This window comes from Aphelocoma coerulescens, chromosome 9 (assembly GCF_041296385.1).
Source record: "Aphelocoma coerulescens isolate FSJ_1873_10779 chromosome 9, UR_Acoe_1.0, whole genome shotgun sequence".
NCBI classification, from domain to species: domain Eukaryota; kingdom Metazoa; phylum Chordata; class Aves; order Passeriformes; family Corvidae; genus Aphelocoma; species Aphelocoma coerulescens.
Window position 1 is genome coordinate 26,099,537 of NC_091023.1, and position 143,043 is coordinate 26,242,579.

Sequence of the window (143,043 nt, forward strand, 5' to 3'; positions counted from 1 at the left end):
CAATGGGGCAGAACTTTTGAATGCCTGTCCTGATGGGCCTGGGATAGCTGTTGGTAGCAAAGTTTCATCTTGGATGGAGGTGTTCACAACTCTAACAGGCAAGTGTTCATTTCCTTGAACTATCACCAAACACACATTTTATCCCTTTCAAACGAAACATTGACAACTTTTTACTGTGTCCAGCCGACAGAAATATATTTCAATGAAATATTATATCACAACTTATGACTTCCACTGAGTGTATTAAATAACCCCAAGAATCTTGCTGCTAATTTAACATTACTACTTCACTCTGCTCTAATTTATGTTTGTCTTTAACAGTGTTTGATTTGAATCTCATCATCATTTGTCAGGAGTTAATTTTGATGATCTTGGAATTCATCTGTTCTTTGTGGTTTGGTCTCAGTAAACACCATCATAGCAGGTAAAAGGTTTGATCCCTGCAGTCTCCTTACACAAGGACACACATCAGTGCTGCAAGCATCTCAGGAAATATGTGGTGTGGGTCACATTCTATCATGCCACTGCCAGAACTGGTGAAACAGGTGTTTTCTTACACCTGATCATATATGAAAATTGAAAAGAAACCGGTCAGGTGGATGAGGTATAAAATAGAATCAGCACCAGTTCTGCAACATTTCTACAGAAGTGTGTGTTTTGATAAATCCTTCGTAACTAAAACGAGCAGTGGAATGAGAGGTTCTGTGAGTGAACCTCCCAGGGTTTACAGTCCTGAGTGTTCAGTGTTGGCATAACCTGCCAAGGTCAGCGATAAAACTCCTTTGGAGTCAGAAGGGGTGGGAGAATGAACCATGATCCAAATGCTTAAAAAATCCTGTGGGTTGCAGATTTTGTCTGTCTTAGTCCTCCACTCCTTCCGTTTTGAAAGTTTTATTACTCTTTTTTAAAACAGCAATTGTTGGTCTGGTAGAACCAATATGCCTACAAAATACAGCCCTGAGGCACAACTGTGTGAAGTTACAGTGACTGACCCCTGAGGAAAAAGGCTTTCCCAGATTCTCATTTTGAAATATCTTGTTCCATCAGAAAGTGTACTTTGTTCATTTTAAGAACCAACCTACTAATAGGAATTTTGGATTTAATTCAGCCCAGGAATGCAATTTTCTCATTCAATATGGGTCACTATTTCATGCTCGGTTTGGTCTGGAAAGCAGAAGCCTGTCTGGATTATGAACTTTGCTTGGTGACTTGCTGATTAACGTGTATGTCAACATAAGAGACTCTGCCATTGTCTTTTTCCTTTTTTCTGCTGAAAAGACAGTTACATTAATGAAAAGGATATGAACTGTTAGTTTGGGGGTTTTTTTTTAATAGGCAATCCAGCTAGCATGGGACAACCACATTTATTCAGTATGGGCATTTTAGTTAATAATGGGGGTTTGTTTTTCAAAGGACAAATAGGGTATAATATATTGGAGTGAATTTCCATAAAGTCAGAAGCCCAAGGCAGCACAGAAATATGCTGCATTTTCATGTGCTCACCACATTTCCATGCACAAATCAATTTAATTGTGTGCATGTTTTTTGCTTGGGGCCTTGTGCTTCTGCTTTAAAAGGAAGGAGTCTTTTATTTTGTTTTATCTTAAAGCAGCCTTTCTTAGGAATTCCTGCAGATCAGTTTGGCTCTGCAGCTCATGGTTGCTGTGGGGCAGTAGCAGAGACAGTGGGAAAAGTCAGGAATGAGTTTGTGTTTATGCTCTTGGACTGTAGCAAAGCCCAAAGGTGCAATAGACACTTGGTTCCACAAATCCACAGTGCCTTAATAGCCAGGCTGAGCTCAGGCTGCCAAAAATCTCACCAGGTCAGCTTGCACCCCTTGTAAGAACAATCAGGAGAGAAAAGTGCAGCAAGGGCAGATGAGAGGTGTTGAAGCAGGGATGGTGTTCCTGAGGCCAAGTTCCCCGGGAATGAAACCAGACGTTCCCAAAGCACTGAGGGGTCCCAGGGATTCCCACTCCGCTGTTGGAGGGCAGTCGGTCTCAGAACCAGCAGAGGTGCTTGTGGTTTCTTGGCTTGCCTTAAAATACCAGCAGAGTCCGTCCCAGCTCGTGTCTGAAGTCCAGCCTGGGAAGCTGATGTGATCCCCTGTTCGAGGGTGAGCCGGTTCATTGTGCACATGTAGAAATGGGAGTGTAAGACTGGATATCCTGGTTTGCACCGAGTTCAGCACTGAATAGAGCAGTGAATGGAAGGACAGACCCTGGGGGGTTCTGGAACTGCAGTTTGAGTGGTGATACCTCAGCCAGGAGAGAGGGGTCCAAAAGAGCTCTGTGAGAAAGAGGCAACCTGATCTGCAGACACGTGAGTGCCTTACCTGGGAGAAAAGGCAGAGACACAGATCATCCTGGCTGGGGGTCACATTAACCCTGGGTGTCCTGCACAGTAATTCTGGGATCAAAGTTAGGCCATTTTTCTGTGCTCTCAGCCCTGTTATTGGTGTTGCTATTGCAGTTCCTGACCTCCAGTGCACGGTGCCACACCACACTGCAGCACTCAGCAGGCTCAGACTTCTTTCTGCTCACCCTGCAGCTCAATGAAAGCTCAGACTCAAGATCTCCACAGTTTGGCCTTTGCTGCTGCCCTTGACCAGCTTGGAAATGACTCTAGCGGGACTTGGCTGCAGAATAGCAGGAGTTTGGAGAAGTGTTAAGTGCAAACCTGCATATCCCATTATTCTTGATGGCACATGCACAGAGAGGTGGTGCTGTGGCCAAACTCACCATGGGCTCTGTCAGTCTTTAATCCCTCCAGCTGTTCCCAGTGTTTGTCGGTGCTGGCAGACAAAGGTGGCTCCTGTGTGGGCTGTGGATTCCCAATTTACTGCCAGCTCGGCTGCTGTGCCCTGCAGTCGGTGAGTGTGGCTGAGCTCTGCCTCAGGGAAAGCAGGGCCATCCCTCGCGGCTGTTCCAGCCCCATCCTGAAAGCGGAACTTGGCAGGCACTTTTATGAACTGACAGAGGAAGGTAGAGGCCCATAAAGTGGTGCTGATATGCAGAGTGTGTTTCAGCAGGAGAGAGACATTCTGTTCCCAAGCCTTTGAGACATTGTGGAGAAGGAAAACACACAATTGACTTCTCATCTTCCAGCCACGTGCACCAGTTATGGCAGTGCTGGGATAGAAATGCCAGATCTAAAACTGAGAGTAGGAACAATCCTGGAATTGTACCTGCACAGGCTGATACAATCAATGCATTTGATCTGACAGGGAAGAACTTCATGCAGATGCTAAAATAAAACTGACTCTTTCAAGGCTCCAAGAAACTGTCCCTTGGAAGAGTCACTGCAGCTGGAAAGCCCTGCGTCCCAAGGCCTCCCAGGCTGGGTGTCTGTGGAACAGCTCCAGTCTCACTGGTCACAAAGAACTGTTGCTGTTAGGAATAGGGTCCAGCTGGGAGTAGAGCTGCCCCCTCCCTGCCCTGGGGCTGTGCTCTGTGGGGCAGTGGTAGGATTAAGCACCTTGTCAGTGCAAACCTAATGTCCACGTTAGCTGGAGGAAGGAAAACTCTTCCCAGTTTTCTTTGACAGTTCATCGTTTAGCTGCCATCTGGTTGCTGGTATCAGGAATAACATTTTTTTTTCCCTGTAATGAACCACAGTATCTTTGTTATAGTGCTCTGATTAATTGAGTGAGAAGTAAGACCTGTAGGATTCTTGGTTCTTTTTCTTTCTTCTGGTATTCAGTATTTGTATAAGAATGGCCAGTTGCCAGTTTAGCTGGTTGTACAAGAGTGAGGAACAGTTTGCATGCTGGGTGTGTACATGTTACATTTCGGGTTGGTATTAATCCTGAATTTGCTGTTCATGGAAAGCTCATTGGTGTGGCCGCTAAAATCTGCAATACACTGAGCAGTCACTTACACCCAGTACCCACCTTGGGCTGGCAGGATTCCTGCATGGATCGACTCAGAAATGGAGGAATCCCATCAGGATTCAGGAAAGGGCCTTTGAGGGAGAGAATTGTTTAAATCATATAGGAATTGATTTGGAAAGACTGCAAGGTAATTTCTAAATTTGTTCTCAGATTGCAAAATCTAAATTCCTCTCGGAGTCCCACAGGCGATGCCAGGTTATGCTGCTCTGTCTCCCACTATCACTGGGATCTCCAGTGGCTCCAGGGGGACTTTTCATAATTGGGAACTGGTGATCTTACCACATATGGCTGAGGGGAATGTTTCCCTTCCCTCCCCCGTCCTTCCCTCCAATGCTCTCTGACTCCAAAATTTTTTAAATTCTCCTTAGCTCCCCTGTGTTCTCCTTTAGCCTCCTCCAGTGCTGCTTTTCCTCGTGCTTTGCTCTCCCTTTCTCTCCATTTCCATGTCCTGAGCAAGCTCCCATCCCTGCTGCTGATCCTGTTTATACAAGCTGCTTCACGTGAAGGAAATTAAGATGTTGTTTAGCCAAACCGTCTCACTGCACATTTTAATTCTCTAGATTTATGATAGAGCAGCTGCAGCTGAATCCTATTTGAAAAGCTTTTGGGACTTTTTCCTATAAGTGTGAAATGATATAAAACCTTGGAAGGGGAGAAAGATTTTATCTAAAGCAGTAACAGTAAAATCTGTTTATGTTCAGGCTGTTTGTAATACAAGACTGATGCATTCTTTCATCAGGGAACTTGCACCTATAAATAATTTTAAGCCCAGTTGCAATATGGATTGGGGTCTCCCTAAAAAGTCCCCACAGTGCTGTCGTTCACCAGAAATGACTTCTGAATATTTTAGAATGGAGGGAAAAATGGGACACCACTTAGCCAACAGGCCAAGCAGGTCTGAGTGGGTGGGAACACAGATTGCTCACGTGTACAAAAGCAGTCACAGTCTGATCAAACCAGTCAGTGCTGAATTCTGCCCTCAAAGGAAAAGGAAAAGAAGGAAATTCCCTGTAGAATGATTCCAGGAATGACAGTGCAGGAGGATTTGCTCTAGAGGAGAGTTTGGGTTTGTGTAGTCTTCCCTTGCCTAGGGAAGTATCCTGGTGGCATCCAGAGTAACTCAGGTTACTAACTCGGAGACCTGATAAGGCATTACTTTATTATCCTCCTGTAGCAGCTGCAAAATCCATATGATGTTGTCCTCTTAGGTGGCAGCAGACAATTCATCACTGAGTAGGATCTCAGTTTGAATTTTTCTTCTAGGCTGTACTCCTCTGCTTGTCACTGTGGGGACTGAAACCACAGGGATTGAAATGGTGTCACTGATCTTTATCATCACCATACAGGGATAATCTGTCCAAGCCGAGTGTAAAAATGTACTTTTCCTTTCCTCTTTCTTTGTACCCTACAGTGGAGTTAGGGAAAGAAAAGGAAAAAGACTGTGTACAAATTAAGTGTAAAGATAGTATGAAAGTAAAACAATTTTCCATGGCTTCTTCAATGTGATTTTACAGAAAATGCAGGAATATTTTCCCAGTGGATTTGCATCTGAGGTATTTCTTCTTTCTACATAATGAAATGTTAAAAAGCCCCAGAAGCTTTAAATAATAAAAGAGGAAGACATTCCTACTGGGGCTGAGCAGAGCAGTCCCAATTTAACTAATGTAACTGTACATTCACTCTGGACCTTTGTCAACACACATTAAAAATACCTCATCAGTTTAACCCATTTCCTTCTCTAGGAGAATCCTGGGAGATCATTGCTGCTGAGTGAATGAGGAGCCACAGCCAGGCTGGGAAAGGAACCTCTGAATGTTTAATTTCCCTGTTGCATAATGCCCTGTGTGACTCGGGCTGTCTCAGCACACCTCTGACCAAGCAGTGGCACCCTGGCAGTGAAATGGGGGTGGTTTGGGTGCTCCTGTGGGGGTGTGGGGTCAGACTGAGCCCTGCAGGTGCTGCTGCCTGTACCTGGAATGCACCTGGGCTTGCCTTCTTCTGCTTCTGTTTAGGCATCTGAACTACTTCCGACACTGGGAGCAGCGTTCCAGCCCTTTGGTAAGGGCACTGTGGATGTGTCAGATCGTTCCTAATCCTCTGCTAGTTACAGACTGAGCTTCTGGAGGAGCTGGACTTCAGCTCCTCTGTGTTGCAGAGGGAAAACTCTTAGGAACTGCTGAAAACAAAATGAGGCATAGACCATCGTTTGATTCCTGCCAGAGTCTATTTTAAAATGCTGAAATGAATATTTCATATAGCAGTAAAGCCAAATTCTTTTTATTCCCAAGAACTTAAAGGGAGTATATACACTTGCATCAACTGGACCTTTAAGGTTTTGGATGTGCTTGGATGTGATTGACTCCTGTAGAAATGGAAGGCTAATGGGAAGAGCTAATTGTGATAGAGAGCTCTGTAAAAACTCTCAGAAAATTCCGTTAATGCATTGAAGTCCTGGAGATCTGAGTAGCATCTGGCTTCCTAAATCCTATAGAATAATGACTTGGATTTTCCAGAGCGGGACTTGAGGTCATATTCCATTGACTGATTTTTGGACTTTATTAAAAACTCAGTGTTTAGATCACACTTGATAATCGAGTTTTGTAAAACTTTGTGAATATTTTCTGTTCTTGAGTTCTGCCCCCAGTGGGCTCCAATGAAACCCCCACTGGTTTTTATTCCTGTGGGAGATTTTCCACAGGAGTGAGGTGATTTTAGATTGAGTGATTGACTGAATATAGTCATCAGCTTTGGCTCTAAAGCTCAGAGTGAATGGGATGAGATTCATCTTTGCATCCCCAAGACCCCCTCTGAAGTGTTTCCCAGCCTAATGCCGGAACACTCCCCTTGCTCCTGCGTCTGCCAGAGCCTTGCCCAGCTCAGAGCTGTTGTGGAGAGGAGCTCAGGGCACTCCAAGGACAATAAATGCCATACAAGTTACTGTCCTAGCCTTACAGAATTTCAGACAGGACTTTTGGTCCTCTGCTATCACCAAGAGAATTAATCTTCATTTGCGTAATGCATCCAACTTCCACCATATGGAATTGTGGCTGATGAAGCTGATGCATTTGAGGTACCCCTGAACAAAGGAAAAATAAAAATTAAGTATATTTTTTTACCCTGCAGTAAGAGACTGTATTTACACTAGTTTCTCTCACTGCAATGGGATATTTTATGAGAATAACTTGGTTTAATGGGCCTTAGTTATCTCATATAGTCATTTCTATGAAGAATGGATTTTGATTAAATAGTATTTTCATGTTTACAAATCAGGCATTGTAGCAGTGGGCATGTAATGCCTCACTGTCCCATCTGCTTTTCAATAATCAAAATTCTTAATTTAGAATTGTTTGCATTGGGCTAAAATTAAGTTTGATTCCTCTAGTGCCTTTATTTTACACTTAGCAAGGTCCAGTAACATGAATGGATTTTCTTGATTCGTGATTAATTTTGGAATGTCAGATGTAAACAAGTGAAGGCAGAAATCCTAGGAGGGGTGAGGCTGGAACACCAGGAAAAGGGGTGGTGTTTGTGGAAGCCCCCAAAGCAGCAGCTGATGGAAAGGCTGTGATTAAGGCGAGGCACTGCTATTGTGCCATGACTGACAGCCCCAGCCTGCACAAGGTACGTAGGAAGGGTTTATTCACAAACTCTGCACGAGATGAAGGAGAAGCCTGCTCCTTGTGCCAGGAGCTCACCCGGGTGTTGCCAGGGTGTTCTTTAGGGGCTCAGCGTGTCGCAGTGTGGGGGGACTGCTGGAGGTGCCAGGGTGAGCGCTCTGGCAGGACACCCTCTGGAAACCCCAGCAGCCTTCGCCTGGCACAAGGAAAACACCTTGGCATGGTAAAGAGAGGAAATTACTTGGGATACCTGGAATAGTTCTGTGGGGGGAGGTGCAGGTGCTTCCCACGAGAAGCCAGCTGAGCCTGTAGCTCTTCCCAGGAGACAGCTCAAGTCTTCTCACAGGATGTGCAAGCTGCCCCACACTAAGCCCATGGATCCTTGGGATGGAGGCTCTTGATGAGGAGTGCTAAGGGAGAAGTTTTATTGGTTTTCCTTGTCCTGTGCATCTGTATTTGATCCAGGTACCTGTGCTGGGCTTTGGGAAACATGCGTGTCCCTGAGCTGGTAACAGTGGTGACAGCAGTGACAGCAGTCTGCTGGTGACAGATGGAAGTTGTGTGGCCTCTCTGCACTCCTGTACCCACTTTCTGAAGGGAGATTGGGATGGAACCACTAAACCAATCCTGCACACAACAGTGCACTTCCAAATCAGAGATGTGTTCCCACAACTGGGAAGGCGAAGCCTGTTCCTTCTGAATGCTCACCAGCAAGAGTTTTACAGTCAGAAGTGACACTCGAGGCTGCTCCTTACTGGTACTCCCAGCCCTGCCAGGTTTGGTGAGCTCAGCAACCATCACAGAGGGCTTGGGGTGCCAGAACTGCCCTGCCAAGCAGTGCAGGACAGGGATGAACCACTGCCTGCACCCGCCTGCATCTCAGACTTTGCTTCAGTCTTACATTGGAAGGGTTCCCTGAGCCAGTGGTGGGTTCTGTGCAGGCCTTGCTCTTGCATTGTCATGGTTTTCAGCTGCTTTATGGAGAGGAGAGGCTGCTTTTCACATACTTCATCCTGACGTTCCTTTCTCCTGATGGGTGTCTTTGCTGGTCTCTGTTCTTGTAGGGCACTCCCAAACAGACAGTTTGGCAGAGAGGAGCAAATCATCCATCATTGAAGTACAATAACCACTGTTTCCACAGTGATTTGTGAACTGTTTTACAGGTGTCCCCTGAGGAGAGGCCTTCTGTCAGAGGAACATCCAAACACACAGGCAGGTCCAAGGGAAGGAGTCAATGAGGAGAGCAAAAGGGAAATTCCAGGGCAAGGTAAAAGATGTGAGTAAAGCTACAGTGCTATAACTCCACCTGTGTGGATGTAATTCCCCCAGGGTGCACATTTGCTTAGGGAGGTGCTGCACTCTCACTGAAAATAATTATCAAAGGTTGGGGAGAGTTTTAATTTCATTAAATTAAATTAAATTACATTACATTTAAAGAATTAGAAGCAGTGTGATTTCTGTGAATTTTAGGGAAAGTTATGATACAGTTGTGGGATTGACTCCTGAATTTGATGGATTGTCACACAAGCATCAAATCAAGCTGAAAGAAATTGAAGCTGTAGCTGTCATATGGAGTATGACAGCTGTAACTGCAGAGACGGATGATCCAAATGGCTTGCCTTCAAACCCCTTCATTTTCCTGCTCACTTGAATCTGTTTGGACAATCTCAGGTCATCTGCTCTGTTACCTGCCACAATTACCTGTCATGGAGAATCTAGAGTCGATTTTACAGAGGGAGCAGCATTCCCAAAATATCTTAGTGTTGTTCCAGTGTATGTGGAAGAATCCCCGGAAAAAAAAGATCTTTTGTTCTCTAGGCATTTCTTTTTGAAAAGTTTGAGCTTCCTCCTTACAGGGTTTAAATGATGTCTGTTTATGCAGCATTTGTATCAGAACATCCCCAGATAGGATTGATACAAATGCCTTTTTGTGCTGTTGTTTAGTCCCTTTCCTTTGAATGCTGTATCCCTGGATCCCTAACATTCCATGTCTATGGGCCAGTGTGCAGCCAGGCTCACTGTGGAGGGGAGCATGCAGAATGTATCTGACATCCCTGGGAGGTTAGGATTGAAGGGATGCAGCCTCTGTCACTGAGCACACACTTGAAACATTTCAGTGGAGTATTGAGATGTCTTGGAACAATCTTGGGACACTTTGCTTTCTTCCAGTATCATTCCATTCTTGTGAAGGGGGTGGCTGAAGGGGGCAGGAGGATGAAAGAGCAAGGAGAACTTTTGCAGGAACAATATTCATACATTTAGTGGCAGAAGAGATTGTAACAGAATGTTCAAAGGCACATTTCTGCCTGATTTTCATGTTATTAGAGGAGCTAAAATAATTATTCTAGTTTCATTTCTAATAATGGTTATAAGGAATGGACCAGATTCCTGTTATTGGGGTATTTTTATACCTCCCCAAATGGAGCTCTAAGTGGGTGCAAATTACCTCTGTAATTCACAGGTGTAAGTGTCTGCATCCCATTATTAGAAATATTTAAAAGAAGGGTTGGTGGAGAAGCACTTGCCTAAGCAGGGCTCACTGCAGATGAATTATTCCCAAACTTTTACTTTTTTCTTCTCCCTCCTTCTAGAAAACAGTGGAGAGAAGCTGATGCTAAAGAAATGGTGATTTCCCAGCCATGGAGACTTGTGCTTACACCTGAATATCTTTGGTGAGTGTTTCCCTCCCAATTCAGTCCACATACCTCAGCTGGAACTGTGAGTCTGGGTGGAATCTCTGCTTACAGCCCTTAAGTCCTTATTAGCTTTTACTCAACACTTCCTCAAAAAGGTTAAGATCAAAATGAGTTGAAATTGCCTTGTTTAATGTGTGAGTGAAACCTTGGGTAGCCTGTGCTGTGACACCTGGGGTTTGTGAGCAGCCAGGAGGGCTGTGCCCATGCTGGGGACCACACTGGCAGCCTTGGAGTGGCATCTCTGCCTGGTCTGCTCAGGGGCAGCCATTCCTGGCACGCTGTCAGGAGCCGGAACTCAAAGCAGAGTCAGATCATCCTGTTTCCAAATCCACACACATTCTCCTGCTCCAGCTCCCACATGTGTACACATTCTTGAAGGCATCTCTGTCTGAAGGAGAATTACTTTGCAGCAGCATGGCTTATTTAATCCAAGGCAGTGCTACACATAAATGGGTCAGATTGCAGCTTGAGTGGCCTTCTCCTAAGCCTGACCCTTGTGCAGAGCTGTTCCCACAGAGCTGCCGGGTGCAGAGGGACAACGTGGATTATCTCCAACCTTGTCCATGGGAGCCAGAGGGTTTCCTTTGCAAGGACTGTCTGCACAGGAGGGCAGCCAGAAGGGCACAGTGCAGTGCAGGTTTGTGTGTATTTCTAGGCGGGGTGGACTTGGTGTACTGAGCTGGAATCCCACCAAAAAGCAGCTCTGAGACATGATCAGTCTGTGGTGTCAGGTAGGGCTGGCTGAGGTCATAGAGCCTCGTGTCTGCCCCATTTGAAGCTGGTCAGAATCTGAGAACAGAAAATAACACACGATTGTCATCAGCAGTTTTCCACTCTTTGTCAACTGACAGCTCAAAATGAGGAAAGCTGACTAGTACTGCTCTCATTCTCAGTGGAAAATAACCTCACGTAGCCAAGATGGTCATGGGGAGGGAAAGAAAAGAGATCCCTCACAGTTCTTGTCTTCCCTATCAGCTGTATAGAAATGCACATCCAGCTGTTCCAAATGGCAATATTCCCACTTAGAAGTGTTAGTCGGCAACGGCAGTGGGGCAGTGCTAAAGAAATGATAGATTATTAAATTATAGTAAAAGGATTATAGAGCTTTCTCTTCCTTACAGGCAGGAATGAATCAATGCCTGTAAGTCCTGGTACCCAGGGATGGTAAAGATACAGAACCACAGACCTTCATTAATGGTGCTGTACACAGAAGACACCTATTTGAACTTGTAGTATCCCAGCTGGTGTGTCCATAGAATTACAGGGAAGGGACAAACAGAGTAAATTCTGTTCTATGAAAGATGACCAGAACCTGAGGACAGTTTTCCAGATGAGCTGTGTTGCAGACAGGCTTGAAAGAGTTCTAGAAACATCAGGAAGGTGAGAAAACCTACTCAAGTGAGTCAGTCCTGTGAGCTTCCACTGAAAACTCATTTCTTTTCACTCTGGAAATTAACTCTGGGATGCTACTTCTGCATCTTAAGTGTCCAGTGAACCAGGTCCCGAGGTTTTGATTCAGCCCTTGTTCATGTCTGATTCAGTCAGACTCACACAGAATTCTGTGAGGAAAAAATGACTGATAATTTGTCATAAAAATTCCTGAGGTGTGCAAGCACCACAGTTAGAGATCTGTTCTGTCTGAGCCAAACTGCACAAGTCCCAATAACTTTTGAGACACTCTGGAACTGTGTGAAGGGATTTCAGGGAATATTGACCATGTGTCATACATTCCTTTTATTCTTCACACACCATGGCTTGAAACTCAGAGGAAAGACAGGTAGAATCTGGCTTTGGAGGGGTCAAAAAGAGAACTAAGTCTTACTTTCTGGCTGGTGCAGCAAATGTCTGTGGAAGAGAGGGATTACAATTATGTCACCTGGCAATTAGGGCCTCCTGCAGGTACCCAGAAGGGCTGTGGGAATGAATGCCAGGAGCTGGATGACACTGTCCAGCCAGAGCATTTGACTGGGTTGATTGCCACATGGAAATTCTCCTGAGTTGCTTTTTTCCAAGACTGCCCTTCTGGGAAAACTCACTCAAGTGTCTGATCATGCTGACCTAATCTTCTGCAGCCTTCCCACTGCAGCCCCTCCCGTTGTGACAACAGTGGGAAAGGGGGTTGATACATCGTTTTCTCCTTAAGTGTCACTTCCCTGCTTTTTATCATTTCCCCTTTCTGTGGGCAATGTAATATTGAGTTGCACTGGACCATGACCTTAGCGAGAAGGAGTTAAATAAGCTGGCTCCTGTTTGGAATGAGGGGTGTGCAGCTTCTCTCCCCCACATTCTGCCTGTGCTCTTTATTTCTTATTGCAGGATTTATGTTCAGCAGCATTACTGAGTCTCCTGTGCTGGTTTCAGCTCCAGCTGCTCCCATCTGCACAAGGGGATACAATTCTGTGCTGTGCTACTTCTCCTGAAACAGCAAATTTTAGTGTAAATAAATTCCCACGTGAGAAACACACGAGAGAGAAGGACTTGGAGCAGACAAGTAGGGAGGTCTTAAGTGTTCCCAAAAATTCCTGAAAGTTCTCAGGGACTGCCTTTTTACAGCAAACACTGCTGAAAACTGGGAAATACTTGACAAGAACAACTCCACAGACCCCCTGGGACTGCCCATGAACCACTACAAAGAATTCAGAGAACTTCACTGGGTGGTGATTACTGCAAATGAGGAGGAATTATCTACTACCTCAGAGTTTGGGTGAACTTTAATTACTTAGCACAGAATGCACAGTTTAAAAGAGAAGTTCTATGAGACGCTTCCCATATATACATTAACCTTGATCCAATTAGAGCAGCAATATATATTTCATATGTTTGAAATTTAAGTTAGACTTAATTTAATAACACAGCATATAATTTGAGATCAAAGATGCAGTCTTTGAATCTTTTATCATCCTTTTAAATATCTTTAAGCCCTTGTCAGTGCTTTAGCATTCTTTTAGGACTAGGTTGAAGCACATGCAGAAATTTCCAAGGTTTTATTAAAAATGATTGCGTGTTTCCATAATTAAGCGTAAAAAAGGTAACACAGCATCCTAGAAGTAGGTGAGAGACTGTAAGATTCCCTGCTAAAAATAATAAACACACTGATTCATTAAGGCCGGTGTGAGCTCATCAAGTGGAGATCAGACAAGAAAAATGCTGGCTGAATTCCAGTGGCAGGCACTCCAGCTCTCCAGAGGGCAGGGGTTTTTTTAAAAAGAGGGGTTTTTCTTCCTTATGAAGGCCTTTGTCTGTGTTGCTGCTTCTGCTGAGTCCTTTCCATGCAGTATAGAATTATGAGGTGCTTTGGAACAAAAAGTACACAGAAAATGTGGAATTTAAAGAAGTCACTTCTACTATCCAGGCTTATTTCAGTTCTTGTTCATACCTGATTTTGCCACAGAACACCCTCTGCTCTGGGTTTCCAAGGCAAGGGAAGAGCTTCTGGCAGTTGTGCTTTGCTTTAGGAAGACACGAGAGGGCTCAGAGGCATCTCTGGGACACCTGGATTTGGATGTACATCCATCCCCTGGGCACTTGGATCTGCCATGAGAAGCTGCTTCCCTTTGTCAGAGGCTTTGGGGATGGGGAGGGAAGAGAGATCCTTCAGGACATTGTTCTCCTGAAACAAAGGGGAGTGCATTTAAAACAAACACTTTTTTATATGGCTAAACTCCCCCAACTGCCTGCAGAACTTTCACAATACAGGCATCTCTGACTTGGCTGAGAGGATTTTTTAAGAATCGACTTCACAAATCAGTTTTGTTTTGCTCTTGCTGTGGGGTGAGCAGTAGGAATACCACAATGGAACAAAAGGAAACACTCCTCCAAACAGCCAAACTCTGCTCTCCAACCCCTGCAAATCCACTCAGGCCAATCCACAAGCAGCAGCAGAACTGAGATAAAATGTTTTAACTCCAGAGATCCCTGAAGTATTGATCTGTGGGCAGGGTTAGGGAGACAGAAAGTGGTTCACTGATGAAAGCACAGGTCAGTGCTCCACTTTAGGTACTGCAGTTCAAAGCACACCTGAGTGAGCAGGTTCCCAGCAATGTGTCACCCCATCCCACAGCCACAGGCACAGCGAGCCTGGCTCTGCTTCAGAAACAAAGCAAGAGAAAACATCATGAGACCCATTACTCAACAGAACCTGCAATCCCAGTAAGTGTGTCACAACTGGTGTGTCATAGTGTCACCTCTAATGCACAGGGGATAGGAAGGAATAGCCTTTCCTCTTGATTCCCATGGGTGAGCTGGAGCCTCAGTAAATGATCTCCTTACCTGTGGATGCAGAAAACAGGTTGAGTGTCACATTTTTACTGATAAAGTAACTGAAAGGGAAGGTATAGGCACTGTATCTTCCAGTTACTCATCCTTGCTATAAGACCATGAAAAAAAAAAGGACTTTGATTAGGCTCTTCAGCATCTGTGTGTAGTCCTTAATCTTTCCATTCCATTCTTAGGGATTTTCCCTTTACCTAACTTTGTATAATGAGGCTCTGAGGAATTAGATCATTTGTTCACCCTATACCAATCTTGTATAAGTTTGATTTTTGTTAGTTTGAATATTCAGGTACAGAAGACTTGGGGGTAAAGTTCAGTGGCCGCCTGAATGTCATCGAGGTAATCAGTGAAGATACTGAGTGTACATGGTTGTGCAAACCCCATGTGGTGGTGGCAAAACACCTCAGGGTGACCCACAGGAGAACAGCTGGAGCCAGGTGCAGAAATAGGTGTACAAGTTCTTTGCCACTCAATCACATTTGGAGATCACGGAAGAATCTTACAGGGCAAAGAAACGATACCCTTTAAAGCAGCTTTAGTAAAGCAGCAGCAGCAGCAGCCCTGCTGAATTCAAGTTGTGTGTGTGTTGTGCTGCATGCCCCGTGCCTGTGAGGGGACCCTGCCTGGTGTCACCGTGGAAAGGCCACTGTCCCCCCTGCAGTGCAGGTGCACAGGGGCCTGACTTTAGGGAGGGTTCCGGGCTACGAGAGGGAAGGCAGAAATCTGACACAAAAGTGTGAGCTACAGAAAGTGAGCAGAATTAGGAAGGTGTCACTTTAGATGTTTGGCAATAAATAAGTGGCTGATTTCTTTATGTTTTGCCAGTTTGGTGTCCCCTGGCACCGGGCACAGCACTGCCCTGGGACACTGAGGATACCCACGGTTCACTGCCGGACTAACCTGGCCAGGAAAGACATGAGGGAGCCAAACCCCCCAGCTTTTACCTGCCTAGAGCCTCCTTCGGGTCAGAGACACGACGCTGTCCTTGGCCTGGGTCAGGCGGCCGCTGGCACCTGCGGCTGGGCCGGGATGTGCCGGTGCGTGCCTGCGGCTCGCGGGGGTGAACGCGGGCCAGCAGCTCCCTCTGCTGCCACGAAACGCTCCCCGTTCGCAGCCCTGCAGAAACTGCGGCACCTCAGTCCCCAGCTCCCTGCGGCCACTGCCCTGCCCAGTGGCCGGAGCTCCCCCTCCTCACTGTTCCCCGGCACAGCCTCCAGAGCTGCTGGAGCTGGAGAAGTCACCTCAGATGGAATTTTAATTGTATTAACATTAGGACAAAAATCTGTAATGCTTTTTGTACTGGTTTCCCCCAGTTCCCTTGTGGTTTTAGCGCCTCATACTACAGAAGTGACCAGTACAGTTCTGCTCGTTTCTCACTCAATGTGTCGCTTGGCTTGAAATTGCCTGTAATTATAATTCCTCGTTTTCCACGGAGCACAAACCTAGTCTGGACCCTTAGGAAAACCACAAAACCTTTGAGGACTTGGTGCTGAAGGCACTGGGCATTCCATGTGCCTCCAGCAAAGCAGCCAGAGGCTGCTGGCTTTGTCCTGTGCTTGCCTTTTTCCCCTCTTTCAAACTCAAAGAGGGGAAATTTGGGATAGATTTTGGGAAGGAATTGTTCCCTGGGAGGGTGGTGAGGCCCTGGCACAGGGTGCCCAGAGCAGCTGTGGCTGCCCCTGGATCCCTGGCAGTGCCCAAGGCCAGGCTGGACACTGGGGCTTGGAGCAGCCTGGGACAGTGGGAGGTGTCCCTGCCCATGGCAGGGGTGGCACTGGGTGATCTCTAAGGTCCTTCCAACCCAAACCATGCTGTGATTCTATGACTTTAAAGTCTATAAAGAATCAAGATGTAATTAATAATAAAATAATAATAATAATAATAATAATAATAATAATAATAATAATAATAATAATAATAATAATAATAATAATAGACAGAGCAGAAATCTTACCTCCAGAATCATTTTCCCCTTATGCAAAGGAAAAGAACCTGGTTCTTCTTAAAATGCCCTTTAATGTTGACATTTAGGGGCATTTATTTAACCTCTCCGAGGCTTCAAGAACAATTTGCACAATAAATTTCACTCTTTGTATTTCCAGCTCACATCAATGCACTTGTAAGGAATATTTAGGTTTCTGCTTGAAACTTTTTGGTGTTATCGTACCTTTTATTTTCCTATTTGCTTGTGTTTTTCTGTTCTCAGTCATAGTATGAACTTAATTGTTATAGAAAGCAGATTCACTACATGAAATTTTTAATTTACTTGTACAGATGAAAATGATTTTGTGAGAAACACTTATATGCTTCCAGGCCCTTTCTCCGGGTCCTGCTGTGGACACTGGTGGCATATCTGGAAAAAATGGGTGCCTAAAACCCACAGGAGCTGGTCCATCCTTAGTCCAGTCTCTTCAGTTCAAAGCAGGTTTTTCACACTGTGTGTATTTATTAGCAGTCCTTTAAAGCACCATTAGTCTTTACTGTGATTGCTGCTCCCCTTCTGTGGCATTCCAGCTGCTGATTCACTGCTAAAAAGCAGGAAAATGTGCAAGAAAATCATGATCAAACACCCGGTCCGGAAAATACACAGAGGAAATACTTGAACTGAGCAGACACTGAGAAAGAAGGTATTTCACTTCATACTGTGTCAAAATGTCATTTTTATTTCATTATATAAAGTTAAACATAAGAAGTGTGTGGTAAAATGACTGAAACCACTTGCCATTAGCCATGCTGATAACTACACTGATTCCAGAGGAAGCACTTAAGTAATTCCATTGAGTTTAATAGGCTGGTAATCAACAGTGATTGCAGCTCAGTCTGGAAAGGAGTGTACCTGATTTGTTACTGTAATGAGGTCTGTACAACAACAAGAGGAAACATCCCCGTGCTCTGTCAGTCTGGGGAATGTGTGGTAGTGAATTAGTTACTGACTGAGCTGGAGAGTGCAGCCTGGGGCTCTGCTGCCACCTCTGCCACCCTTTCTCCATCTCCATCCGTCCCTTGTGCTGCTTCTCACTGCTGAGAGATGAGGTTTCTGTGCTTTCCCATCAACAGCTTCCGCAATTCCATGTGAAAGTCGCTGTTATCCATGTCCCTGGATTTGTGTGTGTGGGAATAGCATCATGCTTGGGCCAACCAGCTGATCAGAGAAGCTTTTTTAGCTCAATTGCTACTTGTCATTTTTCAGTCATTCCTGCCCTCCAGAACTTTGGAGTGAAGCTTCTTCATGGCACATCCGTATTTTACCATTTCATCATGAGAATGGATGTGAACTTCATTGTATCCAGGGGTGGTGTGCCCCAACCTTAGGTGTCATTTCTTCACCGCTTTGAAGGGGTGACTGAGGGCAGAACTTGGCTCTTAGCACAGGCATGTGAGCAAGAGCTGTGTTTTTTGTGACTCATATCTATTTATTTTTCTTTGTACATGCAGTTATCTTGCATATTTCTGGTGCCAGGCTTTCTGCTCAAAGCAGCTGAGCAAGAACAGAGACATTTAGAGTGGATAAGTTGTATCACCAATATAAATGTACAAGTAATTAAGGGAAATGAAAAAAAAACAAACCAGAAATGCAAGTTGGAAAATGGGTCCCTATTCTGTGCCAGGAGTCCTGACAGTGCATAAAGACAGGGACAAATGTTGCAATAACCTGATGCTCATCAGCCACCGAGCTGGGACAGGAATCCAAGCAAATGGGAAAGTGGTTTGTGGTGGTTCTTCTCACACCTGAGCCCACTGTCCTGAATGTTCATTCACCTATGTCCCTTCTCCTTCTGCTGGAAGAGAGAGCTCCACAGTGCCAGAGCCTGGGGAGAGGTCATGCATTAATAGCAACTCCACAGGAGAACAAGGTTGCAGTTTCATAAAGGAAAATCCTTCAGTATTCCCAATTACAACTTGCTTTGTTCTTAATTTCTGGGGGTTTATTTATTATTTCCTAAATAAATTCAGTTAAGTAGTGAGGATTTCCCTATTTTGGAAAATTTCATGGCCTCTTCCAAATTCTGTTATAATTAGTTCAAGACTATCTCCAACTGTTTTCCTGAGAGGAAACCTTTCCTTGGCTTCAGGAATGTTGGCTCCACTTCCCTAGAATCTTTTAGCAGTGAGATATCTCCTGACAGGATGCAGGTTTTGGAATGATTGCTCCAGGCTTTAGCAGAGCAAGATACAGGCCTGGGAGCCATTTCTGGCATCGCCACATGTTCTGGGAGCTTTGTCAAAGATTGGGTTCCTTGATTCCAGGGGCTGAACTTTGGCTCCAGAAGTTGTTTTGATGTTCTCACTCTGCTTTTAGGGACATTACCTTATGTTTGAGGAGGTAAAAATAGAACAAAAGCCACTCAGGATTGTCAAGAAGTACTAAACTCGATACATCAGGACTGAACAAGGCAGAAGTGCAACACAGTCCTGTCTCTCCAACCCTCACTGATCCCAGCTTTTGACAGAGGTCACTGTATGTGATGGAGATTAATGTTTATATAATTATTCTGTTTTAACCTTTACTGAGAAGTACCAAGCTGTCCTGAACATGTGATGTCAGTCTTGCTTTCTGAACTCAGTGGTGAAAATGAAAAGAGAGCCATGAACTGGGCACTGCTGAACAGTCCCAAAAACAACAAATGAGGTGGATATGAGCAGAATGAAAGTTCAAATTCTTAAATGATGTCATGTGAGACCCTGTAAAGCTTTGATTTTCTTCCTTTGATCATACCAGAACCTCTTCTCACACACTGCAAATTTTTCTGTAATTTTGTCTGAACAATCCCACTTGAAATCCTGACAAACACAGATGTGCAGGCAGATTTCAGAGCGAGAATGAATAATGGAAGTTCATTATGTTCTACAATATCACATTTAGAGCAGTCATCTTGTTCTTAGCACTAGTTTGAGCTGTAGTGGGTTCTGGTGCTTTCTGAATGCATTAGGGAACAGAAGATGACCATGGGTACTTCTTTCTTCTGCTAGTTGTCATTAACAGGGAAAGGTTTCCTGCTTGGGAAGGTGCTCTGAGGTCCCTCTGCATTCAGCAGGAGGGTATGACTGTCACAGGTGACAGAAGGTCTTTAAAACTTCTTATCCTGTGGCCTGAAGTGGAAATGCTGATTTCTGATGGCAGTTTCCTATTCCAGGGGATTCCATACAGAAGCTGTAGCTTCAGGCACCCCTTGTCGCTGTTGTCAGTGTCTGTCCCCTCATGGCAGTGGCCTCGTGCACATGGCAGCTCTGCCACTGGCTGTCCTCACCCTGAGTGGATCTTATCTGAAAACAGATAAGAAAAAAATGAAGCATTATGGGAAAATGAGTGCAGAGGAAGTTAAGAAGTAAAAATGTCCCCCTGTATTGCTCTTACCCTAATCCACGCCCTCCTTGGGGTGTTGTGGTGATGTAGGGAGAGACTCCCCTGTCTGCTCCCATCCAGCATGCGAGCATACAGAAAGAAGGAAATATCCATGGAAATGACTTCATTGTTTCCTATCCATGATGTAAGGACAGTCATTTTATTCTTGAGCTTGGAGAATGCAGTTTATAAAGGCAGGGTGGGTTTTCTCCTGGGAAGACAGTAAATAAGTGAAGCATCTTTCTCTCAGTTTTTCTTAGCATGTTGTGGAAAATTCAACTTTCCTGATGTAGGTTTTACTGGCCAGGGAGGTGGAGGGGAGCAGACTGTGAGGGTGGTGGGAAGCAGGGCTGTGCAGCAGCTCCCTCACCATGTGCAGATCCTTGGAGTGCAGCTCTCGGGGGAACAGTGAATTTCCCACTGCCGTCAGCCCATGGACGTCACGCTGACGCATCTCCGGCCATTAACCACACGAGATGGATCATTACTCTTCCAGCAGGCAGACTTTTCTGTTAGCCCTGAGCATGAAGACAAGAGTTTGTTCATTGCACTGCGGATGTTCCTTCTGTTGTTTCACCTGCAACTTGTTTTGCAATTTGCAGTTGTGTTGGGACAACATGTGCCATTTTCTGTGCCTTTGGGAAGCCACTGACTTCAGTTTTTTCAGATTGTGATATAATTTCCACTGGAATTTGGCTTAGTCATTTTGTTTCCTTTTTCTTCTTCAATGTCTTTCCTCTTAAATGTCTTCCTAACATTTTTACAGACCAATATTTATTGTCTGCTCGTGGCTGCAGTGCTGCACTTGCATTAAGTGCCCAACGTAAGCCACAGGGAGTTGCTGCTCTGATCATGATATGCTGTTTGATTGAAATTTTTTCAATGGGAGATAAGCAGACATTTAGGATTCCTGCTACATCTGTAAGTGGCCTGGGCAATGCTCAGTGCTAAATCCATCCTGTGCTTAAGCAGTTCACAGTTACCATTGTCATGGTGACCTTGCTGTTGTCCTCATTCAAATCTGGCAGGAGATAAAGGGTGTAACCATTTTGAGAAGCTGAGGAGAATGAAAAAAGCTCATTAATATTTCACTGAAGAGTGGTGAATGAAATCACACAGTTACTCCCATGGATTCTCTTATCAGCAGGCAAAATGGAGTGGATGGATCCTGGCACTGGCAGACGTTTTCTTGTAGGAAGCATTCAGTAACACCTTCTGTTTGAACAGATTTGTGGGAGTTTTAGGAGACTTGTTTTCATTGAACAAGGAGCTGTGCCAAATTCGACCAGCTCCCAGTTTTCCCAATGCCTGTTGCTGGAGATTAGCGATACCTGGTGAGTGATACCAGAAAATTGCCTTAAGATCTTTGTTCTGTTTTAATTGAAATTGAGGACTGAAGGGAGGCTGGGCATTGAAATAGGAACTTTACTGTCTCAAGATAGGGTAGCAGATAGGACACTGTTAGGGGTTCAAAGACCAGTGATATCTTCACTGTGAAAAGGCTTCTGGCAGGTCTTTCAGAGGCAGTGGTATATGAGACATTAAAATAATAACAGAATCTGATTCAGGAGCCAGCTCAATTTCAGAACACTGTGCTACTGGATGTTTCAGGCCCTGGTGGAGTGCAGGCACAGGAGTGAATAATACAAAATCCGTAATAAAAGCACTGGTAAAATGGCCAGGAAAATAAAATTACTGCACCTTTTCCTAGAAAAGAAATCTCTTTTCTGTCCCCTAAGGCTTGTTTTCTGCCATTTGTGAGAAAGGCAGGCCGATTTTGCCATCTAATGCAGCTTACTCCAAATGAGTTTCAATTTTCTCTAGACTATGAAATTTTTTGCAGATCCTAACAACTTCAGGAATTCCAGTAGAAAAGGCTTTTGATGGGATACTGAAAATGGGCTCAGGGTCAAACAGTAACCTACTTTTTCAGGCCCAATGCATCTGGCAGCATTGGGGCATGTAATCCTGGGCAAAAATGGTTCCAGGTGATTAAAAATAATGCCAGCACCCCAGCCCCACACCCAAAAAATAAAGCCATCATTTTGGCCTTGGAGTTAATTGTTTATCTCTCAGGTTAATAAGCTAAAGAAAGTTGCATTTTTGCATTCATTTTTGCACACATAGCAGTGAAGTTAAATTTAGTTTATAAAAAAACCCCCCAAAAATACTATGTAAGCATACAAATCAGGCTGTTTTGTGAAGCTCAGTAAACATAAAGGAAGCAGCATTTTAATCAAAATGAGGAATTGCATCCTAATCACCTCTCAGCACATGCATATTTCATAAGTACATGTTCTGCAAAGCAAACGCTGTGTAAGGAGCTGCTGTTCCTCAGTTCCTCATCTCCTCAGCTTTCCCAGCACAAAGTAGGCTTTCTCTGCATAAACCCAGGATAATGGTAGCCATACATTTTAATGCATGAGGGAAATATTTGATAAAATAACATAGAGTAGCAGCCATGCAGTGGTGAGGAACACAAACCACTCTGCTCCCAGAACAGCCACTGCTCCCTGCTTCTGGAATTTGCAGGGCAGAAGCACTTGGGTCCCTCTTTGTCCCCAGGTAGTGCTCACATGAGGGGTGTGGAGCTCCCTTGGAGGAACAGGCTGTGCTCTCCCAGCTGGAGATGACATGCAAGGACCAGGGAAGGTCCCAAGGAAGCAGCAGAACCTTCAAGTGCAAATGCAGTGTGTACATTCCAGAAACAGCCTGAGCTCTGGCGTCTGCCAGAAACTGGGATGTTAATCTGACAGTCATGACACGAATCAGAGGACATGAGTGCACAAGGTATGAAAGACACTTTAAAAAGAAGTGGACAATTCTCCAGAGATTAGATCTGACATCTAAAGAATCTTGATGCTCATTCAATGCAAAGAAGGAAATGAGAGGCTGTAACAGCCTGGCTCCCTTAAAGTATTAAGCCCTATTTCTGTAATGTCAGGTAATGTCAGTGTTTATGGCATGATTCAGTGAAAATCAGTCCTGTGAGTTGGGATGGTTCACGGGTCTTGGAGGTTGAAAAGGATAGTGATTATTCCTGATGATCCAGATGATCACACTGTTACCTTCTGGTGCACACTCATTTATTGCCTACATAAAATTTAATAGGGAGTTAAAGGCCTGGTTGATACCTGGTAGATAGTGTGAGATCACTGTTGTGAACAGCACTGTCAGTAGTACTGCTGGGGGGGTCCTATTTCCTATTATTTTCCTATTTCCTATTAATTTCCAATTTTCTTTGGTAATAGTAGGAAGGGTTGCAGTGCTTTTACTCCTCAGAAAAAAGCTGGGCATTCTCACAGAAACTGAATTTGATGGAGTTTCTACAACCTGAGAACCTAATCCATTCTTTCTGTGATATGTTTTAACTGGACAGTGATAAATAAAATCAGTTCTTTCATGGACTTTACCGAGCAAATCCCCCATGTGTTTCACTGGGACAGACACCATCTGTGTTCATGTGTAAATCTGAAACACACACACAGAAATGGAGAGGAGAGCAGAGCAGAGAGAAGGACTTGGAGTTTGTGATTGCAATCATGAATGTGTTTAAATTTTTGATTAAAATTCTCTCCTGATAGTTTAAAAACTGCTGTGGATGCAAGAGAGCATGGAGGCTATTGAGAGGATTTCTTCTTATATTATTGTTAAACAAGTAAGCCTGAAATCTGCTCCCTGTACACCTGACCAGGACACCCTGTGACTGTGCTCATTGATCCACACCTGTATCCCCAGGAGGGGGCTCATTGACACTGGGGTTTGACTCTTCAAGCACATTCCTGTTGCCTAGGAAGCACATGGATCATGGGCATCTTTAGTAGGTGCTTCCTGGCTTTTTTGAGTGTCGTGTGGTAGAAAAAATACTGATGATCCCTTTAGGCTCCCAGTGTGATGTGGGTGCTGCTGCTGTGCCCAGAGTCAGCCCAGGGACAGACCTGCATTCCCATCCCTGCGCTGGCCAGGTGTGTGAGGGGCGTTTGGGGAATTTGGCCACTCCTGGTGTCTAAATGCAGACTGTGGATTTCCCAGCCCTTTGTGCCTGGAGCTTCCGCAGTGAGCCAGAACCCAGTGCCCAGGTTTGCAGTGCTTTTGCACTGTGATTTAATGGGAGATATTCCACCCTTGTGCTGCAGTGCAGAAGGGCCCAGTGTCTGTCTTTCTGTCTGTCTGCCTGTCTGTCTGTCTGTCTTCCCTCCCCAGCAGCTCTGAGCTGTGCTGGGGGTTGAGCTGTACACGCTGAGCTGTCCTCGGGCCAGGGTGAGGGGACTTGGTGTCCCCAGGGTGAGGGAGCTCTGTGTCCCCAGTGACGGCTCTTTTACCAACAGTGACACGGATGGAGACTCCACTTCCCTGTGAACACAGAGTCCAGTTTGTCATCAGCCCCAGGGAGTAAGCTAAACACATGAACTGAAAAGATTCAGTGTTTGAAAATACTCTGGCTTCTTCTCAAGTATTATTTCTTCTTTCTCTGAAACCTTCATCTCTGATGAGCCATGGTTTCCATCTAGGCTGATGAAGAAAGATGTTTATGGCAAGGCTTTCCATAGTCCCTGGTATCCTGCTGACACACCATGTCCAGCTTGTGCTGGCACTAAGCCTGGCTTCTGCAGTCTCTGTCACAATCTGAGTCTCAGAAACCACAGACCAGAGAGGCTGGAACTGTCACTGCAGTTGCAAGGCTGTTAGCTAAGTGTGGTTTGATCTTGTTTGGGAGGTTTCCCCTCACAATCTCATTAAAATATTCATGAGTTCTTTCTCTTGACTGGAATCATTAATAAATGCTTGATGTCAGTGGCCTAGCTCTGCACTTCCTTTCTGGATGGATCTTTTAATATTCCCACATGTTCTCAATTTGATACCTCCTAATCAGGGTTCAGCCCCAGGGCAGAGCTTTGTCTTGTCCAGTGTTCATCCCCTGAGCATCCCTTCCTCAGACACACATGGGACTCTGTACTCTGGAGAGTGGTGACACTGACCCTGCCAGGGTGCTTCCCAAGGCACAGATTCCCAGGAATTACAGCTGGTGGCAGTCCTGGAGCCCTTCTCCTGCAGCACTGCCCCAGGCTGAAGGTTCCCCATCAAATTCAGGGTGTAGGTAAGAGCAGTGCTAACCAGCACTGTTCTTACACAAGTTCTGGTTCTCTAGAGGCAGAATTTGGTTCCAGAGCTTTCAATCTGTCATTAAAACTAAATTTGATCGCAGCTCATAGGGCTGAATTTCCCAATCTGCTCACTCTGCCTTCCATGGAACTGGATGGGAGAGAAGGTGATGGGGAAGTAAAGATGGAGCAATGAAGGGCTGAGACAACCCACAGCAGAGCTTTTGGGAATACACAGCAGGCAGTGAAATGTGCAGAGTTTTACACATGGCTCTTGCAGCCATTAATTTTATCATTATTGGAGAAAGTTCCATATACAGAGTTGATTTTCTGCTGCTTCCAGATGGGGTCACAGCTGGGTCACTCCAAGCATATGCCGTCTTCCTTTTTTATTCCCTCCCTTCAGAAAGGGATAACTGTTTCTTCAGCAGTTTGGATTCTATGTTTAACCCTCCCTGTGCAGTTTCCCACAATGGTGTGGTGTTACAGACCGCACAACATTGGCTTTTTCTCCAACATGCCACAGACATTTTGGAGCTTCGAAAGCAGGAGTGGTTGCCGAGCAGTGTGGGGTGGCTGGGTTTGCTCAGTGATGGGTGTGGCCTCACTGACACACAGTTACAGGTTACAGGTGTTCTACTGTTGCTAGTGACATGGCAAAACCAAAATCACTCACCTCATGCTGTTCCATGAGTTCCACTCCCAGCCTGCTGGGCTCTGTGTGAAGCGAGGCCAGAGGGGAGATCCCATCTCAATGGATCTTCTCTTTAGGACCATTCCTTAGTGAGGAGAATTCCCACCAGGATAAGGAATAAATGCATGTACAGTGAAAGGCAGTTCTTGTGCTGGGACCTCCCATCACGCAGGGGGCCCATGGCAGGGAAAGGATCAGGCACTATGGAATCTACAGCCTCCTGCCTGCTTGGCACAGTCCAGCCAAGGACACACACAAAGGTCTCCTCCTGTCTCGGGGCTTCTGCACCATCATTACCTGTGCCTTTTTGGCAGAGCTGTGTTATTCCGTTCTAGCACTGTTTCTTTAGAAAATTCAGGACACGGGGGATAGTGATAACCCTGCCCACCTCTCTGCTCACTTACCTGTCCTTGCCTTCCCCAGACCTACTTGAGTCCATTCATGAATTTAGGGGAAAATTGGGAGTGAAATTACAATTGCAAAGTTAGTATTTCTGGGGCAGCATTTCTGTAAAGTTTGAAAGATTGCAATGTGAACTCATCCTTGAGATCAGAGAATCTATTTCAGGTTCATTTGCCCCAGCCACAGGAGATGTTTAAGAACTTGGATCTCCTTAAATGTGCAGGTCAGCTCCCTGGAGCACAGCTGTAGGGGAAATCCTGCTGCCTTTTGTGGAGTTGCTTGGTTCTTACTGCAATTGAATTCTCTCTTTAATTTTAAGATGAAACTGATCTTTCTGTACATGTTTTATCAGAATTTATCAGTCATGTTAAAGAAAGATAAATATGAAGGGGAGCTGTTTGAATTCGTCCCTCCCAAGACCTTCTGTTTATAACTATGGAATGACTGGAGGAAATCTCACCATATTGTAAATACGATAAAAGCTGCCACAGAGAGTGGCATGGTGCAGTTCAGAACACAAAATACTCTGTGCGAGAAGACAAACTTATACAATACAATAAAAAGCGTCTTTCTTCCCAAGAACATGGATGAACATTTCCTTCCAAACACAAACAGGAGGCACAGGGTGGACTGCTCTGCCCACAGTGTCAGAAAGCTGCAGAGAGGCAGAGGGAGAAAGAAAGCAGGGGCAGGGAGATGTGTAAGGAGGAAGATCCTGAGGAAACTTGCAGGAAGTTCGTGTTGCTCTCTGCCATCACGGCTGTGGACATGCGGGGTGGCCGTGATGGCTGAGGGTACAACAGAACAGTTTTTCAGCACCTGATGAAGCTCGCGTTGGGGTCGTGCGAGGAATGAAAGTTTGCAGAGCCCAGGCTGAGCTGAGCTACCACACGGCAGATGCCGCCGGGCTGCCTCACCCAGCTCCCTGCTGTTCCCGAGAGGTGGCCCTGAGCATCCGTGCGCACGTGTGGGAGCGGGAATGCTGGGGGACAGAGCTGAGCCCGTCCTGCATCCCCCTCACCCTGCGGCGGTGCCCCTGCCAAGCCCGGAGCACGGCAGTGCCAGGGAACACGAGCATTCCAGCCCTTGTGCGAGCCCTGGAGCAGCTCGGGATTTACGGGAATGACATCCACGGCTGACATCAGCTCGCAGTATTTGCATTGGATTTCGGTGCCGGCTCGGAGGTGTGGCTTAGCGGGGACACTGCTTCAGGCTGCCGATCCAGCCGGGAGGGAGCTGGGGCTGGGGGCATCCTCGCTCCCTCTCTGCCATTCTGCCGGCACCAGCTCCTCCCTCCTGCATCTCAGGCAGCGTAGGGTGAGTCCAACAGCCTCTCCTACGATGTGTCTGCCCGATCTACTACAGCCTGAACACAGCCCGTACTCTGCCTTCCCTCCAGCCGAGCTCGTGAGTGAGACACGGTGCCTGCCGTCCGTCAGGGGGGAATGGCATATGGAGACCTGCGGAGCCTTAACTCACCATCTTCCAGCACGGGAACGATTTTGAAGAATTCCATGTTTTTCAGCACCTTTGCTACTTCATTGTTGCCTGGCTTTTTGAGAGCATGAGTTCTGATCATTAGGGGTGCTGCCACCTGAATATTTCTTCATCAGATGCCACAAAGAGAGTCTAGGAAAACAAAGAAACTTGTGATGTGGAGCTGACAGTTTTGGTTTCAGCTGGTGAAAACTTGCAGAATCAGTGAGAAGGCAAAGAAAAAAATGCCCAGGACAATGTCAGTAACTCCTGGTAATTTCTCACTCAATGGGACAAGCTTCTTCACTGAGAACCACAGCACTATGGACAAACCCAGTGAGCCGAGAACTTGGAATGTCTTTCTGTTCTGTTTGACTTTTGCCATTGCAGTCCCAGCCCTTCTGGGCAGCATTTATTCACTAGTTTCCCTGCTGAAACTGCAGAACAAAACCACGGTTTCGATGATTGTGACCTCTTTGGCAGCAGATGATCTGATCAGCATCATGCCAGTGATTATTTTCATGCTCACGCAGTGGTCAAGCGAAGTCCTCCCCCAGCCTCTGTGTACCACCTCAGCGTTTATGTATTTATTCCAGGGCATTTCTAGCAACCTGAAAGGGTCTCTTATAGTTTCTTACAACTTCTGCACCCTCAACACGACTGGGACACTGAGCTGCAGCTCCTCCAAGAGCCGCATGAGCGTGGTATGGGTCATTCTCACCATCTGGACTGTCAGTTTGCTGATGTGCATTTTGCCTCTCTGTGGTTGGGGCAGGTACATCCCCACGTCCTGGGGCTGCTTCGCCGACTGTGCCAGTTCCTTCATCCTGTTTGTGTTCATTGTGTACTCGCTGTGCTTCTCCCTGCTGGCAGTGCTGGCCGTTCCCCTCACTCTGCAGCTGCTGTGCTCAGGTGAGCCACAGCTGCTACACACCGAGTACCTGCAGGGCTCTGGAGGCTTCATCTCCCCTGGGACACCACGGGGATGCGGTGCTGCTGCCCCTCCGCTGTCGCTGCTGGACCCTGGGAATAAAACCCTGCAGCCTTTCCAAAACTCGGAGGCAGTTTCTGGGAAGGGTGTGGCCGAGAGCAGCACAAAGAGCAGGAGCTTCACCGTGGGCTTTGCCCAGAAACGATTCTCGCTGATCCTGGCACTGACCAAAGTCCTTCTCTGGCTCCCAATGATGGTAAATTCTCAGATGGCTTCACTTTCCAGTGTTCACTTACACTTCAGTGGGATGTGACCATGGACTGAAATAGACGAACAGTGGCCATTGCAGTAGTTCCTCGTAGTGTAGTTGTGCCAGCAAAAGTCCCCTCCAGCAGGTCTGTGTCACTGCATGAGTTTAACTGGTGCCCAGAGGGTTTGGCAGAGCCTGGTTCATCACTCTGACACTCTCTCATCACATCATTCATGTCACATGAATACCAGGGGCAGTAAGGTCCCCATTTGGCACCCAGCTGTGGGACAGGGTCTGCTCAGCATTCTGGGGCTGGAAATTGAGGTAAACGCCCCTCTGTCCTGTCCTCTGAGACACATCCTTTGGGTTAAAAAATAGGAGTTTGGTAGAAAAATGCAGTTTGGTTGAACCTTTGTAATCCCTGTAGTGCTGGGGTTGGAGGGAGTGCTGTCATGTGCGTGTGTGTGTGTTTGGGAACAAGAACCTGAGAAAAGGATCTGTTGGGAACAGGAAACACGGCTCTGGGGCAGTTACCCCTGCCCTGGGTGTGTGAGGGCGGGGTTCCTTGGTACCACATCGGGCTGGCTGGCACTGGGAGCTGTTCAATGGCACCTCACTATATTTAGCTTCAGTGAGGGTTTTTCTGAGAAATGCAGCATGAGAGGAGGGCAGTCAGCGTGTTTCCTCTGCTGTCTGTTAGAGCCAGAATTGTTGTGCTCAACAAACACTAATGACAATCTGTCTTACAGTGGTGTCATATCCATAGCAAGATGTTCTCTCTGTTCCTGGAAGCACCTCGTGTGCCCAAAGCGATTTAAATTTCAAAATGCTCTGCCTTTCAGATACAGATGGCTGTCCAGTATGTCACTGGGCTGCAGAGCCTTTCGTTTGAGACACTGAGCTTCCTGCTGACTGCGCTGGCTGCCACAGTCACCCCGGTGTTTCTCCTGTCACAACACTGGCTCCACCTGCCCTGCGGCTGCATCATCAACTGCAGGAGGAACTCCTATGCAGTGTCTTCAGAAGATGCCAAAAGTAAGTGTGGAAGGGTTGCTTTGGTGTAATAGAGGTTGCCAGACCTTCCCTGGTAACATCCTTGGCATCTTGTAGAACACTGTTTTCCCTTGGGATTTATGTAAAAACAGCTGGAGGAACAGAGTGGGTCAGGTGGAAGGGACTCACAGGGATCATCTGGTCTCAACTGCAAATGTTAAGGGCTAAATATTTCTGAGGATGTGGGAGTTGTTTCCCATTCTCTGGAGTGAAAATTCTCTACCATCAGTGAATGAATTCCTTACACTCCCTGCATGTTCAGGGAGAAAGAATCCTAGAGAAAAGCCATCCTCAGTGCATGGTTTTCACTTGCTTTAAACACATTCTCCAGGTGCAGAATGGCTTGTGCTGCCCCTGGTGCCCTTTTAGCCACTTTCCCAGAGAGAACAACTGCAGTTCATCAAGAAGGCAGTTCCTTTTCGGAAGTCTTTCTTCTCAACAATTCATTCTTTTTATAGAGAGAAAATTGCCTGTTTCCAGCAGGAGCTGGATAATTTATTCCATGTTTTAGCATGTCATTTGCATTGTGTTTGTAAACTCCTTTTTCTTCTTGGTCTCAACTCCTAACACAGTTTCTTTCCTTCCTGCTTAGCCAAGCACAGTGGTTTCGAGTTCAACCTATCATTCCAGCAAGGCTATGGAATCTACAGGATATCCCAGGAGAACCCTCCCCACCACAGTGGCGATGGTAAATCCACATCCTACCACAACCTGGTGAGCTCTGACTGTGAGGAGCTGGGGCCTGGCAGAGGCAGCGATGCCACCAGCTCCAGGTTCCTGCCCACGGCATTGGGACACAGCTCCTGGGGCACCCCGGGGGGGAGTAGGACAGGCCCCACATGCCCCCCTCCTCATGGGCCAGGGGCCTGTCAGGGCCAGGAGGGCACAAACTGTGACCCAGCAGCGTTCCCTGAAGGACCAGAGTGGAGGCTGTCCCACGAGGAAAGCCACAAACCAGAACTCTCGGACTGGGAGTGGTGCCGGAGTAAATCTGAGAGGACCCCTCGGCAGGTAAAAGAGGAATTTATTCTTTTCTGATAATAAGAGTTTCCTTTTGAAATAGGAATGATTTTTACTGGCATTGATACTTCTATTAGTCCTATTTTTTGGTAAAACTCATACATGGCATTGTATAATGTTTAGTAACCACAGACCTATTTGCAGGTGCTGATCCTGCAATAATTTCTCACTTGTGTTCTTAATCATGGGGTTTTCTTATTTTGTGTGCACCTGCATGCCTTGGATATGATAAGAATTAAGTATGAGTTATGTTAATTTATCTTAGTGAAGAAGAAGTTTTTCTCCAAAAGATGACATTTTCCAGAGCATTCTGCTGTGGAATTCAGTGGCCATTGGGCATTACAGTAGGTGGGAGTGGGGTAAGAGCCCATGTGAAGTCTGTGAGAGAGGAGCTCCGGAAGGCTTTAGGTTGGAAGGGATCTCTGGAAGTCACCTAATCCAACCTCCTGCTCCAAGCAGGGTGACTTCAGAGCCAGATCAGCTCATGCTCGGCCTTTGCACACACACAGGAGCTGTATAAGATGTATTTCGTATTCAAATACAGGAATCTCTCTCCATCTGATACACACAGGTTTATCGTCTGAGGCACAGTAGGAACTTGGTTGATGTTTCAAATCTGACTGATCATCCCTTTCATAAAAAGCCAATGCTCACTCTGTTGCAGTGTGCAGAGATGAATTCCTGCATTTGGGGGCAAAAGGAAGTGATGACTCAGTCTGGTTTTAATCTACCCGTTCTTGCCAAGGCCTCATGTGCCATGTACAGCTTGGTTAATAAGATCACTGTACCAGGAGGTTCATAACTGTGGCTCTCCCTTCCAGGAGTTTCCAGATGACGTTTAAAAAAAAAAAAAATTCCTTTCCCCATGTCCCCTGGTGCCAGTTCAGATGCAGCCCCGGGACTGCAGCAGGTGAGAGCAGGTCTTTGTGAGCAGCTGGCAGTGACTGCCTGGGGGTGTTTTCTGTGCCCTGGGGCCTTGTATGGCACTTCTGGACATAGCCTTCACTACTTGCGTTACAAAGAATCTGACAGAATCTTCTGGCACTTTGCCAGGTATAACCCAGTGCCAGGCATTAAAGCTCCTATGGGGTAAAAGTTCCAGGCTTTGGAGTTACAGCTCTGCCTGGTTCTGACATTCAGCAGGAGCTGCCAGAGCTTCACAGCTGACATTTGCTTTGCTGCTGGGAAAGGGCAGAGTGTGAAACCCCTGCAAGCTTTGTAAAAATAACTTTAATGCATTGCTCAGGTGTATGTTGGATGAAAGATCAATTTGGGCCACATATTAAATAAGTTGAAAACCATCTCCTTTATTCATCCTGTCTGGAAGTCCCAAAGTGTCTAAGAAAAGTCACTCTGTTCTCATCACTCTGCATTTCCCACCTGTGTTAAAAAAGGAGACTCCCCCTGGCATTAATTTGCCATATCCTTCTGCAGGAAATCCAGGGATTCTTAGTGGAATCCATAAATACAGGGATTGTTACTGGAGTCCATCAATACAGGGGTTCTTATTGGAGTGCTGCTGATTTTCTCTTCAAAAGGAGAAGCTGTAAGAACTGACAGTAGGAGGGAGAGCAGCCATCCCCCATGGATGTGGGATCAGTGAGTTTGATTGAGCTGTTTGAAGAGCAGGGTGCCAGACAGGACCCAGGATGCCTTTGGTTTCCTCTGGAAGCTGAGGGCTTGGAGAATGGCTCTTCCTTGGGGTGGCAGTAATGATTGTGGAGCTGCTTGTCCCCTCATTATCTGTTCTGTGAGTAAAGAGTTGCTCCATCAAAGTGATTTCTCTGGAATAAAAGTGGCATGAGAGAATGAAGCAGCAGGGTTATTGAATACATGATAGGATGGCTGTAATGGAGAGGGAAAGAGAAGATGGTACTTGTCATTTCTAACTCTTGCTCGGCTGCGTTTTTGAAGAATACCATTAACATCTCATAAAACACCTGTATATCTCCGTTCCTAAAGAGATTGAGTGTAAATATGTCATGTCTTATTTTGCCTATACTTCAGTGCCCTCAGGCAACAGAAATCTCCCAGGCTGGCAGTTTGTTCCAGGCTTGCTGATTATTTTTCTCTGCTTCATCTGCGGGTTGCCTCAAGCAAACTCTTTGAAGAGACTCTGTACAGGACCTATTTACGTGCCCTGCAAGGAAAGAGAGGGGGAGGCTGTGCAAGTGACTTCACTGAGGAGGAGCCAGAGCAGGCAGGAATATTTTAACATGATAAGTACACAGCATCTCACCCACTGCAGGAAAGTTGTGAACATTCTCTTAAACACCAGGCACAGCACAGAAGCTGAGTTAGGAATGGCCTTGAAGGTTCTCTTTGCTTCCCACTGGCTGGTGGGAATATGTACCACCTGTACCCCTGCTGATGTGCTGAGCTGTTCCCTTCGGGGTTCTTCCTGCTCAAGTGGTTGGAACTTGATGTCCAAGAGGTTCCTGTGGCTGGAAAATCAATGTGACATTTCACCTTCCTCTTCTCACTTTGCTCCCAGAGGCATGCATGGTCTGTGTGATGCTTGCTGGCTCCCTGCTGCAGTTCCACTGCCATTGGCTCTCTCTGGAATTGCAGAGGAATAGTGGGAGTAGAAACATTTGCCCAGGAGGGCAAGGCTGGATATAGCTCCCAGAGCCCTTCCCTCACAGGTGTCCTCACCTTGGATGCTCTGTTGCACTTCCTGGTACTGATTGATATGAACCCAGGTCTGTCTGCATTGGGCAGGCCAATGGCAAGCGCTGGGCTCAGGCCATTTGAGGTGAGCTTGTCTCTTCCTGTCATAGCCCCTTGGCTCTACATTTGCTGCAGTCAGCCTCAGAAATAGCAAATCATTGCAGCAATTAATTTCACTGCAGCTAATTTTAATTTTTAGGAAAGTAGAAGACTAAGCCTCTATTTTAAAACAAACAGAAAACTCATTGTCTCTGGAAAGAAAAAGCTGGGATCCTTACTGGAAACATTCTAAAAATAGACCTTTTCATCTCGGGCTGGGTTTGGCCAAAGTAATTAGGAATGCAGACTCCTCAGAGCTGTTTTAGATGGCTGGTTTTCTGTTTGGGAAGGCAGCATGGCCCAGTGGGAGCAACACAGACATGGCACAACCTGTGTGTGCTCTTGGTGCTGCCCCCGTGCAGAGATCTGTCCTAGAGAGGAGGTGCAGAGTCCAGTACATCTGTGCTTCACTGTGACACTGCTGGCACACCTGTCTGCATTGCAGGGCCTGCGACAACAGGAATTGTGACAACAGGCATTGTGAGGGAGAGTCTACAAAGTGCCTGTGCTTGACTCCATCACCAGACACTGTAGATGGTGTCCCATGTCCCATTCAGCCTCCAGCTGCTGCTTTGAGCATTTCCAAATGGAAATCTGTCTGTCAGAGCCTGTTCCAGCTGCTGTGGGACTCAGATACATCCAAGCCTTCCTTTGGACAGCATCCTCCCTGGTGAATCCAGCCTAGACTCTGCTCAGGCAGCAGGAACAGGACAGGGAACCTGGTCCTGACCCACAGTGATGGTGGGGAAGGTTTTGCCTCATGGCAACCACAGCTGCTTCTGTGAACTCTGGAAGGTGGATGTATAATTAAATAATGAGGGGATTTGCTTGATCAGTTCTGCAGAGATTTCTCTGCTCAGAATGCATCAGCATTCTGTAAGGAACAAGGACATTTGTGATTTATTTCACTGGGATTTTTTTGTCTTTCCTTTTAAAAACTCCATGTGCTGGTACATGGAGTTCTCCAGTGAAATCCCTGTCCCAGATTCCAACAGCCAGAACATTCTCCAGGCATTGTGGGCAGGGGCTGATTGGGCTCTGGGTTTCCTGTTCCTCCACAGGCACACCTGTGTGGAAGTGCTTTAAAAAGAGAAGGGGTAGTGTAAATTGTGTGGGAGAGTTGTGTATGTTATTTCTTTTGGAAACAGTTTTCCTTTAAATGCAGGAATGCAAGGTGTGTGGGAAAAGCAGGAAAGGCCCTACAGGGCAGAGCCCTCGGTGCAGGCTGGGGCAGTGGGATGGCAGACGTGCAGGAACAGCACCGTAGGTCTCCTTCTGCTTCCACTGAGGTAAAACCAAGCCACAGCCTGCTCCAGCTGTGGGTGCTCCTGTTCAGCCTGGAATAAGGCAGAGCTGGGATCAGGGACCTGCACAGTGGCACTGGAGGCCACTCTGTGTTACTCGGAGTCCTTTCGCTGCCTCCTGCTCTGGAGTGAAATTGCATTGTTAGGCTGCAAACCAGAAAGCTGAACTGCAGGGAACTGTGGGAGTGGGAGGCAAAATACTTCACAGGATGTACCAGTAGAGTCTGGTTTGCTGGTGGATTTCTATTTATTGCCATGGATATGTCATGAGAAGCAAAAATGGGTATTTAATAATGGTATCAAGGACAAGATAAAGGTCACTTTCTGTTCTCATTAATAATAATTTATACTGAAAGTAATTCCAGTAATAATCAGTGTTACCTGGCTGTACCTAAACCCAGGATAGATGCATTTATCCCTCCCTTGGACCCCATAACCCTGGGTTTAGTCCCAGCACTTGTATCCACATTTCTCCCCAGGGCACAGCATTGTGGTTTGCAGGGACAAATGGATTCTGTACTTTAGAAACAGGTGAAGGTGTCTGGAATTGAACAGCATTTCCACTGGAACTGTTCTAGTGGGAAATGACGGTGTTCAGTGCCTCCCTGGTTAGTGACTGGGCAGTGACATAGGAGACTTGATGGATCTTTTTCATATACTGATTTCTCAAGAGAAAACTTGAGAAGACTTTCAGGAAGAGACACTAAGTGATTGGGAAATGTCTCATTCTCCAGACCTGGGGTGTTCATTACAGCAAGTGCAGATTGCTCATTCTCCCCCCAGGCGCCTCAGACATCCCCTCCATGTTCCTCATGTTCAGTCTGACAAATCAAAGTGTTTGATTAAACAGGACATAACCTGTGGTGGAATCAGCTTTTATTTGCACTCCGTTTTTCATATTCTGTAGATGCCATAGTGAGTCACAGTCACTTGGGACTTCACTTTATACACTAAAGTGTATAATAACACTCAAACCTTCTTGCTACTCTTTCCAATCATAAATACCAGGTTGTAGGAGTGCGTGGTGTTGGGGCGATTGGGAGGTCGCTGCTGTGCTCCCCAAAGCGCGCCGGGCGCGGCACGGCTCGGCTGCGGCAGTTCGGCACGCTAGCGAGCTTCTGCCTCCTGCCCTGCGCTGCTGCTTAGGCGCTGAGGACACGCACGCTCAAACCACACGGCTCAGTAGTGCCACAGATAAGGAGCCAGGGAGGGCCCTCCGCATGGTGCGTTCCACAGTCGAGGTTCATTTCACCTCCGCAGAGGGGACGAGGTGCGAGACAGGGCCCAGCGTGCCCGTGATGCCCTTTCACAGGGTCACAGAGGCACCGGGGAAGGGACAAAGGCGGCACGAAGGAAGGGACAAAGGCGGCACCAGGGAAGGGACAAAGGCGGCACCGGGGAAGGGACAAAGGCGGCACCAGGGAAGGGAACCAGTGCGCAGAGGGAAGGCACAGAGCGGGCACCAGCTCAGGTGTGCAGCCACGGGCTGCTGGGAGAGGGAGCTTTCTTTAACCCAGGGTCTCGGGGGTGCGTGAGGTTACATTTCATCCAGAAGGAATTGCGGGAGAGGCTTTTCCTTTACCGAGATAATACTGATATCTCAAATATCTGAGTTTTTTACCAGCAGGCCTTTGCTAGTTCGGGGCTCTCTAGCCCACTAGCTGGCTCAGTGACCCCAACACCAGGTGTCTAAAATTCTGCAAGGAAAAGGCAGTAGGATGAATTAACAAACTGAGCATACTTGGCTGATTTATGATGGATTTTGACTTGGACAATGCTCACCACTAACAGTCCTTGTTCCCCTGCAGCGCGCGGGCGGGGCCCTGGCCGTCCCTCTGTGCGCATTCCAGGGGACTGTGTCTCTCCAGGCCCCCACCGGCAAAACGCTCTCCTTGTCCACGTACGAGGTGAGCTCCGAGGGGCAGAAAATAACCCCCATGTCCAAGAAAATCGAGGTGTATCGCTCCAAAAGCGTCGGCCATGAGCCGAGCCCAGGGGAGCCTGCGGACACGTTTGCTGACACGAGTGTTAAGATTCACTTGGAGGTGCTGGAGATCTGTGACAATGAAGAGGCCCTGGACACCGTGTCCATCATCAGCAACATCAGCCAGTCCTCCACGCAGGCACGGTCACCCTCCCTACGCTACTCCCGCAAGGAGAACAGGTTTGTGTCTTGTGAGCTGGGGGAAAGTGCCTCCTACTCCCTGCTCATCCCCTCGCACAGCCCTGGCAGCGACTTCAGCATCTCCATCCCAGACACTGTCGAGGCTCATCGGCAGAACAGCCAAAAGCAGCACTCGGCCAGGGCTGGGTACCAGGAGGAGATACAGCTGCTGAACAAAGCCTACAGAGAGCGGGAGGAGCAGGGGAACAGCAGCTGAAAGGTGTTTAATCTACACACCTCAACTGCTCTGACAGACAGTGCTCCCCTTGGCTCAAGTTACCCAAGCAAATACAGTATCAGCTATTTTTCTCCTAGCATACAAATTTTATTTGGGTGCACTGTTGAATAGATTCAAACTGTTAATGCTATATCAAGGGGATAACAAATACTCAAGTGCTTTACAGCTTTCCATAGTGAATTTTAAGTTACTTATTTATATATCTATTTATTTGGGGAAAACGTGTGTCTAAAGGGAATCCTAAATAAAGTCTTAAACCCCAGTTGTGGTGTTTGCTGGCACTGGGTGGTGTGTCTGCAGGAACTGGTGGAAATGAGGGGGCAGCTCCGCAGGTGGGAAGTTATGGCAGTTTTGACACACTTGCAGTTTTTGTCTACATCTACATCAACATAATACTAGAAATACTTTTCTAACACCTGGACATCACTTAAAGCTCATTGGCTGCTCTTTGTTTCACAGATTCAATCTCCTTCCTTGTTGATTAGGCCTGACAGTATACGAAGATCAAACGTTAACAAAATGACACATCTTTCCCCATTCTGCAACACACCGGCGGGTCGGGGACTCGAACCCGGGACCTGGGCGGGCCGGGTTTGGGTTTGGGTTTGGGCTTGGGTTTGGGTTTGGGTTTGGGTTTGGTCGGGCCGGGACTCGAACCCGGGCCCAGCCGCGCTGAGGGGCGGCGGGCGGGCGGAAGTGCGGCGGCGGATGAGGCGGGGCCGCGCCGGCGGATGAGGCGGGGCCGCGCCGGGCCGATTTGAGCCGCGCCGGGCCGGGCTGTGCCGGCTGCTCTGCGCCGGCTGCTCTGCGCCGGCACTCGCGGCCATGAGCTACGAGCACCGCCGCGACTGGGGCCGCGGCCGAGGCCGGGGCCGCGGCGGCGATGGCGGCTCTGCCTCCGCCGCTTCCTCCTCGGCGGGCGGGCCCGGCGGGCGGGGACGGCACCCCGGCCACCTGAGGGGCCGCGAGATCGGGCTGTGGTACGCGCGCAAGCAGGGCCAGAAGAACCGGGACGCGGACCGGCAGCAGGTGAGGGACGCGGGGACGCGGACCGGGGACAGGGCTCATCTGGCCGGGGGGACAAGGGTCTGTGCCTCTGCACCTTGGAACTGCGCGTAGGGAAAAACGTAGATTTTTGGTCATGCCGAAGAGGCTCGGGAGGCGGAGAACGCCGTGCGAGTGTTGCTAACGTAATGTTTGTGGATACACGGAGTCCGCGCTGATGGAGGCTGTGCTTTTCTGCCCTAGAGAGCTGTTGTGCGCATGGACGAGCGCCGGGAAGAGCAAATCGTGCAGCTGCTGAATTCTGTCCAGACTAAAAACGACAAAGAGCAAGAAGCCATGTCCTGGTGGTCTGGAGATGAAGAAGGGTAAAGAGATACAATTACTAGTTCTTTTATTTGTTTTAAATTGCACGAACTTTTCATAAGCTGACAGGAAGATGTATCGGAAGTTATTTACCTTTATTGAGTGAATTGGCTCAACAAATATCCTCAGATTTTTCCACATGTATTGTCACATTGAAATGATTGTACCCATTGCTGTAAAACTCCTTCATTATTGCTGAGTTTGGGGTGTTAAATTTCAACTTAAACTCCTAAAACTTACAGCTGATCTCAAGGCATATTACGGTAGGTATACTCTTCCAGAGGTGGCTTTTGACTTCTGTTTTCAGTTATTGAGCAGTCTTGGAACATTTTCTCAGTGTCTGAAGCAGGGTCTGTTCTGGACTCATTAAGGATTTTCAGGAATAGCTGGAATAGGCAGGTGTGCTGAATTAAGGGGATTTGGGATCCATTTTTTTCAGGGATCCAGTTACGGGGCAGTGGATCAAGTGGCAATTGATGGTGTTTTGTTGCTTTGTAGCTTCATTTGGTGCAAAAGAATGTGGTTTTTTTTTGACCCTGATGTCAGGTTTTTGGTGGTTGGTAGTTTGAGACTTTAATTGGTTTAATGACTTTCACTGTAATGACAGACCCAGAGCAGCTGTGGCTGCCCCTGGATCCCTGGCAGTGTCCAAGGCCAGGCTGGACATTGGGGCTTGGAGCAGCCTGGGACAGTGGGAGGTGTCCCTGCCATGGCAGGGGTGGCACTGGGTGGGCTTTAAGGTCTCTTCCAATCCAATCCAAACCATTCCATGATTCTCTGTTCCCATGGGCTGCTGGTTCATTAACTGCTGGATGTAATTACGTGCACTCTGCATGTGGCCAGGCCCAGCTGGGAAATCTGAAGTTTTTGTTCTGTGTTTCCAGCCCTACACCAGAACAGCCTGCCAAAGTGAAACCAGATGCTGAAAAAGCTCCTGTAAGACAGAGACCAGCCTTGGAAAAAACATCCCTGGATTGGGATGTGGAATATCTCTGTGAAAAAAATGAGCAGGATGCTGATTTAGATGAGCGGCTTAAAGAAGACTTAATGAAGAAGAGATCTGATCCCAAATATATTGAAATGCAGGTACTTTTCCCTGTGTTAAGTTGAAAACTTTTCATTGAATTTTTTTAAATTAATCTAACCTGAAAATGTAATATCTTGCCATTTACTAGAAAGTTGTCATAATGTTACTTTTGCTAAGAATTATCTTTAGAATTCATAAAATTCATACCTGTTGATAGAACAGTAATTAAAAATGGGAAATTACAAATTTCAGAACATTTAGAATCTGAAATTTGAAGCAGACATGTTGTTTCATTGGGTGAGTTTCTCTTTCTTTTTCATGGATTGTGTGTGTGCAGTTATGTCTGAAACTGAAAGCACAACGCTGGGTTCTGAAGGAATTGCCTCTTGAAAACAGTGGTTTTGTTGTTAACAGCCATGTATAGAAAATTGTCTTACCCTGAACACCAGTTCTCTCTTCCCTACCAGGCCCTGCTCTTGCACCTGTATATACCTACCTTATCATGTACTGAATTGCTGGGCTGAAATCATTTTTCTAAATAGAATGCAACAGAAGCCACACATGGAATTAAAGTTATTTCCCATGGGCCTGTGTTTATACAAGTGTTGCTGAGCAGTTTGTCATTATTTTGCAGTTTAGCAAGGTGAAATTAGAGGTGAAATCTGTTCTATTGCTTCAGTGTTGAAAAGGTGTTTAAAGAGAAATGTTTTTTTCTTTTTCCTCAGAGATTCCGAGAGAAACTCCCCTCATACGGGATGAGAGAGGTGAGAGCGTATTTAAAGAGAGTCAGTCTGTGGTGCTGGGCTCCAAAACAGGAGAAAGCAGTTGTGAAAGCCCTGTGACTGGCAGCAATCCTTTGTGGCCTTCAGGAAGGGAAGAAGCCTCCCAGGTTCTGACCCTGGGGGTGATTTCTTTCCAGACTGTGCCCGGGGCTCACTGATCATGATATGGGGCTCAGTACAGCGTTCTCATGGGAATGTGATATGGCTGCTACATACATTTCATAATAGGTCTTCTTTTTCTGCCAGTTAAACATCTAGAAGGTTCCTGGTTACTCAAATTGTTGTGCTTTCTTCTGTGTATAAAATTGTGCCCTTTGTTGCACAATTAGCCAGTGTAGAATTGAATATAATGCCAATTAAGCCTTTTTAGCTTCAACCACAGACTTCATGGCTGCACTGCTGGCCTTCAGTGCCGTTAGTTTCCCAGTTGCAGGATGAGGTCAGTGACAATAGGGGCTGTTACTAATTGATATTAATTCTTCAGGTGATATCCCCTGTATGCAGTAGGAATGGAGTATTCCGATATGTTTGCTTTTGCAGGCTCAGTGGATGACTAGTGAGCTCCTTCCTACAGTTTCTCTATTTGCCATAATGTCCTTTCTGTTAGCATTTGTTTCTTAAAATAGTCATACTCCCCTTAGCAGTCCTTGGGGTGGGGAGATGGAGGCTGGGAAACTGTTCCTGTTGGTACAAGAAATGTTAAAATGTTGTGCTGAAAACCTTTAGTTCGTGCAGGCTTGGAGTCCAACCAGGCAGCCTTGTGTTGAGTCTCCAAAGATTTACAGGAGCCAAGTAGGAAGCAGAAAGTTTAAAAGTGTATTTCAGGCTTCCATTTTAGTTCTTTTATGGTTTTTTTTCATACAGTATCTAAAGTATTTAAAGCTAGTGTTGAGGTTGACTGTGCTTTAAACCCTACACATGGGAAGTGCAAATGTGCAGAAATTACTTCTGTGAGGTTTAAACTAAGCTTTTTTTGTAGCATTACAAGAAGCAGCTGAGCGTTTCTTCAGCTGCTGACAGTTTGCTCAGCGTTCATCCCACAGGAGCAGAGAATTGTCAAGATCCTCTAAAATCCATTTGCAACAACAGCACAGTAATTGTTTTGTCTTCGTTTGGGCCAGGAGCTTGTGAAGCTGATCAACAACAACCGTGTGACGGTGATCAGCGGCGAGACAGGCTGCGGGAAGACCACGCAGGTGACGCAGTTCATCCTGGACGATCACATCGAGCGCGGCCTGGGCTCCACGTGCAGGATCGTGTGCACCCAGCCCCGCAGGATCAGTGCCATCTCCGTGAGTGCCCCTTCCCCTGCGCGCTCGCTCCATGCCCCCGAGCTTCCCGCGTTCCTCCTGGGGCGCCTCAGAGTCTGCTGCAAATAACAGTTCTGTTAATGTGCACTAATTGGGTATTCACAGGATCTGGCCATTGATGGAGTACTGGCACTGCAGCCTTGTTCTTCCCTGGCTTTACTCATGTGTTATAGCTGTGATTTTAATGGATTTGGGCAGTGCAAATGTCAATTAAGATAAAAACTTAATGTTGTGCCAGGCCCTCTAGAGGTGTATCAATGAGCAGGCAAGAATCTGGCTTTCAAGTTCTCGGTAGTTACTCTCCTTGATAGTTCAGTGTCAGAGGGCAAGCTCATCCTGCTGAAAGTGGAATGTGCTGCTAATGCCCGAGTGGGTGTGTTTCTCTAAGGCTTTGTCCCTGGGTTGCTGCTCTCAGGGGAAGAGAAAAGGTTGTTTTCAGGGCGTTTCTTTGTTATTTACAAACCATCTCAGTTCTGGGTGTTCCTACTGATGAGCAGCTCATCACAGATCAGCCTGATTTTCTTTCTCCCCCTCAGGTGGCTGAGAGGGTGGCTGCTGAGAGGGCAGAGGGCTGTGGCAATGGCAGGAGCACGGGGTACCAGATCCGCCTGCAGAGGTGAGCGGCTCTGTGGGAAGGGCCTGTTGTTATCCAAAGGAGACAATTTGAAAAGTAGTTCTAAAAAGAAATAACTGCTTTCCTGCTGATATTTCCCCGAAAGGAATTCCTGGAAAGAATGAGGTTTTTGAATTTTATGAAAAGGTTTGAGTTTATGCCCCATGTGACAGTGACTAGCCCGTTAGGCTTTGTTGAGTAACTCCTGTTTTCAGCTCTTGTAAAAGGTTCTGCTGTGGGCAGAAATAAAACTGATGTCCCTAATCCCATGAATTTCAAGAAAAGGGAAAATGCTAAAGGGGAGAATGCTCCAAACCATATTTCTGTGGAAAGCTATGTGTTTGCTACATGTATCCTATGGACTAATTCCCTGGGACCATGTAATAAGTGCAGTAACAGGAGCTTGCAGAGCAAAAGCTCTTATATTTGGAGTTGGCTATAATTTTAAAAAGTATCAGAAGTGGTACCAGCACATAATGGAACCCTATTGCTGAAGCAAAACTGCTGGTGAGAGAGGACAGCTCAGCCCTCACAGCATTTTTACTGGAATTCATAGAATCTCTCTGCTATTTCTCTTTGCTCACAATCCTGTGCATGTGAGTGCCCTCTGTTCTGAGCCTGGAGAGCTGCAGGAGCTGGGGATCAGCACCTCAATGTGCAGGAGATGGCAAGGGATGTCTGGGAAGCCAGGGCCTCTCCCTGGTCCATTCCCCATCCACAAAAGTGATGCAACAGTGACCTAAGTCCTTGTTCCTCCCATTGTGCTGTGAGTGAGGGAGGCAGTGAGGCACATCTGCATCATGGCTGGCATGGCACCTGCAGCTGGGGTTTAAGCTTTTAAAGTATTTTGTTAAATACGAATGAGAACTGAGGAGTTGTTATTGTGTCTCTTTCAGTCGGTTGCCAAGGAAACAAGGTTCGATTTTGTACTGTACCACGGGAATTGTCCTGCAGTGGCTCCAGTCAGATAAGTAAGAGCTCCTATTAATGAGACACTGAATGCAATTATGAAATGAATCCTGAGCTGTTCCAAACAGTCATGGCTTTGCTTTATAATTTTTCTAAAAACAAAAGTTTAACTTCCTCCCCTTCTATTTTAGGCACTTGTCCAGCATCAGTCATGTAGTTCTTGATGAAATCCATGAACGAAATCTTCAGTCAGATGTTTTAATGAGCATTATTAAAGATCTTCTGAATGTTCGACAGGATCTGAAAGTTATACTGATGAGTGCTACTTTAAATGCAGAGAAGTTTTCTGAGTACTTTGGTAGGTGAAATGCTTCCTAGGAATGTTCCACTTAAATAATTTAGGCTTCCACAGTATAGTGCAGTTCTTGAATTACAGAATTTATTTGTATCAAAAGAAGAAATTACTTCAATTTTACAAAGATTTGCCAGCTGCTGGAGATGCAGTTTATCTCAGTTTTATCTCATTATGACCTGATCTTGCTTCATCTTTTGCTTTTCAGGCATGTTATGGAAGCAGAGTCCAAAGTGTTTTCCTAGTAAATATTTACCATGTTTTAGCATTCTTGGTGTGAGTGGGCAGGGAGATTGAACTTTTAGTTGTTCAGTCTCCCAGCTTTTTCCAGCAGCTGGAACCAGCTGAACATCCTGGTGTGCAAAATACTGCCTGCTGCCTGTGCTTTTTTATTCAGCAGCCTTATTTGGGGGTGAATTTGGCATCTTCCCTGACAACTGGAAATGTCCTGTAGACATGGCAGCTTTATTGCAGAAATAGTGAGGAATGTTTACTGCTTCTACTCTTCCAGTGCAGTATTTCATCCGTAGTTTTAAAAGAGAGTTCTACCTCCCTCCACAGACCATTGCCCAATGATTCACATCCCTGGGTTCACTTTTCCGGTGGTGGAATATCTGCTCGAAGATGTCATTGAGAAGTTGAGGCAAGTGTTTTTTCTGAACATCATTTCAGACAGTATTTGGGAGGGGGTTTAGCTTAGTGTATGTATGCTCAAAGAGTAACGTGGCATAAAGAAGGATTGCCTGTATTTTTCAACAGAAAACCTTTGAAGGGGGGCCTTGTACTATAATTACAGATGGCACACGGCTACCTGGGAATGTTGGCTTGAGGGGAAGAGCAATTTCTCTGTTGGTGTGGGGAATTTTCAGATCTCTAAATCAAACTAGTCTTTCTTGCTGTTCACTTCTTTTTCCCTACATGTTCTCATGCTTACTAGGGTTGGTCCCTGCTTTTGTAAGATTTCTGTCAGGACAGAAACTGAAGGATCTTACACATGGGCTAGCTGAAGCACAGCATATTGTCTGTGGTTTGGAAACTGCTGTGCAGCTGCTCCAAATTCCCTCAGTTTCAAATGGAATTGTGTTTGCTCCTCCTGTGTAAAGGTACACCCCGGAAAAGATGGACCGTCGGCTGCACTGGAGGAAGGGCTTCATGCAGGGCCACGTGAGCAGGCCAGAGAAGGAGGAGAAGGAGGAGATCTACAGGCAGCAGTGGCCAGGCTACCTAAGGCAGCTGCAGGGCAGGTTGGGCCCAAGTTTCTCTTCTGTTTTCAGTTTTCAGGCAGCTCTGAAGTGAGAACCATAAATCAGTGCTGTATTGTGTTGCTGGGCTTTTGTAACAGCGGGGTAGTGGCTGCTGTGGAAAATGATGATGGAATTCCCTGTGTAGTTGGCTGGCAACCAGTGAAGTGCTTTAGAGACAGCAGAATTAGCTCCCTTTGAGTTACTCAACGTAAATTTCAGTTCATTACCTAAATATAAATTTTCAGTCCCTGGCTCATCCATGAGAAGGAGAGAGGTCGTGTAAGTGCTTCAAAGACAATTCAGTCATGACACGGTAACTCTGCAACTGTACTGAACTGACAATAATCCCACTGAACTAAATGTGGAGAGTACTTTGGAGGTGCAGGAACTGCTCAAAGAACTGAGCTGATTGGAGGTGGGTTCATGGCTGGCTGGTTCACTCAGAGCCTGGGAGCAGGAGCCCCTGGCTTTGCCTGTTCCAAGGGACCAGTGTCTGTGCTTTCCCTGCTGCAGGTATTCAGCAAGTACAATTGATGCCCTGGAAATGATGGATGATGACAAGGTGGACCTGGACCTTGTAGCAGCCCTGATCAAACACATTGTGCTGGAAGAGGAGGTACAGTGGGACTGAGCTGGGGGCAGTGGCAGTGCCAGAGCTGGCATGGTTGGTCACACAGAGAGAAGGGAAATTTTTGTTTGCTCTTCTAAGTAATTGAGCAGCTTTGAATTAATCTTACATTCAGATAAATACATGTAGGTAGCTCTTTTATAGAAAAAAAGCCTTGATAGACTGTTCCAGACTGGGTCAGTGAGGTTTCAGATCTCACATGCCCACCATGTATGCAAGGAGCTGGCTCCCTGTAGTGTGTGATGTGTTCTGACCTCTCTTTCCTTCACTCCCTCTTTTCCCTGTAGGATGGTGCAATTCTGGTGTTTCTGCCAGGCTGGGATAACATCAGCACTTTGCATGAGCTCTTGATGTCACAAATCATGTTTAAGTCAGGTAAAACCCAAACTCTCCATGGGAGTTCTGGTGGTGGTAGCATTGGTGGCAGACTCTTCTTGCATGGGGTTGCTGCTATTGCACTGGATTCATTTTTTCCCTCATCTCTCCAAAGTGTTCAGCAGTTTTTGTGTCTGTGGTATCTTTCTTCTGCTAACAACAACTCATTTTCCTCAGTGTGGGAGTGACAATCTGAAAAACAACCTGACCTGCATTCTTCCTCTTGTCCTTTCCTGTAGCTGGGAGATCTCCCATCCAAAATAACTCCATTCTGCATGCGCCTCCTCTGCGCTTCATCCTTGAGCAGCTTCCCCTGCTCTGCTGGTAGTTCCCTTAAATCCTGTTTATTCAAGAAGCTTTCTTACAGATTCTCAAGTACTCTTGCCTGTCTGACACACTTTAACTTGTCCCTTTGCATCTCTCATGTTTATGTCTCACCTATCTTAGCTGGGCTCTTGACTGTTCACATGTTGACTTGCAGTGTGGTTGTGTACATTCCAGAGATGCAGAATTCCAGTTTATTGAAAGATTGAGTGTCAGTTTGTGTATTAAACGTGACCAATTATTAAATAACTTCAGAATTTAAAAATGAAATCTAAATTACTGTAAATAACTTCATATATTTTCTTGAACTTGTCATGTTATAGCATCATAAAAAAAAGCCTTTATACCTTTTTACTTTAGAATTTGCTGTTATGATACAAGTACCTGTGATCTCAGAGCAAGAAACAATAGCCTGACTTGCAGCCTATTTTTTCTGTTCTGCATAGTTGATTTAGTTGATTTTTCTGTCAAATTGGAAGTTGCTGTGCTTACACTGTATCTTTTACTGATTTTTAACTTTCAGATAGGTTTATTATCATACCTTTGCATTCATTGATGCCTACTGTTAACCAGACTCAGGTATGCTGCTCTTTTATTGCAATATTTCACAACTACCAAAAAAAAAAAAAGCAGCACATGTTTGGTTTTGGCAAACACATAAATGGGCCCTGGATAATTACAGGTGTTCAAGAAGACCGCGCCAGGAGTGAGGAAAATCGTGATTGCAACCAACATTGCAGAGACCAGGTAAATGCCTGCCTGCCCAGAGCCAGGAAAGCTGTGTGTTTAACAAAAGAAATGGAAGTGATAATTTAAAGTATAAACCTCTTCGGTTTTCCCAAAAATAAGTTTTGCTGTTTGTGCCATTCATTTATAACACTTCATTTTTAGAAATATTTATAGACTAAACAGAGTTTCCCTATAATTGTTTTAAATAATTCAACCAACTGCATTGTTTTGAACAATTAAACTACAGGAATGCTAAACAATTACTAGAATGACTGTACATGATCATCTGAGCTGCCTGTCCTCTCTTCAGAACCCAAGTGGGGACTTTGGCCAGATCCAGGAGAATAAATCAGCTCTTTCTTGAACTGTTCAGTAGCATAGTTCTTAATGAAATTCCAAACAGATTTTTTTAATTGCTGACTCTGTTTGGGAGGGAATAAAGAGAGGCCAAACCTGATTCTAGGTCACACTTGCAAAGATGAAAAGTTAGCTTTTTTCCCTCTTTTTTTCAACAGCATTACAATCGATGACGTCGTGTTCGTTATAGATGGGGGGAAAATAAAGGAGACTCACTTTGACACCCAGAACAACATCAGCACCATGGCAGCAGAGTGGGTCAGCAAAGCCAATGCCAAGCAGAGGAAGGGTCGAGCAGGAAGGTAAGAACAGTGAGGTGCTTAGGGAAGTCTGGGGATGTTGAGTTTCCAATAGTGCTGAAGGTTCTTCTTTCTTATTTGCATGTGCTGGCACAGCCAGCTCCTGTTCCTGGGCAAGGAATGATTTCCTTGTCTTCCTAGGAAGCTGAATTTACTTGTGCTGCATTTAACTCCAGAGTTTCCCTCCCATAAAAGAATGTCCTGCATTTTATTTTAATTTTGGTCACTGTTTGCCCTCACACCTGATTTATGAGGCTGATACATTAAAATGGAAATGGTGTAAAAATTAATTTGTGTTCTCTATGCCTTTTTCCTGCTGATGGGTCTGTGTTTCAGAAGACTGGTGTGGCTTTTACAGTTGGATACACTTCAGTTCTAATTCCTTGAGGAGTTTTGGGAAGGTTGTTGTAAGCAAACGCAATCATAGTGTCATAGTTTCATAGGAAAAGACCCCCCACAACAACCAACCAAACCCAAAGCAATTGTTTCTTTAAATCGTTGCAGAGTTCAGCCAGGCCACTGTTACCATCTGTACAACGGACTGCGTGCCAGCCTTCTGGATGATTATCAGTTACCAGAGATCCTGAGGACACCTTTGGAAGAACTCTGCTTACAAATCAAGGTAAACAGAGGAATCTTCAAATATATTTATTATCTACTTTTCCATTGGGATAAGTGGTTGAGAGAATAAGTTAATGCAACTGTGACCCTAGGATTGTTAAGCCAAAATTCTGTTACACCAGAAATGCAGTGTATTCAGCCAATAATGGCAGCAGCTTTTGTAAATGCACACTTGTATCTGGGTGCATCAAACCCAGGGGAAACAGAATTGTCTAGTATCAATAAAAGGTGAAGTCTACTAACAAAAATTTGGGCTGTGCTTTCTCCCAGATATCATTCAATCAGAGAAGCTTCAGTGAGAATGCCAGTGAGTCAGTTTATGTGATTTCTTAAAAGAATTTCACTACAAAGCACTTTCAGAACTGGTGTGAATTTCCCTTTTTGGCAGTTTGCATTGAATTCCTTATGCAAGCAGAAGGAATGCCCTGTGTATGCGAACTGAATGAAGAATAGATCCTTCTGCTACAAATTTCCTCACTAATACATTTTTTTTTTATCCTTAGTTCTTAACTAAAAAATTCTAACTTGAGCTGTGAATTACTCACACTATTTCAATGAGTGTGGTCATGCTAACTAATTTTAGGCAGCTGTCTTTCTCCAGTTGCTGTAGGCTTTTCTTGTGATGTGTTTCTTTCAGATCCTGAAGCTTGGTGGAATTGCCTATTTTCTGAGCAAACTGATGGACCCCCCATCTCGTGATGCTGTGATGTTGGCCATAAATCACCTCATGGAGCTGGTAAAGTGTTGCTGCATATACAGGAATGATCTATTCAGGGCCATGGTACTGTGTGTGTTACCTGACACAGGTCTGGCTGCACAGCTCTGGGCACTGCAGCCCCCTGTCCTTTGTGCAGAGCCCTGATGTACCCTCACTGCACAGAGGGAGCACTTCACATAATCCATGGTGTGCTCATGGGCTCTACAGAGTAGTTCTGAGGGATTTAAGTGACTCCAAACAGACATGTGACCCTGCATTTAAGTTCCCTGTAGGTGTTGATTTAACTCCCTACCCCTGCTGCCTCCCCAGCCTTCCTGTTCCAGGTGGATCAGTGAGGAGTTTGAGACAAATGAGGCATATGGGAGAAGTACCTTGTATGTCAGTGTTCCCTTGGATGCTGGGGAAGGAGACATTAGTGACACATTTGTTCTGCTGATTCCTTGCTCTGGTGTTGTTTGTACAAATGAGTTGTAGCCATAAATAGAAACATCTGATTTGCATAGTAGTGGGTGATATCTGTGTACCAGTGGCTTTTCTAAGGAAATCCTCCCCATTTCACATAACTGTTTGTTCTTTCCTTCCCACCCTTGTCCTGGCAGAACGCTCTGGACAGGCAGGAGGAGCTGACCCCCCTGGGTGTCCACCTGGCACGGCTGCCCGTGGAGCCGCACATCGGGAAGATGATCCTGTTTGGAGCCTTGTTCTGCTGCCTGGACCCTGTGCTGACCATTGCAGCCAGCCTCAGCTTCAAGGACCCTTTTGTCATCCCTCTGGTAAAGTATCACAGATGACAATTACACGTGGGAGTTTAAGACTCTCAGGAGGATACTGGGACTTAGTGAGGTGTTACAGTTTAAGAGCACTTTCATTAATGTCATGTTAATTACATTTTTACTAGTGAGATTGCAGTCGCATAATATGAATTGTCATTTTTCCTATGGAATATTGGAAATAACTGTAATTTTCATGTATGTTACACGCAGAGTACTATAGATGTACCTGAATTAGGAAAAGAGAACTGTCATGTCAGTCTGGGTATTATATAGGTTCTTATTTTTAGGGCAAAGAGAAAGTTGCAGATGCAAGAAGAAAGGAGCTGTCGAAGAACTCAAAAAGCGACCATCTGACTGTGGTGAATGCTTTCACTGTAAGCATGTTTTCATGTGTTTTTTTTTTTTTCTTCTAGAATTTTAATTTGAGTAATACAGATGATCCTAAGGAAAAAGCTGATCGGTTTATGCTCTGTAGGCTTTCTTTTTTGGCTTCTACAGAAACATAAAACCAAACTGATTTTCAGCCTTCTAGTGTTGCAGAATCTTGTCTCCAGGCTCAGCAACCTGATTTCTGGTGGATAAGTTTGAAAAAGACAAAGGAAACATACTATTATAATTACTTTGCTGACACTGTTCATTCTTGTCCTGGCCTCTATGAGAGGCTGAAGCCATCTTCAGAAGTGTTGGACATTTTGCTGTATTGTGTTGGGGTGAGGAGAGGAGGAAATAAATGGCCTGGAAAATGCAGTTCCTGCCCAGACCTGTTAATTACAACAAAGGGTGCTCTGGCAAATGCAGCCAGATATCACTGCTCACTAGGGAAAAAGGAAGGTTGTGATTCAACATATTATGAATTTGTGTTTTTCTGCACTGTGGTGTGTGCACATATACAGAGAATCAAAGGATTTACTTTCTCCCTAGTAGGGAACATGTGACTGTTTGTTGACCTGTAGTTTTCACTGTCCCTAAGTTTGTAGTGTGTGTTCACTCATAAACACCTTAGAACTCTGGTTTTCATTTCTAGGGCTGGGAAGAGGCTCGGCATTGCGGTTTCAGGAATGAGAAGGACTATTGCTGGGAAAATTTCTTGTCCTCAAATACCATGCAGGTAACAGCATCCTGCCAGGTTAAAACAGGATCCTGTCTGTGGGGAAGAGGAGAAGCCTTTGGCGCAGCATCATTCTGGGGCAATTTTTGTTGTTTCCTAGATGCTGCATAACATGAAAGGGCAGTTTGCTGAGCATCTCCTTGCAGCTGGATTTGTGAATAGCAGAGACCCCAAGAATCCCAAATCTAACACCAACTCAGGTAACTGTGGAGGGAAAGGGAGAATTTATCCCAGCTGAAATCACAGCTTGCAGAACTGCCTCACTTACTTTGCTGTCCCCTGCAGGTAATGAGAAGCTGCTCAAAGCAGTCATCTGTGCTGGCCTCTATCCCAAAGTGGCAAAGATCCGGCCCAGCTTCAGCAAAAAGAGAAAAATGTGAGGGTTTGGTTTAATGCTGGTTTGTATTCAAGATGTTTTCTACATGGCATAGTTTGCCAAGGTGAAGCAGTGGCTTGAGTGCATGAATGAATGTCACTGTACCGTTTCAGTCATGGTTGTGTGTTACTTCCTCTTAGAAAGGTGGGATTGTTGATTTTTTTTTAACATCTGAATTCCTGCTAATGCCTGAAATATTTGTGTGCCCCTACCCTGCCATGGATAGTGTTACAACATCTCAGTAGCACTGCTCTGAAGGGGCTCTACAGCAGCACTTCAAACACTGTCACTTTTGGTTATTTGGGAAGAGGGACCCAGGGATCCTGGTCTGTCGATTTATCACTTCTTGTATTATCAGACTCTTTTGTTGTTGTTTTTTCTTTGAAGGGTGAAAGTTTGCACCAAGACAGATGGATCAGTTAATATCCATCCCAAATCGGTGAATGTGGAGGAAACAGAGTTCCATTATAACTGGCTCGTGTACCATTTGAAGATGAGAACCAGCAGTGTGAGTCAGGGGTTGTGCTTGTGGGGTTTATTTGTTTTATTATCCCTTTTAAAATGAGCTTGGATCAGGGTTCAGAGGGGATGTGAACAGCTTTTGTTCTGGGGCCTTCCTGTCTTGGGCCATTCTTTGTACGCACCATCAGATTATGTCCTTTGTGACACTGGGGCTATTGTACCACAACTAATGAACTTCTGTGGTTTAGTTCTTGGGGGTTTTTGGAGGATTGGGGTTTTTTAAGATCTGGCAATAACAGGTGTAAATTTTTAAATTTTAGTTTCTTTTTTTCATTTCAGTCTAGTCCTAACACTTCTCAATATGCTGACATTTTTTCCTCTCAGTGTTATGGAGCATCTGGTTTAATTTCACCACTGTGTGAAAGACTTGAGACCATTTTTGCTCTTGTTCAATCTGATTTCATGTAACTTTTCTTGAACTGATTTGCTTCATACATCTTCAGAATTTGTGAGTAACTGAGTAATGATCTTCTGGAATTCTGTAGGAGTCTCATTTAGGATTACTGATGGCACTTGAGATATTTTGAGGGTGATCAGACAATTCTGTTGTTGTGCAGATTTACCTGTATGATTGTACAGAAGTATCTCCATACTGCCTCTTGTTCTTTGGAGGGGATATATCCATTCAGAAGGATAAGGAGCAGGACACCATTGCTGTGGACGAATGGATTGTTTTCCAGTCTCCAGCAAGAATAGCACACTTGGTCAAGGTGACTATGTTTCAAAATAATGTTCATGGAAGGCTCGGTTTAACACTGGTTCTGCTTGGGGATTTCTGGATTTGATATTCCTGTGTGCCTATTGATTCATCACTCAGGGAGATGATGTTTGAAATGCACTCCCAGCGAGCAGTTCAAGCACACAAAGCAAACAAAAGTGATCTAATGTTGCACAGCAGAAGTTGTAGGATGACTTGCTTAGTCCAGGAAATGTCCATATGGATATGGAAACATGAGGGTGGGGCTCCTCAGTTAACAGGAATAGGTTCTATAGAGCTGTTTAATATTAGGTCCCAGAAATCATACCTGACTCTTTTTTTAAATTTTATTTTAAACCACTCTTTTTAATCCTGAAATAGTTAGCTAGTGGATGTGTGGTCTGTTAGAGGCATCACATCCAGAGATGGTGATCTCTCATCAAAGGTAACACGGCTGGGTTTTGAGAGACAGTGTTTGATGCTGAAAATAGCAATGTGGAAATGAATTGATGGGAGAAGAGTGGGTGTAAAGGTCAGGAGAACAGAGGGCCCAAGGCATTGGAACCTCTCTGTTGATGCTGTGTGTATCTCTAACTGCCTGTCTCTTTCCTTTTTCCTTTTTTTTCCCTTTATTACAACACTTTCCAGAATTTGAGACAAGAACTTGATGATCTTCTACAAGAAAAAATAGAAAACCCCCATCCCGTGGACTGGAATGATATTAAATCCAGGGATACAGCAGTGCTGACAGCTATTATAGACTTAATCACCACGCAGGAGAACGAGGGCGTCAGGAACTTCGCGCCGCGGTTCCAGGGCGAGCGCTACAGCTGACACGCTTCACCCGAGCCACACTGCCAGCCGAGTCACCTTCTTTTTTATAGCATTTCTTTAGCTAGAGGAACAACTTTTGTAGGGTAAGCTGGTCATTTCCTCATCCTGAGGAGCAGTTATTTGGAGCTAGTTGGCAGTATGTGTACGTGCATGTGTTCTGTGCTCAGTTAGCTTTGTGAGGGAGAGAAAGGCAGTTCTTGGATGGTGTATGGTTCTTGTCCTGCTGTAGCTGTTTTCTTTGGGTTTTTTACCCATCAGGTAACAGATATTTAAAAAACCTGCTAAAATACTGCTTAGTAATACCTAAACTTTTTTTTTTTTAATGGGGTGCAGTGAGTAATTACACTTGCTGTGTTATTCCAGCTGTGCAGCAGTCTGCTCACCAGCACTTCCACAGAAGGTAATTTACAGCGTAATTAAACTAAACTTGAAAACACTTGTTGAATTTGTACTGTGGGAGGAAACAATCTTCAGAAATTCCTCTCCTTTCCTGCATTTCCTCCCATTCAGTTAATCTTCCTTTGCTTTCTGTCCTTGTCCATCCTCACTACTGACTGAAATTGTAGATTACAGAAAGCAGGGTTAGATAAAAGTTATGTTGGGTTATGCATTAAGGTTTCATTGCATTCAAGTTGGGTTTTTTTTTAAGAAGTTCATGTATGGGTTATAGTATTCCATTAAAAGTCTTTTCTTGAAAGTCATTTCAACTGTTCTCAATGTTTTGAATGTCGTTCTGTTTTGAATGTTTTCCAGCTATGGAAGAATATTTGAATAACAAAGTTTGTTAAGGATTTTGAGGTTTATCCTCGAGTATAAAAGGTTGTGTCTCCTTTTGTTTGCCTGGAAATATAACTTTTCTCCCTTCTTCGGTGTTTTGTTGTTTTTTATCTTTGCAAAAGTGACCTTGATCATCAAGCTCAGGAGGATTTATGTGCTTTATCCTGAAGAAAGCAGAGCAGCTCAGGTGAAACTTATTTTTCATACAGAAATAAGTCAAAGTTAGTGGCTAGACGATGCTTTCCATTGGGTTAACAAAGGCTGGAGGGCGCCAAGCTCCTCGTTGCCACTGCCAGCTGCAGAAAATAGATCGCTTAACCTCCCTCCCCAACCACCAATTGACTGTTTCACCCTCAGGTGTTTTAAATGAGGAGGCGGAGGAGGAGAATCGCCCTGCCCCGCGGCTTGGGGGTGCCGGAGGGAGTCTGAGGAGGGGGAAAAGAGGCACCGACGGCTGCAGGGAGGGAGGAGCCGGGGCGGGAGCGTTCGCTGGGCAGCAGCCGGGCTGTGAGGGCCGTGAGACTGCGGGAGCACCGGGCTAGAATGGCTTCGTGACACCCGGACTTGCCGGCGCCCGGGGCTCAGCTCCACGCGGGCCGCGGCCGCTCCCAGGCTGCGGCAGCCACGGCGTCGCTGGAGGTAAGCCCCGGACTCAAAGGGGAAAGCAAAGGGGACTAAATTAGTGATAACTGTGTGGAAATGGGATCGAAATAATTTGTAGTGGGGAATTTCTGTGCTGGAAACAAAGGGCGTCGCTAGGGCAGGAGGGAACAAAATGGCGCCCAGCCCTGAGGGGCAGCGCTGGCCCCGGGCTGCGCAGGGCCGGGTGCGGCGGGGGGCTGGGCAGGGCGGGCTGCTCCGCATCACAAGTCGGTGCTTTAGTGAGGAAAAGCTGGCACTGGTAGCACTGTTACTGGCAAAGCTGGATTAAATGTCATGAAGAAAATGAAGGCTGGCACATGGTCCCTGCATTATTCCCCTTTCTCATGATTTTTGCAGTACTTAAATGATGGCTAATTTTCTAATTATTAGCACAAAAGGAGGGCCAAAGGGAAGTGGTAGTGATAGAGCCTGGGTAAAAATGGCAGTGTCGGTTGAAGATGAGTTCCCTCAAGCCCCACACTGCGGAGGCTCAGGGTCAGCACTGGCACAAGGGCCAGAGGGAAAGGCCAAGAAAGGCTCAGAGGGATCACAGGTCAGATGTTAGGAAGTGACTGAAGTGTAAATAGTGATAGTGCTGTACTTTTTCACAGTGCTGAAAGCACACAGCCTAACATACTCTTTTGTGCAGAAAGGTACTAGAAACCTCTGTGTTCAGAGTTTGAAAATGAGCATAAATGTTAGGGATGCTGGATTAATTTTCCTTGCTAGTCTGTGTGATGCTGTGTTTGGATTTGTGATGTAAATTGTGTTATTCCAGGTATGGCTGAGCAAGCCCAGGTTCTGTCTTGGTTCTTGCCTTGCCAGCAAGGGGCCAGGGGACACAGCCAGGACAGCTGACCCCCACTGCCCCCAGGGAGGCCCCAGGCCATCATGCTTAGTCGATAAAGCAGGAAAGGGGGGGATGTTTGGAGTGATGCCATTTGTCCTCTCAAGTCCCCATTCTGTGTATGGAGACTGTCTGTCGTGGGGCTGGCTGAATATTCACCTGCCTGTGGGAAGTGGCGAATTAATTCTTTGGTTTGCCTTGCTTGCACATGTGGCTTTTGTTTTAAACTGTCTTTATCCCAACCCATGACTTCTCTTGCTTTGACCCTTAGAGTCTGTTCTCCCCTATCCCACTGTGGGGATGAGCTACAAACCAGGCTTAAACCACGGCATCAGGTTATTAAGATATCAAAGAGGTGTAATGCTGATGTGTAAGGCTTGTAACGTGGTTTATATCTGGCCAGCCCAAGACCAAGAATGGTCAAGGTCATGTTGTGCTTAATGAAGGCTACTTCTGTCTGTGTTAGTTTTTAGCACCTTCTGGATCTCTGGGTTATGGAATGAAAGAATTCAGTGTTGTAGTAAAGTCTTCCTGACCTTCATGTTATCACCACTTTGCCTGAATGATGAAGTTTTGATACAGCTGTTGAAAATCATTTGCAGATCACAGCAGATAAAGCCTTGGAGTTCCTCAAACTTGGTGTCAAGAGTTACTGGTTATTTCCAACAGCTGTGTTCTATCCAGTTGTTTTGCCTGTGTGTGTTACTTTAGAAACAAAATACACCTGGGAAACCCAAGCATTTTTGTGAATATATTTTGTCAATCCAGGATTTAAGGTATGTGTATGAGTGTGATGCTAAGCAGACTGTGCTTTCTGAGCATGTGTACGGTGACTAAAGTCATGCTATTTTTACCTTTTTATTTTCAGCAAATTATTAGCTTTGCATAATAGAAACAAACATACTCTTTGCCATGGAAGTCAAGCACAACACACTGCATTACAGCATTTATTAAAGTTCAGCAGATACAAATGTTGTATTTGTTATGTTGTAGGGCTGGTATAAAGCAGCAGAACAGACAAGTACTAAAAACTATTCTTAGGTGTGCCATGACTGTGGAGATGCTGGGCCAGGCTCAGGTCAGGTGGGCACTGGATTTCTGAACAGGTGCCCCTGTGGAGCCACCAGACACATGGGGGCACCTCGACTCACTTGGAGCTTTGATTTAGGCAACTGAGAGCCTTTTGTTGTTGGCAACTTGCTTCCTGATTACAGAAGTTACAGAAGGAAGGGGACACATATTCCATGCCCTGCAAAAATGAGAGCTGATTTTACAGTAACAAACTCCCAGCTGCCTTCTGTCACTGCTGAGCTCTTAATTAAAGAGGAGGTACTGGTGTAACACCCCCTCCAGTTAAAAAGGAGTGTGTGTTCAAAGTGCACAGGGGCTGGTGAAGGTGTTGAGTTTTTTAGATGATTTCCTTTGCAATGGAAGTGCTAATAGAAAAGTCAGTGTTAAAAATTACTTTTTTTTTTGGCTAATGAAAATACTGTGGAATGGCTGAATGAGAGTGGCTGAGCCTCCCCTTCCCTGGGCTCCAGGGACAGGATGCTGGGGAGTAATAGTTAAAGCTGAGATTCAGACTGGGCACGAGGATGCAGGACTTCACTGAGGGAATGGACAGACCCAGGAACAGGGGCCCTGGAGAGGTGGTGATGCCCCACATCTGAGGGTGTTTAAGAGGCTTTGGGGGCCCTCAAGAACAGAGTTTAACACTGGGCCAGCCCTGAGGGGGTTGGACTGCACAGGGGTGTGGGTCCCTTCCAGCAGGAAGCAGAGGGAACTGAAGACTCTTTTTTCACCTCCCTCTTAATGGTGTCTCAGCAATGAGATGCTGTCCCAGGCCACGTCCAACAGGTAAATGGGATCTGGGGCAGATGAAGTAGTAGGACACAGGATGGTGCTATTTATCTTTACAGAACAGGAAAATCTAAAGTGTCAGTGCTTACTGAAGAGATTTAATTTCTCTGACCAAAATGACATTAACAACCAGCAGCTTTATGGTATTTAAAAAAAAAATCAAAACTTTTTAGTAAGGATTTAAAAGAAATTTTATTGATTGTTGTCCTATTAAATCATAGAAGTCTTTTAATTCCTGAAGAACTGTGTCCAACAATAGGAAAAATGAAAAATGTCTTTACAAAACATTACAGCATTTTTGGAAAAAGTAGGTATGAAAAATATATACAATGTATTAAAAAATCTGAATAAAATTAATGCCTAGATTTATACATTCAGTTATGTGTTAAGCATCTGCATGTATACAATAAAATTTGTTAAAACAGTAGCAGTATTTTTACTATGTTAAATAAGTCTTTGTTCAATTTACAGTTTCTTTCATTATTCTGTTATCAGTCCGCTTATAAATTAATTTGCAAGGTTGTATAACCACTGTCACCCTGTCCAGGTAAGCATTTCTGTACAAAATTATTGCCTTCCTAATGTAGTGTAAATTGTTAGAGGTACACATCTTTACACCCAATTCACTCACCACTCAAACCAGCATCTTGCAGGGTAAAAACCAGCATCCATCCCCTTCACAGAGGATGGGAAAGGCAGCAAGAAGAAAGCCTTGGTACTACACGTTGTCCCCTCATTTCTAGTGAGCAATTTCCACACTGCTGCGTCCGCAGCTCGTCCTTTAAAGGGAGGGTTTTTATGGTACAAACTCTCCCACCTCTCTTCAGACACCTGCTCTGAACTCTGTTCACACTTGAGTACATTTGTTCCTAGAGCAGTGAGTGCATTTCATGTTCTCATCACACCCCTGCTGTGAAACACTAAGTGAAGTGGAAGACCTCCTTAGACTCCTGAGCAAACCAGAAACAACTGCCCCCACTTGCAGCAGCTACTGTGCAGTAAAACACCTGTGCTAGGATGGATCAGCAGCACCTACTCTGCACAGTGTAGTACCTTGTTCTTGCTTTCAGAAATCCTTTGCCCACAGAACCTGGAGCCAGGCTGAGCAGCTTCATGGTGTCAGAGACCAGAGGCACAGCTCCGGATTCCTCGTTGAGGTTGTGCCAGCTCTGCCTGTGACAGGCGGGACATCCCTGGATTTGCACTGGAGAGGTAGGTCAGCCTTTGCAAAGTACAGAGCTGGGCAGTCGAGTTCAGGTGCTGACACAAGGGGAAGTGTCCTGTAACACAGTGGCTGGGGCTGAGCACTGCAGCTCCTTAGGAGCAGAGAACACCCAGCACTGCTGTTTACCACCAGCTCTGGGTGTGGGGGCAGGGGACCCAGTCCTCTACAGAGTTCTGCTGCTGAAAACAAGTTCAGATGCTCAAAACCAGATGGAGCAAGAGTGTAAGGAGGCAGGGATGGAGGAGCTGCAACGAGTGCCCAAGACACTGCTGTAGTGTGCTCCTGGGGGAGCCAGGGCTCAGTCTGGAGCTCTTGGAATGCCAGCAGAGAAGGGATCGTGAGTCTCCAGTGTGCTGCTGCTGGATTGTGGCTCTGGTGTCCCCTGTCCCAGCCGGAGCCCGCGGCAGCCGGCGCAGCCTCCAGGGTGCGGGGAGAGGCTACACGTTGGTTTCCAGCCCCAGCAGGCGCCCCATGCGCTCCATGTTCTTGTCCAGGGTGGCCCTGCAGGTGATCTCCTTGGCACACTCTGAGGGGAACCAGCCCCTCTGGCCGTCCCGCAGCCGCTCCCCCTCGTACCAGCCTGTGGGGAAGGGACAGCAGTGACACCTCTGCAGCTGACCACACACACCTGGCTGGTGCCACTAAGGTGACCCAGCTGATGGTCATCACATACATTCTGCATTTGCCTGGCTGGGAATCAAGGACCAGTTTAGGATAGCTTTGGCAGATTTTTTTAATAGAGCCAGACCAGGAATGAAATAGTATGTGCAAAGTATTGCATAATTTCACTGTTTTTTAAAATACTGTCATTCAAATATAGTTTGAAATAATGCTAGAGCACTGTAATCTGAAGAGAGCAATGCAGCACAAGTGACAGGATTTCTGATTTCACAGGTAATTGAGCAACAGAAAGATAGAATTTAGTTCCTCAGGTGCTGACAGGGATGCAGGACACTGAGCCAGCCCTTGGTGCTGTCAGTGGGCAGGTCCAGGCAGGAATCGCTTGGATCTCGGGATATACTTGATCCTGTGGAAAACCTCAACAACCACCCTGTGCCAGAGCTGTAGCAGCAGGAAAGCCCAGGCCATGGCATGACAGACTGGGGATGATTTTCTTGGACAACGCTGACACTCACTAAAATGTTTTTAGACAAATTCAGTTTCCTATTTGTGGGCATCTCCCATGCCAAAACTGGCCAGCAGCCACGTTCTGCAGCTGGTTGTATCTGCTTCTTCCTTTAGAAACCTGAACCCAAATGCTCACGTTTTCCTTGGAAGCTGAACCTCTACTCGCTGCCCTATGCTATTAGGAAACAAGTTTTTGTAGCTGGAATGCCCCCTGCAGAGGTGACAAATGATTACTGACAGCAAAATCCTCACTCACCATCATGCACTTTTTGATAAACCAAAACGACATCAGCGACTTGGAGAGAGAGTTCATCAGCCTGCTTGGCTGTGTATGTTCTGATGATCTCCACCTGAGCGAGTGCTGGGGAAGGAGCAAGCCAGGCGTAGTTAAACCAGTGACAGGGCAGGAGCTTTTATTACAACACATCACCATTTATTAAAAAGTTTTCCACTTTACACTTCCCCCCATCCCTTAGGGTAGTCCCAGCCCACCCCAGCCCCCACTGAGGGCAGTGCTGTTCCCCTGCAGAGCACACACAGGTCCCAGCAGCTGTAACTTACTGGTCCTGTCCGCGTGGTGCCCGTCGCTGTCCTGGCCCAGTGCCGTGATCCAGCGGGCTCTGTCACTCCTGCAAAGCAGAACCCAGTGTCCCGACTCAGGCCCTGGATAATGGTCAGCACTGAGACTGCCCGCCCTTCTTCAGTGCCAGCATCTCTCTTCAGCACCTGTGAGTAACCCCTGTGTATCATCACCTCTGTGTATTCTGTGCCTTCTTCACAGGGCAACAGAAAGTTCTCACCTAACACTGGTACTTTTGTCCTTGGGACCCACATGCCACAGAAGTGACAAAACAGGACCAAACTGTGCTAAAAATCTTTGTGTCGGAGAAAACATTTCCGTTTTACCTGTACAAAACTGGCACACAACTCTATGACCTGTTTGGCCTTAAAGATTCCCTTCCCATCCTTCTCAAAGCACAGGATAAGAGTATAAAAATAGGTAACTTAAAATACAGGAATTCTTTTCAGACTCTTGCTCTGAGTGATGATCAGCTGGACTGCCATTTATACTGCAAACAGCATAGAACAAATCAATAATAAGTCTGCAGAACAAAATGTCTTTTCATACAAAGCCCAGACAACTAAAAATGTCCTGCATTTTTTCCCCAATAAAATTGCATTTCCAAACAAGTCTGAATCATCTGCTGCCTTCATAATGAGATATTTAATAGAAAGCACTGATGATCTTTTTAGTTCCTTTCACGGTTATTCTAAACTTTGAAAGCCAACCTAAAACTATCAATTTTTCCAGGCAGGAACACGTCTGGAGCACTCCCTTTCATGTCTCTGTCCCACCTCCAGCTTCCCCCAGAACAAATGAACTCTTTCAGTGCTGGGAGGTCGTGTGGAAGTTGATGGCACGTGTGCGCCTCAGAGCAGGCACTGGCTGCTGCTGGTTTCTAAGGCAGGACACTCCTCAGTGCCCAAGAGAGCACTTGGGCTCCTCCTGCATGAACCCCGCTCTGCTCCCACTGCTGCACCATCCAGCCATCACCACCAATACCCACCGCACCCTGCTCGAGGCCCAGAGCACTCTGGGTGTGCCTGGGGACACTCCTGTGCCACATCCTGGTGCTGTGCCCGCACAGCCCCACGGTGACACCCACCCGGCAGTGCTGACCCTCGGGGTGAGGGCCGCGAGCACAGCGCTGGCACAGGAACCTGCCTGAGGCACGGCAGGCTACACTGATCTCTGCAGGCAGGGTAATCGAGGCCTTACCCAGTAGTTTAAAGTAATAAACTAGAACAAGTAATAATAAACAAACAAATAAATAAATAAATATTTACTGCTTCAGCCAGGGCAAGAGGGGCAGCCTGTGGAGACAATCAGGTGAAGAAATCCCTGAAGTAACTGTACTCACTGAGTCTCTGCTCCCAGGAGCATCTCCACCCTGTCCCCGGCGTGGTTGCTGAGGAGCACGAGCCTGAAGAGGTGGGATGCAAAATTCCGTGCAGAGTGGAGCATCCCTGCCGCGTTCTTCCCGGGAGAGGAGCCGGGTTCCTCCCCATCACAGGGCACCACCAGCAGCTGCTCCCGCAGCGCGTACTCGGTGACATTGTAACTCTCCTCACTGCAGGGCACAGCCGGGAGGAAAACACCAGGAAAAGTTTAGTTCCCATTCGCTTTGTCTGGAAGCAACCGCAGTCACAGACGCCGCATTAACGCCATGTAGGGACAGTTCTTGCAGCACCTCTCAGCTCCACACCGGGGTCACCAGCTTCTGCCAGCGGGTTTGGTGTAACACAAAGCCCCTACTTCAGCTCGGGGGGGTACATGTTCACTGGTGTTCTGTGAACTGAACACCGAGACGGCTTTGGGTTCTTTCTCCAGAACAGCTTTGTGCACTCCCAAACAATGGACAGAGAGCATGTTTCTAATGGAACCAATCCTGCTCAGATGCTCTGAACCAGGGAAAAGGGTTGGTTAGGTTTTTTGGTTTTTTTGAGACAGGTGGGTTTGGTTTTGTTTGAGTGCTTGGGTTTTTTTGGGGGTGTGGTTTTTTTTTAAAGAAGTTAGTTCAGTATTTTAGTCAGGATAACTCCTTAGCCAAGGGAAAAACTGGCAATCCCAGCTGGGACTGCTGCCATCTCTACCTGGGAATCTTGCATCTGGAAAACAAATGTGTCTATGCATTTGTGCAATGAATAACAAATGCATTTTTTATGAATTAATCAACTAGTCTGTACATGTGCAGAGCTAATCATAACAGCATTTCTTACTAATTAATCAACAGATAAACTTCTTCAAATCCTTCCTACTCCTCACCTCCATCCCACAAACCAGTTGGATCAGACTCCTGCTGAAGGGACTCTAAACAGATGTAAAAGCAGACAGTGCACTTCAAGCGAGTGCTCTGGAATCAATACTGCGCTGATTGCCCCCGCCCTTCAGCTCATGCCCTAATCCAGCCCACAGCCAGGTCTGTGAGCAGGACTGGGCTGACCCTTCCCGAGCACCAGCCACACCTTGGCTGGCCTTTCCCCTTGGATCCAGCATCCCAACACCTGCTGGCACTGACTGCTCCTCTCAAGACACTGCATTAGTGCTTGGCAAGTATTACGTCTTTTTGTCATGATTTTTTTTTTAATCAGATTGTGCCTACACACAGGAGGGGCTACAAGGACAACTGGCAGAAGAAACATTCCCCACAAACTAAAAGCTGGGCAGTGAGGAAAAGCAGATTTTTATCCCTCTTCAAAGCCTTGTGCACCACAACACATCCCAAGTCCCCATGTCCCCTCCTGCCCAATCCCAGGGAGCAGCCCTGTGACTGCAGAGCCCTTTGGCTCCCTCCTCTGCAGGGTCTCCAGCAGGTCAGAGCCACAGTTCCTGAGCAGTTCCAGCACACAAGAGCCGGGACAGAGGTGGGACAGAGCCAGGCAAAGGCTGCTGAGCAGGGGCTGCAGAGGAACTCTGGGTAAAGCCCAAAGTGCAGCCTCAGAAATGGCCATTTTTAGCACATAGTGAGATGTCTTAGTGCAATGTTAAGAATCTTCTGAGATTCAACTGCTCAAGGAAAACCACAAACATCCAACCTCAGCTAGCAACAAACATTTCTGTCCACTGCTGTGGTGCCATGGCAACACTGTGGGTGGGAACACAGCTCACCCAGAGCTCCAGCACTGTAAACGAGCTTTGGCACTTGGCAGGGGGAGCTTCACGCTCTGGGAATCGTGGGAAGTGTGGAAGGGAAAGGACATTCCCAATCCTTTATCCTTCCCAAACTTCTGTCTTTGCTAGGGCATCAAGAATGAACTTTTTAATTCGTCTGACAATTTGGAATCTTAATTGTGTTTGCTAAAAGTAAATCCTGTTTAACAAGCAGTTACTTGTTATTTGTAACCCATGATGGAGACTCAAATAACTCCTGAACTCATTCCACAGCCAGGATCATGTTAAAAGTCACTGTGATTCAAGGACTGAACACAAAAGCAGCTTTGTACTGGTGAAGCTCTTACCTCTTCTTCTTAGTGATGATGAGGACGTCGTTGAAGAGGAAGAAGTACACCTGCTGCTTAGAGGTTCTTTTGGAAAAAAGTCCAGTGTCTTCTACATATGCTGTTAATTCGCCCCTTTTTACCAACCACCGTGAAGAGGAAACCAATGGAAATGGCTGCAAGGCAAGAAAATCACATTGTAATCCTTCAAAATTAGAGAATTTTTTAAAAATAGAGAACAGAGTATAATCTATTTGGGAAAAATGCTTGAATAAACTCAAAGGTCAGAGATTACAAAGATGAAGAGGTTACCAAAGTTTAAGGGACTCCATCATTGCTACAACACACAGGTAACAGCTGCAAATACCTGGGAATCACTCGGGCACCTGTCATCACTGCTCACTGAAAATAGAGGTGAACAGACTTGACTGGTCCCACTGGGGATGGAACAGACTGTGAGACCTCCTGAGGGCACAGAGCAAAGCCTGACTTCAGGAATGTTCTGCAGGGTGAGACAGGCTCCTGAAGCACGTGGGGACACAGTGCTTGTCTTGGAGCAGAGGTGACGTTCCCTGTGCTGGTGTCACCTGGGAAAGGCAGGCAGGGTTGCACAAACCTTCCTCCCCCGGGAGGTGCAGGTACAACCTCCTTCCTCCCCACACCTCTGACATGCCCTTCCTCGGCAGTGGAAGGTTTCCATGGCCTTGCTGTTCTCATTAGGGGCTCTTGAAGTGTCTCAGTTACCTGCCAGGTTTTAGTTCAGATGGATAATTAGGGATCCTACAGCTCCTCTCTTTATCCAGCTCACGTGGAGCAGGAGCTCCCTTTTTCTCTAGGTGAGGACCAACACCTGCAGCAGCTGTAGCAAGACACCAGAGGATCTGAGCTGCCTGAAGATGTGCCTTTATTAATCCAAATTATTCCCAGCTGCAGGAGACACAGAGAGCAGAGGAGGACTTTTTGTTTCTCTGGGCTGGGAAGGTGGAGGGAGATGTGGGACTGTCCTGGTCACACAGATCCCTTTGAGGCTGCGCCAAGACAGACGCTCCAGGCAGACCAAGGTCCACGCTAATGAACACAACTGCCTGTTTTCCCCTCATTTAAGCACCTTTCACATGCTTTTAATAAACATCCCTTCACACAGTTTGTCAGCTGCCTTCCCTATTCTGCATGAGCTGGCTTTTTGTATCTGTTAATCCCTTGGCTGAGCCAACTGCAGCCTGCCTGTACCTGCTGAGCCAAACCCCAACCCAGTGCTGGGACTGAGACCTCGCTGCTGGAAGAACAAATATGGACTCCCTAAAACAAACCCCCACAACTTCTCTGGTGCAAAAGATGCAAAATTTAAGAACAAAAACTGCTGAAACTTAATTAAAAATTTAGTTCTACAGTTGAGCCATGTACAAAAGCAATACAAGATTTGAGTCACTTCCCTTGTGCTCCCATTAAATTCTCCACAGTTACATCTAACAAAATAATAAACAAATCCCCAAAACTCTGTGAGGCTGGGCAAGAACAGAAATACTTTAACTAATTTATAATGGCTATAAAACAGAATTACAGTCCCACGATGATTGGTTTACAAGCAAAAAATACTTTAAAAAGTTCTATTTGAGGATGAACAAAAAATTCCTCTAATCTGTACTCCAAATGAGTTCATCCCGTTTTCCTAATTGACTCTCTTCCAGGGGCAGCTTGGTTTTACTTTAATTTTTCCTTAATTGCCAAAGGAGCACATCACGTGCACCATGTCCCTGCTGCAGAAAACAGGCTCTCAGAAGTGAAAAATGCATTTAACCAGAGCCGGGGCCTGACCCACTGCAGGGCTGGGGTTTGGATGCACAGAGGGAAATCTCACACAAAAGCACAGAAAGACAAAGCCCCCAAAGCTGCTGCTGCTGCCATGGCACCAGCACGAGCTGCTCATCACGGGGTGGGGGGGTCACCCAGGAGCCACAGAGCTGGGAGGGATGGACAGGGACAGACAGCATGGGAGGCACAGCCAGCACGTCCCCTCCTGGGGGAAGGTGAGGGACTCCAGACCCTGCAGGCCCAGATCCCAAAAGGCTCCTGGGATCTGAGTGGAACCACAGAGAAGCTCAGCCCTGACACTGGGCTGGACTAATTGAAGACTTGAGTCTGTTAGCACCCATCAGAAAATGCTCTGATGTCACCTGCCCTGAAGTGTTTTATTTGTTGTTGCTGTTGCTATAAGCAAATATTATTACTGTCAATTTTTATCAAAGTTTGAGAATAAAAATACTTTAGGCAAGTTGAACATGTCTTTTTGGAGGCAGCATTTGCCTCCAGAGCCTTTCAAGAGCTGTGATTTGAAAACCATGAACCTCCACTCACTGCATTCCTGATAATGAAACAATCTTCTCCCAAAAGAATCCTCATTGTGTAACGGTGTCAGACATCAATTACAGAAACGGGATTGTAGCAAACATTGAATAGAAACAATAACCGTACTTGAAGAAAGTCCAATAAACCTCCCCTACCTATGACTGGGTCTGTTGTTATTTCCTACAAAAGACTGACTGTACAGGCTGTTTTTAATAGAAACCTGTGATATCCCACCCTTAAGGGGAAGGACAAACACTCCCAGGATCCTTCCCCGGCCTGGAAGTGCTTTCCCAGGCACACCTTTCCCATCAGGTACATAAGCAAGTCTCAGCACTGAGCAGCAGCCTTTGGCCTCTCTCCTAATGCCAAAATCTTCACAGCAGCTTTATCTTTACAGCAAGGAGTACCCTTCATTCAGTATTTATTCAAAATCCCTTGTGCTGTAGCATGGCCTTCTACTAAAATGAAAATACTTGACCAAAAGTTTTCATTTCTGTCCTGCCACAACAGATCACTTCTTCGCAAGAATCACTGTGGGTATGACCACGCTGGGAAAGTTCCACTGTCCCGACTGGTCAGGAGTGTGATCCTCAGCCTACCTTGATTTTGAATTCCAGCTGGGAGTTAATCGTGTACATCATCTCCGTCCTCTCCATCTTGCGGGCGCCCTCGTTGCACAGCCGCACGAGCTGCAAACGAGACAGGGGCTGAGCAGGGCCTGGGGCCTTGAGCCTCCAGCACAAACTGCTGCTGCCTCAGAAAAGGCACTTCTGGGGGCACAAACCCCCAGCAGGGGCACATCCACCACAACGAGGGGTTTGCAGGGCCCCAGTGACCAGGGCTGGCCCCACAGCTGCACCGCCCCGAGATTCCCCTCACCCCAATGATCCCACAGGGCCCTGATAATTTGTGATTCTCCAGGGGGAACAAAGGTTCAGCCCAAGTTCTGGCTGAGCAGGGCCACCGCTCTGAGAAGACTGGCTCCAAACACACGCCCTCCTCCCAGCTGGATTAACTTCCCACACTGCTCCCACACACAAACCTGGAACCACCACGGTATCATCCAGTTTGGGATCTTTTCCCAAGTAAGAACCAGTAATTCTGCACAAACCAAATCCCCAAGGCCTTTCCTAAACACAGCAATGTAGAGCTTTTATGCTTCAGTGCTCTTCCCACCTGCATTATTTATGCAGGGAAAACATCCATTTTTCCCTGGAAGTACATAGGAATAACTTAATAACTTGAGAACATACCTTGCTGACTTCTTTCAGAGCCTGCTTGCAGTTCTCGTATTTTGCTGAATCCTTGGGGGTTTTCTGGCAAATAGTCTGAAATAAAACATCAGTTACTTCAGAGGACCAAGCAGCACAGATTGCAACCCACAGACATGTCACATCTTAACTGCAATCCAGGAGCTGAATCACAGCTGTGGACTGGGATAAAGAGGGAACACTGGCCACTTGGTCACACTGAGGAATGCCTCTCTGGAAAGCTTCTGGGAGCAAAGTGATGCTTTGCACCTCTCAAGATAAGGTTTACAGAACCATCTCTAAACAAAAATCAAAACTGAAAGAGTGGGAAATAAAACGCTTGATTTGCTTGTTTAGATTATTTCAGCCAAAGAGGGGAAGGAGGTGTAGGAAAGAAAAACCCAAAAGGGGAAGGCACCCCCAGTGACACACTGCAGGAATACTGGATTATTATTACATTTACCTGGAAATGTACTGTGAAGAAGAGAGAATTCAACGTCTGTGAATGAACTAACTGTCCAGGTGATCAAATTAATGGGTGCTCAATTAAAAAATATACAGAACAAAATGATCAGTTCTGTTTCTGCTCCTACCAGTGCTGGAACCAGAGCCTAATCACAATCTGCACTCCTGCTGGCTCCTCATTTAGTTCTGGCACCTTAACTGAAATACCACAACTCCTGGTGTGAGCTCTGCCTGACAAACACTCCCTGGCACTTCCATCGCTCTCTCCGAGTCCCGGGTCACTGCACAGGGAGGGACAGCTGAGTGCCACTCACACACAGCTCCCTTGGGAACGGAGTCCATCTTTCAGGCTCCCAAGGGTATTCCCTGCCAAAGTGCCCTCACCCAACCCACAGGACAGCAGGTCTTGTTTTTCAGCTGCAGGGTTCATTTCAATCCTAGCACTACATACAATTTCTGTGCTGGCTCCTCCTGAGTTTCAGAACCATTTTGACCTTTTACTGTACAATTTTCCTATTAGAACATCCAAATATTTAACTTGTGAATGGGGGAGCAAGAGGATCCAGTCCCAGTCAGCAAACAAATGCAGCAGGACTTCATAATGCACAGCCCAGGACTGGTGTGAGGAAGAAGACGTGAAGAGACTGGAGTGAACCAGAACTGAGTATGAGAGAATGTTACCACTGCAAGAACATGCAGCAAGGAAAGAGGGAAAAAGGTGTTCTCACATCCATCAGTAAGGGGAGACGAGTGACTCTCTGCATGGGGAGGATGAGGAAGGAGATCATGGGCAAATTCCGGCAATCCTCGTGGGACTCGATCCGGGACAACACCTCCTTAAATGCTGGATTTGTGGCTCTGGGGAGAAAGAGGATGAAAGAATTAGATGGTATGTTTTACCAAACAACTGTGCAGTTTTACTCAATTTTAAATAAACCATTATTTTATCAAAAAGGCAGCGTGATTTGCAAGAGTCAGACCACCGCAGCCTTCAGCTTTATTCCCTCAGATCCACCAGCCCAGCACTGACATCAAACCTCAGGCACTGCCACCCCTGACCGTGAGGGCAGACCCAGGTGTGCCACACAGGGCCACTGGCACACTGTGTGACTCTGAACCGATGGAGGAAGGGGGATGTGAGCCATGACCTCTGGCAGGATGGGGCTGTGCAGCCAGGAGAGCTCCCAGTCCCCTCACAGAAGGTGCCCATCAGGGACAGCCCAGCCTGTCACGGCAGCACACGCCTGGCACAGAGCCCCGGGCACGGCCCACTCGTGCCTGCCCTGTGGGGAGGCTCTGCAATGCTCACAGCAGCCTCTGCAGGGTTCTCTGCTGGTACACCTCGTTGGTGCAGTACTTCACATAGGGGTCAAAGGTGGAGCCTGCGTGTCTCGCCACGATGTCGCTGATGTCATCAATGAAAATGTTGTTCTGGTGCCTTGCCTCGAGTTCTTCAAAGAACCTGTGGGGTTAAAAATCAATTGCTCACTTGTACACACATATAGCATCTTTCTCTCACAACATTCACGTGACACAACCCACGGTGTTATCAACTAATGACAGCTGGACTGGCCTGTGACAGGGTGAGATCATCCCTCCTTTGGCCTGGCAGTGAGGGCAATCCTGGCAGGACACAGGCCCGAGGGTGCTGCTGGCCCCTGGCAGCTCAGCAGCAGCGCTGGCAGAGGCACTTCCCACTCTCCCACTGCCAGAACCAAACAGCATCACTGAGCTGGTCAGACCAGAATTTCCAGAAATGGGGTTGGAAAAGAAATGGAACTACTTCAAACACACATTAACACATTTCCTCTTGCAATTAAAGGCAGCACAACACCAGAAGTGCTCAGTGAAATACAGGTATGTGTGGCTGCTGAGCCAAGGACAAAAGCCATGTGGTGGTGGAGCAGGACACGGTGCTCCACATCCTCCAATCCTCCACTGGAACCAAACACAGATTGGAAACACCGAAAATGGGCACAGAACCCAAAATCCTGAGCTGGCTCTTCTCCCCTAACCATGCTTGTTCTGACAACTTCCCTGTTGTCTGTGCTCTCTTCCACATGTGAGTCTCTGGCCACTGGAAGTTTCCCACTGCTTTCTGAACTCCCAACGTTCCCAAAGCACAAGCCCTGATTTCCACGATGCCCACTGGAAATCCCCCCGTCTGGGTGGAACAGCTCACAGATCAGCTCTGCAGGTCACTCCTCACACATGAAAAGCTGTCCTAGCTGCAGCCTTTGTACATCAGCATTCACTGCAAGAATCCTCAACTCCCTGAAGTCAACAAGCTCATAAAAAAATTCTCATATAGCACAGAAAATATTAAGGAAATACTTAGAACATATGAGCTCACATTAAGCTCCAATATTTTGAAATATGCTTTATTTTATTTCAATCCTTTATTCCATTTTTTCATCACTAACAGTGGCTCTTCAAATCTACCACCTTTTTTCAAGTGATGTTCTCCATAGTTTGCTTTACAAACACACCTCAAACGTGTGAGGAGCAGAACAGGACAAACAGCAGCTGATCATCCACACGTGCAGCAACAGGGTTTAGCTAAATTAAGGCGCTCTCCAGTTGTGCTTAGAAGCAGCTGCTGCATGGAGTGGCTGCCAGGCTCTCACTGGGTCAGTCGGAGCCACCACAATCAAGGGGATTTCCCTGTCCCTGCTGAAGGCAGAGTCCTCCAGCACCCTTCTGTCCCCCACACAGCCTCTTCCAAGGCACAACATGTTCTGAGTTGTCACTCAGACTTGTCCTGTACTGTGGATTTTGGGCACATCCCACCCACTGCTCCGAGAGCTCCAGCACACAGGGACAAACCCTGAAGGGAAGAGTTCCCTGAAGTGTCACTGGGGTCCAGGAAAGGAAAAAAAGAAAACCTAAAAAAGAGTAAGTGTGGAGTCTGCAGTGTCTCAGGAGCCACAGCAGAGCCCCACCACTGACGAGGAGCTGCCACACTGGATTTGTTACTCTCTGCTCAGACATGTTTATGGCTGGGAGAACTTCCCACTGCTGCCAATTCATTTTGCCCAGGAAATGAGGAAATCCAACATTTCCTGCTGTGTTATGGCACACTGACAAGGTGTTGGACCCTGCTGGGCCACAACTTCCACCTTTAGAATTTATCTGGTGCTTCATCAGTGACATCATCAGAGACAGTCACTGTAAGAACAGTAAACATCTGGGAGAGTAGAAGACTTAAGAAAGGAAAAAAGGGAAAAGAGGGACAAAGAGGAGCAGCAAATCCAAGTCCCATCTCCGAATATGTCCTGTAAAGAAATCCCGCATCAAAGTTTGAATCAAAAATTGTGGTTTTCCACATCTAATCTGTTAATTATTAGATACAATCAGTGAACCAGACACATCATAAACCCTTTCACTTACAATTTTAGGACAGATTGTGTCATAAAGCTCAGGACTGAGGGATGGAATGATTCTATTCAATTTAACCAATGAGGAATTTGCTGTGATGTGTGCAGCTTTTTCTGCTGAATGCCAGCAGGATTTATTTCAAACATCTCTTTCTGTTAAATCCAGAACTTTTCTGGTTAAAGTTAGATCCAATTAAGTGAAAGTCAAACAGCATCATAGGACAGAATTTGATTTCCCTCATCTTGCCCTTATGTTGTTTAAAAGAACCATCCACTCTGCAACACTCCTGAAGGCCAAGGAGTAAATTCAGAAATGCAGGTTTAGCTCCAGGGTGCTGCTGACACCGTCCAGGGACAGAAACCACTGGAGTGGCAGCCAGCAGAATTCAGCTGCTTCTCCCTGGAGACAGGGGCACTGGAGTAACAACTGCCAACTGGAGATAACCAGAAGTAATAAAGATTTCTGATTAGCCTGTCCAAATCTGAATCCTCTCATCAGGAGCAGAATCTGAACATCTGCAACACTATTGTTATTTAGGGAAGGGGAGCGGGATTTAAAATAGTAAAAATGGGAAAAATAGACTTATTTCCATAGAATTTTTATGCTGAATCAAAATCAGTTTTTACCAAAAAAAAAAAAAGGTTGGAGAGAGGGTGATTGAAGTGCTGAACTGAAATCAGTTTATCTGGTGAGTTTCCACAGTCTCAATAATGGAAACCAACACGTACCTGCACACACAAATGTAACACCAAACCCTGCAAACTCACAGCCCATAAAACACCTTTTACTGGGCAATATCCATGGAGCAGCTACAGAGTCAAACAAGGAAAAGCCGACCCTGCAGCCTGTTTGTTCCCTCTGTAACCCAACCAACTCTGGGCCAGCCCATGCCCCAGGGCCTGTCCCACTGGGGAGCCACTTGCCTTTCCAGCTATTTATAGTGCCCTGGCAGAAATCCAGAGCCATGGAAAGGCCACAGCAGCCCTGCCAAGATATCCTGTTCCAGAGAGATTCCCGAGACTGCAGAAGGTGCCCACAGCACCTGGTGAGAGGTGGGACCTGCAGGACAACAAATGTCCATTCAGCCAATAAATGCACCCCCAGACACTGGGACAACGAAATGGGAATGTCTTTGGTAAGTCATGAACCCATCCCAGCCAGGGTGTCCATGTTCTGTGATTCTAGCATTAGGACACAGCGTTTAAAAACAGTCAGAACCTGTTAAAATGTTTTTGTTAGTATCTTTTTCTGCTAATGCTGATCTGGTATCACAAAAGCATTTGCCTTTTGCTGGCCTAATGGCAGAGAAGGCACAAATGCTACAGCTTTCCTTTCTCCTACAAACTTGGAGATTTGACCCTGCAGACCAACTGCTCCTCAATTTCCCTGTAACTCCTCTTTCCCCAGAGGCTCCTGGGGAGCTGTGCCCTCTCTTGCCCCACGTCCAGACCCTGACACTGATTTCTCAGACTGCATTCCTGACTCATTCCTGGCTGAGCTGTTCCCTGGCATCCCCAGCAGCCCAGCCCAACAGCTCCTGACCAGGGCTGGACCTGTGTGAGTTTGGCTTCCAGCACTTCTGAGCTGCACATCACACAAGGGCCAATGGAACTCCAGCTTTCTGAAGCCACCTTCCCAGAGGTTTCCATAAACACCCACAGCCTGTGCTGCACAGATTGGTCCTCTCCACTCCCCTTTGTCAGAGACATTCCAGGGAGCTCCCAAAAGCAGAGACCTCTCTGCTCTCTGCATTCTGCTTCCAACAAAGGCAGCTTTGTTCCCCAGGAATGGCCCTGTCAGGCACTACAGGCCTGTCCTGGTGCTGCTGGAGAGCTTCCATTAAACATGATCCAAGTCACAGTTCCTAGACAGAGGCTTTAAGCAGTTTTGACTGAAGGTTTTTATAAAGTATTTTTATCATCTCAAGTTCTTCAGCTCACCAAACTTTTGTCCACGCAACCAAAACCACTGGTAACTACACTCATACCCAGGTCTTGGACTTTCAAGCAACGGCTGCTTAAAATACAGACAAATGGGACAGATGCTCCATTTTCTAACAAAAGGGTGGATTCTGCTACTTTGAAAATGGAACGCAACAATTTGGAGATACCAAGAAAGAGGCTTCTGGTTTAAAATCACTTCCATTATTTACACAGATGACATTGCTCAAAGCCAGCACAAAGTTTTGTTTTAGTTTAACAGTATTGCACAACTTGGGAAAGAAATTATGTTTTCATTTAAATTGAAAAAGGAGTTACAACTTCTGATTTTACCCCAAGTCATAAAAAACCAAGTTCTTAAACCATTAGACTTCACAGACAAGAAAGAATAAGATTATAATTCTAGGCTAGTGCGGTATTTTTCCACTCTCTTTTTTTGCTCCCCCTCCCACTTCCTTTGAAGACTATTAATCAAAAGGGATGTAAGAGTTCCCCTACGAGTGCTGCTCTCCCCACCCCCATTGTCCTTTACTTTTACACCTCACACTTCATGTAAGGAGTACCTTTAAAAGGAACTTTTCCTTGAAAATAAAGACTTTGATAAGCTGCAGTCCCCTGTCAGACTGGGGTGGCTCTGGGACCACACAATCCCCAACCTCTGGCAAAAGACCTCAACTGCAAGAGACAAAGAAAGGGGAACAGGGAGGAGAAATCAAGGTTCCCAACCAAACCCAAACGTACTCCTGCTTTGTAGCTCCTGAACTAAGTTTGCACTTGACGCAACACATCAGCTTCCATGAAATGAGATCTTGTTACTGCATGAATTTCAGAAGACAAAAGTCAAACTGCTGCCCAACAATGTCAAGTTCCAGAGACTTTGTGGTGTCTCAGAGAAAAAAGTCAAGAAATTACTTTACCATGACTGGGAACACGGAACTTCTCAAGTTCCACCAAGGTAAATGAGGGTTAAATGCTAAAGAATTCAGAATTTTGCAATTGCTACAAAGGGGACAAAAGAAGGGGGAACAAAATGAAAAAACATTCAGAATCCTTAATCAACCTTCAGCCCCCCTTCTGAAAGGAGGCCAGTATTTCTCTGTTCCATAGGTAAAGAGATCTGTGTAAAGCTGTACAGAGTTACAGCTGGGACCACTCCTACCTTCACTAGGCCACGTGCAACCTTCAGCCACTATGCTCACTTCAGACTGGAAATCAGGGATAAGAAAAGCAAAACAGACATTTTGATGTTTTAGTTATGTAGAACACAGTAATCCACTTGCTGCTGGGAACCAGAACAAATTGCAAGGAAGCAAAGCCGCATTAAGCAACTTTTTGAAACAGTGTGAAGTACTCTGAGAGTACATACATATGCATGTCTGGATTAAATAACACTGGCAGTAATTACCAGCCACAAACAAGACTTTTCTGCATTTGTATCATGTAAGATCTGCCATTTCCTCCTCTTTAGGCACTATCTGTAGTGTGTCTGTTTCCCTTGCTGGCTTCAGGCTGAAGGAATGTGCCCAAAAGCAGCAGCAGCAGAGCAGCTCATCCCCGTGGCAGCAGAGCCAGGCCCTGGTGCTCACACAGGGATGGCAGTCCCAGAGCACAGCGTGGCCTCAGGACAGCACCCTCTGCACCACCTGGCAAGAGCCAGCTCTTCAGGGCAAGTATGAAACTCCAGCTCAACTTTTAACAGCTCAACAAGGCAGACTAAGCTTTATTTGATGCACTCTAAGGACTAGGTTGGAATGCCTGATGTATCAGCATTTAGCTCAGAAACGTTTAGATTTGAAGGATGCTGATTTCCACTACAATTCACTCTGTGCTTTCCTTCCCTCCCCATTTTCAGGGACAAATCCCAGGCCAGCCCCATTAAAGGTGAGGCTCTCACACTCCTGTGGCACGTCTGCCACTTGTACTTTCCCTCTTCAAACCAGCAGGAGTTTTGGAAGAAATGGTCACCACTAAAATGGTTACCTCAGCTTCCAAAAAGAAATCTGCTGCTATGTTTAAGGATGTACAGTTCTGTTAAATATAGAAATGCCACGCTTACTTTTTGCTTGCTTCATAAACATCCGTGATGTTGGAGAAGAGGTGGTGGCTCTCTGTTTTGGTCATTGTGAGGCTCAGTTCCCTGGAATTTTTAAACATCCGGATCAGAATCTCCAGGCTCAGCAAATAAGAGTGCTCAGAAGATATCACCTCAAATATTGCCTGCAAAGTGGAGGGGTAAAAGAAGAGACTTACTAGTGACTGGGCTTTTTTCCTTAAAAACAAAAAGCAAATGTTGAGCAGGGGTGCAAAGCAAAGTTTTGGATGTAAGCTAGAGTTTATGACATAAATATTCATCTCTGTAATAGCTGCATCATTAATTAGAATTAAAATATTTAATACTAGAAAAAAGAGTCTTTTTAAAGAAGTCTATATTCAGAGTTTTCAATGCAACTGCAAACCAGGAGTTTGAAGACAACTCAACAAGAAGTGTGAGCCCAATAGCACAGGAGGGAGGCTGCAGGCACGAGGCTGAGGTCCCTCAAGCTCTTCCCACACTGGTAATGCAGTCATCAGCATAGGCAGGAATGGGGCAAAGACACTTTGCTTCTGATGTGCAAGGGAGGGAGAATCATCTCACCATGATCCAAACACATTCTGGAGAATAAAAACCAGAGAAGGGTGCCTGACACACACCCAGGGGCTGGGGGCAGCTCCCTGGTGCTTGCTGGGCATCCCTGGGTGGCACCTGAAGCCGCACTGGGGTTCGTCTGCACGAGATCAGGGTCAGCAGATGTGTGAACCCCTAAGGACAGTAACACTCTCAGGGGGCCAGGGTGCACCCTGCAGTTGGTACACACATACACAAGTACTTCCAGCTTGCAAGAAAAGATCTACTGAAAATAATTTTAGTTCAAATCAGTCTGTGACACATTTTCTTTAGCCAAAATATGCACAGAGATCCATCTCACTAACAGATTCTGAAAGATGGGATGTGTATGAAGACAGGACATGGACATTAATCAAGGCAGAAAACCAATAAATATATTTTTCTGCAGTGACAGTGTATATAATTAAAAAATAATCTAATAGGCTCTAAAAAACAATTTAAAGAACAGATAAAGAATAAATGATAAAAGGCAGTTTAAAAGAAATACAGCAAAAGCATGACTTGGTAATGTAACTACAGCTTAAGAAGATTTATTCAGGCTCCCTCTGAAAGAATTGACCTCTAAAATTCAAATAAAATCCCCTCAGGCCTGAAAACATTTTTGGTAACATTAAAGACTTTACATTTAAAAGGCATCCAAATAACCTGTTCTTTTTGAAAGGATGCAAGTATGGCTCCAGGAAACACAGACTAAAGGCTCCTAAAGGATATTACTGAAATATATGCCTTGTCTCAGAAGCTTCCCAGCAGGAGGAGGCTGAGGTATGTCCTGAAGAGGAATAAAGATACTGGGGCAAATTCCCATGGCAGGTAATGCTACAGTGTTCCTACTAAAGCCCTGTGTTTCCTGTGGAAGGACATACCTCAGGAAGGAGCTGCAGGGACACAGCTGCCTAGGCCAGGCTACGCTTTTCAACACCTCTCATTCACTTTGACATAGCCCCTGTAGTGAGGAAGGAGGGTACAGCAGATGAAGGGGACACAAGGAGCAAAGGGGTAGAGGAAAGTGGATGAAGAGGACAAAATGAGTGAAGGGGAAAGAGAGAGAGAACAGACAAACACCCCAGTGCTGCTGCCACCAGCACAGAGGCCCCTGCCCCATTCCAGGGCACAGGAACCAGCTGGGTCCCAGCAGGTACACGGCACTCACATGCCCAGCACTGCTCACAGGGACTCTGTAAAAGCTGCTCTTTGCTCCTCCCTGCTATAAAAATTCATGTGCCACCTCCTCCCTCTGTGAGCTCAAGGTTAATGTCACCCCTTCCCTGGCACAGCAGCGACCCTGGTGCTGCCGGGCTGGAGCTGGTGCAGGGAGCACCCCAGGAGCCCCTGGCAGGGACACAGGCACCTCAGCACAGACTGGGTTTATTTTTATTCCCTGAGGAGAGAGGACACTTCACTGGAGGGCAGGAAGCCAAGCAATGGACTCTTATCAATGTCTCCTTATCAACAAACAGAGCATTGACCCAGTGGAGCAGTGCAGCCCTGAGCAATCAGCCCCAAAGCACAGAGAGTACCTCCTGTCTTTTCCTTTCCTCCTGGCTGATTGCTTCTGACAATCCATTCTTCTTCACCTAAAAAAACAAATCAATCGATATCTTTAATACCTTTTGTGGAAAAATGTGATTGAAAAGAGATACAGGACTATCAAAACCCATAAAGTGAAGCACCAAGGAGGGCCTGGCTCTACAGGAGTGCCAAACACAGGAGCCCAGATGAGGAGGGACACCACGGGAAGGGAAGGGAAAGGGCCACAGCAGCACACAGGTGGAAGGCCCTGTTCTCTTCATGGAGCAGAGACACATCACAGACACAAGACCTCACATGCACTTCCCTCCTCCCATTTCTGTCAGTCTTCCCCAAAAGCTCCTAACATACTCTCACCAACAGCTTTCTCTTCTTGCTCCACCTGTTCCCTGGAATTTTAAAGGACATACTATTCCTCATTTGATTCCTGCACACCAAGCCACACAATGCTGGACAGCAGGAATAGAGGTGGCACACTTTGGTCTGCACACTGAAGTACAGACTCACAGGTAAATGCCTATGAAAGGAACATCGACACTCCAGTGTGGGAGCCACTGTCCTGTGGAACACAAGTCACAGATTCCCGTGGCACCACAAGGAGATGCTTCTGGATGCTGAGCAAGAATTAGATGCCTTTCAACTAAACAATTAAAGTACATTTCAATCAGCAGCCCAAATGCTTCAGAGCATTCCTGAGGAAGTGCAGTGGCACTGAAAGGTGCAATGTCACTTTTTTCTGGATGCAGTGGAAGTGTTTTCAAAAAATACACCAACACAGGAAATACCTACGAATACGTCCCCCAGATTTCAGTGCTCCCTGTTAACACAGACACTGCCAGTGTCCAGGGAGGTCCATGTGGCACCTGCTGAATTCATGCTCCAAACCGCAGCTGTGCTGCGTGGTCACTGCTGTCACATGTGGGTGTGTCTCACCAAGTACACATGAATTCATGGTACATGAACTCACAGGCCAAGGGCCCAGCCTTACACTCCCAATCAACACCAACACTTCCACAGAGACAGAGGCCCAGATATGGAGACTACTGTGGGCATTTTTGTGAAAGAAAATTCAATACCTAATTTTGACATGTCCAAAACATTTAAGCTGAAATAACCTAAAAAATGTCACATGTGTGATACTAAGCAAACAAAAACTTAATTAAAGCTAAGAATATGACCAGAAGGAATGGAAGAGGCCCAACAACACAGCTACCAAAGCTGTCTGTCATCACACTGGACTGGCTTTTCCCCAGCAATGACTGATTCAACCATGGAGATGACGAGCAAAGGATGAAAGGAGGGCAGGTGAACTCTAGTTAGGGACAAAAAATTCCTTCAAAACAAGGAGGTGCTGAAGGGGGGGAACTCACCAGACATCTACTCAGTGGCTGCACATCCCCAAAGCGAACATAAGCCCTTTGATACGGGGAGAGAAAGGGGAGCCAGTGCAGAGATCAGCCCTGAAGGCCCCGCCAGTCACACCAGGGGTCTGGGCTGGTGCCACGGAGAGGAGGCAGCCCTGGACAGTGACCCATAAAGCCACTCACAGCAGCTGATTTTTACATGAAAGAGAAACCAGTCACAACCAGGATCAATCTCTGTTTCACATGTGTGAATACACTTCAGCAAGACAGAAACACCCTTTTTAATTACTGTTATCATAAAGAATTTGACAATTCCATACCTGAAGGGCACTACCCCTCAAACACAGCGTGGTCGGAGCTGCACCAGCTGCCAGGGAAACCTCCGACAGAGAGAGGGGATCCCTCTGCATCTGTCCTCGGTTTCCCAGCACAGGCACTGCTAACAAACACCAGAAACATTATCCTCCTCCTTTCCTAACATATGCTGAACCCAGGACTGACATTTTCCAGCTGACTTCCTGCGACAACTCCAGACTCACTTTTTAACTTTTTAATACACATTGACAGCATGTAATTTTTCCAGAGTTATAAACACAGTCACTATGAGTCTCAGATTCCCAGATTTTGTTTTCTCCATGCACCACCTTTTCCCACATACTCCCCACTTCCAATCCTGCAAATCAAATACAGACAGTGCACAAGTTTCTGTGCAAGGAACAGTAAAGAACAAGTCAGTTTCTCTAAGAGAAGCACAGCACAGAACAGTTCTCCTCCTGAGATGGTCTTCATGCTATTTTTGTCTCACAGCAAATTTGTGTTTTGAAATTATCATTATTATTACTAAATAGCATTCCTTCCAAAATACCGCAGCTGTTGAACATTTAACTGCTAGTTTGCCCAGAAGGCAGAAAAAACTATTTGACTCCATTACAAACACTTTTTTTGCAACATGAAGCAAATGAACTATATTTAAAGTATTTGATTGTTGAAAAAAAGAAAATTAAAGCACTTCTTTTCAAAACCGCATTGTCTCGTCTTACTTATAATTACTAAATCAGAGAGATTCATCTTTCAATACTTTAAACTGCAAAAGGTCATCAGCATCTCTAAGACAGCTCTGCTATTCAGACCATCTAACCAGCCTTAGGGGATCTCCCTGAGGCTTAATCCCTCATTTATTGGCATATACAGAGCTGATGGTCAAATATTCCAGGTGATCTTGTCATGGCATCATCTCTCTAATGCCAGAGATGAGGATCTACAACATTCTACAAGTTATGTAAACAAAAAACAACCCCAAACCCTTCATTTCAGGGATATCCCTCCAGAAGCCACAGAAATTATCAAAGAATAACCACATAAATACAGAATTTTTATGGTTCCTTCAGTCCCAAAATTATGTGTACAAGAAAGAGCTGTGGCAGTATCACCTGTTACCAGTAATTTGTCAGGTTATTAGCAGGGAAGGCAGCAAGACTGCAGCACTGAGGGAACAGCTGAATTTACTTTGTTTAACGATGCTGCTCCGCCAAAGCCCTGCAGATGCTTCCCAGCCTGTGCAAGGGACAGCACAGCACCACCAGCTCCCCTCTCCACTTCTCAAAATGCTTTCCATTAAACATCTGCACTCGAGTCAGCTTAAGAGCTGGTGTGGAGTGATTTAGAACAATTCAGCAGCAACTTGTAACAAACTGAAGCCTTTCTTTAGTACAACGCACCCTTTTAGTGAACTCACACAACCCTTTTTTTAATGGATCAGTAAAACTGTGTCTTTGCCAAATACAGGACTCTAAAATTACCTCGGTTTCCTTGTTTTTTATGTGATACAAAGGCCAGTAACTGATTGGGACTTCCATGTCGTTCTTATGAGATGAAAAAGATGATGACAAATTTCAGTCAAAAACTCCAGCAGTGAGTAAGAGAAGACTTTGCTTCAACCCACCCTGAGATCCTCTCTCAGGCCAGACAAGGATCACAACTCACCACAGAGAGCTGGCTCCACGTCGACCTCAGGGGCTTATAGTGAAAAACAACCTTGTCATCCAACTTCTGCTCTTGGGGCTCAGACTCTTCATCAGAATCTATGTCCAGAGCTTTTTCCTTATAGTTCTGATATAATACAGCATTTTCTGTCAAATAATAACAGTACGTCAGTCATTGCTAGAAAGTTAGTTTAGTTGCTCTCATAAAAATTTAAAGTAACTTTTAAACAATGAAAGAAACCAAAGTGTCACTGTGCTGCTCACACTCCACAAGACAAAGATAGCATCTGATTTGGGCTGGACAATGGTGCAGTACAGTGACAATGGATCACTGTACCCAAAGATCCTCCCAGACCGAATTAAAGAACAGATGTGGCCTTTGTCAAGAAAAAAAATAGCAAACAGTTTTTTCTTCCTTGGTTTGCTGTACCCAGTTCTGTAATTAACCAGCAAATAAAAAATGGGATCGTGTGTCAGTGGAGCAGTCACTGATCTGCAGCTCTCACTGTTGTCATGTCCATGAAAAGCACATTGCCCATGCCAACCTTTCTTCTGTCAACTTTAAATGCTGTCTTCACATTCCACTGTTTCCCAGTTTCAGAGATCTGAGCTTAGAACTATTCCAAATAGGAAGTTAAAAGCTTGCCTGAGTAAGCATGAGACCTATGAACCTTAAGACCAAATACACTCATCATGTACTTGAGTTCTGCCATCATTAATTCAGTACTATCAGTGGCAAAGGAACACAGGCGTGGAGCGCTCCTGCTGTTGCCCAACCTCCGTGGCCACACACCCCTCGCAACAGCGGTGAGCAAGGGCAGAAATTCAACACCACAAAAACCCACAGGCGCATGAAGCCATTAAGCAGGCAGGCTCTGAAAGGTACTTTCAGATGGGCCAGGCTTTGGATAACATCCAATCTTCCCCTACAAGAGAAAGGGCAACTGAAATTGAAGTTTGGCTGCTCCAGGCACGGCCCAAACTCCTGCAGTCCCACACCTGGCTGGGTGGGTCTGTCCCACCTGCTCAGACCTACAGCCCTGCCCCAGTGCTAGACAGGCATGGCCTTTGGAGCAGTTCTTTGGGAAGGGTCTACAGAGTTTATACACTTTTAACAGAGGAAACTGTTACAGCAACTGAGTTCTGGGAGGCATTACAGAAAAAGTTATTAGCTGGGATCATCCAAGACAGAAAGGAGCCATCAGAAGAGAATCTAAAAACCATCACCAGGAGATAGTGTGAGAAGAGATAAAGAGTAGGAAAGGGGATGATGCAAAGAGAACACAGTGGGAAGCTCTGAAAACAGAAACAAGAGGAAGGTAACACAGCAGCTGAGATAACCTCAAAGACGCATTAAGCAGAGAAAAGCCAAGAGAGTAGCAGTTATTATAACAGAACTTCTCTGGACTCATCACAGATGTTTTTCTTTTTGAAATATTGGGAAAAGCAGCAAACTTGGCAAAGCCCAGAATTAATGAGTAACACAAAAATACAGATCCACAGTGTTTTTCTGGCACTTCAACTTGAAGCCTAGGTAGCAAGAAAAGAAAATGCTGACAGAGTCCAAAGATTCACCCCAGTACCCTCAGTTGATGAGAAGGCAGAAACAGCTGAGTGAACCACCAGCCCAGAGTAATGATTCAGGTGTGTGCTGCAGGGATGGCCCCCAAACCCATAAGGGATCCACAATGTCCTGCACCTGGCCAGAGTCCCAGAGTCCCAGTCCCAGGCAGGAAGGCAGTCCCAGAACCCACTATGGAACTGCACAGAACTGTCTGGGCTGAGGCAAGCACACCCAACAGATCGCTTTTTGGGAGGGACAGGAGCTTAAGCGGAAAATAAGCCCTCGACACACCTTTTTAGTCTGTCATTTTATAGTCTTTAAAATATCCCTAAGGTATGTCTAGTGCCAAAACTATGGTCCCATACTGCAATCAGTTTACTGAAAAACAAGGTACTGAGTCTTTGACTCTATACAAAGAAGTGTGCGAAACAATCCTGAACTTCATTTCCCTTGGAAGTTATTAGCAAGTCTGGACAGAACAGGGCTCACCTTCCCCATCGAATGTCCCTTGTCCTTTCAGCATCTTCTTCAGATAGTTTTAACAGAAAAGAGAAACACGTTAGAAGGAGGAGAATGCCAAATAATCACAGTAACAAGAACTTCTGTTTTATTCAAGACTTGGGCTCCAAATCAACAGGCCCTAATCTGTAAACTTCAGATGTTGGACAGGAGTTCAGTGAACACAACTGTGTCACCCCAGAAAGTGAAAAGCTGCTCTAGTTTCATTTCTCTCATGCCTTGGTTATATGTGTTTTCCCTGTGTTTCAAAAGCACACTATACTGGCTTGAGAAGGGTTCAGTGAACTTGCAACTCATCCCACTGTCTCGGGGCTTTCCGTGAAGGCACAGCACCGAGGCTGCCCTTCCACAGTCTGCAAACAACATCCACTCTGAGTTCTTTGTAAAGGAGCCTTCTGAGAGCACAACAAATCTCTGAAATAGAACAGCTGTTCTGGTGCAACAAGCACTAGGGCTCAAGAGTCTATTTAATAAAACACTACTTGCAGAGAGCTCTGTAAGGACAGGACAGCATCATGTCCTCCTATCTTAAACGTAAGTCACTGTTCTAATACCAAACCAAACCACCCCACACTCTGCAGCTGTTCGCAATTTCATCGATTTCTATTTCACTGCTTGCAGTATTTTCACAGGAGCATCCACTACCTTAATTTCAATTTGGCTGAAAACTGCCATAAAGGTGATAACTATTTTAAAAGCTACAGCATCAGCTCTTGGCCTGAACTACACAATTCCAAGCACTCCACAGAAATCTACAAAAATATGTCATACAGTAACAAATTATATTTAAAATAAGGAAATACAATATTACAATATGATAAGTAAAAGAATACTATCACTATGTCTTTATAATTCAATACACTAGCATTCAATATAAGTCTACTACAGGTTTCTAAGGGATTTACAACCAAGATTTTAAAACAGGCATGCTGCTTTTACTTCCAGGCATTAAAATTAAGATACCCAAAGTGATTTCTATCAATTTAAAAATCACTTGGTGATTTTTAAAAATACTTTAAAAGTAATGTCTCAGATACAGGAGTGAGGGAGGAAGCTTATTTTTCTGTCTCTATTCTAGCATGAAGACTTCATTAAGACAATGTCCCTTCTTTTTCTGTTTATTGCTTTCTGGGACACAGGTTTTAAGCCAGTGATTTGGTTGTGAAAACTGGAGAATCCGGCAGGAAAGGCTCTGAACCTCCTGAATTTCAACAGAGCGTCCCTGCTCTCTCCGACACTTCGCTTGGAAAACAGCACTTTTAAGACTCACAGTAACTACGAAAAGGATTGTGATAGCAAAAAACCAGACTGAAAACCCCCAGCATTTACGGAAAATGCAGAATCAGCAGGCCACGCTCCCGCGGAGACCACACCTTCACCCATCAGCGCACCTTACCTTTATCCTCCCCAGGCTCGAGAACTTCTCTTTATCTTCAACCACCGCTTTCAGGATGGGCTGGGACATTCTGTTTTTCTTCTTGCAGTTGGCGGAGCCGTCCAGGTCCACGCCGCTCACCACGGCCCGGCGGTAGGACGTGGAGCGCAGTCCGCGCCGCAGCGCGCCCGGGCTGCCCGGGCCGCCCTCGGGCTCGTCCTCGGGGTCGCTGCCCAGGGGCAGCCGGGGGGCCTCCACCAGGCTGCGCACCTTGAGCCCCCGCTCGTGGCCCTGGGCCCGGCCCGTGGGCCGGCTCTCGGCCAGGCTGCGCGGGATGAGCTGCTGCGAGCCCACCCTGCGCGCCGCGGGGCTGTGCGTGCTCAGCAGCGCGGGGGGCTCCGCGCACGGCGCGGGGGATCCCCCCCGCACCTCCGGGGGCTCGGCAGCCCGGGGGCACGGCGCGGGCTGAGCGCTGGCTCCGAACACGATCCGCTCCTGCTGCGGGGCCAGCGCGGGCAGCCCCGCGGTGCTGGGCGGCCGCGGCCGGCGGCCCTGCCCGCTGCCCGGCGGGGAGATGGTGCCGTTGGCGGTCGAACCGACGGGGCTGTCCGGAGCCAGCGTGAGCACCCGGGAGCGCCCCTCCGGGGACAGCGCGGGGGAGCCCGGCGGCCGCACAGTCCCGTTGGACACCGATCCCATGGCGGGGCTGCCGGGCGAGGGGCTGCCGGTGCCGGCGGGCTGAGTCACGGAGAAGGCGCACCTGTCCTCCACGGGGAAGTCCGTGACGAGCACTCCGCTGGGGCTCTGGTACGACTGCGGCCGCGGCTTGCTCCAGGCGAGGGGCTGCGGGCGAGGGGTCGCTCGCCGCCTCCAGCGCGGCGCGGCGGGGCCCGCCGGGGACTGCCCGTCCATCGCCGCCCGCCCGGCGCCGCTGGCGAGGGAGGCGGGCGCGGAGCGCGGCTCGTCCGCCGCCACAGCCCCGCCGGGCGCGGGGCCAGCGCGGGCCGGGCCGGGCCGGGCCGGGCTGGGCGGCGGGGGAGGGCCGAGGAGGGCCGGGCAGAGCCGCCCCGCTCGCACCACCCGCTCCCAGGGCCGCTCCCGCGCTGCTCCGGCCGCGCCCGCCCCACCTGCGGCTCGGCTGGGGGCGGGCGGAGCGGCGCTTCCGCCGCCGGCACAGCCCCTGCGCCTGCCGGGACCGGGCTGTCCCGGGCCCTTCCCCTGCCCCGCGCAGGTAGCGGGGCCCGCGGGGGGTCCCGGCCGTGCCCGGAGGCCGCGGGGGCAGCGGGGCGGGGCCCGCCGGGAGCAGCCGCGCGTTACCGCGGGGTTGGGTGAGGAAAGCCGCGGGCAGCGCGGGCAGCGCTTCCCCGGCCTCTGCGGTTCCCAGCAGCGACAGCCCCGGGCTTTCTGAGGCAGGGATCCGCAAGTGGCCTCCCGGGGAACGTGTTTGATTTGAGCCTCGGCGCGGGGCCACGGCGGCAGTCGCGTGCGGCAGTGCAGTGTGCCGCGGCTGTGCCGGCCCGGGCAGGGACCCCCGTGCCCCTGCACCTGCTCGCTCATTAGAGGCACCTGGCCGGCTGGGGCTGCCCCGCTGCCTGCCGGCGAGCGGGGAGAAAGCTGGGAACGGAAGAGCTTTGTCGTAAAAAATTGGACATAGACAGTGAATCTGCTGGGAATTCTGACAAACTACATCACCCTGAAAAACCTGTGTCTGTAAAAATGGTGAAACTTAGCTGTGATTTTGGGACAACATATAGCTCAAACATACATCCAAGGAGAACGAAATAGATTTTAAAAAGCAAAACAAAAGATATGCTCCTGTTTCTGTGCCAGGACGCGAGCTCTGCCCACTCCAGCAGACCAGCCGAGGATCCCTGCACTCCCAGGAGGGGAGAGCATCAGCACAAGAGTCCTGAAACAAAGCGACACAGATGTTTTTCTTCTCTGTTACATTCAGTATTAATTACAATATGCCTTTATTTTGCTGTCCGCTCCTTTGCAGTTAAAATCTGCTTCTGCTTCCACTAGAAAAAAATAAGGATCCCTATGTTTTAAAAGCCATCTTGTCACAGCACAAGGAGCATTTACATGAGGCATTAGCACCGCTGTGAAATGCCTCATTGGCTAGGAATGTAAAATATAATATAGAATGCTTCCCTAGTACTGAATCCTAAAGCTGAACTGTTTGTCAGGTTTCCCTCAAACGCATGAAAGGCAAACTCTAGGTGTGATTGTGTTCCCGTGTAATGAACACCTCCGTCCGGACTGGCAGAGCAGAAATAGCTGGAGTGTTCGGAGATGCTGGAGGGCAGCTCCTGCCCGCTCGGCGGGGACTCTGCAGGCAGGGCTGGAGCTGGGCCGGCGCTGGAGGACTCAGCGCGAGGTGGCTCCTGTGAGCCCTGCCCTGCAGCCACGGTGTGAATCAGTCGGGTCGTTCGTATCCCAGTGACCCGCAGGAAGCGCCGCAGCTGCGGCAGGGAGGGCTTTGCTGGCAGGGCAGTGCCCCCACACCTGCCGGGAGCGCACTTGGCTTTCTTTACTGCAAGGTGCAAACGTGGCTTCGCGGCGGAGTTGAACTGGAAGCAGTACCCAGAGCTGCACACACAGGGATGGGCCAGCGCAGCGCTGGCTGCTGAGAGCTGGACACCTCCTGGGGGTGGAGAAGAGAGTTCTGGGGGGTGCTCAACAAAATGGCTTGCTTATTTAAGGATGGGCAACCACTTAGGCTCCTGGCTGAACTTGAAGGGAGAAGGGACAGAAAAAAGATTGTTAGATTTGTAATTGTCCTCTCCATACTTGCAAGACTTGAATTTGCCAGATTTCATATATCACTGAATCAGGAAAAAAAAAATCATAGTAGATGGAAAGTAATTCCTTATCTTTTGAAATATATGAAAAATTTAATTTATATTGAATCTGTTCAACAATCAGAGAAAAATGTAGAGGAAAATGTAAGGACCAGCCAACCCTGCGTACATGCACTTAAACCTCAGATGTATTATTAATTCTTCTGCCAGGAGAACCCAGTAAAACAAAAACTCTTGCTACAAATCAAATTAAGCAACACACAAAGAAATTAAAATGAACAAATGTGTATGTCCACAAATGAGACCAGACTGCAAATTGCCACTTCAGCTTCAAACAGCCAGAGCTGAAGGGAGAAGCTACAGGCAGAACCTAAGATGCTGGTTTAGTTGTCACTTGGGATTTCACAATGGATTATTTCTAAAATTATCTCTCAACTTTCCACATGAAATTGCCAAGGAATTGGATACAGTTGCAGCATATTACTTAACTCATAAATCCTAATTATTAATAATGGAGGTAATCAGCTTTTACAAGATTATTCTCTTGCACATACTTATTCACTGTGCTGCAATTACAGGAGTAATTTTGATTCCTGAACAGCCACCTCAGTGTTCCATTTCATACAAAGTAAAAGAGAAATAAAACCTTACAATAAAATTGCCATCGTAAGAAAAGTAAAATCAACTCTGTAATTTAAGAGAAGAAAGAAATGTAAACATGGTTATTAAGCCCTCCTACAAAGCCAGGTCACTGTGAAATCACTGAGGCTCTTGTGTAGCGTGCCCAAACCTGAGCTGCTCAGAGCCCAGGCAGGGCAGCTTATCCTTCCCTAGGGCTAGATCCCTGCCCAGCGTAGAGCCTGGAGTGCTGCACCCTTGGGATGGGGGGCAGGAGCCTGCAGGGAAGTTTTCCACCCATCTTCACGGCACTGCAGTTAACCCAGATATTGACCTTGAGCATTTATGAGGGAGAGTTTTAAGTGAACCTCCCATCCCAGCCACAAGACCTAAAAGCTGGTGTCAGGAATTGGCACCAAGCCAGAAGCATTTCGATACCTGCCTGCAGCCAAACACTCCATGATATCCAGAAGCCCACGTGTATCATAACCAGCATGAGGCAGGTGGAGGTTCGAGGGTGTGCACAGTTCAGTGGGGAATGTGGTTATTGCCTGAAAATCTACCAAGGAAAATGGAGGACTATTCATCTTCTCCCTACATCCACATCAAAAGCACGCTTTGCCTCTCTGTGCAATCAAAGAGCAAAACCAGCAGTGAGACCTGGCTTTATGACCCAAATGCTTCATGTCTCAAACACACTGTTTGTGTCCTGTAGGATGGTTTTTAATCAGTGCAATCAGTATCATACTCTACATATTTCAGGTCTATGAAATACACCATTTTCTTCTCTCCAAATCAGTACAGCAGAATGGTATCTTGTCGCTCAGAACAAATGAGAGATTCTCTCAAGATGACAAGCCCACGAGTAATAGTCAGATTAAACATAGCTTTGGAAAGGTTACAGGGTTGAGTGCATACTTTTGTGTAAGATCTTAATGTAAAAATCAGATTTAAATGTTCATGCAGTAATTTAGAGGAGATGTAAAAAAGACTCTGAGTCGGATCTGTACTTTCTGGCAAAGAAGAAAAAAGGAAGAAAAGTCCTTGGACACTTTGTATATTCAGGTTCAGAACCATGTCACGTGTAGCGTCCAGCTGCAGGCTGTCTCTGGTGTGTGCTGGGCTATAGCTCTTCAATCCTGCAAACACCTGGAGGTGTTGGGCAAACACCTGTAATTCAGTGCTTCTAACTAAACTGACTTATTCTGTTTGTGGTGTCAGTACTTCTTAACCCACTTTGATCAGTCCTCTCTACCCCCCAGCCAGTTTTGGGGTGTCAGGAGGTGTGGAGCAGAGTCCGTGCCGTGGAAGCTGCAGCCAGGAGAATTCCCGTGCATGTGCTGTGAGCTGTGTTTCTTTGGAACCTTTCCCAAAGCCAGGTCCTGGCCATGCCCTGCAGCTTCAGAGCTGTGCAGGTGACCCTAGCTGCTGGTTGGGGCCCGATCCCCACTGCCTCCAGCCTCCCCAGGGGCATTCCCAGCACATCTGTCCCCTCTGTGCCTCCCAGGGAGGGGAGGGCTGGAATGGCTCCAGGGGAAGTGCCCAGCTGCCGGTTAATCCCCGAAGGAATCGGATGTACGTCCCGTCTGTATTAACTGCCAGCTAGGGAGCAGCAATATAAATAACATTCTTTTGAAACTCCTCTGTTTCCCTGGCTGTTCACAGGCAGCTGAAGAAGACCCAGCCGTGCTCGGCTCAGAGCAAGTCTCGGTCCCAGAATTAGCATGCAGGGGGAATAAGGCTCCTTCTGTCCCACAAAAACCCTCCCCAAGCCCAGGAGTGACAGGGGTCAGCACAAGCAAAGAAAAGACGAGATGTCAGTGTGACAGAGCCAGGCACTGGTGAAATCCTTCTGTCACTGGTTTCGCTGCTTTTCCAGGGACATGAACCAAGGGAGTGGAGCCTCTTTCCAATGCAAGTAGCAGGATTTTCCCATGGAGGACACAGTTACTCCAGCAACACAGGCAATCCCACAGCACTGCCAGCCACAGCACTCAGGAAGGGTCGAGCCTTCCAACCTCCTACCCCCTCTTTCTTTTCTCTACAACTGTATGTGGCTGTGAAAGACTTTACTCTGAACACTGCCAAATTTTAACTGTAAATCAATCCAAGATGGCAGAAGACATTTAATTATTCCTATTTTCCTCTTAATTGTTTTTTTGCTGCTGCTAAAATATTCAGCAATAACAGAAAGCTTTGCAGCATTAACTAAAAGCTTTTAGGGGAAAACTACATCTCATTGTACTGCAGGAATAAAGGACCTGGTAATGCCCATGGAGCATCAAAGTTGAAACAAGATGCTATTTTACTGCTAAACTGGGATGAAAAGAAAAAGAGTAAGAAAGAATGTGTACCCAAGAAACACAACTGAGGACTGAGGTACTGCTGCTTCTGTCACTCTTGTCATGAAAGTTATAAATTCTTGTCTATATTATTGTAAAAATAATTTTTTATTTGCTAATATTTAGACTGATATTACTTGTTTCGCAGCTGATTTACCAGCACTATTTCCTGATCATGTCTCTTCCTTTACTGCCTCAGAGGTGGGTGCAGAGATTGTTTCCTCTGTGAGAGAAGGAGGGTGTACCTGGCAGCTCCATCATTTATAGAGTTGATTGGGAATTTTCCAACAGGAAGTATTTGAGATTTCAATATGTTAACCGAATTTTGTGTGTGAGTATTTCATACTTTGATGTGAAAAACATTTCCTGCCTTGCTTGAATTATATGTTCTTCTTTGATTTTCTTTTTAATTTTCCAACACAATTTATATCTCCCAACACTTTTACCAGTAAAACTCCCACAGGCTTCAGGGTAGATAATCAGGTCCAATAGGATTAGGTCAGTCTAACAGTAAAGTAGGAAATTTCTGTCAAAGGTTATCAAACTTTCCAAAAGTTACACCTATTTCTAATTTTTGTTCAGTGAATATGAGGTGAATCTGACTATTAAAGGAGAATTGTGAAACTGGGAAGTGTGTCCCTTCACCTCCAGTTTAGTTATATACATTCTTTTTTCCAGTTTTACAATTCCATTTTGAAATTCTGACAGTGAATTTCCTCTCAGTAATTCAAACACCATTCTTTTCATAGGAGAGCAGTTAAGAGAAAGTCCTAGAAAATGTAGATAAAACCTCTTTAATCTGAGCACTGTAGTTCATAAGATGTTGCTATTTAAAGAGTTTGCAGGATTTCAAACATCTCCTAACAAAAAGATGGCACTGCTTGCCATAGCTGAAGACTTTTTGTGGTTGCCATTAGAAACTCAAGCAAGCTGGGAGCCAGCACGGACAGTCTGTGCAGCTCAAGGATGGATTGCTGGGTCTGCTTTGTTCTCCCTTTGTCAACTGTGCACAGAAATGCCTGAGCAAGTGACAGGGGGACAGGGGGTAAGTCTCCAAGGAGCTGCTGCTTATTCTCTAAGTTTGGTTGCTGCTGGTTTTCTTGGTGTGGTTTTGTTTTTGTTTTTTCTTAAGGAATGAACATTCTGCCCATACAGAAATTAAAAAAAAAAAAAAAAGAGAACCCCAATGTTTTTTATTTGTTTCCTTATTGATAGGCAGTAATTTCTGTGTGTGGTACATCACTGCCACTGTTTGCAGTGGGAGCAGGAGAGTCAGCCGTTCTCAGCCCCTCTCAGGCTGTGGCTCCCCAGCCCTGTGGTGTCCCTGGGCTTGGCCAGCCCTGCCCTTCCCGGGAGGTTCCAGGTGCCCACTGCCAACTGGACACCCTGGGGGCTCCACAGGCCCCTCGGACTCTGCAGACGGGGCAGCTGCTCTGAACAGAGGCTGAGCTTTTTCAAACCTGACTCTCTCACGTGAGATACATGAGCCCCAGGGAATGGCTTGCCTTGGTTGCATGGCTCACCTCAGTTCTAGTTGACAAGGTAGAAATCAGTCAGAGGTTGGACTCCATGATCTTAGTGGTCTTTTCCAACCTAACTGGTCTTGTGATTCTGTAATTGGGGTGATTTTAGAAATGCTGAACCTGATTTAATTTCAAACAACTGATTAACATGCAGTTATGTGCCAGATTTCCCCTTTGCTGCATTGAAATGCTGGAATTTTATGAATGCCATAGCAACAGAATCAGAAAGGGAGGAAATCTGGAGTGCGAGGCAGGGAAGCTTGTGTCTGTTTTTCTCTAATGAGCTGAAGCTCTGAAGTGTGCCTTTCCCCCTTAAATTCCAGTTTCCCATTTGTACTCCCCACAGCCAGACTCCACGCCTCACTTGGCTGTAGTCCTTCAGTGGAAACTATGCATGGATGCGTGCAGAGCCCGGGCCTGCCAAGGGCTGGGGGACTTTCATTACTCACTTCTACAAGCCCAGGGTTTGGGCTGCATTAGGCCTAATTGGACCTAAATAACCACGAGTTTGACCGAATTCCCTGATCTGCTTAGCGAGAGGCCTCTCTCACATTTCCTCGTCCCCCTGCTCCTTTCCCTAAACATTTTGAAAAACTGGCACTTCTCTTACTATCTTTTCTCTCCCAGCTATTAAAAGTGTTCCTAATTCAACTCTGCTCCTACTAATTAGCTCAACTACATTTTAATTAGTGGGATTTGATCTGCTATTGGACGTGCCAAAATTCAACACTATGGTTTCTCTAATCGCAGTTTCTTCAGTTGTCTCCTTTCCAGTCGGAGCCAAGCTCTGATTTTCTAGAAGTCACTTCAGTGTTCTTCTCATTTGGAAATAATTTCTGTCATATCATCTTAGTCCTTTTTTCATTCTTCACCTTACCGTGACTTATTTCCTGACCTATCACACAGAACAGGGTAGAAATTCTAGACCTGATAGGTGCAGTGCTGAGGAGGACAAAAGGAGAGGGGGTGTGTAAACGAGGATATTGCAGGAGAGAAAGGCCCTTCAGCTGGAACAGCAGCATGTCAGGAGCAGTGAGAGTCTGAGAATTCATACAGCACTTCTAACAAGACTGAAAAGAGAGAGAAGAGGGGGGTAGAGACACTCACTGAGCCAAAAACAGATTCCCAAAAGAAAGGAACTCTGGTTTCAAAAGGAGGGGGAAAAAAGTAGTGGATAGAGCAAGTCCTGCTTTGCCAAGGCCTCTGATGCAGCAGCATGGCCAGTGCACTCTGCCTGTGCAGTAAATCTGGCTGAGACCATTCATTTTATCAGTGAAACAAGTCCCCAGAGACAAAACAATTTTATTGCTTTTTAGTTGGTTTCAAAATTAGTCACAGACTGATTTCATTCCTTAAATCAAACTGAAGGTGATCACGACCTTGCAAAAGGCTTTCTTCCAGAGAGGCAGGGCTGCACCCAAAATAAGCAGAACCCTTGCCCAGCATCACTGCCATGGAGAATAAATTGGTTTATAAATGTTAATAAAGAGTTTAAATGCTTTTCAAGTTACTCTGACAAAACTTGGCACGAGAGCCATGCAGAATGATTTCTTCCAGCAGATCAGCTGGCCAGCCTGGGCCCGGCACGGAGCAGAGGCTGGGCAGAGTCCTTCCACATACTTTACCTAGTTGGGAAGAGCTGGAACAGGCAAGAGCCTCTCTCGGAGCATGAGGACACTGCTCCGAGCTCCACTGGCTTTGCAAAGGCCTTACAAGTACCTGGAACGCGAAGGGACGGCAGCATCCCCGTGGTGGCCATGGAAACAAAAGAGGAGCTGCCCTGAATGGCCGGGACAGCACCTCCCGTGTCTGCAGGATCCACCAGGCTGAGCAGCACCATCAGCACTGCTGGCTGTCCCTGGAAGGGCTGGCTGTGTTCCCTGGGGAGCTGAGAAAGTCATCTGAAAGGACTGAACCCCCACAGTGCCTGCACAGCACAGTGACAGTGCTCTGTGGCCTTCCAAGTGATGAGAAGGAGCCTGTGGATTGTGATTCCTGTTACAGCACTGCTCCTATTTGTACATGGTCTTAGTGTGCTTTGCATTTCATTTTTACAGGCTATTATTGCATATTTTGTGTGGAGGGCTTTTTAATGTTGAGTTATGCTCCTCTGGGGTATAGAAGACAAAAGGTAGGAGTGGATTAAGATACCAGGCACGAAGCAAGAACATTTCTTTCTCAGAAAATGTTGCCTGGCTTCTTCCTAGCAAGTTCTGTGCTGTTAAATACCTCCCAATTAATCTGTGGTATCAAAGTGCTTTTGTTTCATTTACAGTTTTACTCAGTTTCTCAGGAGATGAAAGACAAATAAAGTGACTGAAAATGTTTGCAAATGCAGTCTGAAAGCAAGAGCAACCTTTTGTTTCATTGCTTGGAAACCCCAAAAAGAGAACTGCAAGGAGCAGTTTGCCTGTGAGACTCAGTGCTTCCTGTTCTTGTTTCTACATGCTCTTTCTCTCTTAAGAATTTAGACAAATAAGAAGAGGGACACTCAGCTTCTGGCATGCTCTGCCCCGGGGTGCTGAATTCATCTGGCACTGCCCAGGCCCCGTTCAGCACCTCCCCGTGCAGTGTCAGTGCAGCCACGGACAACATTCCTCGGGAATGCTGTGATGCACTTCATGATCTCGTGTTTTTCAGTGATAAAAGCCAGACACTAGAAGGAAATAGAGAACACATTTTTCCCACTAAGATAGAAGAGAGAGAAGAACATGTGTTACCAGCCAGTTTGCTCAGCTCAATACCTACTTGCTCTGTATCATAATTAATCAATTCCTCAAGTAGCAAAATAACCAAAATACATTATTTATTCATCTCACTGTGAGTTATATGGACTCTTTGAACAGAGCAATTATTTTAAGCTCAGAGATATTAAAAATCAGATAGAACTGCTTTCATGAGGTGAACTCTCATGTTCAGAGGGGAGAGAATGTTCGTTTTTATCAAACAAGATTTTTTCCATCCAGATATTTCTATGGATTTCCCTGGGTGCAGTTTTGCATGTACCTTCTGGACTCCTGTGACTCGGCAACAACTGCACAATAAAGCTCCCAGAAAGGAATTTGGTCTGACAGTGCAGCGCGAGTCTGGCACAGTCCACGCCTCTCCCGTTGTGCAACGAAGGATTCTTAACGTCCCAGCTGCTTTGGAAATGCTCCTACAGGAGTTTGCTGATGTAGAATTAGCTTTTAAGCTAATGCCAAATAAAAGTTTAAATCAGTATACAATAAAAATCAAGTTCCTGGTGTCCGTCTGGGATGTGAGGGGAGTCCTGCAGCAGCTTCAGCACTGACCTTAGGCCATTGAGGGAAACAGCAAAGTGCAAACCATCACCCATTAGAAACAGTGGAACAGCTTTTTTTATAGCTTCATTTTCTTAGTGGGATAAAAATAAATAATTTCTTAGAGGAACTAACGATCTGAAGAACAAAACACTAATTAAATGTCGTGTTTTCAGATCATGAAGCCATTCATATGCCTTAATGAAACAGGCACACAACCCTTCAACTTGTACCCTGATCCTCTTTACTTTGCTGTTGATGTTTAACTTGATTTCTATCCGTGGTAACATTCACTGCAGCACCTCAGGGCAGGAGGAAACTGAGTCTGGAACAGCCATTTTTTTGCATTGCTGAAAGCCCTCAGCCCCAAAACATCACAAGAACTGGAAATACTCAGGTTCTATCTGAAGGCAGAAACACTGACCAGAGACACCACCAGTCCCTGCTGTGTGTTTTAACCACTGCCCAGTGTCCCCAGAGCTGCAGGCCCCAGCACGGCACCCGGCTCCCTCCAAGGGCAGAGTCCAACCTTCCCAAGGGCAGAGTCCAGACTCTCTGAGGGCAGAATCCAGCCTTCCCAAGGGCAGAATCCAGACTCTCTGAGGGCAGAATCCAGCCTTCCCAAGGGCAGAATCCAGCTGCTCTGAGGGCAGAATCCAGCCTTCCCAAGGGCAGAATCCAGCTGCTCTGAGGGAGGCTCCACAATTTTAACAGGTTTTGCCTGGAGCACAGGATGCAACAGCCTGCTGGGTGTCAAGCTACAGCCAGCCAGGGATTGAGAGTTTAAAAAAACATTCCCAAAGCTCCTGAGAATTCCAAGGGAAATATTTAAAGCAGAAGCAAGAGACATTAGAAATGACAGACAGCTGCAGATGCTCTTATCCTTGTGAGTGAAAACCTAGGAATACTTGAAATACTCCAGATAGTTATGACTGGGCAGCAAACACCATAGCAAAGGTCTCTTTGTTTTAAGTAAATCATTAACAGGGCAGCCCAATCACAGTGATAAAAATATCACACTGATATTCTTGGACTAAACTCCCTCACTGTAACTGTCCATCCAAAACTAAAGCTGAAAAACTGGGACACTTCCAATAGGGGGAAAAAACCACATAAAGAACAAACTCCTGGGACACAAAGTTTGGAAAGCTGATCATTGAAACACAGGAGGTTTACTAGAAGTATGTTGTATTACAGCAAAGGAGGTCTGCTCTAAAATTTCAGTCCAAAAATAGCCTTTCTCACGGAGTCCTACTCTGAGTGAAAACATAATATAAAATAATTAGAAATCTTTCTTTGTCCTTTGCACAGTCAAAGTCTAATTCTTAATTACCCAACTGATTTAATCCATGGTTATGTTTTCAGAAAGAAAATTGTGTTTTAACAACAGTCCATACCTGGTTTCCTAAACTCCTTGCATTATTGCACCTGGAGGGATTTAGGTACCAATATATTTGGCATTATTTACACTGCTCCTATTTTGAACCAAACAGGTTTGTGGAGGAAAAGAAAACTAATAAAAATAAGTGTTTCTCAGTTGTCCTGTCCTTTATGTCACCACGTGCACAGGTCAAACACAGCAAGGAAATAAGTCTTCAGTTTTTATGTGGAGTTCTATACCCCCAGGAAACTGATATGGAAAGGGAGAAGGTAAAGATAAGGAAGCCTTTTTTTTCCAGTCTCACCCATCTCAGTCCTGCAGGACCTTGCATTTATAAACCCCATACAAATAATTTCTTCCCACCATGCTTCAATTAATTGCACAGTTTTGAACAAATTAGAGCATCAGCTGGTAGCCCCTCTGCTCCTGCACAGGTCGTGTCTGTTTGACAAGATCAGCCTGGACTGTCCCAAATCTGCTCATTCACCTTGTTTTCACAAAGCACAATTGTAGTTCTTTCCTTCCTTGGCAGAAAGCTCAACAGAAGTATGGCCTTAATCCATTAAAAACATTAAATCACATTTGTAGATGGTGAGCCCTTGGCTCCATCCCTGCCATGGGACTCTCACTGATGTGCTAACACAGGCCTTGCTGGCAGCCCTCACCCTGCTCAGGAGAGGCCACTGGAGCCAGGGACAGGACAATGTCCCCATCCTGATTCTGTCAGCAGAGCCAAGGACAGGGTAAATCCCCCATCCTTACTCTGTCAGTGTTTAAGGGAAATGTGGCCACAGTTCACACCAAGGGTGCTACACCTTGCATCAATCCCTGTGCATTCAGCACAGAAACAGGGAGGAAGGATGCATTATTTGGGGCTGAATACGGAAACACTGCGTTTATTCTCCATACTTCCATTAAGGAATTCCTTGAGTATTTTAGGCACATTATTAGATATCTCTGTTTATATGTACATCTTAAGTGGACATCTTGTTTTCCCTAGAGAAAACAGAGCAAGAGAAAGGCACACAGAGGGGGCCAGGGACAAGGCCAGTGCCACTGCGCTGGGAGATGCCCCCAAAGCTGAAAGGGCAGAAGCAGGCACATCCCATTAAGCAGGAACAGGGCTGCTGGAGAAGCAATGAAGGATCTGTATGGAAGGATCCAAGAGACCCTTCAGGGCTGTAAGAGCATTGGAAAGTCCACTGCAGAATGAGGGGGTCCCAGAGGGAAGCAGGGCTGGAAGGGGAGCTCTGTCTCTCCATTCCATTCCTCAGCTCTCCATTCCTTTCCCTGGCACACAGCAGTGCCAGGCCTGGTGATGAGCAAGGGAAGCTTAACGCAGGTTCTTTTCTTCTTTTACCACATGTATTTCATTAGTCTCACACCTGTGTGTGCTCATATAGTCCAATAAACCTTTATTAAAAAATGAATCCCTCCGTGTCAGGTTCTTTTTCCCAGCCCTGCCTCTGCCCAGCTGTGCTGCCTGCCGGGGGTTTCCCTGAGCAGCAGCTCACGGACAGCCCGTGGCTGTTGGGGAAACGCGAGTATTCACAGCTGACCTGTCACTGACAAAGAGTCAGGGGTCCCTTTACCCCGGGGACTGTTCTCCATTGTCCCAAAGGGGACAGATATTTCTCTCATTTATGCAAAGGGAGGACAGGCAAATAATGAATCCCAAAATGGGTTGTTCCTTCAGAAGCTCCTAGTAACCAGAGGTGATGCCAGGATGGCTGTTCCCAAAACGCACCGAGCTTTACACAGGGCTGCAGCACAGGACAGCAAATAGAAAGCAGCCACTGCTCACACATAAAAGCTCCTGTCAGGGCAAAAGAAAAGCTCAGCATGGTTTTAGTTCTGTATTTAAAAAATACAGTAGGAAAAGCTCTTCACAAAGCTAAACAGAGGCAGGTGAGCTGGCAGCCCCACATTAACGAGCTTGGAACAGGCCCATTCCAAATCCATTAGGAGAAAGATTGCAAGATATTATTTTTAAAAGATCAGTTTCTCCACCAGGCCATGCACCATCATTTCACTCACACATACTTCACATTTTGTCCATTCCCATTTTCTATGGAGAAGTGAAAAGACTGTTCAGAGAAGCCAAAATGGAACAGAATAGATTTAAATGTCCCTTTGTGATAAACACTATTAAAGACTGTTCACTTAATAAAGAGTAAATTATAAAAGGAGTCCTTTTAAAAAAATAATCACATGTAGGGATCATCACTATGCTTCTCAAACAACTTAGGAATTATTTCATTCATTTCAATACCTATTAAGGGTAAGACAGAGAGCAAAAGTGTCCTGCCTTGAAGATTAGTTTATTTTATAGTCACTGCTAAACAGACACTGTGTCTTCAGGGAGATGGATGAGATGGAACAAAACATGACTGGAAAGAAAATGTCCAAGACATGGAAAAACAAGTGAAGAACAGGCAGTTCCAACTTCTGTATTCACAGGCCAAATCCCAGTCAGTGAAAATGAACAGATGACTCAATCACTTTAGTAAATAAGGGCTCTGTTTGGATGTCCCCAGTTTGAGAGAAAGTTCCTGTCAGGCTCCTTGCTTTACCCTCTGCCCTGGATGCTGCAGTGCAGGGCTCTGCAGGGCAGCAGGATGAGCTCCAGCAGCAGCTGCAGGGCACCAGCACTGTCCCTCCTCTCCTGAGCACTGTCCATCGCCTCCCCAGCACTGTCCATCCCCTCCTGAGCACTTTCCTTCCTCTCCTGAGCATGGTCCATCCCCTCCTCAGGGCAGACAGGGCCCTTTGTTGGGTGCAGGTGGCCCCGTGGTGGCCCAGGCCACAGAGCATGGTCCCCAGGCTACAGGAGGTGCTGTTCAGGCATCAACCAAACCCAAGTTATGTGTGGAACAAGTCCTCTGAGTCTCATCCAGGGCCTGAGCCAGAGGACCAGACTTCCCTGGACCAGTGTCCAGAGGTGAGTGTGTGCCACTCTGTGCCACTCGCAGAGTGAGTGGCTGTGAGGGACCTCAGCCAGCAGTGCTGGGCACCGGGCAGTTGTGGGCAAGTCACAGCCCCTGTGGGCCCCTCAGGGAGCTGCTCTGTTCTGTGAACACAGTGGTGGACAGGGCACAGCAGGACACGGGCTGAGTGCCCAGCAGCACCTTCAGCTCATGGAAACGTTATCAGATGCTGGGAGGTTTATGGAGCTACATCAGAAATCCCACTGGAGTGGCTTCAGAGAATGGTTTCACCACTGCCCTTTCCTTGCTAGCAAGGAAAAAGGGACAATGTTCTTTCCTTCTTTGCCTTGCTCCAGGACACTCTGGCTCTCCCGGTGTCCAGCCAGCAGCACCCAAGCTGTCAGTGCCAAGCCACCCACGGGGCAGATTTGTGTGCAAGGAATGACAGGCTGACAGTGACTGGGCTGCTCACAGCCTGCTGTAAGGGAACAGACACAGGCATCTGGGACACCAGAATCCAAGGCCTATTAATCCTTTATTTCTTCTGCAGTCAAATTCTGTGGAAGATAAAGAGCTGAAGTTGTTCATGACTTACATTCCTAGACTGATAAACTTGTTTCCAACCAACCTTTACAAGTCTCCAGATGAAACTGTAGTGTGACTAAAACTTCGAAGGTGGAAAAAGTGTGAAAGTGTTTGACCTTGGTCATTGGTTCCCCTAGTAGCAACAGAAGAATTACATTCAATCTTTTTTTCACCTTATTTTATAATATATTTCAAAAAAGAGCCTTGCAGCAGGAGGAATGTGAAAAGCAAATGGAGGAATTTAGATTTCCCTGTCCTTGAGGAGATAAATTTCAGCAAAGCCAAAGTGACCCTGGTTAAACTACTGGATAATAAATGGATAAGCCTTTCTCCCCAGCCTCCCATGAAACTTAAGACTCATTCCTAACAGCATTTTTCATTTGTTTTCAAAAGCTGCCCAAGTTGAATTCACTGAGGTTTTTCTGCATCTGACTGATCTCACCTGGAGACAGATGATAAATAAGAGTCCATCAAAGAGTCCAAAACCCACATTCCTAATCGGGCTAAATTACTGCTGACCCAATCCCATTTGAGTTCTCCCCACCTGAAATAAAGCTGCAGCAAAGACACCCAGTGCAAAAATTGCTATTAGACATTAATTATTAGCTATTTTCATTTTGCAGTGTTTTGCAGGGACAAGCATTCACCCAACCAGCAATTAAATCACTTGCACACCCCAGTTTGTAAGAGATAAACCAGTTTGAACAGATCCCACAAGCAATGTGTGTATGATTTGCAGACATCGACTGACCCTGACCTCCAGACACTGTTTTTTCTTGCATTGCTTTTGACTCCTGCGATGCCTTGTGCACACTGTCCTTATCTGTTCCAGCCTTCCATCCTGCATTCCTGCTCCATATTCCCGAGGCTGATGCCTACCATTGCACAGACAGGGAGGGATGGGGTTTTCCTGGTTTTCCCTGTGCCTCCCCAGCAATCAGACACCATCCACGGCAGTTCTGGTGCCGCTCCCTTCTGGAAAGCCATCCACAGGCAACCCCTGCACAAACCAGCTGTGCCCCAGATTCCTGCTTCCAGCAAAACCCCGTGTCTGGTCTGGGACCTTCCTGCCCTCTCCCTTTTCCGAGGCTGCTGCGAGAGCCTTCCAGAGGGCTTTCAGCACAAGTGCTGTTCAGTGACAGTTCAGTGACAGTTCTTACAGACCAGCGTGTCTTTAATACCAGAACTTAAGGAGCAAACCAGTGAAAGGCAGTTTGGATGAATCACTGGAGAGCAGTACCCTGAGATTTACATTTCAGACTCCACTTAAGGCACAATTCCTCTGGTATTCACCGCAGTATTTCAGCTGTGATGAACACATGTGGCATTAATAAGAAACACAACAGACTGTAACAAGAGTCCCACTGCTGTCAATGCAGCTCAGGAGTGTAAATAGAAAACAGTTATTTGTAGAAACACTAAATCATAACGAGAGTATTCAAGAGCCTGTGACAGAGAAAGCTGCACAGTTTATTACTGGACTTGGAGTTTATATGAACCCTCAGGCAAAGATAAATAAACCTCCTGGCTGGGAGCTGGGGGTGTGGATCAGCCTGCACGATCCATGTGTCCGGGAGGTTGGGAGAGCTGCTGGGGAAGCCATGGGCTGATGCTGGGGCCAGCACGGGCCCAGCAGGAACCTGAGCTCCTGGTCAGGCTCCAGCTTGTGAAGGACACCACATACAGATAACATATCGCACGTTCTTTGTTCTTTCAAAAAGCACCAAACCAGCCCTTTGATAGGAACTGGACCCACAAGAGCAGCAGCAGAATTTCAGAGCAGGAGTGATCTTGAAGGAAGGCTCAGAGATGTGTTTGTAAGGAGAACAGAGGAGCTGCCTTCCATGAAGAGGCATGGATGTACACATTGGAACTGACATACTTGTTCCAAATTTGCAGTATTGATCAAAGGATTGGCATGGAAAAACATCCCAGAATTTCTTCTCCCCTGCAAATTAAGCAGCTTCGCTCATTCAGTTGTACTTGATTGTTTGTGGGAAATGCCCTTTATAGCAAATAGGAAGAACACTGAATAAAATTGTCAGAATAACACGGTCTGTCATCTCTTGCCTTCCCCAAGGCTGTCAAAAATGAAAGTGTTTAGCATATATAGATCACTGGAGCATATTAAAACAGTGAATTTTGGTTTATCTACAGACTATCTCTTTAAAGAGGCAGCTGAGAGCCTCTGCACTTTGAATAAAGCCTCCAGGAGCATATTGAAACAAATCTCTACACCACCCTTTGGAATTCAATCTGTTCCAAGCCAGGTCACAAAAGAACCTTCTTATTTTCCTTGTGCCTAGAGAGAGTTCAGCACAGGGCCAAAGGAGAAATGGTTAGAAATATTAAAAAGGGAGAGGAAATTTAAAAAAAAAAGGAAAAAAAATCTCAGGAGAGCAGATCCTAGAAATACTGAAGTTTAAAGCCTGAGAATTGGCAGGCATCCAAGTAACATAGTGGAGAGACAGTGGGGATTGCAAGGAATTGGCAGGCAGACTGCATGGGAGATGCCAAATGAGAGCTCACAAAGAGTGAAATGAGTCAGAACCTAGAGAAGGAGATGTGAGAAAGAAAACTCAGCACAAGGGAGAAGGAGGGAAAGGAGGCACGATCCAGGACTTGCAGCTTCAAAATGTTGGACAGAAATAGCTGAAAAACCCCACTTCTCCAGATTCAATCTGGGTTGTGGCAGAGAAAGGCAACACCTCGGGGTGATGGGGCACACAGAGAAAAGCGCTTGCAGGGAACCGGGATAAAGCAATAGTCAGAGAAGGCAAGGGAATCAAAGTCTGGGATCCCTCCTGGGCAGGGGAGGCGCAGGTTTCTGTGACCACTTCTCTCCTTATCTCCAGACTTTGCTATGCAAAGCGAGGCAGGGCTGCAGCGATGTTGCTGGAGGGAGGGAGGAGCAGATTTAACAGGAATGCATTCCTTTGGAAATTCTGTTGGCTTCATTGGAGATTTCAGAAAAACCTGCAAGTAGACTCCATATGAAAGTTGTGCTGCACATGACTCTCAGCCAGTCATGGCTTTATTTCTGTCTGTACCTGCTTGCCACAATAAAGGAGCAGAGCCTTGCCTGCTAAGAAAAGGTAGAATCCTTGTTTCAAGAGAGATTTAAATAGAAAAGAATGTGCCACTTGCTTTGTGATCTTTGCAGCATCTGCTCTTCAGCTATGACCTGGGCACACAGGTAGCACATGGGAGCTCTGTGCTGTGGCTCACCTGAAATCTTGAGCAACTTCCAGTGCACTCACCTTCCCTCTTTAGGCTCTGACCTCTGGTGCCCCATAACCTCAAGTCACTAGACAAGGATACATGCTGAATCTTTACCCTGAAATAATTAGTGCAATCTCTTTATTATTCATGCTCACTAATTTAGATTACACAGGTAACACAGGCAGCTGTACTGCACTGCGCACGGAGGCACACGCACACATCCAACACAAACCACTCAGTTCTAACCCCAACAACTTCACTACCTTCTCCCTTCACATCCTTTTCCCCTTTTGACACACAGCTGTTGTTTTACCATCATCATCTTACATACAAGTATGCTTGAATCACTTTCTAAGCAGCAATTGGGGTAGATAACAGTGAGTGGGTGGGTGGGCGTGGAGGAGGCAGGTGGGCTGCTCTGGGCTCCCAAAGCTTGCTGAGCTCACAGCTCAGTGTGACAGAGAAGAAAAACCAGAGCCTGTGGGTGGGTGTCAGACTGCTCAGACTTGTCAGTGATAAGGCCTTAACACCTGGGAGCTGCTGAGAACGAGGAGCACCCGAGCAGTGAGCTCTGCCCCCGCCCCGACTGCGCACAGGGGAGCACACGCGGGTTGCAATGGCACATTTACCTGAACCTCAGGGTACTCAAGCTAGCAGTGCTGGCATCCAAAACCTTGGGATACCAGGACATCTGCAAACACAGCATGCACTTGCTGTCCCCTTTCTCCAGGTGGAACACCAGCTCTTGCCTTTGTGCCAACCTGAGCACACACTCAGAGCATCCCTCAAGATAGGAAACCCAAAGCTGCTAATAGCCACCAGCTGCTATGTGCAGTGCTGTTCCCATTTCATACATCACATAATGAATTTGCCATACAAAAATCATGAGAATAAAGGAAATTTTTTGAAGAACATTTTAATAATTAATTTTGATATTTCAGGGGAAAAACTGCCATCCTTTTGTGACTTTTTTTAGACAATATGAAGTGATTTAGAATTTTTACAGTGTTTTAGAACACTTCAGACTGTAGCAAGCTGTCCACATGGCTTTTATAAAGAATAACCAATTTCATACATCTTATATTCACTGTACAAAACAATGAGCCCAAAGGTAACTCACCACTTGGCCACATCCTGGGAGCTAAAACACAGAGGGGTACACTGGTGTCCTGTTTGTAACTGGGGCTTCCTGAACCAGGACCTGTCCACGTTTAAAACCGGTCAAGTGAGAGATTCCCCCACCCCAGTTTCTGGCAGGGTCCAGAATCATTTCTCCAGTTGTGTGGTTTTGTTAAGAATACACAGAGCACTATCATGGAACTCACCCAAAACCCAAACCAAAGTGACTGTGCCATACAACAGGCTCATGATCTGGGATGGATTTGGGACATCAGCACCAAACACCTCAGGGGGAGCGAAGCACAGGGCCCTCCAAATTACAATCACAGCTTTAGGAAAGGCAAAGCCTCTGGGATTTTTATTGCTTTTGGTGAAAATTAAATAAAGGCAGTAAAGCTCTTAAAAGAACAGAAAGCTCATGGCAGAGTGTGGCCTCACATGTTTATCCCATGTCTCCAGAAGTACTTGGAGCATTTGCCATGTGGAAAAGCAAGCCAATCAGCTATTTTTAGATTCACTTGATTCAACACATATGGACTGAATTCTGTTAGAAATAATGACCTGATGTAGTTACTGCAAGTGCCACTAGACAGAGCTGTTCATCTGATTTCTAACCTCAGAAATATTTATGAGCACAGTGATGTGCTAAAAATCCAGGAGGAGTTTGTATTACAGACTCCTTCAGAAAAGTGGCACATGCTTGTAGCAACTGCCTGGCATGTGCAGCCAGGGTGTAGCTTTGGCACACGCTATAAATAATCTCACTGGAGCTGAGAGCTGCATCTGCCCTTTATGAATTCTCTGGTCACTCACCAAGAGTGAGTGATAAAGAGATGACAGATGAAAAAAAAAAATCTGTTTTTTTCTTGGTTCAACTACAGTGCATGTGTTGAACTTGAAAATGAAGAATACACCTGGAGACCTAAAAGTGCTGTGACAAGTCCCTGCCTGTGGAGTTACTGTCAAAGACATTTTACTAGAATTTGGGAAAGGCCTAAACAACAGTACCTTTGGAAAACAGAGAAGTTTTCATTCCAGGTAGGGAACATGCATTCAGACAGTCCTTAAGGGAGTACCAGGGGACTGGACTCAATGATCAGAACAATGCAGGTTGTTCAAACCCAGTATTGCAGTTAGTCACTGGGTAATGCCTCACTGTGACTGGTGCAGGATTGCTCAGTCCCTCTCACCACGTAATGCAGAAATCACCCAGAACTTAAATGCTTGGAGCTGTGCCGGTTGATAGCATCTAATTATCTGCTCTTTTCTCATAAATTTAAGGTAAGCCACATTTTCTTTAAAGGAAAGCAAGCCGTCTTTTTGTGACTAAGCAGAGAGAGATCAGCATTAGCACTGGTTCTCCCGGGCTCACGCCCTGATTTGCATCACAGGCAACCCGAAGCAGGAATTTCTGGAATTTCTGCAGCTGTAGCTGCAGCCTTGATTTCCCCTTGTGGTTGGAGTTAAGCAGCTGTGCAGCCACAGCCAGCTCCGGGCCATCCGCGCAGGGCAGGGCTGGCGGAGCGTTTCCAAAGGCTCGGCTCATGTCCCTGCTGCTCCCGGGCGTTCAGGTGTGGTTTCCGTGCCAGGCGCAGGGAGTGCTGAGGCAGGTCACGGCCTCTGCCGGGCAGGGACCCTCCAAGGATGTGCAAAGGCCCCAACGGGGCTGAACCTGCCCACACATCACAGCTCAGGGCCTCAGTTAATGTCTTTGTTGCTTGAGAACGTGCCCGTGGCTCTTTTTTCTCACTTACTCAGCTAACTCTGACCGTCGCAGTTATGTTCTGTCGGTCCTTGCCCTGGTCCCACACTGGCGTTTCCCGCAGTGAGCTGCTCTCCCCCAGTCACCCTCCTGTCACGCTATATCCTGCTCAGCAATAACTAGAGGTGAGAGAAACCCCCTCAGGCTGACTTGGGGTTCCGTACCCTCCTACACAATACCGCACCGGTGGATGCACGGCTTGGTTTTGCTCTGTCGGCATTATCCCTGCCCCACAGCCCGGCCGTGCCCGGCCCGGAGCTGCTGCGCTTCAGAGGCAGGAGCGGGGCAGGAGCGGGGCAGGAGCGGAGCTGGAGCGGGGCAGGAGCGGGGCAGGAGCGGAGCTGGAGCGGGGCAGGAGCGGGGCAGCAGCGGGGCAGGAGCGGGGCTGGAGCGGGGCAGGAGCGGGGCTGGAGCGGGGCAGGAGCGGGGCAGGAGCGGGGCAGGAGCGGAGCTGGAGCGGGGCAGGAGCGGGGCTGGAGCGGAGCTGGAGCGGGGCAGGAGCGGGGCTGGAGCGGGGCAGGAGCGGAGCTGGAGCGGAGCTGGAGCGGGGCAGGAGCGGGGCTGGAGCGGGGCAGGAGCGGGGCAGGAGCGGGGCAGGAGCGGAGCTGGAGCGGGGCAGGAGCGGGGCTGGAGCGGAGCTGGAGCGGGGCAGGAGCGGGGCTGGAGCGGGGCAGGAGCGGAGCTGGAGCGGGGCAGGAGCGGGGCAGGAGCGGAGCTGGAGCGGAGCTGGAGCGGAGCTGGAGCGGGGCAGGAGCGGGGCAGGAGCGGGGCTGGAGCGGGGCAGGAGCGGAGCTGGAGCGGGGCAGGAGCGGGGCAGGAGCGGGGCTGGAGCGGGGCTGGAGCGGAGCTGGAGCGGGGCTGGAGCGGGGCTGGAGCGGGGCAGGAGCGGGGCTGGAGCGGGGCTGGAGCGGAGCTGGAGCGGGCAGCAGCTCCTGCTCTCGGCGCACTGGAACAGCAGGGCTGAGCCCCACCTCCTGCCCGGGGCAAAGTGCGGGGGCACGGCCCACACAATAGCGCATTAAACCAGGGTAAGATAGTAGTTGCAATTTCTGGTTACTAGTTATTGCTTAAAGCTTCTGAACTCAGTGGCATTTCTTGCACCTATGGCCTCCTCACTTCTTGCTGAATTTTGAAAGAATTAAGGTGTTGGTCATATCCACGTGGAGATTAGAAAAAGGAAACTGTGATCCCTTTGTCAGTTCCTCTGATGATCTCTGGACATTGGCAAAGGATTAGTCAGGTTTTGAAGATGTGTAAGGCAGAAAGAAGCATCAGCAGACGTGCAGGAAACACTGCAAGGAAGATTCAGACACGGATACACAGCCCAGAGGTTGTGCACCCATCTTCTGCTTTATTCCAGCTCATTCTCCCTCTGGGACAGCTCGGTGGAACTATGTCAGCAATTTAACATTCCCTGCTATGCCCAGGACTTGCTTTCCTGGAGTTTGGTTCTGCCGTGGGACTTCATTGAGGACATGAATTCCAGATCCTTGGATTTCAGTCACAAGGATGCAGTAGGAAAACACAAGAGGAGATGAAATCACCAGCAATATTAATGTTGGCCTCCTGTCATTTAGCAGGAAACAAGACAAAAAGGCTCAAAGAAACCCCATCTTTCTCCCCAGAGACAAGAATGGAAACAGGGCAAAGCACTGACTGTTTTGTACGGTGCCCTGAACCTCCCCAAACCAGCGTCTGAATGCTGGTGAGTACAGGGATGCAAGAAACCACAGAGCCATGGAGATGGTAACTGCTCTGAAGCAGATTTCACTTGAAAGGAAACCAAAGGGTTCTTGAAGGCAGAGCAATGCCATAGGAACCAACAATTCCTTCTTTTTACAAGTGCCCGCAATGGCTTGGTGGCCCAGATATCCCCCGCTGCTCCATGAGAGTGTGGTGGAGAATGAGACCACCAAGCAGAGCAAGAAGAGAAGGCATCAGGCTGGCCACATGTGTCCCTGGACATGATGGCAGTGGGGTGGGTCAGCAGTGAGATCACTGGAGGTACAGGACAAGGCTGTGGGACCAAGATTCTTTGGCATATCCTGTTTTCTGTAGGATGCAGCTTTCTTTTTGCAGAGGCTGGCTTGTGGGGCTGCATGCTGCAGCTGGAATGAGGCAGCCTGGGATTTATAACTTCAAAGGGAAAATCAGAAACACCTCGTGGATGACATGAGGAATGATGACACAAAGGTACCACAGCAAGGACAGTGTCACTGCCTCAGTGACAACCACATCTTCCAGCCTGCAATCTGTGACTTCAGTTCCTGTGCCCATGTTGGATGTTGTTATTTCTTTTGCTCTTCATAGAGTCATCCAGCCCTGTGTGGCCCTTTCTCCTTCCTCAAAACCAGGCAAACAATAAACCTCCAGCAAACACAATGTACCCTCATGACTTTTCAGCCTGGACTAGAAGATCACTTAACCCTCGTCTAAATGTGATTCTTGGAAACATTTAGCAGTCCATGAACCAAGAAGGAGTTCTTGTAAAACCAGCCTTTGTTTTTTACTATGCAAATGTGTTTTTTAAGGAAACACAACATTTTTTGGGCAAGAAATGATGTAAATATTGGCTGACAGTATCATAGCAGCAAATCTGTGCAGATACTGGCCGCACTGAAGATTCTGCTGCGTCTGTGCTAATAGAAGCAGGATATTGTTCCTTTTCCAGCCTCCATGCAAGTGGTGGGAGTAATGCTCCACTGCAACCAGGGAAATCACACCAATATTGTTGGAGATGGTCAGAATAGCATGTACGGAACATAAATTGATTTCATTTTGATGTCATGAGAGTTGATGTGATAATGCTCTCCGATACTGAAACACAAAGCTCAAGTTTGAGAAACAGATTCAAGAATAGGCTTTGTTTCAGAAAAGTGACACCTCTGACATTTAAAAAAGAGAAATTCATAGATTCTTGAGTTGATCAGCATAAAAGATCTTTGGATCAAAGTCAAGTTTAGATTAGGATCAAACCAATTACATGCTCAAGTGCCAAAGGCTGGACAAGTCCTGGCTCTGGAGAGGTTGGAGGGTGGCACCCTGGCGACGTCAGTAGTGCTTTGGGAATACCCACTTGCTTTGGACAAAGGGCCTGGAGGTCGCTCACCCTCAGGTCACACCGTGACCCTTCTCTCTTCAGAGCCGACCCGAGCTGAGCCGAGTTAAACCACAGCTCAGTGTCACAGCTCCTCATTTCCACAACTGTTCTTGGTAAAGGTGAATTTTCCGTGGATCTGTTTCTCAATCCCACCACAAAGTGGCACTGCAGCAGTTGCCATCCGTTCCCGAGGAGGAACTGGTGACACTTCCTTGCACTTGCGTGAGCCATTTGGACGGGACTTTTCCTGCCTCATTTCCGTGGCAAAAACCTCTTGCATTATTTCTGCTTGGCCTTCTCCCAACTTCTGGCTAAACTGAACTAACAAAAAGCAAAATGATTTATTTGCTTTAGCAGAAACACAAAGTATCAGAGACACCCGTTGAAGGGAAACCCAGCTCAGGGAGAAAACCAAGAACAGAAAGAGTCCTTCAAAATCTCAAGCACTTTCTTCCTCTGAAGACTGAATGGCTTGGGCCCACTGAAACTCTTGAAAAGATCTCCATTAATGTTAGTGTCAGATAAAGCTGTATATAATGATACATATTTTATTTCTATAATGATACCTTTGTTCTCATTCCTCTCCAGTTTCAAGGCTTTAATCGAGCTGTCTGCTGGCCAGCAGTCCCACGTTTATGGCAGTTTGGAGCCAATGGTACATCCCTGGGGAATTTACCCCCTTGCAGCTATCCTCACAGAGGCCAGCTCCCCTGCCTGCATGCAGACACGCCGCGTTGCCACAGCAAGGATTATCTTTTTGGCTTGGCTCACACTGCCTTCCTTACTACGGATAGCTGGAGATAGAGCTGGCTCTAGCAGTCCTGCCCGGGCAGCTGGCAAACCTTCCCTACCAGCCTGCGGTTACCGTCTCCATCTCATCACAGGACTGGTTTGGGATGATTTGTTGCCACTGAAGTGCTGCTGCTCTCAGCAGCTGCCAGCCCTGTCTGGAGCTGGAGCCAGCTCTCCTCGTGGTGTGGTGCCATCAGGGCTTGGCTTGGCGACCCCAGCCAGGCAAAGTCGTGCTCCCAGACCTAATCCCTCTGCAGTCACCAGGAAATACCCCCTGACTGGGGGGGAAAGCAGTGGAGTGAGAGCTAAAGGAATGGGAATGGAGTAAAGGGACGGAAAGGGGAAGCCAGACTCTCTTGGGAAACTCTTACTACTGGAAATGGTCTAAAATTAGTGTGAGACTGAGAGAATGAAGGAATCAACAGAGCTCATCAACACAGTGCCACAGATTTCATGCCACATCACATTCTTCTAATGTGTCACATTGCTCTGTACAATATGAGCTCGTCTTTGAATTCATCTGGGGTGCAGCACATCAAAATGGCCCAAGTGTTTGAGAGAGAAGATGCCTTGTGTGGGCTCACCCTCCCATGCTGCAATTGGAATACAGAGACACAAATGGGGCCATCTCGGTATGACTGAGTCCTAAGCTGGAAACCAAAAGGGCCAATAACCAGGAAAGGGAGAGAGGGAAGCAGGCTGTTATTTCTGAGATCTCTCAGGCAAGAGCGAAGCACCACTAAATGTTGCACCTATTTCATTCTGTCACAGACTCCTGTGACATGGACACCACTGCACACGTAAGCACTGTGCAGGTGATAAATGTGACAAAGAGACTCCATGCTGCACCATGCACTGTAGGAAAACTTGTCTGCCTTGAGACATAACATGGCCTTGCTTGGGTAATGGTTTGACCTAAATAGTAATTTCTACAGAAAAATCAAGTAATTGATGAGCCAAAGAGATCTGTTCTTTGGCAGGTGTTTTGCCATCCCAGGTTTTTGTGTGAAATTCAGGGTCTGTGGAGCCAAGCAAACCTTAAACCTTCTGTTCTTCACCAACCTGCCTCCTTCCACACCAGCCTTCTTTTGGTTAGAGAAGCAGGGAGGGAACTGTGGCTCCTGGGGGCCTTCCCTCAGCATCCAGCACACGCTGACTTTTGGAATGTCTCATTTGTAACGTTTTGTAACCAACCTTTGCCTCCCAAACAGGGAAGATATTCCATGGTTCTACAGCTCTATGTCCTCTGACATTCTTGCAGTTGGAAGTGCAATAAAATGCCAAGAGCTTCAGGAACTGGATGGGATCACCTGGTGCTGGGGAAGGGGAGCTGGGAATAGCACCTGTGGGAACAGCCCTTTCCACCAGCAGCTGGTTGTGGCATGACCTGCCCAAGGCTGGATGTCCTGCAGGAAGAGATGATTTCTGTTCCACCTTCTCTTCCAACCTGGAGATTAGCTCTTTAAACTTAACTCAGGCTGTCTCAGATCTGTCTGGAGTGGGCTGTGCCATCTCTTGGTAACAGAAGAGAGATGGGTCCAGACATTGAATGGATCAGGGAAGAGGTGCCAGAGCACCTCAGTTCACACACATCAGTGAACAGTCCCTGTGCCCCAGTGCCATATGCTCAGAGGCTGGGACACTGGAATGGCTCAAGGCCTGACACACCACATTCACGAGGCTTTTTGGTGATGCTGTAAAGAACAAGGGATGTTGAGGTCCTTCTCTTGGTGCCCTTCAAGGGCAGTTCTGCCTGTGACAGTCCAGCAGCCAAGGTGCTGTCAGACCAATGCGGCAGGGAAAACTTCCAGACACTTGGTGCAAGTGGAGGCAGCAGGGACAGAGCCCTGGGGAGCTCAGGATAGGAGATGAGAAAGGGAAGAGGAGCTTTGGAGAAGCTCTGAGCTGACATCAAAAGCTGTCGTTCAAGTATGCTTCAAAGCTATTGGTTTTCACTTAGTTTTTAATTGGAATGAAAAAAGCAATGTTATTTTTGCTTGCTACTCTTTTGTTACCCTTGCCATCTAACTGGATTCGTGGTAATCCTCTTACCACAGCCACCTGCCAATTTGCAGTCAATTACTCAGACGTGCCGAGCCCCTCTGGTTGCATCAGAATGTTAATCTGAAGCACCTTGCCTGCTTCCCATCCATCCCAGCAGTGTGTGCCTTTCCCTGTTACTGCTGAACAGTTCCCAACATGGACCAAAGCTGGACAAGGCTTTGCTTTTCATGTATCAAGAATGTTTTATCCTTCCATTCTGAGTAATTAAGCAGATCTTGGCATATATTATTCTGATTTTTCAGCTGAGGTTAAATGTAGTTTTAGATACAACATATTCTATATTTCTGTAAATGTGCATCTTTTTGCTATATTTGTTTTTTCCATATCATTGCAGAGCAAGATGGATTTCCAAAGCTCTGAAGATAAAAATGAATAGTGGTCTGGATGTTTAAACTCAATTTACTGTCCAGGCAGTTAATGAACATGCAGATTCACCCCTAAAGTTCTGGACCAGCTGTGTCTTCCTCATTTGGAGAGACAGGATAGGACTTACATCCCTAGAGGAGCTGGAAAGGGCTTTTTTGGTCATGTTTTTAGGCAGCTGGGAATTGCATGAACCTTCTAAAGAACACAAGGAGTTTTCTCAAGTCAAAACATGGCTCAGACTTTGCTGCTGCTGAAGCCAATGGATTCCACATGAAAGGGCCTTCAGAACTGGAGTGGTGAGGGCTGTCCTGGGCAGCAGGGAGCCAAGAGCAGGGCTGACATCTGGGGCTGAGCTGGGAGGGGCCAGCAAACTTATATTGGAATATTTGTGTGCATTCCTGCAGAACCAGAAAACAAGGACAGCTGTGATCCAGGGACTTGGACCTGTGGAGCACACATTCACCTCTCTTGGTTTAGCTTTTGGATTGAAACTGTTCTGGTGGTGCAAAACAGACTGGCTTAGTCCTCAGCCACCACTGAAACTCCAGTGACAGTGGAATAAACCCATCCTCAGCTACGTTCCCAGTCCAGCCTGCACAAAGGAGTGCTTGGGCATCCAAAGGGAGCAGGCAGCTCTGGCCCAGCATGTAGGATAAACTGGAGTCATTGGTTATGTCTTTGTGTGTTGTTCCAATGGCAAGTGATTTCTGTTCCAAGCACTATCCAGAGATGCTGCCACTATCCAGAGATGCTGCCTGAGATAGGGAGGTGGGACTAATCCTTAGCAGCCTCCAACCAGCTTTGGTTAGGGAGTTCTATTCCCAAAAGCATTCCACCCCAAATGAAGCCATTGCTAACCTCGAGCAAATCAAATGGAGCAGGCAGGAGCGCCCAAGAGGCTGAGCAGGAGCTGCTGCCCAGCTTTAATTCAGGAGGGGATTATTGACACATCAGGGCTGCCTAAACGGCTTAACAGGCCTAAGGCCACACAACCCTCCCGCTCCTACACAGATGCACATTGTGGGACTGTCAGGGTCAGAGTGGGAGTAAAGGAAACAGCACATGCTTTCCAGCTGGCATATTTAAATGCTCTTTGTCTTCCTCTGGGACACATGCAGGTTCACTTCACCTGAAGACAGATCTCTCATCCAAATGCTGCTCCAGATAACATGAAGGCATTGTATTTACCCTGCCATGAGCCTAAACAAGGGAACGGTCTTAAAATGCCATGTCTGTATGCCTGCAATTGGGACTTAAACATGTTAACTTTAAATACAGAAACAAGGCACAAAGTTTGAACCTGATGCCTTAGTCTAATGACAGCCTTCCTTAAAGCCTCCCAGAGCCCCAAGGGGTGACACCTCAGGGAGCAGCTGGCCCAGGTCAGGCTGTCTGTGACCTGCTGCTCACGAAGCAGCTCAGAAATGAGCTGACTGCAAAGCCAAGTGCCACATATAGATTACATGGTAACCACATAGCAGACAGTTAAGACTAATATAGACACAGAAGTTCATGTCTTCAGTTGCCAGAGGCTCCCCACATGTTGAAGAGGAAGCAGAGTGGACCTTACAGCCATTCTGCCCCATTTTTGGTGGAGCTGTGGTCTGGATATGGTGGTTCCTGTGCACAGGGGAACAACCAGTGCTTTGAGAACCTGCTCTCTGTTCCTCTGGCTCACATACTCATGTACCTAAACTTTAAATGAGCCTTTCTGGATGGGAAAGGGAAAGGAAAAACTGCATTTGTCATCAAATTAGCATTAATCTCCAAATCCAAATTGCCAACAAAATATTTTGGAATGACTCTTCAGTGGCATTGAATGTCCCAGGGGAATGAGGTATTCAGCTTGCTGAGTAACACGTGAGGCTTTATCATAACAATATCTGGAACAACAATTGCTGTCATGTTGGCCATAAAGAAACACTGAAGACAGGAGGAAAAGCCCAGTGAATTTCCAGACTTGTCCATCTGACTTTTCATTTCTCCACCTATAACATCATGTCCCCAGGAAACCCAGATTTTGCAAGTAGCTCATTTTACCAGAGAAACAGCCTGCCACCATGAAATGCACTGTTCATTAAATATCTTCATCAGTGCTCAGTGAAATCAAAGATAGAATTCCCACTGACATCAGTGGACAGGATCATGCTCCACAGCCTGATCTAAAGACAACAAAAGCCAAGAGAAGGCACTTATTGATTTCAGTAGACTTCAGGTCAGGTCAGGATCTCAACCATTCATCACTGCATATAAGGGAGTTCTGCTATTAAAATGGAAATGAAATGAAATATCTTCCCCCTGTATTATCAGGGGGAAGTCATGGCATAATTGATGAAAAGACAAGTCAGAAAAATTATGTTGTCTTTCAGTGAGGAGGAATGTTATCTCGGAAACCAAAACTCCAGCATGAAACATCCATGAGCAAAGTACTTGAAAAGAAACTCAATATTAATCACATGCTAAAGAGAAACAGCAATAAAGACCAACCCTCTCCTTGCTGACTCAGATAGGAAGCTGTGGTGAGGATGCCACAGTATTATTTCGTGTTTAACTGTCACGTAGAGTTATCACCTAAATAAGCATCTTCTAAGCAACTGACTGTCTCTGCACTCAAGTACTTTGTTGGAGGAATGGCTGAATAATTAATTCCAGAACCAGAGGTACTACAGTGTGAAAGGAACTACAATAAGAAGAATGAAGAGCTAGGTAATGAGCAGGAATACAGGGCTACACCTCAGCACTTCACTTTTTCTTATATTGTATCTTCTGTCATATTTTATCAAATATAATACAAATTTTAACTTATGCTACAGCTTTTCATAAAGGACCAGTATAATGTAATATGGACTCTGTCTAACTTAGTCACAAAGGCGAGGGACTCTCAAATCTGCAGCATTTGCCCTTCGACAATACTGTCGTGTTTGCAGCTCCACGTCCACCACTCCCCAGTCACTGATGTCCAGGTGACTGGGGCAGCAAATCATGGAGGTTTTAAAAGGAACCAGCACAGAAAACAAATTTCTCACCAAAATTATGTGGCACTGTGAACTTGTGCTCTTTGATTGCTTTGTAGGTAAACCTTTTGCCAGTGTCCTGTCAAATTCAGGGTAGGACTGTGAGAGGCAAACCCTGTGCTGCTGTCACTGTGCCAGGCTCAGCCTGTCTCATTTTGGTGTATTCGCATTCTAACTCGGCCCAAACACACCTGCAGATCCATCACACCAAAAGCCCATGTTCTGATCCATGGCCAGGGGACATAGCTCTCCACAAAAACATGCACTCCGTGCTCTCTGCACATGGGGACACATTGACAGAGCCAGGGGAGAGAGAGGCAGCAAAACTGCTGCTGAAGCTGCTCTGCCTGACCAGCACAGACCACAGACAAGAGCTCGCAGCTAATGGAGAAGTTCATTAGCAACAGGAACTGGGTTAGATTAATTTCTTCATAACACTGATTGATTTGGACAGCACATTTCACTAGCATTTATGCTGCAGGGAAACATAATTATGATTTCCCTGAGTGACAGGATAAGATGACACAAAACATGTAATCAAATTTTGAAAGGGCAAATTAATCCTGTAATTGTTTGATAATTCCTTGCCAGTGTTATTCAAGCTGTTTGATATAGCCAGTGAAATGAAGATCTGAAGTTGCATCCATAAAACCATTCACAGGACATTCTTGCATTTCATGTATCACTGTTTCCACTGCAAATGATAACCTGGAGCCATAGATGGCTGGTTCTGAGTGTCCCTGCCATGAACTTGGCCTGGGTTTGCTGCCATGGAAAATAGTCACCTGCCAGACACTGTCTCAGATGCCCCAGGGCAGCCTTCTGATGTGCTGTGTGCTACCAAAGCTTTTACTCCACTATTGCCTCTGTGTGTTTGGCTCTGACATTGATTAAAGGCACAACTTTGTCACCGTTCGACAGCAGAAGGGACTCCTGATTCTTAGAGCTGAAGGTCTTTTCTACCAAGTGGCTCAAAGGAGGATGTGGCTGAGTGGCAGAGGTTCAGACATGCATGTCTTCTCACGGTGCAGACAGACGTGTCTCCTCACTGCTTTGATTTGTAACAAAAGCATTTGTGACTATAGGAGAGGGATGAAGAGAAACCTAAATGCAGGCAGGATTTAACAAGCTTTGAGGGCACATGGTTCTCACTGTGCACCAGGGAAGGATGGCTGCAGAGAGAGCTTTCTGCTACAACCCTTGTCCTACACACATTAAACCCAGTCCATATCATCATCAAAGGGGAGATGAGAGACACCAGCCATGACAAACTCCATGGACTGTTTGTTATGGCCTGAGCTGCACACAACAGTGGTTTGCCTTTGGCTGTGATTCAGTTTTAATGCAAAATGAGAATTTATTAAAGACAGCTACAGAATAATTGATCAGGTTAATGTCTCCAAGGGCAATTCATGCCTGATGGCAGATGTCAGGTCAGACTGGCCCCAGCTGAGGCAGAACAAAGCCAGCAGAGATGCCCGGAGGAGGCAGCCATGGCTGAGAGTTCCCTTTGTGCTGATGCTGCCCACCTGCTCCCGGATGGAGGGAGACAGCCGGGGGCCCTGGGGAGCCGGGAGAGCCGGGCCGGGCTGGGCAGGAGCAGCACCTTCCCCGCCTCCCAGACGGCGCAGCGCCCGCGGCTCAGCCCCCCTGTCCGGGCTGCTCCCTCCAGCCCCAGCGCTGGGAATCCGTGCCAGGGCATCCCAGGATCCCTACAGCCCTGCACACACCTGCAAAGTGCTGCTGGACTCTCTGTTTGGATGAGTATATTTACATGCTGCTGCTAAAAATCATCACTCTGGGTTTCGTTAGTTTTACATTTAAGAAGTAAAACACTCTAAAATGCCTGTGAACTCTGCATGTAGCACCCAGACTCAGAGCAGTTCTATGTGATGGTGACTGAAAAACTGTCCCGATCTCAAGGGTTTGGGTATTTCTGACCTGGTAAAATGAAATTTTTGCTTGCATTAATTTTGAAGAGATTTTCCTAGATGAAACTGAAATTCCATGTGAACATGATGAATTAATTACACACTTCCAAGTACAAATCTATCTGGATCTTTGAGGCCAACCTTGTGGTCATCATGGATTGCAGGTGATTAACGTGCAAACTTCCTAATTCTGCTTTGAAAATCCATCACAGGAATCATGTGCTATAGAAAATACAATGGTTTATTTAGTCCCTAAAGTTCTTCATGTATGTGAGCCAATGGAAGATGGAATAGAAGATTCCATAGTATGAATGGACTAAATAAAGTGCAAATTGACTTTACTAAATAAAAAAATAAAATGTGGTGTGATTCTCAGATGAATGTGTGATTCTCATTAATGTTGCAATAATAATAAATTAAATCCAGGCAGAGGTAGACAATGGCTGGAGAGGGGGATGTGGAGATGAGGCTGAGATAGAGCTGGCAGCCCTTCCTTCCCTCAGGAAACCATCTCTGGAAGTGAGTGAATTTAAAATCGGAACAGGCAGGTAATGCAGGTGTACCCAGTGATTTCTGCCCTCTCAACAGAGACCATTTTCTCCAATCCACAGATCCTCTCCCACCAAAGACTTTTCTTCTCTGGCAGATGTTGAGCAGATGTTTTTTATTATAAACAGATGGGAAAGACTTTTCAATTACCAATTATTCAAAGTAACAAAGAGGCCTGTTGCCTAATTTAGAGATGACATTGAAATAATATTTATGTACATTAAAAATACCATTCAAATAATATTATCCATCTGGATTATATTAAAATTATCACTCTATTTGTCATATTTGAAATGTTATCCTATTAGTCCAATCTGAGAGACTGGACCTGTCATCTGGACCTATCTGGAGTAGACTGGAGGTGCAGATTCTAAAGGCATCCCACCACTCTGATCTACAATTTCAGCTTCTGCAGGAGGGTCTGTGAGGCAGCACAGCCAATAAACTGCATTTTCAGCTCCACTGCTTACAGTAGTCAATATTAATTACATAAAATTTTGGAATTTATTTTAATAAGCACTGACTTGAGTGTGAAGAAGAGAGAGAGAGAGGAGAAAAGGTCACGAAACAATTAGAAAATGTCAGTCAAGACGGAACTCCCTGTACCTCATTGAGATTACCCAAGACACTCACAAGGTCATAGTGAAGGAAGCCAGAATTATCCAGTTAGAAAAAATTCAAATGTTCTAAGTTTTCTTCGTGTTGCCTCTTTCAAATGTGTTAAATCTCAGGATCATGTTGGTCTAACACTAAATGAAGCCTTTGTTTATTCATTGACCTTGGTGATGGAGTGAAGAAAGCCAATGGCTTTTCTAGCAGCAGTGGTACTTCTATTTTACCTGCAGAATCCCCAAACAGCTCAGTGATTCTATAGGGCTTATCCTACAGCACTGCCTTTTTCAAGCTTCTCCACAGAAAATCTTCCATCTTACAAAATAACCCTCGACCTGGATAACACTCAGAAGGATGAGGAAATAAAGCTTGTTCAGAAGCTAAATAAATAACAGGGGATTAATTTTTCTTTCAGGTTTACCATTCTTGCATCTGTTATTGTTTGGAATATTTTGAAGGGGGGGAAAAAAAGGCGATGTATTTCCCTGTAACCTCTTCACTAACACTCCTGCTACCATCACTCAATTATTTCAGTACTGCCAAAGCCCTCTAATGTTTTTACAGGCATTGAGAATCCCGTGTATTCTCCCTCCCCCCAGTCACCAGTGGGACCAAAAGCTTTGTGTGACCAAAGGAAGTCACAGAAAGGGACCAATCATTCAGTGCCCGACCATTCCCATCAGTGCCTCCGGCAACTGTACTTGTTTGATTTTCAGCAGATTTCTTTTTCAAATGGTAAAACAAGAACAGATTTTCCTCTTAATTCCTGTTTGATTGCAGGGGGAATTCGTGTCAAAGGATATTCCTGGAGATTCAAATGAGCTGTTAGAAATGATGTCTCCTAAAGTGTTTAGAAAACATACAAACAATGCACATTTTTTGGGATTCTTTGTCAGGGCAGATGCAACAATAGACCTCAGGAAAGATGAGCAGATGTTATTCTGCACACTCTTCATTTCAGAGGCTTTAGAAATTCATGAGGTCTTTTGTAGGTTTTATGAATCTTCTAATAACAGTGCAGCTGTTCCATTCAGAACCCAAACTTGTCTTCAGACGTTTACTTGCATCTGCAGATGTCGAAGGAATGGCCACATTTGACAGGTTTTCAAGATATTCTTTCCAAAGGCTACCAGGCAGTGCCTGTGAACTCTGTCTTTCCCTCCTCCCACGCCCTGGATTCTGCTGTTCCGTGGCTGGAATCATTTGGTAATTCAGTGTTACATTGCCTTCATCCCTTTGACGTAGAGATCTCAAAGACAATTCAACTTTCTCAGAATATTTCCACTTTCTACGTGGGCAGCATTATGATTATTTTCCAATTTTATGAAAATAACCATTGAAGCTGTCAACAGCAGTGCAGAAACTCATGTACTGCCACACACGAGTGTGTTCTCATTACATTCTGGTCAGGCAAGACAAGTCACACTGCAGAGAGTTTCACTGGGAAACGTGGATTTGATCAACAAATGCACTGTGCTGAAGCTGACTCGATTGCTCAGAGCCAAGCTGTTTTACACCAATCCTCCCCTGACAGAACCACCGTCCCTTCTGGTTTGTGAATGTCCAGATGGAATATTTAGATCTTTGCTCATTCTGCATTTTTGTTGTCTCACCTTGCATTCACTTTAAATTCACTGAGAGGTTTATTTAGCTCTTTATTCTCCTGCTAACCTTGAAAAATGTTGCTTACTCTTATTCATGTCATAGCTGCTGTAGCAATTCCATGGTATTACCCAGAAGAAAAACAGACATTTCCAATATTGTGCTTGGCTCCTCTCCGAAGGTAGGACAGTACCTCACAAGCTTCTATCTCTTCTCTATGGCTTGAAAATACCCTTCAGTTGCCTCTAGTGCTCCCTGAAGGTGGCCAGTCGTCCCTCTGGATGCAAAGCATCAGAGTGGTCATTCATCCAACACAGGAACCACGCAACTGAATTCCTTTGGTACGTCGTAGTATCAATTTACTTTAACAACAGTAACATCTATAGAACCAAAAATATTTGCAGTTTGCATCCAGTGTACTTACTCCTCAAATGAGAACTTATCCGCCATGTGTGTTAAGTACTGGCAGTAGCAGTGTACAGGTAAGTACTCACTAATAAGTGTGAACTGAATTCCTGAACACAGAAGAGAGATGGAAGAAAACACACAATTCACTTAACAGGAAGAGTTGCTTTCAGAAAAATGTTGTGAGGTGAAACAGGCTTGGTTTTGCCATGGAAGACAAAATGATAGTGCTTCACTTGAAATAAGAGCAGAACTAATGCCGTAATTAAATAACTGAATAAGAGCAGAACTAATGCTGGCCTGTGGCAGCACTGAAGCCTGTGAAGAGCATCAAACTTGGGATGGGATTAAGGTGATCTCAGTTCAAAGGAGGGACAGACCCTAAGGATAGAATGTGCCACAGAGCAATTTAAACAGTGGTTGGGCAGGTCCTGACAGAATTTGAATGTGCAGACAAAAGCACTGAGTGTCAGTGAGTGAGAAGTCTCACCCTGGGTTTCCCCAGCAACCTTACTTTTCCTGGAAATAAAAACCAGGGCAGCAAGTGCACAGAGGAAGAAGCCCTGGTTCCTGTGCCTCCCAGAGAAGGAAGTTTGGTCAGCCTGATGATTAAAAATAGAAGAAAGAAGTAGAACAACAGAAAAAGAACATGAGCTGGGACTTCAGCTGGGGCCTGATCAAAGAGCTGAACTGAGTCTGGGGGCGGTCAGAGGGCAGATCCCCACTCTTCCTTCCTTCCTGCCTCCCAGTGAGTCAGAGATGATTCCCCCCCCCCGTGACACTCTCCCACCTTGCCATCCCGTGGGGTGTTGTTTTTGCTGTAGTGAGTTATCCATTAAAAATCAGGAAAAGCCAAGCTGCTCTGCAGGGAGGTGACACTGCAGGTCACAGCTACCCCGTGCAGCCTCGGCTCTGCTTTCAGCTTGTCACAAAGATCCCTGTGCAGAGTCCACTGAGGACACGATGTCCCAACAAGCACTGCAGCTACAGAGATCCAGAGGAAATGTGCTAAAGGAATGAGAGGAAATCTGACAACTAGTACTTCCTATATTCCTAGATCTTCTACACAGAGGAGCAAGCTGCCAGGTGGCATGTTGGACTGCATTCCCAGCTGGGAATAGACTGACATGCTGCTATTTTGTGTTTCCCTGAATCCCAAAGGATACTAGCTGAAATGGTAACTATTCTGATTAACATTCACTTCATGATTGCAGAATAAAGGAAAACAGCTTTTCTTTCTCCTCTAAAGACAGTCCCTTCTCATTAGAGTTTGGGATGTCCATATGTTTTCCAAACTCAGGCTGCAGCTCGGCATATGGAATTGCTGGTAATAGCTTTTACATCTAATTATTTGAAGATACTTAGGCTAATGAAATTATTTTGAAGAGATATCCAGAGTTTGCCAGAGATATCTGACTGTGTCACTGAGGTGGGAGATGAACAGCTGAGCTGCCTCCTGGTAGGTCCCATGTAGAGACCAGGAATTTGAGGAAAGACACATGTAATGGTTTTTAGTGATCAGAAATTTGTAAGAGCTTTTGTGCACTTCTGGGCCCCTTTCCTTTACACGCCACAATCACCAAACACTTTGCAGCACTTGGAGAGGACAAAGCAAATACGTGAGCTTTCTGTTAAATCCTGAACGTGAGGCAGTGCTTCCAGAGCTCAGGATGGGCAGGAATGGGAGGCAGAGCTGGTGCTCTCCTGCAGATCTACACTTGCTCCCTTCCTCCTCAGCCCTGATGTGGCTGACACACTCCTGTCTCTAACTGCTTCTTCCAGACACTCCAGGAAGTTCAGTGCTTGGAAGGAGAGTGGTGCTAGACAAGCTGAGACTCTCTTTCTTCAAATACCCTGGAAAATATCTCACAGACATTCCTCTCTGGATGCAGAACAGGACACAGCACGGATTATTCTGTTGTGTCTGTGCAACTCTTGACTTGCAACATAATTTAAAATCTGAAGGCATCTCCAGGCAATAAAAGGATACTATTCCATAAAATGGGCTGGCAGTGTTTCAGTGATAATATAAGGAGATTAATCTCACCAAGAGGTTACACATTCAGCCGCAGACCCAAGTGAAAGTGCTGGTATTTGACGAGAACACCACAAGCAGAAAGCTGTCAGCCAGTCTATCACCAAAACAAGCAGCAACCACATCAGGCTACTTTTAAAATATCAGGGCCCCTTAAAAACAATCTTCCAAATCTGAAGCCAATGAACAAGAACCATGCAGCTGGGGCAGTTCAGTTCCTGCAGCTGTGGCAGGCGAGCGCTGGCCGAAGCCCTGGCAATGACTGCCCTGGGGTCCCCTCTTACGAGAGCCAGATGCTACCACTGCCTGCCTGGGGGAAGCAGGACAAGAGAAAAGGGAAATTAGGAATCTCAAAAATGCCTTTACTTGTATAAAAAACCCCAGGAGACTTTACCTTTATGCTTCCAATGCTTATTTTTTCTTTCTAAGAATTAAACCCTTGATATACTAATGAAAGGCCTGAAAATGTTTGTAGCTTCAAAGGGCTTTGTCCTGACTTTATTTTGGTGTAATAAGTATTGGCAAAGCTACTCTATAATTTTGATTTTTTAAAAAATAAATCTATAAATAAGCAAGTGTGGTTGATGAAGCAAAACTGCGTTTCCAGCAGAGGCATACGCTCAACCACAGAATAATAAAGAAACAAAAGACTTGATCCAGAACTTTCCAAAACATGTTGTCATGGTGCCTAGGGGCTTCAGCTGCTGGCTCCAGTCCTCTTCCCTTTGCAGCCAGCTCCAGAGGAACTCCCCTTTCCAGTGCAATCAAACCCAGATTGACTGGTTTTTGGAAGGGACTTATTTTTATCACTCCCTTTCATTTCAGGCATTTCCCCAATCCCAGACTTGCCGTCTCTCCCAGCCGGCCCCAGAGGAAGGCCCTGTCCTGCCTGGGCTGGGCACAGTCTCTGCCCGGGATGGAAGCCACAGCTGCTGTTCCGCACACTATTTTTAGATCCAACATTTTCTTGAGAAAACGCCTGAAGGATTCATTAAGGCAGCTTTTCCTCTCTGATCCATGCTGCCACATCGGGTACAGCTGGAGCGGGTATCCTCAGAGAGTAGGGCTCCATCCAGTGTCTGCCGGATGAGTTACTGAAAGCTCTGCTTACATTTTTAAATTAAACCTCAGAGACTGTGCTTCCACTCCGAAGGAAAGTCACACTCTTCAGTAATAGAACCAGTACTAACAACTGGAACAGAATTCTCAGCACAATTCTTGGCTGGTTTGCCTGACAAGCAAACATCCTGGGATGCTTCCAGCTCTTCCAGACCTGTTTTCATTCAGACAAGGCTGGAGAGAGAATGTGATCCTGTTATGAGCAATAGGCGATCAGACATTTTCAAGACAAGCCTTTCAAAAATAGACCACAGTGACATTCTTGGGTTTGAATTGTTGGGTTTTTTGGCAAAATATGCCTTTTGAGATTATCAGACACAGGATTTTATCGTGTTGCTTTAAATAAGTGAGTCTAAGCGTAAGGACGTGCACAGCATTGTTAAGCACAGCCTCCAGGTTCCTACCTTCCCTTGAAAAATACTCTTTGGCGTTTTGGTATCTAAAAGCTTGTTTCTGGAGTGAATATTGGGATGTTCTAAACCACACTCCAATACAATCAGGTATATCCCGGTCTGAAAACACTGCTGTCAGCAGAATAAAACTGGATAAGCGTATTTATCTACATGAGAAATTGCCCTTTAATCTTAGTTCCACCCCGTAGAATGTAGGTTGCATCTTAAGCTGTTCTGTGCTGTCGGAATAGGTGAAAGGAAGCTCCTTTGTACTCCTCATCTCTCATGCACAGAGCATTAGCACGTGCAATTAGGCATGACATTTGGGTAAATATTGCTTGTGTTAACAGCCAAAGCACCCAGGAGGCAGTGAGCAGCGAGCAGGGAAAGGAAGGGGAACAAAGCCCTGCCGAGGCAGAGTTTTGTGCTGGCAAAAGAAACACACAAGTCTGTGGATTATCATTTTCACCTCCACCCAGACTAAATTCCTGATATATTGTCAGTCGTACTTACTCACTTTCTGTGAGTATTACTCTTCCTATTCAGCATTAACCTGAATTCTCAGGCATCTTATAAAACCCCAGCTACTTCCTGCTTTTGATATCCTGATTTTCTTAATTTGTATGTACAAAATACTCATATTCACCAATTTTATTTAACAGTGAACAGTTCAATACTAAAGAGGGGATGTTCCTGTTAAAAATATGCACAGAGACACAACAAAAGTGCAAAACTAATATCTGCATCAACAGATTTGCTGCTAGGCACCATATTGGTTTAAAGGTTGTGTACTCTGACACCATCATTCCGTCACCAAGGGCTGGACTGTAATCCCTTCATGCTTGCTGGGAATTCACACCCTGGGGATTTTCTGCCATTAATTACAGTTGGGTTACTCAGCGCCAAGGCTCTGGGCAGCGGCTGTGCTCAGATCTAGGTTACTGGGGCTCGGCTCTAAGGTCTTTTCAAAGAACAAAAGATACAGGTTGCAGTCAATTCCAAACTAAAAACTGCTTTGGTTTATCTTTAAAAGTGACACAAAGAAAGAATATTTTATCAGCGCATTAAGAAAACGTCCAAACGTTCCCCAAAGGTATCCAAATTACCCTGTATGTGAATGATCTGCTGTTTTGGTTGCTCAGGGTTTGTACTGTGAAACCACAGTAGATTTAAGACTGAACGGTTTAAATGCCCTGTTCAGTGCTTTCAGAGCAGAGGCTGCTGGAGCTGCGAAGCCCAGCCCTCGTGGCTGGGTCTCCTGCTGAGGGTGGCCCAGGAAGCCCAGCCACTCCTTTCCAATGGCCAATTTGCAAAGCTGTGCTCAGCTATAAAAGGGACTGAGACATTTTTTCTTTTGTGGCTCCCAGATGTTTTGAGGTAAGTTTTGAACATTACATATTGCATCCATATTTATATTTTAAATAAAAACACACAAAAAATTTTAAAATAAAACTTCTTGCTGGCTGCTGGAGATGATTAACAGTGTGTAAACACTGCAGATTGATAGACACTGGGCTTTCATTTTTCATTCTGGTCAGTCTTGCATAAACTTTGCTTTTAGCTTTGTTTTAATCAGTTATGACTTTGATCTTCTTTCTATTTGTAAAAGTAAGCTCTAGTACCACCACCACCTTCAGCTCCAATTGCCGAGATGGCACACCATCACAGAGAAGGCCTGGTGTCAGAACACATAAGGTCAATATATATTATCACATTCATAAACTGTGGGTGTTTAAAAGTCATAAGCTTTTTTCCTGTTAAACCTGGCCTTTTGGATGTGGGGAGCAGTGGGCACTACAAGCTGGTCACACTGATGCCCAGGCATACTTCAAGGCATCAACACCATCATTTTTGTGTCTGAGGGCTGAGGACGCTGGGATGAACCTCCCTGGGAAGTGCACATGCATTTTCAAAATGCTGTTATTGGGATCCTTCACCAAAGATTCTTAAAATACCTGCTCTGTCATGCAAGAAGATGAAATGTAAAAAATTTATAACTCTTGCTTTTTACTTTAGAGAAAACGGTATCCAAAGGTGAAAGCAAACACAGAGCTATTTTCTTTCAGAGAAGTTGTTCCTACTGGCTTTCACTGCAGAATCGGATTTCATTGCAGAATCCTTAATGGCCATTTGATGGACTTGCAACAATGAATGAGTTTAGGATTGAGACATCATTTCATTTCATTTCATACCAAACTCCTGGTTATTCTCGGATTTCACAAGTGTCTTGAAATTTTTCTGAGCTCTCAGAGTGGGAGTAAAAGCCTCATTTTCTGCAAACACCTGAAGAAGTTCTTGCAGAATTCCACCAAGCAGCCACGGGTAACATGAACTCCCCTTTTCAGCTGATTTGTCTCTGTTTAGAAACTCGCATGTGCAAATCTCGTCCATGGCACATCTCCAGCACCATCTGCTCCCATGTCTCCAGAGCACAGGCAGCGAGGAGCTCTGACAACTGAGGCTGGAACATACGGCGTGTTTATAGCACAGAGTCACTGCACACAAGTAGGCCTTGAAGGAGGGTGAGATGGTTTGCACTGTCCTTTCACATCCATTTTAGTATTTTCTGCTGTTTTGGTTGAGTACTTTGGCTGTCGAATTTAAAACTCGGCAAAAAGAAAATAATTCCTTGATGTTTGTCTGAAAAAACAACACACATGTTTTCAAGCTTCCGCTTTGTGTGGAAAAAGACAACAGAACCACTATTTTTAATGCTTGAATATGTACGTCCAAATTATTTTGGTACAGGAAATCATTTGAAGAGTTACAGAACATTTGGGTTGTGCAGAATGGAGCTCTCCTGCCCTAGCTGTGGCTCTGCATTTAGCAGAGGAAAGGGGTGGACTGTCTCTGCATGGACACCTTGCTGTGCAGCCTCTGGAATCCCCACCACGGAGATCACTGTTTTGCACAGGAGGGAGCTCCAGAGTCACCCCTTGGGCAAGGCAAGGCCAGCTGAGCTGCTCATTGTCCTGTGGTAGCTGCCAGAGACATAAGCAACAAATAAAGCATTCCCTGTCCCTTATCATGTGCCCAACTCGTGAGCCCAGCCCTGCCCTCCCAGAGGAGAGCCATGGAAAATATGGATGATGCATGACAAACTACAGTTCTGCCTTGTTTGGTGCCCTACTGAAGGCCACGTTTGTTCTTGAACAACCACTCAAATCCCACGTTTAAGATCATGAGAGTGGGAGAACGCTGTTAATGTGAGAGAGATCCATTCTATTCATTCTTTCAGAGCTTCTTCCACAGCATTTTTCGACTGTGACAAAAACATTGCTTGGATTCTCCCAGAAAAATATATGGCTTCCAATAGTAAAAGGGTTGTTTAGAGAAAGACATTATTTCTACAGCGGCCATCAGTTGTTATAGGTGGTGATTTCACAGCACATGGAGAAGGAACAAGGAAAGACAGCCAGCAGCTCTGCAGGCAACGTGGCCAGCCCAGGGCAGATGTGGCACCTCTGTGAGCACCTGGGGGCTCAGAGGGAATGCTCATTTTCTCCGCAAAACTTCCGTACCTGGCACACAGAGCTGCACTCCAAACAACATGTGGCATCTGTTCTAGCATGGAATTAGATAAAAAAACAAAGTTGGGAGAAAGTTGGGTACATGAACTACCTGTGTGTCTGCTCACTACTGTTGAGTTTGGCCAAACCTATTGGGAACTGGGAGCAGTGAAAAACCAGTATTTACAAGCTTCTGGAACAGCTCCATTCTTTAATCATTTCTAAGCTCCAAGTAAGCAAGAAAGGACAAATGAACAGCTCTGACAACATACTGACTGACAACGTGTTAACATTTTTAAAGCACTCCAAGGGCGCCTTCCAAATAGGTTTTGGAAGGTGAAAGAAATGAACAGAATGCGGTGTGTGCAGCCAGAAGTACCGTGTGATGGCAGCTTCAGCGATTCTTCTGCAGTACTGAACATTCTTTGACTTGCAGAAACTTAAACAATCTGTCTCTGAAGAAATAGCTCCAGGATGTTGCGACAGGAAGGAAATGTACTGTGTAAATGCTGGAGCATCTCATGGAGCTGAGAGATGCTGTGCCTAAGGAAAACTGATTAGGAAACATTTAAGTAATACACGTGTCCAAAGAACAGAATCGACATGCTCCAAAACACAGAAAGCTGATAAAGTGGAAATTACAACAAGACATGCATCTGCTACCCTGTGTCCATTGCAAAGTCACCTGACGTGACTCTATTTGCAGTGTGAGCTGCAATGTAGCAAAGTACAACCACAAACAGGCCCTTCACTGTGCCCTAATATTAATTTTTATGTTTAATCAACCAGCAGTGAATTCCAGGAATAACATCTTCCAGGGGCTGTCCAGGTTAATTCCTAAAGCAGAGCAGGAAGGAGCAAAGAGCAAGTGCTCCATGACCAGTTCTGGGGCTGGCCAAGGCCAGTCCTCACTACATTCCAAGCAAGGAACAAAATTAAATGCACTTGGAAACTCAATTTGACAGCTGTGAGCACTGCTCTGTGAATGCTGGAAAGGGACCATTTTGTCCCTAAGGAAGATCCTGAGTTTCTTGTAGGTGTTGAACTGTAAATGTTGAAACTGCATTGAGCAATGGTGTCCAATGAAAAGGGAATTTATCCACTCTAGGCTCCAGCCAAAGCCTATAATTTTTCCTCAGAAAATTCCCTATTGATAGCACTCACAAGAGCTTTCCCACGTCGATATTTTTGACAATGCTGCTTCTATTATCAGAATTAAAAACACACCCATTTTTGCTATTGTGAGTGTTGCAACTACAAATTTATTCTTTCTATTAAACTGTCAGTAACTTTTCACTGAAAATGTTCTCATCTTTCGGAATCTGGTTGCCTTCGTCTGAGCTGAAAAATAAGGGAAAATGATCCATTTGAGCTCCCAGGAATCACTAACTTGGTGAAAAGTTTTCATGCTGTACAACCAGTGGTACATCTTCAAAATGCTCAGTTTACCCACCACCCGAGGCATGTGCAGAGGATGAAGTTTTCTACTTATGTTCTAGCACTATCCACACATTTAGAAATGACATCTGACTCAAACTCACACAAACATCTAAGCAACAAGTTACTAACACATACATTGTGCTAACAAACCAGCAAAAGGAGGGGGGGTGTTGGACTCTTTCTCCTGAAAAAGGAGGAACTGATACTCTGAGCAGGGCTTGAATTCCACACGCTCCTGGTCCTGGGGTTTGGCTTGACTTTTGCAGCCCTCGGTAGCATTTTAGCATTTTCTTACTCATTATACCTAAAAGGCATCTTACTGAAGCAGAAAAGTTCTGGAATCACTTGGGAAACAAAGTCTGTTGGCTTAAGCAGGAATTCTAAGAGCCAAGTAAAGTAAATCTGAAAGTGTGAAAAGCATGTAATACCTGAGACTGCCACCTTGTGTTAATTCCAAGGGATTTGGGAGTCCTAACTGAGAGTTGGGTCCTGGGGCAGCTTCAGGAAGGCTCTGCCAGAAGCGCCATACGAAAATTCAGGTTATGTTTCATTGATTGATTGTAATCCAGGTACCATTTGAAGTGAATAGTGAGTCACATCCATGACAGCTAACAGTCTATACACATGGCAGCCTACTACACTGGTGGGAAATGGTGCCAAAATAACTAAGAGACAATTCCAAAACAAGCCAAGGCAGACCCGGATCCATATTTAGCTTTAAATTACAGAGTAGCAGGAAAAAATGCCAGGTTGTCAGCTTTTTATGCTTTACTCCATGGAATGCTGACAACAAGCAGGGCTGAATGGCTGGAAACCACAGTTGGGGCAGAGGGCAGGGCAGGGTTTGAAGAGAGCCAGAAAGCCCAAGTTTGGAGTCAGTACAGTGTGGAAGTTTAGGGAGTGGCCCAGCCCTCGCCAGGCAGTGTCTCTCCGAGGGGAAGGCACTGTCCCAGGCAGCTGGGGAGGCTCTCCAGCCAGGCTGAGCCCACTGCTGTGGCTCTGCTGTGTCCCAGGAAGGAGGGGATTGGGAGCACGTTCTGCAGCCAGCTGGAGGATGGCTGAAACCACCAGCAGCCACAGCAGCCACAGGAAAATCTCTTTAGACAAGCAGAACTAATGAAAGGAGCGAGGGCCGGCAGACAGTCGCTGCCAGTGCCAAGGTCTCTGAGGAGAGCCACACAGCTCCGACTCTGACCGACTGAGCTGACAGCCTGTATGACTTTCAAATTCTTGCATTAACAAAGACTTTTAACCATCACTTAGTGCTGTATGGTCTGGGAGAAGAAGAGGAGGGAACTGTGTCTTCAGATGGGTCCCACAAAGGCCTTTGGTACTTTCAGTTCTGCGGAGAATTGACATGCCCAGCCAGGGCATTAACTTCAGATCATTCAAGTTGATCGTAGATATTTACAGTCTTCTAAACGGCATATTCCAAGCATACAATTAGCATGAGTCATTAATCCTCCCATCCCCTGACAGCACAGCCAGATCTCTGGTTTTCACATGAGGGAGTTGCAGTAGTCGTACACTTTGATAAGAAGAAATTAAGTATTAAAAAAAAAGAAGAGGGTTTTTTTTTTGCTATTTAGCCACTTAACTACCGATAAACATACAATCCATGGCTGGGGTTGAAATCCTCATTCCCACTGGTGAGGGTACGGGCTACAGGCACCCCACAGCAACATTTTATTCAGGATGAAGGGTTCTGCACCTCAGATGGACTCTGCTCTGCAACGCTGACGTGGTGTCTGCCTGCAGAACCCAGCCCCAAAGCCACACGTCTGCTGAGGTGCCGCTCCAGAACAGCCCACAGACCCACACTGGGGATTTCCTAGGGAGTGATCCTGACCATCCCACTCCTCTGGAAAGCACCTGCTCTGTTCTACTAGAGCTAAATACAAAGATAAGTGGGCCATGTGCACTAATTAGGAAAAAAGCTACAAGCAGATGAACACTGATCAGAACTGCCACAGCCTGATTTTATTGATCACCTTCAGTACAATTTAAATGACAAGTTTTCACTAAGATACCCTTCTGATGATCTTGATTCTTAAGCTTATGCAGGGCACAGCCCACAGGGATCTTGATCCCATCTGAAGCCTCTGGAATTACTGGGATACAAAAGTAATAAAACAGTGCTAGGTCAATACAGCACTGAAGGTTTAGCCCTTCACAAAATCAAGACCGTCTGATATTTTTAAAGAAATATTTTGCTTATTTTGCAACAGTTAGTTTTACTAACCTGTTACTTCCCAAGAGAAGTGGATGGTTTTTTATTACTGTCTGTTTATAACAACAATAATAATAAATCAGTATATGCCCATGCCTTCATATATTGAACTCAGAAAATATTTTTAAAAATCAGTCCCTTACATATCATCGGACAAGGGAATGCAAATAGTGGAGATTTGTTTCTGTACCCATTTTCCACACTTCATTTATCTTCTAAATTAAGGGTCATAAGCTGTAGCAAATACAGAGTTTAAAATCCAATTCATTAGTTCTATGAGCCAGCAGCAGCCCTTATGATCATTTTAGGTACTGTAGGAAGAATGTAAGTGATTTGGGAAGGAAAATGTCTTGGATCTTAAAATCTATTTGCCATTTCTACATTAAGCTGTTACAGCTGTTGTCAGAGTTTTAATGCTAACTTGAATCACAGAAGAAAATGTTAAACTAGTGCTTTAAAAAATCCAGTAGAATTGGAGCCCAGCTGTACTGTGGAATACAAGACATTTTCCTGTTCCTTCGCCAGATCAGCTGCTGAGGCTTTTGGAATAACATCCCTATCAGAAGGGGCTGAGGCAATGGAACCATTTCCCCACTACTCCACACAAATGTGGGAGCTGTTTCTCTCTTCAGATAAAAAGCCAAAACCAAGCAAAAGAATCTGTCGAGTGTCAGGCCATGGGCAATGGTGCTTTCTATCCCTAGCAGAGCCAGGAAGGAGCCCCAGGGGCACATGCTGGGCTCTCCTCACGGGGCTGCTGCACAAGCCATGCACTAAACCCAGGCAATCAGCCACAAACAAACAAAAATACCACACAAAATTGCACTAAGAGCAGAGCGTATGTAGGTAGGAGAGTAAATCCTTGCTGCAAGTCATCCTGAACATTTTGCAGCTCAGGAATCTCGCCCATTTCTTCCCATCCACTGGAGCCACAAAGGGACACCATGACTTGAATAAAGGATATCATGTGCCCTTCTGCCATTCTGCAGGCTTTGCTGCTGGATCTTGTCAGCTCTAGCACTAACAGATGCTGATTACTCTTCTATAGATCTTGTTAGACCCCACTTGTACCCCCCATTCAGCCCTCACACACGTTATACTGGGAAACCTTTTGACCATATGGAAAAATACCATAGACAAGAAAGTGTTAAAAACCAGAAAGCCTTGGTAAAAATTGGCAAATGAAAACATTTCTATTGTCTTTTTGACTAAATGAAATTGCTGTAGCTTGGTACCTGCCACAAAGCGCATCATAGAACTATTAAGCCTCTCAATACACCATCTTGACATTTTGATTTCCAGACTCAGTGAGGTATGGTTGTTTTCCTTGCTAAATTCACTCCATTTATCTCAGAGTTCACCTCACTTTTCACTCGTAGCTTCCTTCATTCTCTTGCAATAATCCATCACCATGCATTCTTTCTCCCAGTAACTCTCCTCCTCCTTCTGTATCTCTACTATTTGACAAATTTATTCAGTTTCCTTTCCTGGTACAATTGCTGATTTTTAATGCCTCTCCCTCTGTTCTGTGTGACGAGTCTTCTCTCTCTCCTCTGGTGGTCACACTGCCAGGCTTCATGTGCACATGGAACACTGGCCACCAGGGGCCTGGAGGGCTTTAGGTGTCCATGCCTGGGCTAGGTGGGCACCACACCGCATTGTGGGGGGAAACCTGGGAATAAGGGTCTTGTTCAAGTGAACATTTTGTCTCCTGCTGAACATCTTGCAGCCTACCAGAGAGTGAGAGGTATTCATTGTCTTTGTGAGGTTTTTGACTAATTTCCCATTTTCACAATACATAAAAATACTGCCTACTTTTGAAAACTCCTCTTGGGATTTCTTTCTCTATTTTTATTATAAAAATTATAAACAAGCACACACGACAGAGAACTAACACACGTTAGGATGTCCTACCTTGGTAATCCAATGAGGATGCCTCACACCCAGCCCCACAGGGCCACCAGGCCATGGCCAGAACCCCCCGTTTCTGTGAGACCCCAGCCCCCAGAGAGCTGCTGTAAGGCATCAGCACGGCTGGTACATCACTCAGCCACATCAACACCAGTGGCACAGGAGCCATTTGCATGTCAAATTCACAAATTAAACATGTGAACAGATGACAAGTGAACATCTTGATTCACACTGTGTTTCTCCTGCTTGTCAGCTCCTGGCAGTTAAGAACAGTCACTCCAAAAAGTGCTAAAAATAACACACAGGCCCTGCCTTCAAATTCTTTTTTTCTTCCAATTTTGCCTTGATATTCTGCTTGACACTGCTAATAATGAAGTTAACATGGCCCAGAAACCTTTGCTATAATTTTAAAGTTACATCAGAAATACATATTACCTATGAGCAGATGGAAGGGCAGAAGGAGATGCAAACATCCAGCTAAGCCATGCCATCAGTGTAAGAAGTATGAAAGCATATCAAGACAAGTATCAAGACAGCATAAAGAAGTATGAAAGTACAAAGATTCAAAGACTAATTTGGGATCTGACCCTTGTCTGGGAGAAGTGCAGATCCACTTCCTCACTCCTAGGATCAAGGAGTTTCCTGAAGCCTTGTCCTCATTTCTCTTGTGCCACATGACATGCTGCATGAGGTGTTCTACACTGCGATCTCCCACGCTTACTCTACAGCCTTTTAAAATTTCTTCAAACTATAATGGTTTCCCCATCCCTTCCCCTCCTTGGATAACAGTCTTTTCGCACAGAAAAGACTCCTGTCATCTCCTGTGATCCGATCTCCAGCAGTCTCCTTTTGTCTGCCGATGGCACAGGCCCACTGCTCAGAGCCGGGAGCCACAGGGGTTGGGCCACCTCCCCTTCTCCCTTCCACTCCTCTGCTTTCCAGGGATTTCACACAAGCAGCCCCAGCTTCCCACTGAGGCCCCGGCTCTGGCTCATGCAAAGGCTCCCTGGTGTCTCCTGAGCACATTTCACGGCCGGCACAGCCGCGAGGCAAAGCCAACATCCTGCGGGAGGAAAACCATTCCTCACAGTCAGCATCACGCTGTGGGACTGCTACACCAAGGAGCTCTGGAATTACCAGCTGTGAAATAAAATTTCCACTGAATTAAGCCCAACTGATGCTCAGAATTTTTGATGTAGCTCTAGAGTCTTGACAATTCTGCCACAAAACTCATGGAACACAAATGCGCTGGGAAAAATTCAATCAGATGAAACACTGTGTGTTCAAAAACTACAATTGCTGAAGCCCAAATCCCTGGCAAAAAGTGCAAATTAATAAATGGAAATGTCCTTTTCCAAAAGTGACAAATCATTATTACACTCTGCCTGAGGGAATCCTGAACTGATCTTATTGTTCAAGTGAGTAAGCACAAGGCAGATTAACAATGTCTCCTAAAAAACATTAGTTTTGAAGGCTGATTGTAATTCCAACTGGGGAAAGGGGTTATCCCAATGCCAGTTGTGCACTGTCAGCTTCTGAGCTGAATTAGCATGCTATTAGTGTTTCTATGTGTAAAACTCTTGTCAAAACAGACTTGTAGTTTTTGAAAGAAAATAAGAGACAAATACAAAATCATCAAGGGTTTAAATGAAATATCTCCTTGGAGTGAAATATTGCCTAAAATACCACATTTCATACAATGTATTAAGACACACCCTGCTCTGCACATGGCACCTGGTATAGCAATTTTATTTAAAATTATGTGTAGCTCACGTATTCTAACAGAAAAGGAAAACTGGTCTGTAATTCGGAAGCTATTGAGAATTTCAAGTCCTGCCCAAAAGCAGCAGAATATTTACAAATTTCCAAGTTCTGTTAAGGTGAGGATTTCTGAAATAATATAATAGAAATAATAGTTAAATTGACCAAGTAGGCTGTAGGAGAATATAATGTTATTTCTATTTATGAAGAACTGTCCATTAATACACTAAAAAGTAACACAGGAATACAATAACACAGCTGTAAATATTAATTTTATACCTTCAAAACATACAATGAACTAAAAAGCAAGAGATTCATTCACTCTGAACTGCAGAACCGCCAAAGACTTTTACAGTGAACTTTAAAAGCTACTGTGGAAGTTGACTTTACGCAACTATCACATTTATTTCACGCATATTGTTTCTGTGGCATCATCGAGGGAATGCAAAATTCACACAGTGCCTTTTTTGTTTAATTATGATAATGATAGTTTATACCAATGGCATACAGACAAAAGCGAAAGATATCAAGAGACTCTAATCTGAATTTAGTTCTTTACTGATCCTGTTATTCCTGCCTCTTTATGTCAAAGGCTTATGTCATATGGGTTAAAAAAGTAGGCAAGATTCCACAGATTTAGGGAGAACTGGTGATTGCTGAATGCTAAATTAAGAGAGGCACTTTGCAGAAGAACATTCCCCAATACTTTTAGCAATAATAATAAGCACATCTCATCATCGAAACCACCATGACTAAAACACACGATGACCTATCTTGCCAACACTGTATTTGTAAATTTTGATTTTTAGATTATAATTTTTTTCATGCTGAATGAGGAGATTAAAGTAAAGCAATTTGTTCTGCTCTCTAGAGAACCTGGATATGTGAGGTGTTTGCACCAACAGCTCCAACACCTCCCACTGGCACCTCACTGCACACCCCCAAACCAACCATGCTGAGACACATGTGGGTCAAAAGGTTAATGGGGATGGTGACCCCTGCTAAGCATGACATGGGAAAAGATTAATGTAGCTTTTGCTTGTCTACATGAAACTATAAACTCCAGAGGATAAAGCCTTTACACTGATCTTTGCTGAATGACAACACAAAAATTAAATATCCCAACTGACTTCCTCATCTTTGATGTTTTTAAACTGATAAACAGTTCAGAAACATCTTCTAGGAAAAGGAGAATACACAAAATATTTTTGGCACCTTGGGCAATGCAACCAACAAAAAAGGGATGAACATCACTAACCAATAAACAAATTAAACCTCATCTCTATTGCTCCAATTCACCATCTATTTCTAAAAAAAGGATCATCATAAATGGCAATAGAATGTAACAGAGCAGCAGAAAAACTGAAAAAAGTCTCAGGAGATCTCTGGATCTTACATTGCACTCTGCCATTTCTTTCCTACAAATGTACCTCTTCCTTGCTTTATTTCTTCCTCTGCACAGTGGAAAAGATACCACTAAGCCCTTTTCTTTTGTCAAACATCCTGAAATTTGCTGAGAGGGAAAAGCACGCCACAGAAAGGCAGTGCAGTCACCTGTGTGCTGGGTGACACGGTTCTCACGGCACACAGACCCAGTACAGCCCGTGCCCGGGGGCAGGGCACAGACCTTGTCACACACAGCACTTCCAGCCTCACCGCTTTGAATGTCCTGTGGCTTTCCTCATGACACCGTTTTTCAAAAGGAAATATGTTTCCTTTTCAACAGAGATACGTTTCTTACGAAGGAAATCACAGTGTCACACTTTTCCTGAGCAGACAGGAACACAGCAGCACATGTCCAACAAGAACTTCACCAGGGTGTTCCTGAGGCTGGTCGCAGCCCTGCTCAGGGGATGCTGAACTCCCACTGGGGCCGTGGAAAGGGGCACTGCATCTTCAAAGGAAACAGATTTGCTTCAGAAAGGGGCAAGAAGTTGAAGAAACATCTGTAAAGACTGATAATAGATTCACTTCCTGAAATTCTTCTACAACTACTGCTGTGTGAAGCAGGAAGTACGAGCAAGAGAGGGAAAGAAAGTTGCAAATAAGGAAAGAAATCATTCTCACCCCAAAATTTTTCTGGATTGCTGGGGATGAGACTGGAGGCGTCCTTAATGGGATCTTTCTATCCTGCTAATACAGACAAAGAGCCAGCAGTGGGACTGCTGTCATCTGCCAGCTTTCCACCTGGACTGCAGGCTAGCAGGAGGAGTGCTGATGGCACAGTGCACCTCCTGCCCAAGGCAGAGCCCCTTCCCATGCCAGCCATCGTCCTGCCAGCACCAGCCAAGCCAGTCTGCAGCCGGGATGAGCAAACCTTTACCAAGGCATACTCACTGCAGGTCACTGCAACCAAAACTGGCCCTCTAGAAAAACACCTGGTTACAAGGGATGCCAGCTTTTCAAAGCAATACAGGACCTAAGAGGATTTGGGTCTGTTGAATACGACATTTCATCCCTAAATATTATATTTCAGAATCTTAAGTGACAAGAGTGTATACAGATACACTGTTTTCTCTTCTCTGTATATGGACTTGAATAAATACTATACAAACTTAGCAGATACCCTCTATAATCTGGTCTTTAAAAGAAATATCCAATGCATTCCTCTCAAGATTAGTTGCAAATCTTTGCAACTTGCTTTGGAAGACAAACTTGGCCAAAATTACCCTCTTGCTTCTGCTTTTTTTTTTTTTTTTAGGAAATGCAATTCTTCTATTAATAACTGCTATAGCACAAACCAGACTTCATCCCATGCTGACAGACAAATCTGAGTTAAAAAGGGATCTCAGTTACACTTCCCAGTAAATCCTCCATTTGATTTTCCTCTCTCCTGTGCTTTACAAAACTTCTCCAACTCCTAAATCTGCGCAGCTCCTGTGAATCCTTTCACTGTGCATGCTCTAAATAATCCCAAGTGTTTCCCAGTGCAGGCAGCCCCTTTGCCATAGGGCTATGCTGCAGGTGAAGCACAGCTTGTTCCACCTTCCCTGCTCCCTGCTGCTCCAGGCAGGCACACTGGAATCCCCAGCTCCTCTGAAATGAAGCAATTAGTTTTTAACAATGAAGTTATAAAGGTGCAGTAAAACATCCGTGAAATAAAGCAATCATCCTTTCTGCTCTAGCATAAAACATATCTGGTTTACTCTTCTTCCGTTTCTTTATAAGGAGAATCAGTAGTTCTCTATTGAATAAATCCCTGCCTGGCAAACCAGATTGTGTTTCCTGCAGATGGTTGATAGCTCAGGCTGACTTAATGGTCTTGAGCCATATTGACTTCCACATTTTAATACAAGAACGCTGCAATAAATACCAAGAACAGTAAAAACATGTGAGATCTTTCTCCGTATCTTTAAAAGAAGGAAATTGATAAAATATACTCGAGCCAAGCAAAGATTTATTTATTTATTTACTGCCAGTTCAAACTGTGTGTGTTTCCCCTAGTCTCTCTCTCGGCTTTAGCAATTCCATTTGAAAAGAGCAAAACATTCAACCAAAGATGTTAGCTGCAACCAAGATACATCTTCCTGCCCCCAAAGAAAAACTGAGATTTTCTCCAAACCTCATAATGTTTTGTGAGAGTAAATAATCTCCTAGTTGTCCCCCACCGAGGGAAGTATGTTCCTGGTGAGGGGCCACATGCTGGCCCTCTGCCAGTGCCACTGCTCTGCTCCTGGATGGAACCAGGCCCTGGAACTGCACACTAGGTAAGTTAAACTATTAAGATCATCTACAGTAGCTCAATATTCTTGCATCAAGCTGCACCCAGAAAGGAAACAGCAGCCAATATTGCCTATTAAGCAGAGACAGGCTAATAGCAAGGAAAACAATTAGTAACTATTATGCAAATTCTGAATTGGCTTTTCTATTCAGCCATTTTCTGGCATCCATGAAAACGGCTTTTGTTCACATTAATATTTGGAAAAGCGGTTTTATTTATGCAAATAGATGCATTTCTAAAAAAGCCCCCAAAATTGCATGTAAATGAGCGTATTTGTGCATCAATTAGTGAATTTGAGTTTTCTTTCCTGCAAATACACATCCATTTCAAATGGTTGCAAATGACTAGTGAGAGGGACAGGAAAACATAAATGAGTCCATTTTCCTGAGCACTTGACAGACACCAAAATGCCCATTGTGGAAGAGATAGGGGGCTCTACAGATGGATAAAGACAGCAGCACAAAGCAGCACAGTCTACAGAACTGTAATTCTTGGTCAACCTTTTTGGTCTTCTGAGACACAAGAGAACAAATGGTATTCCAGAAAGTCCAAGTTTATTCTGCTTGTGTTTTGCTGGCATGCTAAAAATACTCACTGCAAAGGGCATCAGAGATGTAACTAGACAGATACTTAAGAAATGCCAGTCAACAGAGAAGAGATTGCTACTGAGACCAATCCCAAATGATAGGACTCCTCTTCTATCAGTTAGAAGATACAATAGGCCAATAAATCAAGGTGTAGCAAAAAGCTCAAGAATAAATCCCGTTAATTTCATTTTTAGCTTCCTCCTGAAGAGAGGCAGATGCCCCCCATATGGTCCCATCACAGCAGAGAGGTCTGCATCCACCTCCGAGGGCTGACAAGGGGAAGCTGCTCCTGGCCTTTGCTACTCGTGTTTTTGGAGGTCAAGAGAGAGTTCAGAGGTGCCTCACAAGCCTTGCGCTGCCATCCGCACACAGACTGGGCCAGCTGGTGTGGTGACCAGGGACGTCCCAGCTGCCTCCCTTCAAGAACACACCCCTGTCATGGGGCAGCTGGCCAGGCCGGGGCTGAGACCGGCTCCAGGACAGCCAAAGTGTCCTGGGCACCTGTGCCTATCAAAGGTGATGGGTTAGATGCAACATGGAATTCCCTCCTGGGTGCTATCACTCAGAAGCAACTCCTAAGAGTGAGTTACTCACTTCATATATTCCCTCCCATGTTAACTGCCCCCCAAAAGACTTTGCACACTTCCATTGGAAGTGCAGAAGTAAGGATGCAATAATTTTCACAGTGAGTGGCCCCATGGTTAAACTGCACGGCAGGTAACAACAGGTGGCAATCCCACGGGGGGTGTGCAGTGTTTAGTCCACAAACACCAAATAATGTGCAGAATACACAAATCTATATTTTTTTGGCCTCATTAACATTACTGCTGCATATTGAATAGTCTTAAAAAATACGAACAGTGTATCTCTCGAAAGTCAAACATGGCATGATCTCCATTCCATTCTGCTAGTGCACCCCTTAATTTGGGGTTATGAAATTCAGATTACTTCTTTCACCTGAATGATTTCAGCAGAGATGTCTGTCTTTGTCAGTGTACTGGCATTTCTCTCACAAACTCAGTCACCAAAGCCCAGCTAGAATCCTCTTCACACAGGGTTTCCAGCAGGTTAGCAGGTATACGACACACACCTGGTAGTGGATAAAGCACATCCGTTCCCGTGCTTTAGGCAGGGACTGCTGCTCTCGGGAGCGGCGCAGGGCCAGCCGTGCTCCCGGCTCCCCGCGTCTCCGCTCCCAGCGCTGTGCCTTCCCCGTGGGAACGGGGCAGCCGGGGACTGCCGGGCACTGCTGCACGGGAAACGTGGCACAGAGAATTGATGACGTCCTATTGATTGTATCGTTTCTGGCATCACTGTCAGTCTGATTTTCGGATGATTGTAGCTTTAGAAGGAAGGATTGAAACACGCTTTATGAATTTCCTACCTACAATCCCTAGATTAGGGATTAGACATGTGGAAGCATTTATTTACTTAAATCAAATACTCTTAATTTTACAGTCTCTTGCTTTTATACACTGCAATTAGAGCAAAGTAGCTGATTTGCTTCAGCAAATATTCAGGTATTCCTTCAGTATCCCATACACTGTCTGGGGAGGTTTTTATCCCCTCAAAAATCCCCACATTTCTTTAAACAGTAATATAAAACACACAGTGGGTATTTGAAAAATTTTTGAAACTGTTCAGGCAATAATATTCTCATCTGTTCTTAATGGTGGTGTTTATGCAGCATATATAATTAAAAGCATTTTCAGTATCAGCTTAATTAATCTCAGAAGTTCAGTATTCAAAGAGCAGAGGAAATAAGCTTTTGCCTCTCATTATATATCATGCAATTATATGATGAAGACATCCAATCATAATTATGTGCCACAATAATAATTCTGTGTCAGAGAAGTTCCATGATCTAGAGGAAATAAAAAGGCATGCCTTGAACAGTTTGCATCTGGGCCTGAAGGGGCGATTTCAGAGAGATTCTGAATGCTCCTGAAACGAGAGGAGAAAGCAGGTTGGGGGCCAGAGGATCTCGTCTCCAGGAGAACACACAAACCCTTCCCACGGCCGTAATTCCCAGGTGGTGACGGAGAAGCCCGGGCACAGCCAGCGACAGACTGAGCAGCTGCCGCAGCTGCCGGGGCTCTGGCTCTGGCTCTGCACACACAGCACGGCCTCGGGCTCCACACACGAGGCTTTGGGGCCAAAACAGGCTTAACTCTGCCTCCTGTTCTCTCAAGAGATAAACATGCTAACAAATGAAATAGAGTGGCTAAATGTCTCCTCTCCATAGGTTTGAGCTGCAGATCTGCATTCTAACTCACCTTTAAAACTCAGCATGTACCTGGGCGTGGGAAACATCACCCTGTGTTCTCTCTGTATCAGCTGGAAACCAGTTCCCACCCCAGGGGCAGTGTGGGGGTGACGGTATACATTAAGGCAGAAAACATTTACACCAAGAATAGGGGGAAAGTGAACACCAGGAAGCCATTCAGAACTACACACTGGTTAAGCTATTCCCCAGCTTGTAGTTCACGACTACTCCAAACCAGAAATCCCTTCATATTCAAGGACCCTGTCCTCGAAATCTAACTATTTAAACTGAAATATCTGAAAGCAGTAAGAGTTACATATCAAAAATGAATATGTTAACTAATTTTGACAACCACACCTTAACTACTTTTTCCAACAGATACCGTGCACTGCTGTACTGCAGCATGTTTAGTGAATAAAAAGCGTTAAGTGACTAAAACATGCTACAGCTTTCCATATATTATCTGCATGCTGAAAGGTGAGAAGGGGCTGCTGCCAGTTCGTTAACCAGATATCATACAGTGCAGCCAACAGAGAGTGAAGAACTTGTGCATTTTGCTGTAATTATGCACATAGGAAAATCCTGCACACAGGTTACTAATAAAACATGAACTCCTGTAATTATTTCCACATAATTATATAATTATTTATCTGTTTCTCTCCTGCTAACCACTGTATGACACCCAGCAGTAAGTACTGCAGAGAGAATCAACCTGATCTGGTTGATCCCCAAATGAGAACTGAACAGAAGCCACTTGCCAGGCTAAGTAATTAAAACTGTTTAAGTGTATGCATTTGAGCCAAGTGCTCTCCAAGGGCCCTTAGAAATTCTGAAGCAAAACTGTGATGGTGAATTAAATCTTTGAAGCCTACCTGGCTTCAACAGCCAGGGAAGCATCCAGGACTCAGCGTGAATTCACTCTTCCATCAAGGAGCTTGGTGTTGCTATATGAAGTAAGAACTGTGATTATAAAACCAGAAGAAAGGAAAGAGTAATAAGGATTGAAAATAAGACAAGTCTTACAATTCCAATATATAACATCAACTACTCACCATGTAAAACACCAGGTGAAATAATTGCTTCAGCTTAAATCCCAGTTCAGAATACAGAGAACACTTAAGGCCACAGAAAAAAACTGCAGCTAAAAAAACAGTGACAGCTCTTGGAAAAGGGAAGCAAGTGGCTCCTGGATAGCACTGACGGTCACGCTGAAAGCTGAGGACTGGAAAGACTTCCCCAAACGAGGTACAGTCAGTCCTGGGTATTTCTCACTGTACAGACCACCAAGCTGAAGAATTTTTCAAATGTAAATATCAAGATTACATAGTTAAATCATAACCAGAATTATAATGGCTTACACAAGCAAAAAGTTGGGCCAGTCAGTAAAAAACACACTGCAGAGGCTGTAACTCTCAGGTGCACAACTTCTGCGTCAACTATCAGCTACTCAATTCTTCTTTTCTGGGGAGGCATCTGTCACCACTCTAAGCCACTGTGTCTCAAATCACTCCAAATACTGGTGACAATGGACTACACACACTGGAATGGCAGTGCTCTTATACTCCAATATCATTATCCCAAATATACCATCCCTTTTTCCTCATTGTTCCAGTTACAGCTAACCCTCATAATTTCAGTATTATTCCCTCAGCAAAGGAATAGAACATGCCATTCCTAAGAAGCTGGCAGGAAAACTAGCAGAATTCATCCTTCCTTGAAAAGCTATGGTGACTTTTGCTAAAGCAATAGTGACTCTTGCTAAAAAGAAACCATTAAGAAAGCAATAATGATTAGATTTTATGAATTCACACAGAGGTAAAAATCTCTTCAGTTTCTATCCCTTTGTGGGTTTTATGCAACTAAAACTCAGGTGCTGTAATGGCCTGAATGGCAGGGAGCAGGTCATTAATGCTCAGCTGGGGTTGCTAAACTGCCTCTTAATGTACCCCTAAATTTCATACATTGCTGCCATGAGCACAGCGTGCATATGGTACATTAGATAAATAAAATTAATTAACCTTGGACTTGGG

General features: G+C 46.0%; 3 protein-coding genes across 4 annotated transcripts; 2 read left to right on the plus strand and 1 right to left on the minus strand.

Annotated features, from left to right (window-relative positions):
- Positions 1–27,274: 27,274 nt before the first annotated feature.
- GPR149 (G protein-coupled receptor 149) lies at positions 27,275–37,535 on the plus strand. Its single transcript, XM_069024840.1, has 4 exons — positions 27,275–28,682; positions 29,519–29,711; positions 30,322–30,740; positions 36,631–37,535. The coding sequence occupies exons 1-4, from the start codon at positions 27,741–27,743 to the stop codon at positions 37,201–37,203; spliced, it is 2,127 nt and encodes a 708-aa protein (XP_068880941.1). The 5' UTR covers positions 27,275–27,740; the 3' UTR covers positions 37,204–37,535.
- Positions 37,536–37,971: 436 nt separating this feature from the next.
- DHX36 (DEAH-box helicase 36) lies at positions 37,972–54,055 on the plus strand. Its single transcript, XM_069024662.1, has 25 exons — positions 37,972–38,253; positions 38,473–38,594; positions 39,477–39,678; positions 40,345–40,383; positions 41,523–41,693; positions 42,248–42,327; positions 43,221–43,295; positions 43,425–43,591; positions 44,147–44,228; positions 44,689–44,829; positions 45,343–45,445; positions 45,745–45,832; positions 46,680–46,735; positions 46,839–46,903; positions 47,401–47,544; positions 48,046–48,163; positions 48,800–48,898; positions 49,480–49,653; positions 49,941–50,027; positions 50,678–50,761; positions 50,862–50,961; positions 51,047–51,137; positions 51,525–51,645; positions 52,217–52,369; positions 53,005–54,055. The coding sequence occupies exons 1-25, from the start codon at positions 38,050–38,052 to the stop codon at positions 53,188–53,190; spliced, it is 2,952 nt and encodes a 983-aa protein (XP_068880763.1). The 5' UTR covers positions 37,972–38,049; the 3' UTR covers positions 53,191–54,055.
- A 792-nt stretch (positions 54,056–54,847) lies between these two features.
- ARHGEF26 (Rho guanine nucleotide exchange factor 26) lies at positions 54,848–84,995 on the minus strand. Of its 2 annotated transcripts, none has more exons than XM_069024664.1 (14): positions 84,065–84,995; positions 82,639–82,672; positions 80,587–80,732; positions 77,230–77,286; positions 75,104–75,264; positions 69,039–69,191; positions 68,458–68,587; positions 67,268–67,342; positions 66,614–66,703; positions 63,690–63,844; positions 61,592–61,801; positions 60,231–60,298; positions 59,926–60,030; positions 54,848–59,121 (listed from the first exon to the last, which is right to left on the minus strand). In XM_069024664.1, the coding sequence occupies exons 1-14, from the start codon at positions 84,953–84,955 to the stop codon at positions 58,979–58,981; spliced, it is 2,418 nt and encodes an 805-aa protein (XP_068880765.1). In that variant the 5' UTR covers positions 84,956–84,995; the 3' UTR covers positions 54,848–58,978. The 2 variants fall into 2 exon arrangements, with proteins under 2 accessions (XP_068880765.1, XP_068880764.1); XM_069024663.1 differs by having other exon boundaries at positions 82,639–82,675.
- Between the last annotated feature and the right edge of the window lie 58,048 nt (positions 84,996–143,043).

Coding starts and splice junctions, on each gene's coding strand:
- DHX36 (XM_069024662.1), top strand. CDS start 38,050: ATGAGCTACGAGCACCGCCGCGACTGGGGCCGCGGCCGAGGCCGGGGC. Junction 38,254..38,472: donor GGGACGCGGACCGGCAGCAG/GTGAGGGACGCG, acceptor TTTCTGCCCTAG/AGAGCTGTTGTGCGCATGGA. Junction 44,830..45,342: donor CTAAGGCAGCTGCAGGGCAG/GTTGGGCCCAAG, acceptor TCCCTGCTGCAG/GTATTCAGCAAGTACAATTG.
- GPR149 (XM_069024840.1), top strand. CDS start 27,741: ATGCCCAGGACAATGTCAGTAACTCCTGGTAATTTCTCACTCAATGGG. Junction 28,683..29,518: donor TTCTCTGGCTCCCAATGATG/GTAAATTCTCAG, acceptor TCTGCCTTTCAG/ATACAGATGGCTGTCCAGTA. Junction 29,712..30,321: donor GTCTTCAGAAGATGCCAAAA/GTAAGTGTGGAA, acceptor CTTCCTGCTTAG/CCAAGCACAGTGGTTTCGAG.
- ARHGEF26 (XM_069024663.1), bottom strand. CDS start 84,955: ATGGACGGGCAGTCCCCGGCGGGCCCCGCCGCGCCGCGCTGGAGGCGG. Junction 80,733..82,638: donor AGGGACATTCGATGGGGAAG/GTGAGCCCTGTT, acceptor ATTATTTGACAG/AAAATGCTGTATTATATCAG. Junction 60,031..60,230: donor GCACCACGCGGACAGGACCA/GTAAGTTACAGC, acceptor CTCCTTCCCCAG/CACTCGCTCAGGTGGAGATC.